The following is a 144179-nucleotide window of genomic DNA, read 5'->3' on the forward strand; positions in this document are numbered from 1 at the left end:
TCTCTCTCTCTCTCTCTTTTTCCCTTCCTCTCTCTCCTCTTCAAAGACCCAATATGAAGAAAAACCCACTGACTGACTTAATTTTGTTTTCAGCCTAACCACAATTTCCAGAGAAACTTGGGAAGAGCAAAGTCAACTTTTGCAAGCAGTTTTAAACAAATGCTAACATACCATAGATTCTAAGGTATTACCAAGGCAGCAACTGCATAAAGCAATTAGCACCCCAGGACCTGGAAACAAAGAAACAAGATGGGAATTATAAAAATTTACAAAATTAGAAGAGGGCTGCAGGGAGTTGAAGCTCTGACCTCTGAGGAAGGGATATTGCTATTTAGTGGGGAGTTTTGGTTTCTGAGAAGAGACCCTATGGGGCTACAATGAAGTCTCTGAAAGGAGACAGCAACACCAACTGCCAGATGCTGATGTCTCTTAGAGTGTGCAATAAGGCTGGTTCTACAAATACTAGAACAAGCACAAATTGGATTCAGCTGCCATCACAGGAAGGAATTGCTGCTGCCTGAGTGAAGAAATGTTGCTATGGTGACAATGACAGGAAAAACAAGGAGGCAGAAAAGAAAGAGTCCCTCCTCCCCCCTCCAGCCTTCCAATCTCCCTAAAGTGCAAGGCCCAACTGGAAACTTCTGACAATGCACCTGTGCTTTGTAGAATTCCAGCCCAAACATCACAAAAAAAGAATAGGAAGAGTGGATTTGAAGCTAAGCAATGATGAATAATTGGCATGACCTCCTAAACACATAGGGAAGTGTTTATACAATTAACAAATATCAGCTATCTTAAGCTAGTTAACTAATCCATAATATGTAGACTTGAACTCAAAGGTCTCACTCCATACATTGTGTTCTTAATGGTTCTGTTACATTGCCAGTAAATATTAGTCATTTTTCTCCCTTATTTACCAACTGATTATGTGATAACCTTTATCTGCAGTGGAGACATTTCTGGAAAAAATTTCCAATGTGTTCTTCTTAGAAGCAAATGCACACAAAATGAATGCAAATAAGAATTTGATTTAAAGAAAGCAGATGAGCTTCTTCTAAAAGAGCATCTTTATTATAAGTCTTCAATATAGTCACATATTCATAAAACTGACTAAGGGCTCAATAGAAAAAAGTCTCATGGGATTAAAGCATTTCAAAATTTTGAACAATTTTTCAGATATCTAGAAAAGAAGTCTTGTATTAGGATTGGTAAATGGAGCTGAAACATGGAGAATTTCAGAGCTCCCACTTCCATTACACAAATCACTGATCAAATGGATATGGAGGATATAGAAATTGCTCAGTTCAGGGCTATATACATGAATACATATGCATACACATTCCCATTTGAAATATAGAAATACTGTATAGAAAAAAAGATACAGAATTTGACAGAATTTATATGCCTTTTATTTTAAGATATCCCATTAATTTATTTACCACTAGAAAAAAAACTAGAATTAAATTATGACATATTCATAATTGTAAAAGACATCACAACTTCTGAGATGCTAAAACTCAAAGAACACTTGTCTTTGAATCTAAGACTTGGTATCAAGATGAGAAAAATAAATTAGGTATGTGAGTTAGTAATGACATATTAAGTTACAGGGATTCTATGCTTGTCAGAAGAAAAGAGTGATATTAGATTTCTTAGTCTGAGTTCTAAGACATAGGAATTTTTTGGTTTTTCTCACCTTTACCAAACAATAAACTGGAGTGTGACTTTGTGTCTTTACTACGTAGAATTGTAATTGAAGTTAAGGAAGGATTTTCTAACAATAAGTTCCATTGGTTTGTGTCCTTTATGAGGGAGACATCAAAATTGGATTAGCCATGGTAGAAGTGTATTTGAAGACAGAACGGGAAAAAAAGGAGAGCCTGCAGACTGGGATACAGGTATGGAACTTGTGGAAGAAGAGAGGAAAGGAAGAGGGTTAGGATAGAAAGTGTCCAGCTATGGCACAGTTCCAAGAAATATTGGACAAGGCTAATGGGAAGCCTCAAGTACAAATCACATGTTTGAGGAGTAAAATATTTTGTGGTAATGGGTTTACTTTTGGCCCCTTCATTGCTCACATACTGGCTGTGAGCAGGTGCAGGAAAAAACAGAGTGGAAGTGTGGTAGATCTAAAGGGATAGTAACTGGCTCTATCTATTATACTCCATGCCACAGGAGAGCTGAGCAGACAATTTTCATAGCCACTATGTAAAGCCCAATAAACACTGGAAGGAAAAATGAGGATTCTTCTCAATAATGTGTGAAAATAAAATGTAGTCTAATCTTTTGGAATGAGATTCATTCTAAAGGCAGGAGACAAAGTGTAGGAACTATTTTAGTCATTCTTAGCACTGCATTTCATTACTATACAAATCTATATTGTAATCTACAACTGATGAAACTTTAGGAGTGAAAACCACAGCTGGAAATGAAAAGCATTTATATTAGAAAAATGTTATTGAGGATGTACCAGCTGGTGATGTAAAAGCAATATTTGGAACTCTACAGATGATGCTGAATTGAGTGAAATGGTAATAATGAGCACAGTGTATTCATACACAGAATGACTTCAGCCATTTAATTACTGTGCCAGGCTAACATGATAAATGCACCTGGACACAAATCAATGGTAAATGGTTCCCAGAACAAAACATTTAAGAAAGTCATGTATACTAAACAGAATAGTGTTTGCAATATGCAGCCAGAAATAATTCTAACATTAGGGCACAGGGTTGAGGTAGCAGAATTCTAATTGCATGCTGAAAGTGGCTCTGGTAGATGAGTGAACTACTTTCTGGTTATAAATGTGATATTTTGGCAGGTGTGGGTGGACTTGGAAATTTATTGTCCTGGAGAAGAAGAATAAATTCCTGCCCTCCCCCTTTATTAAATCTGTACTAACACTGAACAACCATTTTCATTGCAGTTAGAAATTCTAACAGGTTAGCCCATGGGTCTGTTTTTCTGAAACTCTTTCACAAAGAGAAATCTATATGATACCAAGGGGATAAGGTCATTCATAAATTGAGCAAACTGCATGATGTCCATGCCATTTTCCATGAACTTTACCTGTGATAATTTCTCTTTTCTCACTATTCCTAAGATAAAAATGTTGAGTAGGGCTCATGGCCACTTTTATTTTTGAAACCAGTTAACAAATAATGCTTAAAACAGAAGGCTCATAAACCTGTTTGATATTTAATCCATTATAAATACATTATTAACATGTTACTTCATTAAAATATCACTTTTTTCAGATAATGATCTGTATCTTTTGCTCACAGTCATGATCATTTATTATATTTAGGATCTTAAACAAGACTGAATGCCTCTCTGACATATGATTACACAGACTTTTCACTTAAATTTGTGACTCCAGAGGCAATATGTTATTGATTCATGGATTTATCCACTACTTCTCTCAATATGGATAGAGAGAACTTGTGAGAATGGAGACTCAATACAAGCTGATAGAGTGAATGTTTGCTTTTCTAATCATGTAGTTCAAACTATTCCCAGGTCTGTCAGGCCTCCCTGACCCCTGCCTCACTCTTATGATGTGCATTTCCTGGGAAGCTGACTGTAACCCCAACCCCTGGAGTGGATCATGTGAGCAGTGCTATGAACCAATAGCTCATTCTGTCACTAACACTGGATGGCTTGGTGATGGGTACTCATTCTGTACCAAGCCAATCAAAGTTCCAAAACCTCAATGAAAGTACTTTTGTTTGAGACCCTGGGGAATAGATTTATTTTCTCCTGCTCAATGTGAACCTTAGTGAATATATGAGCTAGATCTGATTCCATTATTTTGTTACCAGGTGGAACCTAAAACTGAAGCCAGTATAACAGAAACCAGAGCCAAATACAGGGAATAAATTGAGCCTTGAGAACTTAATCTGATTCCACAATACAGTAATACTGAAACCATTATCTCCTTAGATATTTCAGGTATGAGGTAATAAATTTCTTCTTTATTGAATAAGTTTGTTTCAAATTTTTGTATGTGAAACCAGAAGAGTCCTGACTTTCAGGTTTTCCAATAGTGGGATATGGGAGACATAGGAGTGGTGGGGTAGAGTACCCTGAAATGATGAAGTAATTAGAAGTGAACCTGAAATTTATTGTCTTTAACATGTAATAATAATCCTTTCTTAAACAGCATAATACTTTACAAATTAACTAAAGGCTCAGATGATAACAGAATAGGAATAAGATGGTTGAACATATTGTATTAGATTGTATTGAGAACACTATACTGGAGTGTTATGTGTCATGTGAAACCTGGAAAACCTTTTCCAGTTCAAAATTTTTTCTAGACTTTTCAGGAAGGAGGGAAATATGGCAAGAAAAACATGGAAGAGTAATCTATGAGAGAAATGTCAAGCTAATTATCCCAAAAACAGTTGTATAAATCAGGGTAAGAAATGCAAGAGGGAACCTGCCTAAGATCTAGGCACTGGCTTTAGAGTCCATGAACTGAACTGATAAGGTAATATTCGCTCAAGATAAATACCCATTCCTCATCCTCAACCTCTTGCTTCCTCTTTACATTGAACAAACATTTACTGAGTGCTTGCTCTAGGCAGGAACTATGTGGATGACACTAAAAAAGATAGGCCGTTCTTAGAGAGTTTACATTCTAGCAGAGGATGAGGATGCAGACAGAAAACAAACAAAGATAATTGTTTTTAAATGTTTCCAAGAGTTCTATGGAAGATTATGATATGACATGATATTATACATAGGTTTGGCAAATACAGAATTGCAAGTGTTAACCAGGTGAAGAAGGAATGAGGACGTCCAGAGGGAGTACTAAGACTGAGTTACTGGAAGGAGGAAGTTGAGCATATTTAAAGATCTACAGAAAGGCCAGTGTAACTGAATCCTGAGAGCTCTTGAAGAAGCAGCGTAAAGGAGGTGGAAGAAGACAGGGATCAAACAAGAGGAGCCTGTTCAGAGTTAAGCTTCTAATTTTAAAGTGATGGGAATACATTGAGGAGTATAAGATTGTTAAATCAGTATTTTTGACAAATCATTCTGTTTATTTTGTGCAAATTGCTAATAAAAAGTCAGATGAGCTGTTGGGAATCCTATTAAGAAGATTTCATTGCATCCAAATGACAATAGCTTGGAGGTTTTTCAGATGTCAAAACTGTAAGGAAAGCTAGATGATTGGATTCAAGAGGTGCTTAGATAACAAGTCAGAATTTGGTCACTGATTGGATAAAGGAGAGAAGCAGGTGAGGACTGAGAGATGCTACAAGTTGTCCCTAGTTTTTTAGTTTGCACAAAAAGTGGAGAGTTTGTTTCCAAAGATATGGAGACTGGAGAATAGTCTTGAGGGATGTGAGTTTACTATGTCAGATAGTTTTTGAGGGATCTGGAGGTAAGTAGTGGAGAAATGATGCAGACAATTAGATATATCTTGACCTCAGGACTGATAAACTATGCACCATATGTATTTATAAATGTCAAAATAAAGGGGTACTGAGAACAATTGAAGAGGCCAGTAATGAATAATAAATAATGAAATAGCTAAGGAATAAGAAGCAAAGAGAATCCTTCTGAGATTCTATGCTATTTCATTCTCCTTTATCATAACTTTAAGTACTAACAGAACTTCAAGGCTCCATCCTAGATGATAAGAATGGAAACAAGATGGACAGCAAGAAAGGAGTATATGTTAAAGTGGAAGTATGAATGCTATGAGATGTCAGTAAGATTTAAACCAATGTCCATTTGATTTAGCTTCATGGAAGTTACGAGTATTAAGGACTGTGTCAATGAGTATAACAAATCTAAAACTTGAAGGACTATCATAAAATCAAACCAGAATTTCAGGGGTTAATGTGGCACATTCTGCTTTTTTTTTTTAAACTAAATGATGAATGTAGCAGAAATGATTCATCATGAGGCCTGGTGAAATGTGTTCCTTGAGGTATAACCAGAATGTAGATAATACATTTTTTTTTAATTTTGGGGTGATTCTGGTCTGGAAATGGGATCTGAATAGAGGCTGTTTCCAAAGAGTCAACAATAATATTGTCATTGCTTCTAACATTCACCTAACATAAATTTTATTCCAATTAAATAGTTATAGCTTTTGCAGATAAAATGGAAGGTGCTTGCAGCTAAATTAAGAAGTTCTATATCCCCATTTGGAGGCAAAGAGTTAGTCTGCATTTGCTGACTCAAAGCAAAACCCAGCCAAAACCTGTTTAAGTAGAACCTGATAAATGAGCAGGAGCTGAAGGATGGGGTTGAGTTTCCTATTTAAGTTTCCTCCTGAGATTATTTGAAATTGAAGGTTCATAGTCCAAGAAAGAAAGATGGACTCCATGACCCTTATTCTCAGCTACTTTTTTGTCAGTATTTCCCTGAAAGCAATCTATTAGAGAAAATGGGTTATTTGCAAAGTAGAGACAATATCATTATTTGGTGAGACAGGACTTATTTAAATATCATTCATTGTGAAAGTGAGAGATGAAACAGGACAAACCTTTAATTTCATGGTCAAGTATGACTGCACCCATGCAAGCTATTTATGCAGCTATCTAAGAGAACAGAACCAAGTCCATTTTTCCAAATCAACTATCTGTCTTAAATTTAAGGGACAGATATTTCTATTTGGGAAATAACAAGACAAGTATAAATTTCCAAACATGTGCCACAAACACCTTTCAGAAACAACAGTTCCAGTAGTGGGAGACACTGATCATTTTTTCCATTTTTCCCTACTGATTCCTGTAGAAATGGCTCTTTCAATCAAAAAAGCACACATCAAATACCTATTATTTGTTAAAACAGTGGGACATCCCCTCCCACAGGAAATGTGCATTGTCTCTGGCCTTGCATAAAAATTAATTATACACATCATAAATTGAAAAATGATAATGGGATTTCAGAAATATTAGAAAATGAATACAAGAATACTCACTCAGAGTAGAGCAAAGAGCAAGAAGAGATACAGTTTGTGAGATTTGCACATCTGGATCTGGACTTAAAGAGCAAGTACATTATTAGTAGAAAGGACCAACAAATGGCTTATGATGGTGATAACTGCACGAGCAAAGAACCATATATCAGAAAGGGTATGACTCATTCAAAAAGCAGTTGCCTTGGCAAGCATGGTGGTGGTGCATGCTTGAAATCCCAGAACTTGGGAGGTAAAGACAGGAGGATGTCAAGTTCCAGTCTAGACTGGACTACATAGTGAGACACTATCTAAACAATAATAGTTTTCTGAGGGCCTCGTAAAGGAACACAGAATATAATGGTTATTTCTATTCTCTCTGAAGGTTAATATATGCAAAGGATTTAAGGAATTGTATTTCATTCTTTGCTGTTAATAAAATGCATCAAATAAAGAACAAAGGAAGGGAAATTCCCTTACTAAAGCTGGAGAGGAACATAAAGAGGAAGTGTGTTCTATTTTCATCTGGGTTCAGATTGAGCAAACTGAGTGATCTTTGGCAGAATACTCAATCTTGAAATTTAGTTTGCTCATCTCTAAAGAGGGCATAAAACATTGCTTCCTTAGTACAAGAAGTTAGTTTATTAAATGAACTTATGTAAGACCTATGTCTAGCATGTAGTAATTCTACAGTCCTTATTTTTATCCAGAAAGCCTCTCAATTATTTGAAAGATTGAAGCTCCATCTACTGGTAGACAGGTTTTGGTGTTATTGTCAATTTCTTATGTTTTATGTATGGACAGTATTTTGTGGTTTTTTTCCTGATATTTTTCCTCATTATTCCCCTATTTAAGCAGGTGCATAACCTATACTTTTATATTTTTTATCAAAAAGTAACAGGAGGCAAATATTAAATTAAAGTCACCTATTTTGGCTGTTGAAAAGCCAAAAAGCTTTAGAGAAAACAAAGGATTCCCACTTGGGGACAAACAACCCTGAAATAAAGGGATTATCTCCCCAAGACTGGAAGAGACAGCTGGGCCTGACTCTTCCAGGTGGGGAAGATGCTATTCTGTTCTTCCTGGCAACTCTGCTGAAAAAGCAGAAATGCCCCCAGGTGGCCTGAAATTAAGGAAGGCAATCTGAAGCCTACCATTCACCAAGCCTGACACAGGATAAACCCAGGGGCCAAAGCAGCTTGACATGGGGCTGACTTTGAGGCAACCTGTGTGTCTCTAACACAACTACTAACAATCCCTCCTTGATTTGGATTGGATCCGAGAGGAATGAGAATGAAGACTATCCACTAATTCAGTCTTCTCCAAACTCTAAAGTTTCTCAGTCTTTCTCTATTTCACATATTCTAGAAATTCCTGGAAAGTTTGAGTTCCTTTTGCCCCTGCCAGTCTTTGGAATAATTATGCAGAATTCTTTATATAAAGTAAACTTATATAAAATAAGACGTGATTTGTTCCCAGCTATATACTGGTTAAAACTGAACATAAAGAATTTTAGACAAATCTACATAATTGTTATTCTTCCTCTCATTTGCTTTATCTCTTTATAAGGTAAAAAAATAAGGTTGAATTTAAGAAAATTTCAAACTAGGTTTTATCTCAATTAAAAAAACTAGAAAGTTCTAATATTTACCAATTAGCAAACTAATGGTAACAATTATTGTGCAGATAATAGGAGCTTTTTCCAAAAATGAAAAATTTATTTATTTAAAAAATTTTATGTCTTTGTTTTTCACAAAATTGTTAAACATACCACCATGCTTTTGACTACCAGATTGATTGAGTCCATATACAATAATGCACCTTAGAGTTTTTAGGCATTTAATAAAATGTATCTACATTTTTAAAACAATTCTTGGTGGCTATAAATTTCAAATTCTTTAGGATCATTAGGGTTTATTTTTAATAGTTTATTTTGAGATGCTTAATTTCAATCTTTAAAAAACAAGTAAAGGAGGATCCAAGGTGGTGACTAGAGGGAGGAAGCAGACAGGGTTAGCTCTATAAATCAATAATCTTGCTGAGATGCTGGAGCCACATTTGGCAGAAAAAAAACCCACCAAGAATAAGCAAAACTCTTACACCCCACACCCCCAGCCCGCACAAAGCTTCTCCACACCATGTTACACTGAGAAACCAGGAGGGCTCCTGCACCACCAGATGCCGGCTCCAAACCTGCTTGGGCGATGCAGACCAACAGGTGAACAAAGAAGCAGCACGTGGTACTCCCACAGCCACTCCTGGGATAAACCTGGATAGCCTCCTGGACAGACTGACCCCTGCCCTGCAAAAAACACCAAAAACTGAATAACAAACAAGGAACTGAAAAGGACATGCAGCAGAGAGGGGCAGGATGCTTTGAGCAGACCAGAAAAGGGAGGAAGAGCACGGAGCCACTCTCCATGTGAACTTTCAGTAAACAAAGCCTGCAAAAGTAGATGGCTGGCAAGCCTCTCCACCAGAGAAGAGGGGTGATCAAGGAGCTGCTGTCCTTGTTAAATTTCAGTAAACAGAGACTGTACAAGTAGCCAGCTGGCAAGCCTCTCCACTGGAGAAGGGGGGAAAGGCAGCTCACCTCAAAAACAATCAGTAAACAAAGCCTGCAAAGTAGCCAGCTGAGAGTAGACGGAAGATGTGTTGCTGCTTGAAATAGGGCAGATAGTGGTTCACAAAACTTTTTCCTGACCCAACCACTTGGCAAGACTATGACAGAGCTACTGCTTAAACTAACACCATGACTGGATGCTGAAGGAGTAACACTAGAACTACTAAGACTGAAACTTCATTGTTCCTGAACCTGAATTTTTTTTCTTTTTTCTTTTCTCCCTTTCTCTCTAAGAGCTTATCTTGTTCACTGTTGGTTAGTACACCATCTCTCCCTGTCAATTTCTTTGGTTGTCTATTTTTTCTTTCTTTTTGTTCTTTCACTTTCTTTCTTGGTTTCATTACTTTTACTATTGTAAGTTAGCTAATACTAAATTACACACAGAACAGGGACAGAAACAGCACCAAGTAGAATGATGGGAAGATGGAAAAGGGATGGAAACCATTCTCCTGCCAAAAATAAATTAGTACAGGATCCAGAGGGAAATGAATAAAACAGATACCCAGTTCCAGACCCCAATAAAACAAAGACAGACTATCCCAAAGGAACCCAACAAAGCCCACAAGAACACCCTTAAAGAAATCCTGCAAGAAATCACTGAGAATTTCATGGAGATGTTACTTGACAAAGTCAACCAAAATGTAAAGGAGGCACTCAAGAAATTCCAATATAACAAAAATAAAGAATATGAGAAGACACAAAAACAATTAACTGAACTCATAGGAGCACTAAATAAATGCCAAAGTGAAACAGAGAACACCAAAGAGAGATAAGTGAATTAAGGATGAAAATTGACGATATTAAAGAGGAAGTAACCCATGTTATGGAAAACCTCAGGAAAAAAAACAAAAAACAGAAACACAAAACACAATGGAAAGATACTCCAGCAGACTTGAACAAGCAGAAGACAAAATCTCAGAATTTGAAGATGAAATGGAAATTGAAGGAAAAGCTGAAAACTATTACTCAAACAACTCAAAACCTGTGAAAGGAATATCCAAGAACTCACTGACTCCATCAAAAGACCAAACCTGAGAATCATGGGCATTGAAGAAAGAGAAGAGGTGCAAGCAAAAGAAATTCATAATATATTCAACAAAATAATAACAGAAAATTTCCCAAGTCTAGAGAAAACTATGCCCATTCAGGTACAGGAAGTCTCCAGGACACCAAACAGACTTGACCCATACAACTACCCCAAAACATATCATTCAAACAACAAGCACAGACAATAGAGAAAGAATATTGAAGGCTATAAGAGAGAAAAAACAAATAAGTACAAAGATAAACCCATCAAAATCACAACGTATTTCTCAAAGGAAATTTTAAAAGCAAGAAGAGCATGGAGTATTTTGGGCACTGAATGAAAATAACTTCAACCCTAGGATACTCTACCCAGCAAAACTATCATTCAAAAGAGATGGAGCAATAAAAGTCTTCCATGATAAGCAGAAACTAAAACAATATATAACCAACAAGCCAGCACTACAAAAGATTATTTAAAGAATCCTACACACAGAAAATGAAAGCATATAAAACCATGAAAGGACAGGAGGTACCAAACCACAGTAGAAGGAAAGGCAAGAAAATAGAGAGTAACATTGATTTAGCTGCATACAATCAAACTCTTAAACAACAAAGACAACTAAATGACAGGAATCACCACATACCTATCAATACTAACACTGAATGTTAATGGACTTAATTCCCCCATCAAAAGACACTCTTCAGCAAACTTGATTAAAAAGGAAGATCCAACAATCTTTTGCATACAGGAGACCCATCTCATCAACAGAAACAAGCATTAGCTTAGGGTGAAAGACTGGAAGAAGATTTACGAAGCCAATGGCCCCCAAAAACAGACAGGAGTAGCAATACTTATCTCAGACAAGTAGACATCAAATCTGCATTGATTAAACAAGATAAGAAGGGCATTCCATACTAATAAAAGGGGAAAAACACCAAAAGGAAATAACAATTGCCAACCTATATGCATCCAAAGTCAATGCACCCAATTTCATCAGACATACTCTGAAGGACCTAAAAATGTTTATAAACTCCAACACAGTGGTAGTGGGAGACTTTATTGTCCCCTATCACCAATAGATAGGTCATCCAAACAAAAAATCAATAAAGAAATCCTAAATCTAAATTACAACATAGATCAAATGGACCTAGCCAATGTCTACAGAATATTTCATCCAACTTCTGCACAATATACATTCTTCTCAGCAGCCCATGGAACCTTCTCCAAAATTGATCACATCTTAGGACACAAAGCAAACCTCAGCAAATATAAGAAAATAGAAATAATACCATGCATTCTATTTGATCACAATGCATTAAAACTAGAACTCAACAACAAAAACACAGTAAAAAACATGCAAACAATTGGAAGCTGACAACACATTGCACAATGATCAATCGGTCATTGATGAAATAAAAGATGAAATTAAAAGGTTCCTGGAAGTTAATGAAAATGAAAGCATGCCCTACTGGAACCTATGGGACATAGCAAAGGCAGTCCTGAGAGGAAAGTTTATAGCCATGAGTGCATATATTAAAAGGACAGAAAGATCTCAAATCAGTGATCTAATGCTACATCTCAAACTCCTAGAAAAACAATAACAACCAAATCCCAAAACAAGGAGGAGAGAAATAATAAAAATAAGGGCTGAAATCAATGAAATAGAAACAAACAAACAAACAAAAATATATAAAGAATCAATGAAACAAAAAGTTGGTTCTTTGAAAAAATAAACAAGATTGACAGACCCCTAGCAAACCTGACTAAAATGAGGTGAGAAAAAACCCTAGTCAGTAAAATCAGAAATGCAAAAGGGGAGCTAATAGCAAACACCATGGAAATCCAGGAAATCATCAGAAACTACTTTGAGAACTTATAGTCTAATAAATTTGAAAATCTTGAAGAAATAGACAGATTTCTAGATACTTATGACCATCCAAAATTGAACCAAGAGGACATTAATCACCTGAATAGATCTATAACACAAAATGAAATTGAAGCAGGAATAAAGAATCTCCCAAACAAGAAAAGCCCAGGACCTGATGGATTTTCAGCTGGATTCTACCAGACCTTTAAACAAGAACTAATACCAACCCTCCTTAAACTGTTCCATGAAATAGAAAGTGAAGAAAAACTGCCTAACTCATTTTATGAAGCCAGTATTACACTCATCCCAAAACCAGACAAAGACACCACCAAAAAGGTGATCTTAAGCCAATCTCCTTAATGAATATTGATGAAAAATCCTCAATAAAATAATGGCAAACCAAATCCAACAACACATCAGAAAAATCATTCACCACAACAAAGTCGGCTTTATCCCAAGGATGCAAGGATGGTTCAACATACGTAAACCTGTAAATGTAATACAGCACATTAATAGAAGCAAAGACAAAAGTCACTTGATCATCTCAAGCACAAAAAGCCTTCGACCAGATCCAACACCACTTCATGATAAAAGCTCTAAGAAAACTAAGTAGAAGGAATGTACCTCAACACTGTAAAGGCTATATATGACAAACCTACAGCCAACATCATACTTAATGGTGAAAAACTGAAACCATTTCCTCTAAAATCAGGAACAAGATAGGGTGCCCACTATCCCCACTCCTATGCAACATAGTACTGGAATTCCTAGCCACAGCAATTAGGCAAGAAGAAATAAAAGGAATACAAGTAGGTAAAGAAACTGTCAAAATATCCCTATTTGCAGATGATATGATGCTATACCTTAAAGATCCAAAAAACTCTACCCAAAAACTCCTAGACACAATAAACAGCTACAGCAAGGTGACAAGATAGAAAATCAACTTACAGAAATCATTAGCTTTTCTATACACCAATAACAAAGAAACTGAGAAAGAATATATGGAAACAATTCCATTTACAATAGCCTTAAAAAATCAAATACCTAGGAGAAAACTTAACAAAGGATGTGAATGACCTCTACAAGGAGAACTACAAACCCCTGAAGAAAGAGATCAAGGAACACTATGGAAGGTGGAGATATCTCCCATGCTCATGGATTGGTAGAAACAGCATAATAAAAATGGTTACACTACAAAAAGCAATCTGAATGTTTAATGCAATTCCCATGAAAATCCCAATGACATTCATCATGGAGATTGAAAAATCTACCCTAAAATTCATTTGGAAACGCAAGAGACCACAAATAGCCAAGGCAATACTCAGTAAAAAGAGCAACGCTGGAGGTATCAAAATACCCAACTTCAAACTATATTACAAAGCAATAGCAATACAAACAGCATTGTACTGGCACAAAGACAGACATGAACAGAATAGATATGAATCCACACAACTATGCCCACCTTATTTTTAACAAAGGGGCTAAAAATATGTGATGGAGAAAAGACAGCCTCTTCAACAAATGTTGTTGGGAAAAGTGGTTATCCATCTGCAAAAAGCTGAAACTAGATCCATGTTTATCACCCTATACTAGTATCAACTCAAAATGGATCAAGGACCTTATCATACCTAAAACTCTGAAGTTAGTACAGGAAAGAGCAGGTAACACTCCGGAAGTAACAGGTATAGGCAAGGACTTCCTCAGTAGAACCTCAGCAGCTCTGCAACTAAGAGAAAGAATGGACAAATGAAACTTCATAAAATTAAAAAGCTTCTACACAACAAAAGAAATAGTCTGTAAACTGAAGAGACCACCCACAGAGTGGGAGAAAACATTTGCCAGCTATACATCAGATAAAGGACTGATAACCAGAATATACAGGGAACTTAAAAAACTAAACTCTCCCAAAATCAATGAACCAATAAAGAAATGGACAACTGAACTAAACAGAACTTTTTCAAAAGAAGAAATTCAAATGGTAAAAAAAAAGCACATGAAAAAATGCTCACCATCTCTAGCCATAAAGGAAATGCAAATCAAAACCACAGTAAGATTCCACCTCACCCCTGTTAGAATAGCTATCATCAAAAACACCACTAACAACAGGTGTTGGCAAGGATGTGGGGAAAAAGGAGCCCTTGTACACTGTTGCTGGGACTGCACACTTGTGCAACCACTCTGGAAAATAATTTGGAGGCTTCTTAAAAATCTAAACATAGATCTGCCATATGATCCAGCAATCCCACTCCTGGGGATATAACCAAGGAATGCAACACAGGTTACTCCAGAGGCACTTGCACACCCATGTTTATTGCAGTGCTATTCACAATACCCAAGTTATGGAAACCTCCAAGATGCCTCACTACTGGCGAATGGATTAAGAAAATGTGGTATTTTAGTAGCCATGAAGAATGGAATCTTATCATTTGCAAGTAAGTGGATGGAACTGAAGAACATCATTCTGAGTAAGGTTAGCCAGGCTCAGAAAACCAAAAATCGTATGTTCTCCCTCAAATGTGGATTTTAGATCTAGGGCAAATGCAGCAATATGGTCGAATTGGGTCACATGATAAGGGGAGAGCACACACGGGAGGGATGTGGATAGGTAAGAAACCCCAAATGTGATAGTATTTGTTGTTCCCACTGCAGAGGAACTAATACAGAAATTTACTCCATACTAGCCCCTCTCTCCACACTTCCCTTACCCTATGTATGCGATCATCAACGTTCTAAAAACTCTGTAAGTGCAAGCTCAGGACAGGATGCCCTCAATATCCCTGAACACTCCAGTGTCTATTTACCCAAATGTCTTCCACCATATAAACCTCCACATCAGGAAATCAACAGATACAACACCACTGGCCAGCAATGTCTCTTTTTCTTTGTGGTCCAGATTCTTATCAAAGAATATCCATTAATTCAGTCTTATCTAAACTACAAGTTTCCCTTTCAAAAATATATTAAATAGTTTTAAAGTCAATTCGTCTTATATTTTACAGGATGACCCTTAACTGGATCTGTGCAGTGTTACCTCAAGATGAGATCTGTGCCATGCTTTCCTGGCAGGATTCAAGAAACATGAGTTGGTGCTTTTTTCAGGACTATAAAAAATCCAAACATATTATCACCAATGATCTTAATCCCAAATATCTGGACCCTGTTAGTGTTGACCTCACTGTAATTTCACCATTTTTCTCTCTGTCACTGAGCATTTTCCTGGAGAATGCCAGTGTCCTAGTGTTATGGGAAACTTGAACAGAGACACGGGACTCCGAGGCAAGGAAGCAACGCTTCATTGTGCCAGCACAGACTCAGCAGATTCATGTCCAAAGGTTGATGCCTGAGAACAATGGGGTCTCACTTTTTGTACCCTTGCAAGCAGGATATAAAGGCAATAAAATGTAAAAAACAAGGTTTAAAGCATACATGGTTACATGCAGTTCTATAGGCTACATCACCCTAGTGCATGCCTTTCTACTCTCCTGCTAAGTGACCTTCTCCACCCTCTTATGTTTGGATTCATTAGGTTTTCCCTCTCTGCTGTGCCCTCCCTTCCCCTCTGCTACTTTATCAGAACACAGGCCCGTCTATTTCTCTTCTGGTCCACCTCTCTCCTACACTAGACCTTATGAAAACCCTGCCCATCATCCTTATCCTCTATCATCAAATCCTAACTGAATTAATTGGTAATAAAATTATTGTTAAAATACAACTTTCTTTTTTCATCCTTTATTTTTCAACATTTATTATGTTCATTCAACTGCAAGAAAGGGATTTTCATTCTCCTTCACTTTATTAATTAATTGATTAATTAATTAGTTTTATTTATTATTATTATTTATTCATCAATCTATTTATATATGCTTTTTCCTTGACCAGCCTCTGACTCAGCCTCTGACTCAGCCTCCTGAGTAGCTGGGTTTAAAGCATGCAACACCACACCTGGTCATCCTTGACATTTTTTAAATCATGTGTCATAACCAGATGTTCTAGACTCATGGAAATTGGCATTAAAAAATATTTCTCTAAAGAATGCTGATAACCAGGCACCTGTAGCTCACACCTGTAATCCTAGCTACTAAGGAGGCAGAAATCAGGAGGGTCACAGTTCAAAGCCAGACCAGGGAAATAGTTCTCAAGACTATATTTCCAAAATGCCCAACACAAAAAAAATTGCTGTGGAGTGGCTCAAGTGATAAAGTTTTTGCCTAGTAAGCATGAGGCCCTGAGTTAAAACCCCAGTTTTTTTTTTTCAATTTTAAAAAAGAATTCTGATGGCATTTAGAAAGCAAAATCTAGGTGGTAGATGTGTTCTTTTCTAGTAGGGTGTCATTACTTCCATTACCACAAGGTCTTTTAGAAAACAAAGTATGTACAAGGCTGGGTATGTGCCTCACCTCTGTAATCCCAACTACAAGGAAGCAAAGATTCAGAGGATGGTAGTTCAGGACCTGCCCTGGGGCAAAAAGTTAACAAAACTCCATCTCAATCAATAGGCCAGGCACCAAGGTGTCACGGGGGAGGTCATAGGTAGGAGAATTAAGGTCCGGTCTCACCTCTGGCAAAAATGCAATACTCTACCTGAGAAATTACTAAAGCAAAAAAGGGCTGTGGCTCAAGTGACTGAGTGCCTGAATAATGCTGCCAAAAAACAAATACCCAAAAAACAAAGAAAATAGAGGCATGTAATATGTGTATTCATATGTATGCATACATATAAATATATATTTACGTTTCAAACTATGCATGTGCATTATATATAATATGTTATTTATGTGCATATATAAAAATCTGTATCAAATTTATATAAAATTGAGTCATAACCGTAGCTCTAATCCTAACACATTAGGAGTCATACTTCTTTTCACTCTTTCAGTATTTTGTAGTACTTTTCTCCAGTGAGAAATCTGGCTTTCCTGATTTTCAGTGTGGTTTTTATTATTTGCTGGATATAATCAATCTCAAACTGAACCACCCATTTCTCCATCTCCTCACCTGCCTCTCCCCCCATTCCTTTCAACACACTGTATCCTAGGCAGTGCACATGTGACTTTCTTGGTCTTGAGTGCAGTGCCTTGGAGCTATGAGCACAGAGACAGCGTTCTTCTGTGTCAATTCTCTCTCCTTCCCTTCTCAACACCTCCATGCTTGCACTCACGGTTGCTATGAATCACAATGTCTTTTCTTTTACCTGTCACCACCATCCTTCAACCCTTCATGAGACTCTCAGCCACTCTTCACTGGGAAGATAAGGAAAAGAGCAATGGAAGAACAGGAGTAATGGGAATGGAGAATCATGCTTGGCTTACTTGGCTTTCCTTCATATCAGGCTGTCAGCCATCACTTTCTTTGCTATCAATACCGTGTCACTCCCCTACCTCTATGCTTTTGATATTTATATTATCTGTCCAGTAAATCTGCCTAACCTCTCTATTCTTTAACTTCCTTATCTGTATCATGAAGTGACAAAAATGTAGAGTTCATGAGGTAGTTGTGAGCAGTAAATGTACTTGGAATATTGCCTGTCAAAAAGTGAGTTCTGAATAGACCCTAACAGCTATTGCATTCCTGTGTGAACCATGTGGTGGCATCAGACACCCTATTTTCAATAGTGAGCTCTAGTTTTCAACCTGGCAAAGTGCACGTCTCCTGGCAGAGTATTGGCTGTTAAAAGATCTGACCAGAGGGTACATTAGTGTTTTTAAAAAGCTGCATTCACACAGAAACAGACTACAAATGAAGAACAGTTTCATTGTGGCAAAACTAGATCGGTACAGGAGGTCATGGAAATCCCAAACACAATCCTGTACACAAATCAAGTATGAATATTTCCTCATGGTTAAAATGGCTGGAAAAAAAAGACTGTGAGAACATAATACTTTAAGCTCATGCATTTTTTGCCCCATTTCTTTCTGCAGCTTAACAAAAGTTAGTAGTGTTACTCGATGCTCCCTCTGTGTCATTCATCTTGAAACATGTTTCATGTTTAGGTCAGATTGAGTAGATTCTCTTCATGCTGGGATTTTTTTTGTCTTTCTATCTCCTACGAATGAATTGGAAAACTACACAGATTTAGGACTACACTGATTTCCAATCCTTCTGCCCTAAGTCTGGCTCGATTTGCAGCAAATATCCGACTGCTGTTTCAATTGTGTCAAACTATCAGTGGAAATGGCAAACAATCAGATTCAGGTGTGAAGATGTATATTGGCCAATGATACTAAATTGTGACAGTGGTGACCCATCTCAGGAGCAGATGGGATTCTCATTTGCCACCATATCTAGAACTTGCTCTTTGATTTACCATTGTTCTTGTAACTATTGTTCACATTACAGATAACCAGAGAAAAGATTTCCTATAAAACCTACAATACCATTTTTTTTATTGGTTTGTCCCTTGTTGTCATCCTATTGTAACAGTCATTCTTTCTTTTGAGATAGATGACAAATCACAGACATCCTCAAATAACATTGACTCATTCCCTCAGAGACCTTGACCAGGCCATTCATCTCTTGAAATACATTTTTAACAATTTCAAAACAAAGAAATCCAACATATGGCAGTTAATTTGGATCTTAACGATTCTGTACTTTGAGAAGACAAATGATCAGCCAGCTGTTTCAGACCTTAACCTACAACTTGAGAGGATTAATTTATTACGCAAATGAAAGCCCCTTAATTAATCAAAACTTAACATTAAAATCAGAATTAAGTCATGTTACTAAGGCCATCTGTTGCCAGATACACACAATTCTCCCCTTATACTGACATAGTACTTTGTCCTATGAGTGTAGATGCAATCTTTTGTGTTATTTTTTTAAAGTTAATTAATCTCAGAGAGTGTGTTGCTTATTAAACATACCTCAATAACTTTTCATCAAGAGGTGCTGGAACTAAAAGCTATTACAAAGTTCTGGGAAAGAGAAAGGCAGTGGAAAATAAAGAAGTAGTTATCAATTTGTCAGGCAGAGAATGACAGAAAAGCAAAAGTTTGCATTATTGGCAATGATGACAAAATCCACCTAATCTATTACTTGATTTCTACACTTTTTAAGAAATGGGAAGTTAGTAAACTTGAAATTTTTTAACACAGAGAATGCAAATAACTCTGAATCATTTACAAGTGAGCAAAATGTAGGAGTCTCAAAGCATGTGTCATTAAGCACATCCCTTACTCACGGCTCAAAATGTATTAATGATACTTCAAAGTGCACCTTATAATAAGAAAGAATGCAGAATGTTAAATAAATAGTCAGAGGCATTTTAAAAATGTGTACATGGCTATTTACTCTAAGATGTGTCTAATACATTTCAGGAGCTTCTAAAATCATTATTATCTTAACAACTGAAGGCAATGAACAATGACTTGGGAATGATGTTAAATTATTTCCATTACCTATAATTTAAGAAAATAAATAAGTATGCATTTTACCTAGTTTCACATCAATTTCAATTAAAATAATTTTGCTGCATCTATAAAACTAGTGTAATAAAACACTTTGTTTTCCTAGGATAATAGCTTTAAAACGTTCTCCTTTACTTTTCTGGTCCAAAGTTAATTTGGCCTAAGAACTTTAAAGAACAATCAGAGTAAAATATGTGCTTGAGTTAATAGATTAGATTTCTAATAAACCCCAGGTTAATCAAATGGTTGATAACTTTAGGGGAAAGGAGGAACTGAGTTTTTAGAAGTTAATTTGAGGAAACATGTAAATGAGCATAATAATTACTAACATCCATTAATGTACCGAATGGATATTAATTTTTCATATTTGAAATTTATTTTAAAATGCCAAATATAATTTACTATTATTAATATTATGTTTTATACATATCAGCCAAAATTCCATAGGTTATTTAGGGGCATTCCTGCAAGGTTGAACATTTTTCAACCTGTAGGCTGACCTCTGTGGAGCACATAGGTCACCAACCTTAGTTTCACCTGAAGTGATCTTCACTCATTTTTGAGAGGTTCCTAGAACATCACCTCCCTTTGTTCAATAAGAAATACCTGGCACTTCTTGCATGTTTCTTCTGTATGTTGCCATGAACCTGCTTTAGTGATCAATGACTCTACCACAGTTGGACAGGTGAGCACAACTATAATCTCTAATATCAGCTCCTTTCAAAAAAACCAGGTATGTTACTAATACAGTTTTTCTCTGTCTATATCCTATTTTATGCAGGGTCCTGGCTTGACTTGATATAACCAGGGCAGCTCAACTTTTCTTTGCTCTACCAAGCTCCCTAACTGTGTGTGTCCCTGAAGTAACCTAGACTGTCTCCACAATTAGTTCAGCACCTATGTCAATCAAACTTCAGTTGGAAAGAAAATATTTTTCTTCAGTATCAGCTCTCCAGATCCTCTCTCTTTGATCCAATATTAACTTCTCAAGGTGACTGACACTGCATAATCCATTCTTTTCTGAAGAAAATTTCCCCCTCACTTTCAGTTCTGTGTTCTGTCTCTGTGTTACAAAACACACACAAACACACACAAAATCCCATATCTTCTAAGAAGGGTTCAGTACTGGGTTCATTCATATTGCTGCTAATTGTAGATAGTAGGAACTAGCTTTTAGGCTTCCTGCGACATTCACACTGATGAGATAATTGGATTATATATTAGAAGCAGGGTCTTCTAGGAGTATAAATGGCTTGAGAATGTCTAGCTGAGAAGAACAGCTCTCGGGGGTCATAGGTGTCACACAGGCAGCTAAGTTCAGGGGAATATGTAAGCTAAATTGTGAGGAGCAAAGAGGATTGGAAAAGTGGTGAAGTCTCCTCCCTGCCAAGGTCTTACATAACTCAGTCCTGGTAGAAAAATGTAGAATGCTTGTCCAAACTCATCCAAATCAGAGCAGGGGTTTGGGGGGTGGGGAATGAGCAATTAAACAAGTAATATTAATAAATTAAATAGGGCATCATACCACCCAAAGTCGAAGTGTTTCACAAAGATAAGTATGAGCTTTGGGGGGGGATTTTTTTCTGAAAGAGAGAGAATGTTTAAAAATAAATCAAAATTTAAAAACCCATACAGATTTTTCCATTTGTCTATTTTAATGTCCTCATATAATACATGAAGAAACTCAGAGTTAGGCAGAGTGGCTCAAGTGGCAGAACACTTGCCTAGCAAGCACAAGACCATGAGTTTAAACCTCAGTGTCACCAAGAAGGAGGAGGAGGAGAAGGAAGAGGAAGAGGATGAAGAGAAGAAAAGGAGAGAGAGAGAGAAAGAGAGAGAGAGAGAGAGAGAGAGTAGGGAGAAACTATGGCTTGTATGGATAAGAACCACAGTGTATTTGTGATGCATCCCTGTGTTTATTTTGTTTTGCTTTCCCTGGCATCTACACAAGATATGTGACTGCATATCCTTTGTAATTTATGAGCATAGCTGAGGAAGGAACATGAGTGAGACACAGAGAAATACTGATAGGAGTGGGACCTTCTCTTTAATTAAAACTCTGATTTTAAGCTGTGTGGTTGGGGTTTATTTTAAATCACCATGATTTCCCTTCTCTTCTTCCTCCCCTCACATGCTCCCTTTTTCTTTCCTTCTTTCTTTTCAATTTTCTTTTCTTCTTCTCTGTTCTTCCTCAAATTCTGTCTCCCCTCCCTTTATTTCTGTCTCTGTTTCTCTGTTACTCCTTTTTCTCGCTCTATCACCATACTCTCTCTGCTGATTATTTTTGTTTAATTTTCCTGTTACCTTCTTTTCCATTGAAATATTATTGTTGCTTTTCACATAATTTATGGATAGTGATTACCTGGCTCATTTTCTGTTTATTGAGCTCTTCCTTTTTTTCTGTAGCATCTGAATGAGAGGAAAATGTTAGCTATTACAATGCAAAGAAAAGATTATATTACTGTATAATTATGAAATTGTGGATTAATATAAAAGAGTTTATCTTATTCATTAATGGAATAGTTTAATCGCTGAATAAGAATCTATAAAAATAAGCTATTGTGGCTTATATCAATAAAACAAATGAACTTCTCTATTCATGCTTTTTAAGCTATATGTTCATGTTTCATTATCAATGTTTGAAAAAGTTCTCATTAAATAGCTCTGTTTTCTTTTATTTGGTGGGCCCAATATTCAGTCACTATGTAGTCTCTTGATATTTCTTAATAGAGATATTTCATAGCTTCTTTTAGCAATCTGGAAAGAAAGAAATGGATGTTAGTTAAAGGGATTTTCTGGAGTTTCAATTTAGATGTATTAGGATTCATTAAAGTAAATATTTTGCGTTTTTTGTTAAATTGGTTTAATAATTGTCAGTCATGTTTTAGTTTCATACTAAATCTACTCTTTTTGCCAAAAAAAATTGTTTCTGGTGGGCATAGGTAAATTGTAGATATAGACTCCTTTCCTTGCCAAACCTTCATTCCCTCAGTTCTGGAAGTTACACTTAATTTTTTAAAATGTTACTCTTTTTCTCTAGCATATATAGAGTTAAATACATTTTTGTCAGAAGATTCATTCACCCTTTGTCTTATTATTTACTACTGCATGATATAAGACAGATTCTCCACACTTCAGAACCCTCATGTGTACTTAGGTACAATAGAAACATTTGTCTCATGTTCCAAATAAGGGTTATTTATAGGAAAAATGTGAAGTGTTTTACCTAGTGCTGTGTCAGTTAAAAGCATGTTACATGTGCTGATTGTGATATAATCCCCACTCCCCCACAGAGTACCACCTAGACACATTGCTGTAGTTTGGGTCTGGAATGGCCCCCAAAGATCCATGTATTGAAGGCTTGGTCCTCAGCTTGGTGCTATTGGGAGGTGGTGGAACCTTTAAAAGGTGAGTTCTAGAGAAGGGAAATTAGGTCATTGAGAGTGCATCCTTGAAGTAGATGTTGGGATCCTATCCCCTTCCTTTCTTCCTCTTTGCTTCCTGACTATTATGAGGTAATGGTTCTCACCCTCTCCCTGCCAGGATGTACTGGTTCACCACAGGCCAAAAGCCAATAAGGCTAAGTGATCATGGACTGAAACTTTTGAAACTGTGAGCCAAAATAAACTTTTCCTCCTTAAAAGTTGACTTATCTCAGGTATTTGCTATAGTAACAGAAAGCTTACTAAACTACATTTATTATATCATTGTCATAGTGCTGAGTATGGAAGTGTGTTTATTAGTATTACAGCATTCTTTCTGTTGCTTCAAAACTACAATGCTTTTAAACTCAGAGTTGGAAAGAAACCCAGACATTTTCTGGGAATGCCTATACCCAGAGATTGGTCAAAATGGAGTCTCTTAATCTTTTTGCTCAGACTAGACTGGAATTGTGATCCTTCCAATCTCATCTCCTTAGCAGCTAGAATTATAAATATGAACTCTGGCAGCTTACTTGAGTTTTGAAAATTATATTTTAACTTTTGTATACAGATTCCTCAAGGCATATGGCAGACCAATTGATCTCTAAACAATGTAAGCCTATCAGACATATGTGGACTATAGAAAACTAAAGGTTTTTATCTCTTTAGAAGCATGCATATTGCAGGGAAAAGTCATATTTGAGCCCCACTCCATTCCAAGTCACAGCAGGGAATTAACTGAACCATGTCCTTCAGTCTCCACATCTTCACCTGCCTGCAATTGTGAAATTCCCTTGGACATTTCCCTGTGAGAATGTAATTGTTCTTGGCTTCTGATAGCATATATTTTAGTTCTTTTTCTGCTCTGATAGATTTTCATCATATCTCAAAACGATTAACTGGATCATTTTTAACTCATCCATATTAATAGACCTTTTATCATAGGTGAAGTCATTATAACTTGACACAGGCCACATGCTTTTATAAAATTTTAATTTTCTATTATTCTTTCTGCAGGTACAAAGTATGGGACCCCTTTGAAGAATGTGTATTTTGGAAAAATGCAAGAAGACTTTGTTTTACGTTATAAATGTACTGGTCTTCATGACCTGAAATGGCCGCTAACGTGCAGGTATGTAGGTATGAGCCTTATACACCTTGTGTAATTCTCTATTTCAGCATGTATTACCCCTATTATTTGCCTATGTCTCCTCTTTAGCTATCAGCATATATTAAAGTCATGATTCCCGAGGTGGGATACAAGTAAGGGTCATGTTAACTTTAATAAATAGTATTTTTCTGAATCACATCTCAACTGCTAATGCAGCTCTTCTTTCCTTTCAAATCCTTCCAAGCATCCCAGAGATCTCCAGAGTGGCTTTGCCACTGTCTTGCTTTGCCATTATCTTTCTTTCCTGTTCTGAGTTTGTGAAAATCATACACATACATAATAAAAGTACCCAAATACATGCCATAAAGACTTGTGTATTCATGTCTTAGCAGAGTACCTTTACCTGAGAAGCTGTGAGGAGTTTCCAAACAAGGATGCCTGTGTCATCCCTGGGCACTGCTGCTGAGTAGTAGGTCTCTGTTATTTCAGCCTCTGATGCTGCTAATGTGTCAGAGCCTTTAGTATTCACTAAAGAACTCTGAAGTGCTTAAGACACACTGTGTTCATGCAAGAGTGGCAAAAACAGGCTTTTCTTCCTGTTGTCCCAGGTATCTGCATTTTTGACTTGTTTCCCAATGTCACACAAAACATCTACAAGCACATTAATTTTTATCTATAGTACTCAACCACTAGACCTGGTATAATATGTAAAAGTTGACCATGGTACTGTACAAAAAACTGACTGCATTATTCCTGAGCCACTGTTTTCTCTGACGCGCTCTTCCTTCAGAATACGTATCAGCTTTTTATTCAAATTCTCTTTGTTCATTGTTTACTTATTCAAATAATTTCTTCTGGTCTTTTTTACTAGTATGACAGATACTTTGAGAAATGTCTAAATCTCAACTACTGACATAATTTAGAGTCAAGCTGGCATGCCCAAATATGTACAGATGTTCACATATCTGTATCTTTCTCAAGACATGCAGCATGTTCATATTAGTCTCTATATTGTCCTTGGTGTGTCTGGCACATAGAAGTTACCTAATTCCTATTTGAGTATTTCAGTAAATTCTGTTCTCACTAGTTTGTAAGAATGATATTTAACTCTTTATTTAATCAAGTAGAAAAATTCTCCTTTCAGACTTTCTAACTGATTTGTCACATAGAAAAATAGGAAGGTACTATTTTCATGAGAATAGAGAATGATTTTATTATTTCTTCTACCTTTTACTGCATGTTTTCATTTCTTGGATTGATTATTTTTGTTATTAATAAAAGAAGAAGTTGGATAAATAATCCACGAAGTCTCTTCCAGCTCTACTAGCCTATGGTTGGTTTCTATATGACGTTGTTTCTGGAGATTTCCCAGAACTTCTTTCATCTGTATTAAAGCTGCTTCTTTGCCCTGAGCTAAAATTTACTTTTCTCAAATATCCACTCCTATAAAATCTACAATAGAACTATGTGCAATTCATATTGTTTTGTTCTCATATCTGTGTCTGATTCAACAAATTTATGGAAATGAAAGAATTCCCTTTCTTTTCATTTTAGCAAACAGCTAGGTCTATGGTTGGGTGACTGGTTAATACCAACATTTTATCCCCACGTCATCAGAAGTTCCTCAATTCCTCACTCTTTCTGCAAACTATCAGCCTACCTTAGTGGCTTTTCTTGTTATCCTTTCTATTCTGCCCTCATGTGTACCCCCCACTCACTCCACACACCTCATTATGCATTTGTTTTTACAACTCCAGTTCTGGCAGAAGGTACTTGTCTTTTTCTTTTTTCCTTATCTATTCTTGGTTGATTATGCATTTTTACATAAAAGTTTAGATATTTGAGTGCAGTGGCTCATGCCTGTAATCCTAGCTACTTGGGAGTTGAGTCTAGGAGATCTGGAAGACAGTGGTTAAAGGCAAAAAGTTTGGGAGAATCAAACTCAACCATTAAAAGTTGGACATGGTGGCACACATCTGTGATCCCAGCTATGTGGGAAGCATAAATAGGAAGTTCATGTTCCCCAAATCCCCAGGAAAAATAATTAAAGGAAAAAGGGCTGGGGGCATGGCTCAAGTGATAGAATGTCCTCCAAACAAGTGCAAAGCCCTGGGTTCATACCCCATTACTGTCCAAAAAACAAAAGTTTAAATATATTTATAACAGACTTCACTAATATGTGTGTTCAGTGCATTTGCTGGCAAGCATAATACAACATGAATTCATCATCTAATTGTTTCTAGACTAATATGAGTATTAATTTCTATACAATGGGATGTCTACTAATATTTACTTACTGAGTTTCTGCTATCTTTATTGTTTTCATTCTCTAATACTTCTGTTGTATGCATTTCTGATGTATCATATTGAATTATAAATTTACTATCTTTTCTGCTTTGAATCATTTTGCAAAAATAACATTAATTTTCCTTTTGATGCTGCTTTACCAAAATCCTATGTGGTGCTTTCACTTTTATTATTTTCTTAAAACAGATTGCGATTTTCTTACTTCTTACTCCCTTCACAGAATGTGCACTCTAAGAAATGTTTATGCTTAATATTAAAAAGACTGGGGTTCTATTATTATCATTCAAACATTGTAATTTTGTAGTTTATATGAATCTTGCTGTGACAATGTGTGACTGCTTTTCATTTCACATAGAATGGAAACAGTGCCAGTTGTGTGTTTCTGAGTGCATGTATGGGAGCCTCTGTGGGTGTCTGTGCATGCATGTGTACACGGGTATGGATGGGGCAGTGAGTTTGTGTGCTTAAGGACAAGGGTCGGTATATGTGACTGTGTGTGATGCCAATATTTGTGAGTTTACAGATAAGAGTGAATGTGTATTTGTGTATATGTGTTACAGGATATGCAGGCAGGGAAACAGGACACCAAGGCTTTTCACGAAGCAATTTTTATTAGCATGCCATCAGTGGCTCAGTGGATTCCCATTCAAAGGTTGAGCCCTGAGAACAAAAGGGCTTTGCCTTTTATGCCTTGGCAATCGGTTACAGAAGCAAGAAGCAGAGTTTGACCTATACATGGTTGCATGCATCTCTATTGGCTACTTCATCCTCAGTACTATGTGACCTTCCTTATGTTCAAAGTCTTTAAGCTTTATCTCCCTGCCATGCTGTCCCCTCTTCCCTGCTACATATGTACCAAAGTGATATGTACATAAGAGTGTGTGTGAAGGTGTATGAAGTTTTTCCATTTGTACAGGGGTAATCCATAGTATTACAATGCAAGGTCTTATGTGTGTGATTATAGAAATTAATAAAGTATCCTCTAAATATGGGAAAAGACATCTAATTTTTAAATTCAAAAGTTTATTCCTTAGAAAGTCTATTATATTATACTAACATTTATAAAGTAAGTCAAGAAAAGATGCACCTTACTTGAAAAATGCAAGTAAATTTAAAAAATTTTATACAATCATAAACTGTAATTCTCATTGAAATGAAGGATTTTGAACAAAATATTAGCTACAGAAAAAAATTTAATTGAAAATGTTAAAAGCACACTCTGGAAAAAAATTTGGAGGCTTCTTAAAAATCTAAACATAGATCTGCCATATGATCCAGCAATCCCACTCTTGGAGATATACCCAAAAGACTGTGACACAAGTTACTCCAGAGGCACCTGCACACCCATGTTTATTGCAATGCTATTTAAAATAGCCAAGTTATGGAAACAGCCAAGATGCTATACACTATAGATGAATGGATTAAAAGAATGTGGTATTTATACACAATGGAATGCTACTCAGCCATGAAGAAGAATGAAATCTTATCATTTGCAGGTAAATGGATGGAACTGGAGATCATCATCCTGAGCAAGATTAGCCAGGCCCAGAAGACCAAAAATCATATGTTCTCCCTCATATGTGGACTTTATATCAAGGGCAAACACAACAAGGGGAATGGATTTTGATCACATGATGAAATGAGAGCACACAAAGGAGGTATGAGGATAGGCAAGAAAACCCCTTCTCAAAAAAAGATAGCATTTGATGTTCTCAATGCAAAGGAACTAATGCAGAAACTTAAAAGCAACAGAGGCCAATAGGAGAAGGGGACCAGGACTAGAGAAAAAGTTAGTTGGAGAAGAATTAATTTAGAATGTAACACATATGTACAAGAAAGCAATGTGAGTAAACTCTCTGTATTGCTATCCTTATCTCAACTAGCAAAAACCCTTGGTCCTTCCTATTATTGCTTATACTCTCTCTTCAACAAAATTAGAGATAAAGGCAAAATAGTTTCTGCCTGGTAGTGAGGGGGTAGGGAGGGAGAGGGAGAGGGTAGAGGGGTAAGGGAGGGGTGGGGGGAAGGGGGGAAAAATGACCCAAACATTGTATGCACATATGAATAAAAGAAATTTTAAAAAAATGTTAAAAGCAAAGAATCAATATAAACCACAGTTGGTTGTGCACACCTGTTCTCCCAGGACTCATGAGACTGAGGCAGCAGGAGCATGAGTTTGAGGCCAGCATGGGCACATAGAGATATCCTGCCTCAAAATACATAAAAATGAAAAGCAAATCATGGGCCTGATGTGGTGGTGAGCTGTGTAATCCTAGGTAATTGGGAAGCAGAGATTAGAAGGATTGTGGTTCGAGGCCAGCTCTGGTAAAAAGTTAGAGACTACATCTTGATAAACAAACTGGACATGGTGGTGTATAACTGTAATGCCCAGATGTGTGGGAGGCATAGCTATGAGGGCCACATCCAAACCTAGCATTAGGCAAAAAGCACAGACAGTATCTGAAAAACATGAAAAGGAAAAAATGGAAGAAGGTTTGGCTCCAATGGTAGAATGTCTACCTACCAAGCATGAGTTCTTGAGTTCAAACATCAGAATCACCTAAAACAAACAAACAAATGAAAAAGAATCAGGTCAATATGAAGGAATCTTTGAAATCCACTAAAATGAAAGTCAGTAGTATCACTAGTTAATTTAATGCTGTACAGTTTCATTGTGCTCTCAGACAAATCTTGCCCTCTACTTTACCCATAATTAATTTTAGAAAAAATATGATATCATTGTAGTTTTAATCACAAAGATATCTATATGATTTTCACTTGAAATTATATAGCCAACACAAATAATGTATTTCCTACATTTTGTAAGGTATATATGTTTATGTGTTTGAAATTAGTGTGAAATTTAACAGTTATAAACACATTACATCAATAGTGATAGAGTTGACAAATTAGTGATAAAGGTTAAAATTTAGTCACCCATTTCAGTTGATTGATGTGTAATTTCATGCTCTGCATCTAGATAGCCAATCTATTTGGTTATCTTTCTAATTTTATTTAAATAGTTTTTCACACTAATGCATCATTAAAATGAATTTTTTTCCTCAGTCAGAAACAACAGAGTGTGGGGGACATTCAAGAATCATGAAAGAAATAGCTATTATTGGGACTGAAAATGTCCAAGACTTTTTTTAATCACCAATATTCTTTTTTGTATTTGAAGATTTAGGAAGGATTTTATTATTAAAGGATCAAAGCAGGGAGAAATTTAAAAAGAGAGAAGATAAAGCACCTCCTGCTAGAAGTGCAGGGGTGAGAGGCAAGCCTACTCAATACTCTTGATGTTATTTCTTCATTGTTAAATTGGGAATTTAACCTTGAAATTGCTACATTTTGCCCTATATTCATTTGTTAGGAAACCATTCCCAGTCATTAGTTGGACACATGGCTTCATGGAATGAAAAATGCATTTTTCAGCTTCCCTTTAGCAAGATGTAAAAGCCATGTTCCTTCCAAATAGATAGAAATAGAGATGCTCTGTGCAACTTCAAGAAAAAGTTTCAAGGAGTGAGAATGAATTTCTTCTCTTTCATTTGCTGCAGTAAGTCATGGGATAGAAACCACAAATGATGAATGGCAAATAAAACGATATAAGGTATCTAGATCCCTAATTATCACGGTAGTATCAAACTGTCCTTGGATTGCTTCTGTAATATTTCATTTACCTGTGAGTTTAATTTCTATTATGCCTACTTAAGTTATTTTGGGGAGATGGAAGTTCCATCACTTGCAAAACAATACTGATCTTAACTCATGCAGATTGTGAACATACAAAAATGCGTATTCTCTAGAGATAAGCTTTGCACACTGTAGGTATGAAATAGAAGGTATTACGTTCTTGATAATAATTACACATCTTTGGTCCCTCTGGTGGTACAGACAGGATGTAAGATCTCTTCAGATTTAAAATGAATTTTGAATAACTGTCCAGCTATTTCCTTCCTCATGAGACTCTCCTCCCCCTCTCCTCCCTATTTTTACCATACACTCTGATTAAAGAAAGATGTCATCCCATCTGGGCAGTAGTTGGAACAATTACCAACTTGGGATTTTGAAAGACAAAAACACTTTTAATAGTTCCAAAATATTATTTACATTATACTTATAATACCATGCATTGTAAATTATCACTGTTTTAGTAGGATCTAATTTAGACAATCAGAGAGGCAATAAGCTAATTTACTATGGCCATTTGAAGAGACTGCTAGAAAAATACTTTGAGGACATTCATATCTCAAGCATCATAAGAAAACTAAAATTTCTTAATGGTTTTTAATTTGTTCCTGCTCTAAAATTGAAAGGTGCCTTTCTTACGAGTCTTTTGAATGTTGCAAGCTGCTTTATATGTAGAAAATAGAAGATATCAAACTCGGGCATTGTATTGACCTTCCCATTATTTTAACTGTCTCCATTTGAAAGGATATCCTTGATATTATTCTAGCCAAGAGGAATGTAAACTTCTTGCAGGACATTAAAGATAGCAAATCACTGAAGCTATGGTTCATCACCCTATTCATGCAGCTTGTAAAATGCTAGTTTATGACTTCAAGTTAATGCTTGTTAACATCTTGTAATATGGATTCGTGGTCATTCAATTTTAACCTAAACTTAAATCTAATTGACCCTCAGTGGAGCTTTATTCAAAACAATGTGCTGGTTTTAATAGGAAGTTTTCAGACTCAGCAAGGAAAATGTGCTTCAAAACATTCTTCTGAAAAAAAATCAATTGTACAATGTGCATGATGTTAGGTTTCAATTGGACAAATCCATAACTTCTGGATATACATGGTTTTATGACTCTTGTTTATCTTCTGGAAAACATGATGCAAACTGATTTTTACATCTATATAAGGTGTGAAAATATTAACATTATTTAAAATTCCATTATTTAAGTTACTTCTGTAATCTCTTTAAAATTGTGAATGCAGCCTCATGATAAATTCTCTTATCTTGAGGTCAGAAAATCCTGTTTTGAAGCACATTACCTCCACCAGTTTTGCCACTAGTATCATTTTAAGTTAGAGACGTCACACACAACTGCAATATTATGGGCCTCTTATTTCATTTTCTTAATTAAGTTATTATTAATTAATTGTTAAATGAATAATGCATACAGATTGTAAAATCAAGAGACAAAGACATTTACAAGGAAACTCAGCCTACTTTCAATCTTGATAAGCTATTTCTCTTCTTCAGAGACAACTCAGATTAGGAGTTTCTCATGTGCTCCTGGAGAGACATTTTGAATGCATAAAGCATATATGTGAAACTAAATACCATCTACTGAAATATATAGCGAAGATTGTGTACTAAACATTGTCTCATGTCTTGATTTTTTACATAAAACATCTTTGGGATTCTTTTTCAGCATTCCTATTAATCATAACTCTAATCCTGCAGTGACCCAATTTCACTGCATGGAGTTACCATAATTCATTTGATCATTGCTTTATTAATGGACATTGAAGTTATTTCTAATCTTTTTCCATAACAACCAGTGTTGCAGTAAATTGTTCTATGTCTAATTTTAGGGTTTACTGATATATTTTGAGCATGAATTTCTAAAACATGAATCTTAAATGCAAGCGCATTCATTACTCTAATGTCTGTGGTTAATTTTCTTTCACAGAGGTAGCACCAACTTCCAATCTCACCAACAGTATTTGAGAATGTCAGATCTCCTCACCCTACCAAAACACTATGCTACCAAATTATTTTATTGAATATATAAAAATGGTGAACTGGAAATAGTTCAGAATGTACATGTAAGCAACTTTAAAACCACAAGATATAGCCTTTACTAGTCAGAGTTCTTATTTGTAAACAATAGGAAAGAGTGCAGTTAGTTTAAGTAGAAAAAATAGAGATACTACAGAGACTGTGAATGATATTTTCTTTCTTCTTCCTTGGATATGTGGAAAGTTATCAAAATGCTAGGTTGGTGTCCAAAAACAATACACATATACATACAGTATCCATGTGTTAGCTTGATTCTCACTATAATCTTTTGAACTAGAGAAGTATTACAATATTGTCTCCATCTTATAGATGAAGGAGTAAGAACACAGAGAGAAAGTGAGATTGACATTGATGTTGTTCACTGTACTGGATGTTCCATATTTTCTTATTTGCTCCTCATTCCTCAGTGTATAAGTTAATTATTCTCATGTTATAGTTAATTTAATTGTGTCTTAAAATGGTTATGTGAATCTCTCATGGTCACAATGCTTGTAAATTGCACAGTGAAGATTAAAAGCTTCGTCACTTGGCTACAGCCAGTATTCTTTCGAATACCCTAGGCTGTCTTTTTTTTTTTCTTTTATTATTCATATGTGCATACAAGGATTGGTTCATTTCTCCCCCCTGCCCCCACCCCCTCCCTTACCATGCACTCCGCCCCCTCCCTCTCCCCCCAACCCCCTCAATACCCAGCAGAAACTATTTTGCCCTTATTTCTAATTTTGTTGTAGAGAGAGTATAAGCAATAATAGGAAGGGACAAGGGTTTTTGCTGGTTGAGATAAGGATAGCTATACAGGGCATTGACTCACATTAATTTCATGTGTGTGTGTGTGTTACCTTCTAGGTTAATTCTTTTTGATCTAACCTTTTCTCTAGTACCTGTTCCCCTTTTCCTATTGGCCTCAGTTGCTTTAAGGTATCTGCTTTAGTTTCTCTGCGTTAAGGGCAACAAATGCTAGCTAGTTTTTTAGGTGTCTTACGTATCCTCACCCCTCCCTTGTGTGCTCTCGCTTTTATCATGTGCTCAAAGTCCATTCCCATTGTTGTGTTTGCCCTTGATCTAATGTCCACATATGAGGGAGAACATACGATTTTTGGTCTTTTGGGCCAGGCTAACCTCACTCAGAATGATGTTCTCCAATTCCATCCATTTACCAGCGAATGATAACATTTTGTTCTTCTTCATGGCTGCATAAAATTCCACTGAGTATAGATACCACATTTTCTTAATCCATTTGTCAGTGCTGGGGCATCTTGGCTGTTTCCATAACTTGGCTATTGTGAATAGTGCCGCAATAAACATGGATGTGCAGGTGCCCTAGGCTGTCTTAATAAAAGTTTAGGATCATAAACCAGAGAGTTAACTTATTCCAATGTCAGCTCATTTCTGAAAATCTCTGTTCAGATTTTTCACCAATTATCCATTTACATGTCAAAATATCTGTGCAAAAGAATGTATATGTTGTGTAATCAATGGGAAAGAAAATCCATGTGCATTTAATATTAGTGTTATACATAAAAGATTAAAGTATTACAATATTAAAATAATACTACGATGAGTTTTCATTCTAGTTTTATGGGCTGAATATGTGCCCTTCAAAATTGCCAATGTGATGCTGTTAGGAAGTGAATCCTTTAAGACGTCATTAAGCAGAAAGGCCCCTTCCCTCAGACATGGGATTAGATGTTTGTTGAAGGGACTTGATAGAAAGAGTTCATCTGTCTTGGCATTTTCTCATTCTGCCCTGTGAAGACACAGTACTTCCTTTTCTGAGTATTCAGCTTTTGAGATACCACTTTGGAAGCAAAGACCAGAGCCTCTGCAGACAACAAAATTATCAGTGCCTTGATCTTAGATATTCCAGCATTCAGAACTGTGAGAAAATAAATTTTTGTTCTTTATAAATTACCCAGTCTCAAGTATTGTGTTATTACAATAGAAAATAGCCTATGACAAGTATAGAGACCCCTCTTTTCAACAACATGAGAATTCCTGTATTTAATCAGACATTGAACTTCAAGTTACAGTTGCTCCTCCATATCCACAGTATTACATGTACAGATTCAATAAACCACAGATAAAATCTATGAAAAATATATTTATATTGAATATGTACATTTTTTCTTATCATTAATCCCTAAAATATATAATGCAACCATGTACATGGCATTTACATTGCATTAGGTATTTTAAATAATCTAAATATAACTTAAAGTATATGGGATTATGCCTGTAGGTTACATTCAAATACTACTTCATTTTATACAAAGGGTTTAAGCATCACAGGTTGTGGTGTCTGTGGAAGTTCTGTGAAACAATCCTCCTTGGACACCAAGGGCTACTGTATTTTATATGTGAAGAAAAAATATCTGAATATTAACTATACTGTAAATTACATAATTTCAAGTCTTTTAAGATATAACACACCTACAATGTAAGTTATAATACTTCAGTGTGTAGAGAAGTTTAAGGTGAGTTTCATAGAAGTGTTTTTAAACTCTCTGCCAGAGCATTGTGGTGTGCCTCCTAGATTTTGGTTCACTTTGTATAGTTTTCTAAAGTGCTTCCTTGGCTTATCCTAGACAAATTCATTTTGTAAGAAATGCCTATTCAATGTCTGTCCACAGAAAAATATCTTCCCACCTTCAGAAGCCTGTTGTAACTTCTTCCTGTCTACTCTGCATCAACAAACATTCAATTTCAAAGTGAATTCTTATGATGAGACTGTAGATAGAATTACCTTTGAATCTATAAATCTCAGAAAACTCTTTTAGAATTATATAAATGTTATAATCATTGTAGTTTCCAATGCTTATTTTCTCTCTTTCCCTAACTAGTGTAGCAGAATCCTACATTCTCAAGTGCAACCTTGATCACCCATTTTATTTATGGGCCTATCCAAGACAGTGATTCTTAAAGGCATTCCTCATATAGTCTAGTAACAACTGTGCCTGTGCCTCTATCATTTCTCTCCTCTTGGCTTTGTTTCTCTAAGATTAAAAAGGGTGTTTGTGCAAAAAAGTGCCATGACTTTGTGTTCTGCAACACTTTGCTTTTGCTAAGATGTTGAGATCATTCTACTGTCATAACCGGGCGGCCTGCTGCTTCTCCTGGAAGTTTCTTTCATATCTGCTGCATCTAATACCACTCATACATTACACAGATGCCTCAGTTGGGACTGGAGCACATGAAATTACAAATCTATTCAGTGTGTGAAGAGTGTTGTCACACTCTGTGAAAGACCACCATAATATTATCACCTGGATGTTAATCTTTTAGATTAATATATCCTAATACCAGAGACTTTGTGTTTTCTAAAGCATAGATCTTTGGCCTCATCCTGCCCAGTCTACCTAATGAATCAGACTCTGCATCCTCAGGTGATCCACAATGCATATTAAAATTTAAGAATCTCAGCTTTAGTGGATGAATTGTGATTTTATGACTTTTCTCCCTCACAAACCATAATGGTTAGGTTGATAACATATTCCTAGGGTCAGACCTATGATGTGTGCAGAAGGACAAAATTTCCTTCAGAAAAGTAAACTTTGTTATAGTCAAGTTTAATATTCTTTTCCCTCTTTCCCTAGGAAGTTCCTCAGATCCTGATACAAACAGAATTCTGCTAAAAATCTCTTCCAGAGTGCCAAGTACAACTAAATGTGACTGTGCTTAGCAGTGGACTCTGACCCAAACTGAACAATCCACTCTATTTATACCACACTGCATGTCTGCTTAAGGGTGTTTCAACAGAGGACTCAACTTTAATAACGAACACATTGAATTTATTTTTATGGGAAGCTTTTTCTGTTGCCTCTCAGCCAGCACTGAGTCTTGTAAACTGGATTTTATCAGTCACACAAAAACATTTGCAGAAACTGATAAGGCAGAAGTTAAAATTTAGAAAGGACCATTTCCAAAATCTACAATAGGACATTCTTGTGTGCCTACTACATTAAAAATCACTTAAATTTTCTAAAAGACTTGTTTGAGTTACTCTGTGCAAATTCAGTTCTTATGTTTAAAATGTACTAAAAAACATAAAGCTTCATTAATGTCAACTAAGTGTCTGACAGACTGATTTGTTAATATCCCCTATTAAAGTACACTAACTACACATCAATTGGATTATATTTGACATTAGGAATATTTTCTCTGGATCCCCCTGTAAGTCTGCTGTTTATTTTGAGTACTTTTTATATATTTACAAATAGTAATAAGGCTTTTGGGTTAGTATATTTAAAATTAGTGACAAATATTTATTCATTCATTAAATCATTATGTGACAAGAAGTAATATTTGGTCTACCAACACTGAATTTCTTTAAACTCAAAGGAAATTTTTAATCAATGAAGCAAAAAGCTTGTTCTTTGAAAAAATAAACAAGATTGACAAATCTGTGAGAAGCAACTCAGGTTGAGTCTTTTCTGTCAAAAGATTTAATCAGTAACCACTGCTGTCATAAACGTTAGTCTCACTAACTTGTTTCCCGTATGCTCACTCCATAAACTCAGCTGAATATGATAAAAGTTTCTATTAAAAACAAAGGGTTGTTATCCTCAGCTGAGCTTGGGCAAGAATTCCAACTGATGCCCTGTTCCAGAGCTGATAATCAAAACCAGTTATTGCTTCCCTGAACTTTTAAACTTCTTTGTTGTCAAAGCCCTCTCCTAACCTGGCCCCTTTCTAGTTAGCCAACCTCGTAAACTGTGAGCCCAAAATCTGCCCAATCCAGGAGCAGGAGAGGGACAGCATGGGATCAGATAAAACCCCTGAGGACTTCCCACTCAGGGTGCATATATCTCAGACTTCTTGGTGTGCACCCTTCTGGAGAAATAAATTTTAACTTGCCTATTGACTTCTAAGTAGTGTTAGCTCTCTCATGACACCCCAATATCTTAAAGATATTTCTAACAAACCCCTACCAAATCTGACTAAAATGAGGAGGGAAAAGACCCAAATTAATAAAATTAGGAATGACAAAGGGGACATCACAACAAACACCAATTGAAATCAAGGGAATCATTAGTGACTACTTTAAAAACCTATATGCAAATGAATTGGAGAAATCTAAAAGAAATGAACAAATTTCTAGACATATATGACAATCCAAAATTGAACCAAGAGGATGCAAATCACCTAAACAGATCTATAACAAGCAATGAAATTGAAGAAGCAATAAAGAGTATTCCAAAAAAGAAAAGTTCAGAATGTGATGGATTTACTGCTGAATTCTACCAGTCCTTTAAAGAAGAATTAATACCAATACTTCTCAAACTTTTTCATGAAATAGACAGGGAAGGGATACTGCCAAACTCATTCTATAAAGTCAGTATTACACTTATCCCCAAAACAGACAAGGACAAAACAAAAAAAAAAGAGAGAATTAAAGGCAAGTCTCTTTAATGAGTTTAGATGAAAAAATCCTCAATAAAATATTAGCAAACTGAGTTCAGCAGCATATCAAAAAGATCATACACCATAATCAAGTCAGTTTTATCCCAGGGATGCAGCAAATCATTAAATGTAATACAGCACATCAGTAACAGCAAAAACAAAAACCACATGATCATCTCAACAGATGCAGAAAAAGCCTTTGACAAAATTCAGCATCTCTTTGCAATAAAAGCTCTGATGAAGCAAGGATTAGAAGGAATGCACCTCAATATAATAAAGCCTATATATGACAAGACTATTGCCAACATCAAACAAAATGGGGAAAAACTGAAACCACTCTCCTTAAAGCCAGGAATGAGACAAGGGTGTCCACTCTCTCCAATATCATTCAACATCGTCTTGGAATTCCTAGCAAGAGCAATTAGACAGGAAGAAGAAATACAAGCAGGAAAGGAAGAAATCAAACTATCCCTAAATGCAGATGACATGATCTTATACCTAAAAGTCCCAAAAAAAACTCCTAGACATCATAAACTGCTTCACAAAAGTAGTAAGATAGAAAATAAATATACACCAACAACGAATAGACTGAGAAGGAATATAAGAAAATAATTATATTTACAATAGCCTCAAAATAACAAAATATCTAGGAATAAAATTAACAAGGGATGTGAAAGACCTTTACAAGGAAAATTATAAAACATTGAAGAAAGAAATCAAAGAACACTGCAGAAGATGCAAAGATTTCCCATGCTTATGGATTACTAGAATCAATATTGTGAAAATGGATATATTGTCAAAAGAATCTACATATTCAACGCAATCCCCATGAAAATTCCAAAGGCATTCATCACAGAGACTTAAAAATCAAACCTAAAATTTATTTGGAAGCACAAAAGACCACAAATAGCCAAAGCAAACTTAGAAAAAAAAAGAGCAATGCTGGAGGTATCACAATACTTGACTTCAAAGTATACTGCAGAGCCATAGCAATAAAAACAACATGGTACTGGCACAAAAACAGATACGAAGAACAGTGAAATAGAATAGAAGATGCAGATATGAATCCACCCAGCTATATCCACCTGATTTTTTACAAAGGCTTCAAAAACATATGATAGAGAAAATATAGCCTCTTCAACAAACATTGCTGGGAAAATGCGATATCTGCATGTAGCAAACTGAAACTAGATCCATGTCTTCCACCCCATACAAATATCAACTCAAAGTGGACCAAAGGACTGCAACTTTGAAGCTAGTGCAGGAAAAAGCAGGTATACACCATAATTAATAGGCACAGGCAATGACTTTCTAAATAGAACTCAAATGGCTCAGCAACTAAGAGAAATGAAAAATGGGACTATATGAAATTGAAAAGCCTTTTCACAACAAAAAAATGGCCACCAAATTGAAGAGACTGCCCACAGAATGGGAAAGAAATATTTGCCAGCTATACATAAGACAAGGAACTGATAACCAGAATATACAGGGAGCTCAAAAAACTAAACCCCCTCCCAAAAAATTGATAACACAATGAGGAAATGAGCAAATGAACTGAACAGAGCTATTTCAAAGAAAGAAAGCCTAATGACCAAAAAACACATGAAGAAGTGCTCAGCATCCCTGGTCATAAAGGAAAACTGTTATAAGGCTCCACCTCACTCCTGTTAGAATGAGTGAGAATGGCTAACATAAAGAACACAAACAACAACAAATGTTGGCAAGGATGTGGGGAAAAAGGAACCCTCATACACTGCTGGTAGGTATGTAAATTAGTACAACCACTATGGAAAACAGAATGGGAGCTCCTCAAAACACAAAAAATAGAACTGTCACATGATCCAGCAATTCCACTTCTAGAGATATACCCAAAGGAATGTAAGTCAGTTTACAACAAAAGCAGCATTATTCCTAGCAGTAAAGCCATGGAAACAGCCAAGATGTCCCACTGCTAATGAATATATTAAAAGAATGTGTAATATTTATACAAAGAAATTTTACTCAGTTACAAAGAAGATGAAATTTTATCATTTACAGGTAAATGAATGGAACTGGAGAACATAATCTTAAGTGAAGTTATCCAGGTTCAGAGGCCAAAAGCCACATGTTTTTTCTCATATATGAATTATAGACCTAATACAAATGCAGCAATATTTAAAGAAAAAAAAAAAACAGGTCACACTAATAGGAGGTCATATATGAGATGAGGAGGGTAAAAGAAAGAAGTTCAGAATGTGAATATGGTTTATGTATTCCCTACACAAGAATGGACATAGAATTTTTAAAACTGTTGAAATCACCATAAAAAGGGGACTGAGAAAGTAGAAAAATAGAGGAGATGAATTAATTCAGATTAGAATACATATATACATGGAAATGTCACAAGGAAACTTCTTAAATAGCTATTGTAAATGAACAAAAATGTCATTTTTTGTGGGAGACCCTCAGGATCCCTAAAGCCTCTTGGAAAGGAGCAAAGTAACTGTAGCTTTTGTGCAATATCCCTAAGAGAGATTGCAACAGTTGAAAAGGATAGTTGCTGAACTCCTCTGTTCTCTCTCTGAGTGAGACTGGGAAAACCTGGTCCCAAGAACATGATGTTCTGCACATGGGCTTGTAGCCATAGTAACGTGACAGACAATCCCAGTGCAGAGGTCAAGGGAAACCTGTGGACTGCCAAGTACTCCTTCCTGCTTGTCTGCATTGCTTAAATACTCTCTTCAGAAAATAAACTGTGCCATTGCTGCCCAGCACCATCCTGAGTTTGTGTTGTTATTCGCGGCTTGAGCACCCAAGGCCAGAGTCAGAGAGCCTGCTGCAGCTGGACTGTGGTAATTTTTTTCTTTCACAAAATCAGAGAACAGGAGGGCAGAACAGGTCTTATCTATGAGGGGAGGGTGTTGGTGGTGGGAAAATGATGTAGGAGGGTGAGTATGGTGCAAATACTGTGTATACATGTATGTAAATGGAAAAATGATACCTATTGAAAGAATTCCATGAATGGAGGGGGGATAAAGGAGAATGATAGAGGGCATGAATTCAAATATGATATGTTTGAAATATTGTAAGAATTTTTGTAAATGCCACAATGTACCTCCAAGCACAACAATAAAAAGTAGTAAAATATTAAAAAGGCAATTTTGAGCTATTGTATATTTATATAAAAATGAGCAGAAAGTATAGCATTTTTATTTTTTCAGTATAGTCAGTACAGTAGTTTTTATTACTTTCTAATTTTATTTTTAATTGAGCATTGCATAATTCTGTATGCTACAACTTATATAGAACATAAGTATACAGCAGCAAACCACAAAGGAGTCTATCTTCATCCCATCTCAAGGTTATCTTCTTCCCCACCATGGTGAGCCTCATCTTTGTCACCATTATTATCATCATCATCAGATTGTCTTCATCCTTTACTATTTATTCAAAACTAATGGAAATTCTGACCTTGGTATTTCCAATTTTTACTCTACAAAAGAAATAAGCTCATCAGGTACTTTATTTGTATATTGTAATCTTGCAAAGAACATAGTAACTATCTTGATGACTCAAAGAAGTAATATTACAGAATGAAAAATATCCTTAATTTAAAAAATCTAATTTTAGTAAATAAATATTTCTCTTATTTTAATATCAACTCAGGCTTCTAAAGACACAATAGGGAACTAATCAAACAGAAAGCTGCATCTGTTTTGAGTATTGTACAGAACTCTTCATCAGCACAACAAATTTTTCCTTTCTAAATCTGCGTATAATCAACTAGTCAGACACATTCAACAAACAGAAACCAAAGGGCTGGTTGTCCAGCAGCCTCTAAGAAAGAAACTCATGACCTTTTATGCATGTCAAAAGTTGAAAACAAAGAATACAAGAATTATTCTATGAAAGAAGAATACTAGTTTACTTACAAAATCTATCACTTTGTAATAGCTTCATTATTAGAAATTGTTTTGTATTTCTGTGTTATGATGTTGGACTTATACCTGGTTTCAAATTACCTCACTGAACAGATAGGCCACTAATTAGAATAGGTCAATTCTGCACCCTTTGTCCTAAAAACAGGGAAAAAGGAGGACTTAGGATATCAGCAAGTGATGAAGGACACAAAATTACCCTTACCCCAAAAGTTCAGCTGCAGTGAGGGCTGAGCCATGGAACTATAATGGAGGAATGCACCATATTCTTTCTTTTCTTTTTTTATTGTTATGCTGGGTGGGGGTAAATTGTGGCATTTACAAAAGTTCTTACAATGTATCAAATATATCATACTTGAATTCACTCCCTCAACTATTCTCCTTTATGTCCTCTCTCCCATTTCTGGAATAGTTTCAACAGTTATAATTTTTTCTTTTACATACATATGTACATAGTATTTGCACTATATTCACCCTCTACACCTTTTTCTCACCTTCTTTCCCATCCCACTGGTACTACCAACATGCAACATATTCTTTTTTCTTTCTTTCTTAAATGTCACACAGGGTTTGTTATTCAGGAAGAAGTTCCATGGAGAGGGACTCCAGCAACAGAGCTGGAGCCCACAGCCACTTACAGTCTGGGGGTAGATATGAGTGGAGAAGTTCCAGGAAGGTCGCTGGGTGGGAAAATCCTCAATGACTCTCTAACCCTCCCAAAATAATGGCTTAAAGGCAGGTCATTTCTTCTAGGCCAGGTGGGGAGTTTCTTGTTAATGGCTAAAGGTAGATGTTTATTTTTCTTTAGGGCTGGGTAGAGAGTTTCCAATAAGTCAAAGGAGAGGTAGTCCAGTTCTAGCATGGCTTCCTTCCTTTTTTTTTCCACCTGAACATTCCTGCCTTTTGATATATATATGGTACTGATGTTCCTCTATCTGCTTCCTGCTGAATGGGGATGACGAAGTCTCCTAAGGAGAAGTGGTATCAACAGAGTCTTCTTGCTTTAGGTGAATACAGCTACAGTGGGCCTGTTAGAGGAACAGAACTGAGTTGATCTGCTTATAGGTAGTGTCCTGGAGCCTCTGGGAAACAAAGTGAGAAAGGGTTTGTTTGAAGAAGGAAAGGTCACTATGAGGAAAGAAATAAGGAGTCCCAACAGAGGGAGGACCCATGGTGTCCACTTAGCCCAGGAAGACAACTCTTGTCAGAGATTAGGAGTGCTTTGCAAAGTCTTTTAATGACATCACAAATGATCCCCAACTAGTTGATATAAAAACAGCATTCTTTTGACAAGGTTTTGAGTGGTGACCAATGTAAAGGAATGTAGGCTTTGGGAGATAAAATGAGACATGCTGTTAAATACACATAGGCCAATGGTAATCAACATGAAAAGGAAAACCAAGGGATGTTTGGATGCATACATTGGAAATAGGTTTAAGTAGACAGAAGAACTAGGAGTGTGAACAAATGTAAGTATAGTAAACAGTCTCAATCACAGGTGTGGCCTGGCAACATATTCCAAATGGATACACTGATCAATAACTGGAAGCAGAGCTCTATAAAACATGAAGAGGGATGACCGATGGGAGAAGAACTTCTAGAAGTTTCCAAAACTTGGTGCTATGATAAAGTCATCCAGACAAACCTTAGGCACTGAAAGGAGGAACTTTGTCATTAGCATGTTATAAGTGTTCTCAAAAACAGATTAATCAATCAACATGTATTTTTCATATGCTTATGTAAAAAGTACCCCATTTTAAGTAACTTTGGAGAAACTTTTAAAAATATATTGGGCACAGATGTTAACTTTAAAGTACTCCCAATTCAGCTAGGGAAAAAAATACTAATTTAAATGAGAACAAAGTAAAATCTCAGAGTTACAAAGAATGCTAAGTGCAATATTTTAAGTACTTTGTCATCTGTTCTGCAACGTTAATATTTTCTCAATATTTCCAAAACACTATCCTACAGTTTCTCCTTAATCGTCACTGGCGACAGGGAATTCACTAATTTGCAATGTTTTTAGAACAACACATTCCATTTCGGCAATTCTAATGCTTCGAATGGTCTGTCCTTGGTTGAGTTGATCTATTTTTTTCATGTCTATTTATTGATTTTTTGCTATGATTCTCATTAGTTTCAGATAATCTATTTATTCCTCTTCTCCAAGGCAATATTAATGATGCCTATTAAGTGTCTCCTAAGTCTTTTCTTGCTTTGCTCCAAATTCTCCTTTCAGTCATGGTGCACAATTGTGAAAACAACTACAGTGGGAGACTGGGGTAGGAAAATCAAGGTCCAAGGCCAGCCCAGGGAAAACCTACAAGACCCTACCTGAAAAACAATATAAAGCAAAAGAGACTGGAGGTGTGACCTAAGTGGTAGAGCCCTTGTCTAGCAAGCACAAAGCATGAGTGCAAACTCTAACACTTCAAGGAACAAGTTACTAAATAGCAGAATAACAAACAACAAAGACAATTATGCACAGAAAAAATAATGGCATTTTGAGGGCTATTCAGAGTGCTCTGTGAATTAAAACCAAATTGGAGAGAACACTGTAAAAATGCTTGTAAAAACACTTGGCTTTATCCGTGAGTCATTCACTGTTGAATATTCAGAATACTGAATCCAGCTAGCACATGAAATAGATTTTTCTTCTATTGTCATACCCAATGTGGATTTCATGCTTTGTTGAATTTGGGATCAGATCATGCAGAAGTAGAGGGAAAAATAATTCAAAAATTTTCAAATTTTGCTGCCTGACCTTTACTGATAAAATTCATTCCCCAGTCAGGAGTTTTTAGAAAGCATAGACATTTACAAGGCATCCAGTGTGATTTGCTGTGGGTTATTTGATAGTCATCTTTGTAGATTACCTTTGAATTGCTGTATGTCAGGTGGATCTCTCTGCTAATGACTACCTAATCCATCCTTACATAGAATATTTATTATATATACTTCCTTCCAAATGCAGTAGCATGTACAATAGATAGTACATGTTGCAAACTATATTCAGTCTTTTATGTGAAACAAGAATTTCATATTTATTCTTGTCTACATCTGCTAAACTGTGGTGTTTGATAATGCAGGGACAATGACCTCCTATGGATTTTTAACATTGAACTACGATGTTGTGTTTACTTATCACAGCATGTGATGGGAAATTGTATGTTTTGTTATTTTTTTGTTGATTTTTTTACACATTTAAGTGAGCACAAGCAAAGGCCTTCTAGTGATCAGATGTCTTTTGTTGTGTCTAGATTATGCTTCAAGAATATTGAGAATCCTAAGGAGATAAACACATTTTACCAACATCACGAGAAGATAATAACAAAGGTAGGGAATCCAGAAATTGAACCCATGGAACAAAAGAAAAAGATGTTAAGAATTGATACACAATACCACACAACATATATATTCTCTGTGCCTTTATTCATAATCCTCTAATTTTCCCTGGAGTCTTTGCCCTCTAAAAATGTCCCACAAGTTTATAATTTTACCAAAGACTTATGATACTTTGTATAAGTGCATAAATTTTGTATTGTTGGAAAATTCATTGTAATTTAACCTTAAGATGTGCTGAGAGATGCTCAACTAGGAGTAAAATTTGGGCATGTTATTTTAGATGACTGAGGATGAAGACAGATAGTAAAAAGAAGAGCCTAAGACAACCCACTTCTCTATCACATTTTTTCCTAATAGACAGCTGTGACATCCTTAATTACAACTAGAGCATAAACCATTTTATTGCCATTGGTACAAAATTTAAATCTGCCTTCTAGATACTATTTCTTTACTTAAAATAGGTTTTGAACATCTTCCATAGGATATCTGCACGTTATCTACCCATGTTCAGAAAGGTTTCTTATTCATAGATCACCATGCTTTGCATCATCTGACTCTACCTCACAACCAGAACTTACAGGAACAGCACCCACATCCTGGCCAGGGACTGGGTAGAGCTTTAAAATGAGAACTCTCAGCTGGGCATGGTGGTGAATGCCTTTAATCCTAGTACCTGGGTGACTGAAGCAGGAGAATTGAGAGTTTGAAGACAGCCTGTGCTACATAGTGATACCCCATCACAAAAAACTAAAAGACAAATTTTTAAAAATGAGTACTCAATGGTAGACTTGTGTTATATGTCTGGTGATGGTATCCACAAAAGTCTGATCTTCTTCTGGGAATTGTCAAAATAAAAAACTATAAAGAGATCAGAGGGCTTAGAAATCAGAAATCATCTTCTTCTGGAGATGTGTCAGAGTTGCTGTTACAACTTGATTATTTGTCACTAAGAAAGCCACTCGTGTACTCTGAATTATTGCCTACTTTTCTATAAAATCTATTTGTTTTAAACCTGAGCTCTTTTTTACTTTTGGTCTCTATATGCCCATATGTTTAGCCCTATATCTTATTTTCTGAAGCACCTGGAGTGTGCTCCTGTCTTTCTTTTCCTTGCATTACTGGGGCTTGAACTCAGAGCCTCATGCTTGCTAGGCAGGCACTCTACTACTTAAGCCACTCCTCCAGCCTCAGTGTGCTTTTATCTATTACCAGATAAATGAGCCTAACTAATGTAGTCTTCAGAGGCAGAGATCAGAAGGCAACAGAGTAATATTGGTTCATTGACAGTAGAGATACTCTTTGACTTGTAATGAGGTTACATCCTGATAAACTCAGCATAAGTAGAAAATATCCTGTTGAAAATATGATATATTGTAAAAACTTTTGTAAATGTCACAATTTATCCCCAGTATAATAATATGATAAAAAAAATACACCTAACTTTCTGCACATCAAAGCTTTGCAACACAGTCCCCTGTGAAATATGGGTTGTTCACCCTCATGACTCTTAGGCTGATGAGGAGCTATGGCTCACCATTCAGCCCAGCACTATAAGAGTGTATGCCTATAGATCAGTATCCTTTGAAATGACCAGAAGTCAGAGTATAAGTTTGACTAAATGTATTCCATTTGCAACATTGGAATGTTTAAAAATCCTAATGGAACCATTGTAAGTGGAGGGCTCCTTGAACATGTAGAATGTGATGAGTGCTATTGTTGACACTCAGCCTATAAGCTCTCTTCTTTCACAATTGCCTTTAGTTGTTTACTATGGATTTTGTTCCCAGTAAGGCCAAAGTAGAAACAGAAGATGAAAATGTTTGAAGATGAAATTCTCTGTTTGGGAACTAAGTGAGGTTTTGCTATGACATTTAAGCCAAAATGGGAGAATTTGATATAAAAGGCCTACCAACAACTCACATAGATCATAAATGACAGGAGACAGAACTATTAAAAGATTCATCCAAGTTGTTTTAAACCTTTGTAAACAGATATTAGTTCTGTATACTTTATCATTTCAAAGACATGATTTTATTTTTATCTTGTCTACAATGGGCTTGAATTCTCTTTTCGGCAATATTAAGTTTGAACTCAAGGCCTCTTGCTTGCTAGGTAGCCACTCTACCACTTGAGCCAGACTCCCAGCCCTTGAATTCTTATATAATAAGGAAATATACTATAAGATTATTATACTTTGTAACAAATAAAATGCTAAAGGAATAATGAGTTTTGACTTTGATGCCATGATCAGATCAGTGTTTATAAAATCAAACAAATGGCCAATTCAAATGACTTAATGCAGGAAGGAAAGAGAGAAGGAAATAAAAATAAATAGACAGAAGAAAGGCAAAAGCCTAAATTCTTAACTAAGTTCTTAAGTTGGTGGACTTCCAATGATGAGTTTAAAATGGTCAAAATTGCCAGGAGCTGGTGGCTCACGCCTGTAATCCTAGCTACTCAGGAGGCAGAGATAAGAAGGATTGTGGTTTGAAGCCAGCCTGGGCAAATAGCTCACAAGATCCTATCTCAAAAAAAACTCATCACAAGAAAGGGGTTGGTGGAATGGCTCAAGGTGTAGATCCTGAGTTCAAGCCACAGAGCTAAAAAAAAAAAAAAGGTCAAAAATTGATAAATGGTATCTGAGAATCGACAATGTCTTCAGTGAGACTATAAAATATGAGCCAGAGGGAAATACACAGAAGATAAAATCAATTGGGCAAGGTTCTGAGTCTTTTCTGCTGCTCATCTTTGGGGTATTCTTAGAATGAACTTCTCAATTTAAATAGATTAGGTAGATAGAAGATTGATTGATAGAGTGATAGATCAATAAATCAAGGTTTGTAAATTGTACTCTATGAACATACAAAAATTTGTAAAAATATGAGTTGTCTGATTTTAAAATTCCTTAAAAAGAGAAAATGTGATGCATAAATGCTTTTTATACAGAATTTCAGAGAATAAAATTAATTTCATTTTACAACTGTTCTACTGAATAGGAGAATAAATAGATCTGAGGTGCCAAGGTTTACAATAATGGAGCATAAATGCCTGGAATAAGAAGTTTCAAACCCAAACTGAACTCCCAATCAATTCATGAATCCAAAATGTAAACTAAAAGCTGTATTCCCTGGGGTTGGTGATAAGGCAGACTGACATATAAGACAAGAGGGAAGGAAAACAAATAGATCAAAGTTGGAGAGAGAACAAGCCATAAAATTCATGTTGTGGGGTGAGACTGCTGACTTTTCACCAGAAATAAGGATGAACAGGCACAGAGCCAACAGTTGATACCAGAACTAGGACAGAGATCCCTGACTTTAACCAGAGTTAAACTATATAATGCTCAATAAATATTTATTGACTACCTGTGTCTGAAAAAGTGAATGTAGATAAAGAATCATGCAACTGAGCCAACCAATGCAATTAAGGGCTTCTGTATTGAAAGTGAGGTTGAAATGATATTTTAAATTATGTAACTCATAAAAGAGGAAAGTCAATTCAATAATAGCCCATGATAACACTATCATTAAAAATAATAGTGGTGATTATACACAGCTACTTTCTATTATGTACTTACTGTGTAACAGATACTCCATACATTATAACATATCTTTATCAAAATACTCTGACTTAATTACTATTACTACTGGTTCATTTCTTCAGTGCTAAAGAGATTCAGAGCACTTCCCAAAGTCACCAGGATAAGTGGTAGAGCCAGAAATGGATGTAGACATGGCTGCTTTCAAAATTTAAGCTCTTAAATCTGTTAAGCCACAGATAAGGTTTTCATTAGCACATATTTATTAAAGAGCTATTATGATTTCCTTGATAATTAATGCTTCCTAAGTATAAATGATAGGATATATCTTATTCAAAAGAATTATGTAAGTATGTTATAGCCCTTAGGGGAATCCAAAGGATTACATTGTATGTGTTAAAGGCTAATCCTCAATGGTTTGGTTTTCCACAATGGGGTACCTAATGTACTTATACATAATTTCATATCCTGCTTTTCACCTGAGGAAATTTTATAGGCATTTTAAAACTGAGATGTAATTCACATACCATAAAATGCACCTTGTAAAGTCCCCAATTTAGTGGTTTACAGTATTACAAGGTTGTAAAACTATCATTGCTCCCAGAACATTTCATCACTTTGCCAACTCTTCAATATTAGTTTGATTTTAAATTTCAATATTTCCCAATTTTTAAGGCAGTAGAACTTCACAGAGTTAAAAAAAAATAATCCTACTAGTTAAGAAAACTATTTCTTTCAGGAATCACATACCTGTATTCCTAGCACTTGGAAGGTAGGTACAGGAGGATCACAAGTTTGAGGCCATAATGGGCTACACAGCGAAACCCTGTCTCAGAAAACCAAGGGCTGGGACCACACCTTAGTGTTACAATGCTTGCCTAGCATCCACCAACCCTGGGTTTGATTCCCAGAACCTCACAAAAATTTTTACATAGAAATTCAGAATTAAAATTTGTTAAGGCAAAATTGGTTTAGTTGCATGAGTTGGAGTAAAGCTCTAAACATTCTGCTTCTACTGAGGCCAATAGGAAAGGGGGATCAGGAACTACAGAAAAGGTTAGATTAAAAAGAATTAACCTAGAAGGTAACACACACACACAGGAAATTAATGTGAGTCAGCTCCCTGTTTGGTTATCCTTATCTCAACCAGCAAAAACACATGTTCCTTCCTATTATTGCTTATATTCTGTCTTCAGCAAAATTAGAGATAAGGGCAAAATAGTTTCTGATTGGTATTGAGGGGGTAGGGGGGAGAGGGAAGGGGTGGAGTGGGTGGTAAGGGAGGGGGCCAGGGCACATATTATTCATATGTGCATATTGTATGCACATATGAATAATAAAACAATAAAAAAAAGAAAAAGAAAAAGAAACACTCTGCTTCTATTTCCTTTTTGCTCTATAGGATTCTGTTTGAAAAGCCTGGTTTTGCTGAATTCTTAAGGGTTGTTGCAAACACTAGTAGAAAGTACCATAAACTCTGGGATTGGAGGGTGGGCTGAGACAAAAAGAGAATGAGAAACCCTTGAATAGGAAAGAACTCAAAATACTGAACTGTACATAGAAAGAGTATGGGAATGTTCTTATTGCTTCCACAGTCTGGATTATAAAATCACAAACTCATATTCCAAGGCCCTAACACACTTATATCAAAATATTAACTCATTTGAAAATAAAATTATTGGTGTCATTAGTTAAATTAAGATGAAGGCGTTAAAATGAGCCCTAATTAAATATCACTAGTTTCCTTAGAAATGGAAAACTTTGAACACAGAGATATGCACACTATGAGAAAGCCACATAAAGATGAAGGTGGAAATGTAAGTCATATTCTAACTTAATCAAAGTTGCCATGAAAATTAGTGTTTCAAAGAGTTCTCGTTCCTTGGGAGGAAAGATTCATCAAGGCCAAGTTTAATTGTCCATATGTCTAATTCTTATGGCAATATCCTCCATTCATTCTTTTTTACTCTTTAGTCTGTATCTACCACTAACAAGTAAGTATTGCTAGTAATTAAAAAGTATCAGAAAGGGATTCAGATGGTGAAGCAAATTTTGTAGGGAACATATATGAATACTTGGGTAAATTTTACATGTTCTTGCTGAGCTAGTCACTTGTCTTTGTTGCTATCTTACTCACAGTGCAAAATACCATATGCAAAATGGCACATGTCTGCAAGAAAATTCCATGAATAGAGTATAGTATATTACCTGGCTCTTCATTTTTGTGAATATTATCTCAATTGTACAAATTTATGGGGTACAGTATAATAAACTGATACATGTATACAGTGTGTAATGATCAGTTTAGGGTAGATAAGAGTTCTATTTCCTTAAACATTTAAAAAGTTTTGGTTAACATAATTTTGTCTCTTCTTTTTGGATAGAGAAAGATCTTTTTTCTTTTAATATATTCAGTGAAAATTGTAATTTCACCTGAATGTATGCTAGAGAATTTGAACTTTGCTTACAAAACTATAGTGAAAATGTGTGAGTTTTCAATTATTTAATAATTTCTTTTTGCAATGAGTGCATATTGGTGATAAACTATGGAAAATTTTGCAAATGGTTAAAGTTAATGGAGACATACTTATGAAGACTCGGTTACCTCTGAAAATTACATTGATGTAAATTGAGACAATAGATACAAAATGTCAGTAAAAATATGAAAACTCATTGTAAATATTATTCTTTAGTTTTCTATATGTATTCTAGCTATTGCTTCATAAAAAGAGATTGGCAAACTATTCTACAAATAACAAAGTTGGTAAAAAATGTCATCCAAAGTACTCAAGCTGGTTATTACATTCTCTCTCCCCTTTGCACATTTATATAAACATAAAGTAACAACTAAAAGTATATATGTATGAGTACATTACTATAACAAAACACCTGAAACAAATAACTTACAGAGAAATGGTTCATTTAGCTCACAGTTTCAGAGGTTCCAGTCCATGATTGACTGGTACTGCTGTTTTGAGCCTGTGGCAAGCAAAAAAATCATTTCGGGAATGGGTAGCAAAACAAAAATGTTCACCTCATCAGCCTAAGAGCAAAAGAGATTATGAGGAAAAGACCAGCGTCCCATAATCCACTTTGAGAGCACAGCCTCACTGACATTTGCACCTCCCACTAGGCCCTACCTCTAAAGGTCTTATATCCTTTTACTAGAACGCTCTGAGAGCCAAGCCTTTAACAAATGCAACTTGAGAGACATTTAAGATTTAAACTATAGTAGTATGTAGGTAAACACATACTAATTCATTCTGAAGGATCTATGCCCAACAGATTCCAACAACAGTGACTTTCTCCAGGGTGACAAATGGACTGGAAGGGAGGTTCATATCCAAGCAAAGCTTCCACTTTACATGGTACTTCAGATTTGTGTGAATGTTCATAATGAGACTATTTCCATGGACTATTTGTGCAATTATTATTATAGGGGAAATTACACAAGGAAATTTATTATATATATTTTAGGGTAGATAAGTTTTTCATGAAGTGTGAAATGAAACACAGAAAAAAGAAAAAACAGTTATGTTTATGGCTTAGAAATGTAAGTTTTCAGCATAACAACATCTTAAATAATGTTAAATACACTAAGGAAATGATTGCAGCATATTTTCTTGGCCAAATGGCTGATTGTATAACAGTAATCAGAAGAACAACATTTGAAAATGAGCAGACGAGAAAGATCTCAAAAATGAAATTCATAGAAGTTGAATACAAAAAAAATAAGCTTATAAAACAATGTTAGACCACATTTGTAATCAAGAAACACACTTAAGAGCCATATTTACTATGAATTTCCAATGAGATTGATAAAGGTTAACAGTAATAAGAAAGCTCAGTGTTGTCAGGTAGAAGAGAGATTGTTATGAGCTCAAACTGCTATAGGCATGAAAGGTTGGTAAAGAAGTAAAAATAAAACATTTCTGGAGGGCAATTTGGCAAAGTGCATTAAAATTCTTAAACCTATGTTTCCATTTTTGGCATTTGACTTGCAGGAGTCAGTTTTAAGAATATAATGGCATGTGTAAACAGATTCTCATACATGACTATCCATCTTATTGTGATTACAAAGGAAAGTATTATCACTCTAAGTAGCCAAAACTCTAGAATTTAAATAAATAAAATGGGGTGTTGTTAAAATGTTAATGTAGTATTTCATTTATTGTTCACAGAAACAACTAGCCTTCCATTTAAAGACAAGTTTTCAAGAACAGAATACAGCTGGTGTTGTGGTGCACTCTTGTAATCCCAGTACTTGGGAAGCAGAGGTAGGAGAGTTGGAGGGCAGCATCGGGCTCCATAGCAAGACCTTGATTCAATAAATAAATAAAAGGGAATACATGTCCATACTATATCTTTGTTTAAAATAGTCTTAAAATAAGGATAAACAGCAGTATTTTAGAAAGTTACCTTATATGATTTGGCTATTATACAATATTTTAGACAGTAATCTCTGGATGGCTTGTCTATTATTTTTTCTATTTGCTAATTTTTTGTAATAAACATTGATTATATGTACAACAAAATGTATTTGTTGAAAATAATTTCTTATTGAATGTACTCATACAATGCACACAGATTATAGCTAGATGTGGGATCTTTTATATTCAGCAAGAATACAAATAAGAATCATCTTCTAATGTTCCAATTGTAGTACTTTTTGAGTTCATTTGAAGTTTAAAAGTCATTTAATCTCCAATCTTGACAAGATTCAGTGTGTGGCCAATTTAACATGGATTGACATCAAAATGTCAGCATTAGAGATTTAATCCAAAAGGGTTTTTTTTTCCAGGGAGGATGAAATGAAATAACCTGAGGGGGTGAGAATGGAAACAACAGAGCATTTAATTGAAAAAAAAAAAACTATGCTAGTTTTAGGGTTTCTTGCACTTTATTGGACTTTTCGGGGAAGAAAGATACCTTATGAAATTGGTAGCTAGCTATGTCTCCAATATCCCCTCTGGCCTTCTAAATAGTAGGCATTTTTCTAGCAGCTTTATGAAATCAATTTTCTTAAGGGAATTGTACCTGTTCAATTTTATAGCTTTAATTTTGTCAAAGTCTTTATATATTTTCTAGGAGTTTAAATAGTAAGGACACTTTAAAAAAATCAGCATAGCTTGTATTAGTATGAAATACAGCAATACAAGCCACTAATAATAGTTGACATCCATGGTAATTTACATGGTGCAACTCATTTTCATTTACACCATTTAATTTGTTCCACATCGTAAGACCATAAAGGTAGATACTTTTAATCTCATAACATAGAGGAAAAATTTGTCCTAATCAGGTAGTCATACATGATATCCTAGCAATCTTAATAACAGTACCAGAACAAAAAAAAATTTTAAAGGGAGTAGTACATGTTCCAGACACTTCACTAGTACCTTACAGAATTTATCTGCAATTGTTATAAGAGACTTCAAAGATAAGCAGCATTTTCATTCCCATGTTAGAGTTTTTGAAATTATGGACCAGAAATGTAAATTTGCCTGAAATATCTTGACTAATAAGATTGCATTTATGATGAACATTTGCTCAAGTTCTTATTTACATATACATTTTACATCCAATATATGGGAGGAAAACAGATTAGATAAAAATTCGGGCTATTTGGGAATTTGTGAACCAACCATATAGTCTTACCAGTTGCATAGGAGGTGAACTGTCACCTGAGTGATACAACTTGGAAGAGGCCAGAGCAGAACATTTAGACCTCTTTCTAGCATCCTTGACTTACAGTTTTCAGCTTTCAGGCTCCAAGGAACATGAACAATCAGCAAACTTAGAGGAAATAGGAAACACAAAACAGAAAATAGGCAGAGAGAAGAGTCAGAAAATGTAATTAGATATAAAAATATTAGTAATAAAAGTGTGGTGAGACGGTATATAAGTCACTTCCAAGATTTTACAGTTTTTCGTCTTCTCTGGAATAATGTTTTAAAAGTTATGAATCACAATTCTCTGGGAAATGTCTATAAATTAGGAAAAATATAAAGGCAGAGAAGGAAATATCAGAAGCAAATATTAATGATCTGCTTATGATGTAAATTTCATCATATTGATACTTATCAGGAACATATTTAACCATGAGTTACAGTTATTATTCTTCTAATTAGCTTAATTAAAAATGTGTGCTTCCTTAGTGAAAGATACTTGATCTAATTGAGGAAATTTAAAAGAACAAGGTTTCTGTTTCATTTATGACATTCCTTTCCTTTTAAAGGAACTGATTATGTTTCTTATTTGTAATAAACTAAACATTTGATTTAGTTAGGAAATTTAATTGGCATGATATTTAAAATAGTGATCAATTGAACAAAGCATACATAGTCAATTTAGAACAGTATGGAGACTCAACTAGATTAGACTAGAATAATTTATGCACAGGCTCTTAAGCTTATGATTAGCATAAAATATTATGATTGGGAGTTAAGCTTTCCCATTTTGAAGATATTTTAAAGATATCTTATTTATTCATTTATTCACATTGCAAACTCTTTCAGATAGACTCAGTAACAGCAAAGCTGAGCTGCTTTCATCTTAAGACTTGATTAAATTATATTAAATAATTAGAGCAGAGTTTCCAGCCTTGCCTACATGTTGGAATTCTCTGAGAGTTTTACATACATAATACTCATGCCTAAAACTCTTTCCCCAGAGCTCTAATTTAATTGCTTTGGGGTGTAGCCTAAGCATCAGAAGATTTAAAAGCTCCCCATTTCTAGTGTATGTGAGCATTAGCTTCAGAAATTCCATTATTCCTATACTGCTTGGCATAAATTAAGTCAAGAACGATCCAAGGCAAGGATGGGGAAATAAGACAGAAGCACAAATTGTTAATTTCACATGTTTCCTGAATATATGATTGTGTTGCTCATTAGCACTGAATCTGTATAGCAAAGCAAAACAATAAATCACCTCTTAATTGTAGTAAGTATTTTCCAAAGTGTCGAAAGTTTGATTAAGTAAAGAACTCCATAAAAGTGAGGTGTTTCTGCATGAATTTTTCTATTGTAATCCTTAGGATTCTTTCTGATACACATTGCCTACTCTGGTTATTGTTTCATTCAATAACTATCTATGAGTACAGTTATATATTAAGATAACAGTGGGAAGAGAAACTGTCTGGGACTTGCTTCAGAAGAGCTTACACATATGAGAAGATAAAACATACAAAGAGCTACAAACACATACATACACACAGACACATACACAACTACTCAAATAGGTGATGGTACTATCACAGAAGTATCAGTCAACCGACTATTTCATGGGGTCAGAGGAAGGACAGCCATTCCACCAGAATTGTGCACCGCTAATAACATAGTAAATTATTATGGGAAAACATTTGTCAAAATATATTTCTGAATCAAGTATTCTGTTCATAAATAAAATGCTTTTGGGCGAGAGCACACAAGGGAGGGGTGAGGATAGGTAAGACACCTAAAAAACTAGCTAGCATTTGTTGCCCTTAATGCAGAGAAACTAAAGCAGATACCTTAAAGCAACTGAGGCCAATAGGAAAAGGGGACCAGGAACTAGAGAAAAGGTTAGATTAAAAAGAATTAACCTAGAAGGTAACACCCATGCACAGGAAATCAATGTGAGTCAATGCCCTGTATAGCTAATCCTTATCTCAACCAGCAAAACCCCTTGTTCCTTCCTATTATTGCTTATACTCTCTCTACAACAAAATTAGAGATAAGGGCAAAATAGTTTCTGCTGGGTATTGAGGGGGGGAGCGGGAGGGGGTGGAGTGGGTGGTAAGGGAGGGGGTGGGGGCAGGGGGGAGAAATAAACCAAGCCTTGTATGCACATATGAATAATAAAAGAAAAATGAAAAAAAATAAAATAAAATCTTGGTTCAAAAAAAAAATAAAATGCTTTTGGTAATAGAATCATGTTATATTTATTAATACATGTTCTTCATCCAGCAGAATTTAAGGCATAGAGTAGGACTTGACACATGTTGTTGAAATAACCTAAATTTGAAAAGAAAACAGTTGGGAAAGCTTGATGAATCAAAGACAGTTTAAAACTTAACTCCTTTTTGAGTCTGGAAAGAGAGAGCAGCTTACTCTATTGGGTTGTTCAACCATGACATATTATCTTGCCATAGGACCAAAGTAATAGAGTCAATAAACTCTGGGCTGAAACCTCAAAAAATGTGACCTTACCACTTTTAAGTACATTGGCCCAAATATTTTGGTATAGTACCAGAAAACTAATTAACCCATGATGTTTTAAGAAGCTAGAAAAGGTATCTGTGGATCTGAGTTTTGAGAGAGTCTACTTTACTAACTTATACAAAAATGATTTCTGAATTTACATAGATAATTTTCAGAAGCATTGGAGAAGAATATAGCATTCCTTCCTGTCTGAGCTTCCAGAGTAATTTTCATTTTACATTGCAGTACTAGCTCAGCAAGGAAACTTCAACCTCCACCATCTTTAGAAGTCACAGTGCTGGCAACAGAGGCAAGCTGGCTCTGTGATGGATTCACACCAGCAACACTGATGTTTCATTTATACCTTTCCTCTTTCCTCCATATAATTCACATTGATTCATCAGACTGGAAGAACCTAAATCACTTATTTGTGCCCAAAACCAATAATAGTAACTGTTGTTCACAGGCACCATAGCAATTACAGTATTGTAAACAAATGAATTACTTTTGTTGATCTGAAGCAAGTAAAAAGAACTATGGGGTCTGGGGGCATGACTCAAATGGTAGAGCATTTGTGTAACCCTGAGTTCAATCCCTAGTATAGCCAGTACAAACGAAAAATAAAACACAACAAAAACCTATTTTGGGACACTGAGGACTTGCTCAAGCCAGACTGTGGATCAGAATCACTCAAGAGGAACCACACATGACTTCTCCAGCATGCATAGTAGGGATTTGTTAGTAATAAGAACCTCCTTGACTAAATTTTCTAGGCTAATAGGTCTTTTATTGATTCACAAAGATGCTCTCTTAAGGGATAAGAATTCTAGGAAACAATTAGGTTGCCCTAGAAATCTCTAAAAGCTTCTTTCATAACCCATGCCACAAGGGAGCTATAGTATTTTTCTAGCTCACATGGGAATATAGTTTTTCTGCCAGCATTGCAGCACCTGGACCAAGGCTTAAATCAACTGTAAGAAATGAAACTTTTAAGACTTTCTTGTCCATGGAAACGGTGTGCATGTGCAGACTGCAGCCTGAGGGCTGGCATTTCTCACTCTCTTTTGCAGACTCCTCCCTTAGGCTCCATTCCTTCTTTCTTACTTCTCCTGGGTTACCTGTCCTGTATTCTTTGTGCATGCTGCATCTTTCCTGATGCTATTAAGAGACCGAATATAAGGAAAGTAATATGATTGTAGAATAATCTCCCTGCTCAATCCCTCTGATCATTATTTAGGGAAGTGCTGAAAGGCATAAATGACTGTTTCCTATCAGTCCTATAAGACATGATCAAAAAGAAGTATTTCCTCCCTCTTTAGATGGTAAGGAAGAAAAAATGACAAAAAGATAGGATTTTTTTTCTTGGAAAAAGCAAGATAGAAGCAGAAGACATGCTGGTCAAATACAATATGAATGAGAATCCAGGTGTGATGGTACACACCTATAATCCCAGCACTTGGAAGTCTGAATCAAGAAGATGGAAAGTTCAATGCCAGGCTGGCTACAGAGCAACTTTCAGGACAACCTCAAATATACAGTGACACCTGTAAATTCCCAATTGAATTGGTCTAACCTATTCCATTTTGTACTTGATTCTATTTGTCTAGCAGGAAGGCTGTTTTGTTTGTTGTGCAGAAACTGTTTTTCTGAACTCAAATTAAACCCCATTTGCATCTTGTTGACAACATATTCTGACCACATGATATCATAGAAAAGATTGTACAAACTAACAAACAATGACCTTGACAAAACATTGAGAAACTGACCACTCTAGCTGCTTCCTGGAACATCTAGCTGAACCCAAAAAACAAAATATCAGCAGTACATTCCTTCTACATCTTTATGTATATACTTGAAAAGCTTCATGAATTTGCATGTCATCCTCACAGAAGGGCCATACTAATCTTCTCTGTGTTCTTCTCATTTTAGTGTATGTGCTGCTGAAGAGAGTACCCTTCTATATCTTATATGCTTATGAACCCCAGCCCTTTTCCTTCCTTGGAAAGTGAATAAGACTTTGCTTCTGCTTCAATTCCTGTTTTGTTTTTGTTTGGACAGGAAATCATTCACAACTCACAAACTGACCTCATGAACCTAGATCTGACAACACCTTATTCTCAAAACAAACAACCACCACAACATACAACAAAAAGCAAACACAAAGACTAAACCATGATATCTTTTTTTTTTTAATTTCATTATTCATATATGCATACAAGGCTTGGGTCATTTCTCCCCCCTTACCCACTCCCTTACCACCCACTCTGCCCCCTCCCTCTCCCCCCAACCCCCTCAATACCCAGCAGAAACTATTTTGCCCTTATCTCTAATTTTGTTGTAGAGAGAGTATAAGCAATAATAGGAAGGAACAAGGGGTTTTGCTGGTTGAGCTAAGGATAGCTATACAGGGCATTGACTCACATTGATTTCCAGTGCGTGTGTGTTACCTTCTAGGTTAATTCTTTTTGATCTAACCTTTTCTCTAGTTCCTGGTCCCCTTTTCCTATTGGCCTCAGTTGCTTTAAGGTATCTGCTTTAGTTTCTCTGCGTTGAGGGCAACAAATGCTAGCTAGTTTTTTAGGTGTCTTACGTAGCCTCACCCCTCCCTTGTGTGCTCTCGCTTTTATCATGTGCTCAAAGTCCATTCCCATTGTTGTGTTTGCCCTTGATCTAATGTCCACATATGAGGGAGAACATACGATTTTTGGTCTATCTTAATGGGAGAATAAACTATAAGCAATAACCAGAGAGGACATCACTTCTGACCATTAGATATAAGTACTGATTTTGCAAATTGTGAAACAAAATTGTCAGGTGTTTTGGAAAGGAACACAAGGAATTTATAAATTATAAGGTCAGGGTACAAATCTAATTGGACTCACCATCCTCCTACCTACCCTCCCAAGTTCTGAAATTCCAGATGTGTGCTATATTTCCAGCCAAGTTTTAGGCTCTTTTTAATTTCTCTCTTAATGAAGTCTATCTTCAAACATTTACATTATTGTGGGAATGACTAGGTAAACAAAGTCACCGAGACCATTTTTTCAGGGAGTTTATTACCCTAGCAGATTTAGGGGTGATAATTCCTCAAAGTCCTGAGCCCCATCAGTGTCAGGAGCTAGGTTAATATTTAACAGTGTTTGCTACCCCACGGCCATAGAATGTGGTCACAGTTACAAGAAACATTGCAGGGCTAGCTGGAGGCTTGAAATTTTGCAGAGTAAACAGAAAGCTGCCTGAAGACTCACAGTGGAGAAAGCATGGTAAATTTCAGACACACAGTAAATCCCAGGAAAATGGCCAAGCTGGCTCCAATAATACAGTTTTTCTTTTTTGACCTTATAGATTTACTGTTCTGTCTCCTATTTCTGTTGGAAGGATTCGCGTTCTCTCTCACTTTTCTCTCTTATTTTAGTGTGTGTGTGTGTGTGTGTGTGTGTGGTGTCAAATTCATTGTTGGAAGTTTTTACATATTTTAGTAACAAATGTCTGGATTTCCAGATTTTTCTAAATTTTCCTTTCCATTTATTAACTTGTACAATGTTATAACTTTTAATATATCTCCAAATTTCCTCAAATTTAACTGTATGTGTTCTTGGTACAATTCAAATTTAAACATTGAAAAGATAAATTTAAAAATTATGATAATCTCTGCTTAGTTGTGATTTTGCTTTCCAAGATTGTAGCTCCCTTCAAAACCATGATCTGAAAATATTAAGTGTAAAATCACAAAAATAAATAATTTAGAAGCATTAAATTGCTTACCGTTGAGTAGTATGATGAATTGTGTCCTTTTATGTTTCAACAAAGAAATTAATGATCCATTTGTCTGCAGTAGATATTTAGACCCTGCTTTTGCTAGAAAGAAACAAACAAACAAAAAACTACTGACTTCATTTGAACCTGCAAATGTCTGAAGAGTAGCTAAAAGCAGGATAAAAATCTCATCATCTCCATCTCTATTTTATGTCTGTCTTTGCTCTGAATCATTCTCTCCTTCAGTCACCTTGCAACCATCTTGTTATCCAAGGACAGGATTTATCAATAACATTTTTCCTTTATTGTCATGCTGGGTGGGGGTACATTGTGGCATTTACAAAGTTCTTACAATATATCACCCCCTCCACCACTCTGCTTTATCTCCCTCTTCCCCCAATTCCTGGAATAGTTTCAACAGGTATCATTTTTGCATTTACATACATGTGTGCTCATGTTTTGCACTGTACTCACCCTCCTACCCCCTTTCCAGGCCACTTTCTAAACCCCCACTGGTACCAACCCCTTCTCTGGGCAGTACCTGTTCTGCCCTCCTGTTCTCTAATTTTGTAGAAGTAAGAAGAGAAACAATAAAAAGAAAAATAAGACATTTTTGATTGTTTGAGATAAAGGGAAGATACACAGGAAGTTTCCTTGCGATATTTCCACATATATATGCATTATGTACCCAACTGGTTTATCTCCAGGGATCATGAGCAATTTTTCATGGGCTTTTTGGCAGTTTGAACTTCTTCCTTTGAAAATGCTGTGTTCAGTTAATTTGCCCATTTCTTCATTTGGTCTTTGACTTTTGGGCGAGTTTGGTTTCTTTGAGCTCCCTATATATTCTGATTATCAGAGTTCCTTGTCTGATAAAGATTTTCTCCCATTCTGTGGGTACCCTCTTCAATTTAGAAACCATTTCTTTTGTTGTACAGAAGCTTTTTAATCTCATGTTGTCCCATTTGTGGATACTTTCTCTTAGATGCTAAGCCAATTAAATTCTACTGAGGAATTCCTTGCCTGTGCCTATTGTTCCACTGTATTCCCTCTTTTTGCTGCAGTAGCTTCAAGGTTTCAAGTCCTATATTCAGGTCCTTAATCCACCTTTTGTTGATACTTGTATAGGGTGACAAACATGGATCTAGTTTCAGTTTTCTGCATGCTGACATCCAGTTTTCCCAGCAACATTTGTAAAAGAGGTTGTCTTTTCTCTACCATAAGTTTTTAGCACTTTTGTCAAAAATTAGGTGGTTGTAGCAGCATGGATTCATATCTGGTTCTTCTATTCTGGTCCACCAGTCTTCATATCTGTTTTTGTACCAGTACCATGCTACTTTTATTGTTATGACTGTAGTATAGTTTGAAGTCAGGTATTGTGATACCTCTTGTGTTGCTCTTTTTGCTTAGTATTGCCTTGGTTATTCATGGTCATTTGGACCAAATGAACTTCATGGTCCAAATGAACTTTAGTGCTGATACTTCATTGGTCTCTGTGATCAATGTCATTGGAATTTGATGGGAATTGTGTTGAACATGTATATTTTGGTAGTATAGCTATTTACTATGTTGATTCTTCCAATCCACAAGCATGCATGCAAGATTTTTCCCTATTCTGAATTCTTCAACTTCTTTCTTCAGTGGTTTGTAGTTCTCCTTGTAGAGGTCATTCACATCCTTTGTTAAGTGTATTAGTAGGTATTTGATTTTGTTTTTTTTGAGGTTGTTGTAAATGAAATTGTTTTCCTATATTCTTTCTCAGTCTGTTCATTGTTGATGTGTGGAATGACTACTCATTTTTAAACAGCTGAAACTGTTTACAGTATCTAGGAGTTTTTGATGGAGTTTTGGGGTCTTTTAGGTATAAGATCATGTCATCTGTAAATATGGATAGTTTGATTTCTTCCTTACCTTTTTGTATTCATCTTATTTCTTCTTCCTGTCTTTTTCTCTGTCTTGGAATTCCAAGACTGTTGAATAGGTGTGGAGAGAGTAGGCACATTTGCCTCATTCTTGACTTTAGGGAAGATGGTTTCAGTTTTTTCCTTTACTGTAGTTTTGTTATATATAGCCTTTATGATGTTGAAGTACATTCCTTCTCTTCCTAGTTTCATCAGAACTTTCATCATGAAAGGATATTGAATTTATCAAATGCTTTTTCTGCATCTATTGAGATGCAAAGATGCCTTTGCTTCCGTTAATATGCTGTATTACATTTGATGATTTGCATATATTGAATGATCCCTGCATCTTTGGGATGAAACCCCCTTGATCATGGTGTATGATCTTTTTGATAATGCTACTGGGTTCTGATTGCCATTACTTCATTGAGTATTTTTGCATATATGTTCATTAAAGACATTGGCCTGTTATTCTCCTTTTTTGTTGTTGTTGTGTCCTTGTCTGGTTTGGGGATGAGCATAATACTGGATTTTATAGGGTGAGTTAGGCAGTGTTCCTTGCCTTTCTATTTTGTGGAAAAGTTTAAGGAGTGTTGGTATTACTTCTTTAAATGTCTGGTAGAATTCAGCAAAGAATCTGTCAGGTCTAGGGTTTTTCTTTTTTGGAAGACTAAAATTGTTGCTTCAATTTCATTGTGTGTTATAGATCTGTTTAGGTGTTTAGTATCCTCTTGGTTTAATTTTGAATGGTCATAATTATATACAAATTTGTCCATTTCTTCCAGATTTTCCAATTTATTTGAATATAGTTTTTAAAGTAGGTTCTGATGAGTCCCTAGATTTTCTTGACATTTGTTGTTATCTCCCCCTTTTCATTTCTGATTATATTAATTTGGGCCTTTTCCCTCATCATTTTGTCAGATTTGTGAGGGATTTTTCAATCTTGTTTATCATTTCAAAGGACCAGCTTTTTGTTTCCTTGATTCATTGATTTTTTGTTGTTGTTTTTGCTCTCTGTTTCATTGATTTTGGCCTTTATTTTTATTATTTTTCTCTTCTGCTTGCTTTGGGTTTAGCTTGTTCTTTTTCTAGGATTTTGAGATGCAGCATTAGGTCATTTATTTGAGATCCTTCTCTTTTTGATATATGGACTCATGGCTATAACCTTCTTCTTAGGAATGCCTTTGCTGTGTCCCATTGGTTCTGATAGGTTGTGTTTTAACTTGCACTAAATTCCAAGAAATATTTTATTCCTTCCTTCTTTCTTTTATTACCCACTGATCATTGAGCAACATGTTTAAGTATTTTCTCCTGCTTCTTTTGTTGTTGAGTTCTAGTTTTATTGCTTTGTGGTCAGACAGTATGCAGGGGATTATTTCAATTTTCTTATAATTGTTTAGACTTGCTTTGTGCCCTATGGTATGGTCTATTTTAGAGAAAGTTCAATGGGGTGCTGAGAAAAATGTTGTCACAGGATGGAATACTCTGTAGACATCTGTCAGGTCTATTAGCTCTATGGTGTATATAATTCTAGAATATCTTTATTTTTTGGCTGGATGACCTATCTATTGTTGATAGAGGAATATGAAAGTCTCCCACAACCACTATGTTGGGGTCTATCTGTGATTTTACATCCATTAGTGTATGTTTAATGAAGTTGGGTGCATTGGCATTGGGAGCATATCAGTTGATACTTGTTATTTCCTCTTGATGAATTGCTCCTTCATTAGTGTGAAGTGACCTTCTTTGTCTCTTCTGACTAATTTAGGTTTGAAGTCCACTTTGTCTGGTATAAGTGTTGATACTCTTATCTGCTTTTGGGAGCCAGTAGCCTAGTAAATCTTCTACACTTTCACCCTAAGACAATGGGTTTCCTATAAACAACAAATTGTCATTTACAAGACAATCCAGTTTTCCAAATGGTGTCTTTTGAAGTGGGAGTTGAGTCCACTAACATTCAGTGTTAATATCAAGAGGTATGTGGTGATTCCTGCCTTTTAATTGTTTTTGTTGTTTAAAGATTTGTGTGCATTCAGTCAATTCCATGCTGCTCTTTGAGGAGCATACTCTTTGAGTACTTGTCTGTTCTTCTCTTGAGGTTTAATATTTCCATTTCTTCCATAGGTATGTTTCTTTTCATCTTCTGTGTGTAGGATTCCTTTCAGAATCTTCTGTGGCAGTGATTTGGAAGTCATATATTTTTTAGTTTCTTTTTATCATGGGAGACTTTTATTCCCTCATCCATTTTGAATGATAGCTTTGATGGGTAGAGTATCCTAGGACTGAAATTGTTTTCTTTCAGTGCTCAAAATACCTCACTCCATGCCCTTCTTTCTTTCATGGTTTCTGTTGAAAAATCTGTTATTTGGATGGGTTTACTTTTATATGTTATTTGTTTTTTCTCTCTTACAGCCCTCAATATTCTTTCCTTGTTTTCCACACCATCTGTTTTAACAATAACAGCTGTGGAGAGGTTATATTTTGGTTTATGTCTGTTTGGTGTCTTGTAAGCTTCCTGTAACTGAATGGGCGTCGCTTTCTCGAGATTTGGGAAATTTTCTGCTATTGTTTTGCTGAATATATTGTGTATACCTTTGGCTTGCACATTTTCTCCTTCTTCAATGCCCATGATTTGCAGATTTGTTCTTTTAATGGAATCATTGAGTTCTTACATATTTTTTTGTGGCTCTTGATTTTTATGTTTTTGAATTCTTCTGTTTCTTCTTTAATATCTGTTTTGTCTTCAAGCCCTGAAATTCTGTCTTCCACTTGTTCTAGTCTGATGATGTGGCTTTCAACTTTTTTATTTGATTTAAGGAGACTTTTTAATTCCAGTATTTCTGTCTAACTCTTTTTTCTTAAGTTTTCCACATCTTCATTAAACTTGCCTTTCATATCTTGTCTGTCTACTTTATTCCATGTATCTCTTTTATTTTTATAGTCGCCTGTTTCTTTGGAGTTTGTCAAAGTCCTCTCTGAGCTCATTTAGGTGTTTCTGCATCTTTTCAAGTTTTTTATTTGTTGTCTTGATATTCTTTTAGTTGTTTTTGTGTGTTCTCTTCTAGCTTCTCTTGAACTCCTCCATGATTTCCCTTATGAGCTCCTTGAGCATCTCTTGGTGGAGCATCTCTTGGTGGACCAAATTCAGCTCATTGGACATGCTTATCATCATTCTACTGGGGATCGTTCATTTCCTTCATTTTCCCCTAAATCCTCTATTGAATTGTTAGTTTTTTGAGGTGGTATATTTTCTTGCCTTTTTCTCCCTGGGATTTTATTTTGTGCCATGCTCCTGTGTTATTTGATTGGCTAATTGTCAGTTTTAATCACCTGTTGTCTTATCCTTGACTTAATTACTGTGCTGTGACTTACTCATTAGCTAGGTTAACATGCTATTTCTATTTCCAGACCTAGAGGTATAAAGTAGCAAGTACAAATTTACAAATTCAGTGCCAGACCAGTTATTTACATTATATAGAGAGAACCTCTTGGTTATATTGTCTATAAGCAGTGGAAATTGGGGCAATAAAAGTTATTAGAGATAGATACTTGGGTAGTTAAAAAAATGGTGCTATGGGGGTGGTGGGGTGAGGGGGGAAGGGGTGTGAAGTGTGGGGGATATAAGGTAGTAGGACCCTGTGTTTGTTAAGGTATAATTCAGTTGTTGTGGAGGAGTTTGCTTGTTTCAAAGATTGCAAAGGGATAGGACAGACGGAGGTATATGTAGGGTTGGTGCAGTAGATTATTCAGAGAGTGGTGAGTGTGGAGAAGGTAAAAGCAGTGGGGAGAAAGGTAGGGGGAGGTATGGTGGGGAAGGTGAAGACAGGAGGATGGAATGAAAGTAATGGGCAGAAAAATAGTTGGGAAAGAGAAGGGAAAGTGAGGCAAGAGAAGGCTAAGCAGGTTCATATTTGGACAGACAAGAAGAGGGAAATGGGTAACAATGGGTTGTAGCACAAAAAAAGGAGAAAAAATGAACAGAGTAAGAATAAATATAAGAAAATAATAGTAATAGAATTAAAAATACTAAATTAGAAAAAGGGAGAAAGAAAATCAGTTTACTGAAATCTTTTGACTTATTCTTTTGGCATCAAATCCAGGTATTGACACTTTTGACTGGGGGTTTCTCAGTGTTCTTGTTCCTTCTCAAGGTTGGTTTGCTGGGTTGTGTGTCAGACAGTTTATGTGGGAGTAGGCTTGGGGTTTTTCAGCCCTGTTTTTTCTTGGTGTGGTGGGGTATCTGGTGCAGGTGGGATCTCTGAAGTGGTCTTGCCAGGAGACTGGTTTCTGAACAATTGCTGGTCCCTTCTGCTCACAGTGAAAGTTGTAATTGAGCTCTAGGATCATTCACTGTGAGATTCTCCAAGATGGTCAGATTATGTTTTTGTTTTTGCAAGGCAGCAGCTGAGTCATAGCCATTTTGGCTCTGGTAGATCAGCTTCACCCCCAAGGTAGGGCAACTCAGTCATGCTTCACCCATAGTCCCAGGAGGAAAGGTCAGTAATTTGCCCCGCCCCTGCTCTGGGGTTGGCTCCTCACCCTGCCCAGCATGGAGGTAGGTGTCATGTTCCTCCCTGCTCCTTTTGGGCAGAGGTGAATTATGTTCCCAGTCTATGGTATTCAGTTTTGTTCAGGGAAGATGCAAACTTCCCATGAACTACACTGGACTACGTGGTTCACTGAAGGGCAGGTGATGTGTGGTACTCACCCATTGCAGTTGCAGATTCACTCTGGCAGAGTTGGGTCCAGGCTGGCAGGATGTATGTAGGATGTTTCCACAACTGGTCTAGTACATTGCAATATCTAGCTCACTTTGATCTGTAGTCTTCTGCTTTTTCCAAAGGAAAAAAAAAAGGGAAAAATAGCCAACAGCTTTTCCTGAGGCAGATCAATGTCTATGCTGGTCCCAGCATCCACCAGGACTTCACTGGCTGTTATGTGCAATCAAAAACTGTTTTAAGTGTCAGTAATTGAATTTTATGTGCACCCTATGTTTTGGCTGAAAAGAATCAGAATTATCCAAATGTAGCTCAGGATTTCTGCTTCTGTCTGCTATCCACCATCTTGGATTACCCCATCAATAACATCTTGTGACAGGAGAGGAAACTATGCTCCTTGTAACAATGACTTTCTTATTGTGACCAGCCCCCACCTGACCAATCCCCAGATGATGATCAACCATATTATACCTCTGACCACCAGATCACACTTTGATTGGTAATTAAATATACATTTTACCCCTACACAAATTTTTCCTCTATTTAAACATGAAGCTCACGTCTGTATCCTAAAAAGGAGCTGAAATACTTATTTTGTCTCTTCCCTCAGCATGCTGGTGCTGCGTAATAAAACTTCCTTTGCCCTCACCACTACTCATCTCTTTATTTGGTGTATTGGGGTGAGTATTGTACCTGACATGCTGAAACCACTGGAGTTGGGCGTCTGACCTAAAATTCCTATTACATGTCCAGCATATCTATTCTGTGTATGCGCCCAGTCCATTAGTCACTTAGTGATCTAATTTATCAGATGAGTCTCATAGTATAGCAGTGCTTGTATTCAAGGAACCCTTATTTTACTTAGTAATGGCTCCAAAGCACAACAATAGCAAGACTAGTGATAGCAGCAATTCAGATATGTCAAAGAGAAGCCATAAAATGCTTCCTTTCAGCAAAAAAGTAAAAGTACAATAAGATATTTTGAGAGCTTGTTTGGAGGTTCTAGCAGGGGAGCTCAGCTACTCATATACCCTTGACCGAAGAACAGTCCTCCTCTATCGGGGATGGTCGTCCTCTTAGACCGAGCGCGCAGCTTCGGGAGGGACGCACATGGAGCGGTGAGGGAGGAAGGGGACACCCGCCTAGCCAGCCAGATCAGCCGAATCAACCCTGGCGATCAATGGGGTGACAGATGTCGCAGCCAGATCGCCCTCACATCCCAATAAGATATTTTGAGAGAATGACCATGTTTGTGTAATTTTTATTATAGTATGTTGTCAATTATTTTATTAGTTGTTGTTAATCTTTTACTATTCCTAATTGAGAAATGTATGTATATGAAAAAACACATTATAAAGGTGTTATCTGCAGTTTTATGCATCTACTGGAACATATTCTTAATGCATAAGGGGGGGAGTATTGTACTTTCAAATCACAAAACTTTTAGGAATTTTGTGCTGTCAGTTATCTCAAGTGACATTAAACACAATCCCTTCATTGCAAATAAAGTGACTGAGTAAGCGATATGCAAATTGACCTGTTTTGAGGAAATCAGTGATTTTTGTTTAGTAGGAAATACAACCACTACACAGGGGTCCATGGATATGATTTTTGATAATAAATAAATAAAGCCAACTTTGCAGACACAGTAGAACTGCAAGAGATGCCTGGATCTGTGAAATTGAAGTACCAGGTCCTTATCCTAAATAGATTTGCCCTAACTGTAGCAAAAAATTAACTGTTTCCCTCACCACAGATTAAATGGATAAACTTGTCAATTTGTCATCACACATTTAAGGTTAGTTCAAGAAGAATTAATTTAGAAGGTAACACACATGCACAGGAAAGCAATGCAAATCAAATCCCTGTATAGCTATCCTTATCTCAACTAGCAAAATCCCTTGGTCCTTCCTATTATTGCTTACACTCTCTTTTCAACAAAATTAGAGATAAGGGCAAAATAGTTTCTGCTTGGTAGTGAGGAGGTGGGCAGAGAGAGGAAAAGGGTGGGAGGGTAAGGGAGGGGAGGAGGGAAGGCAGGAGAAATGACCCAAACATTGTATGCACATATAAATAAAAAAAAAAAGAAATGCTAAAAAATAAATAAATAAAAAGTAAAACTAATTGTTTTCACAATAAGAACCAAGCCAACAAATGAGATGTCCAGAGGAGTAGGGAGATTAAAATACTTCTGACAATCACAGCATGCAGCTTTGGAAAGATCCCATGACTCCATGGCTAGAAACAGGAAGCATTGGTAAGAAATTAGGTCTTTGACTAAAACAGGTACTTAAGTAGAAACTGCTTTTGCTAAAATCACTAGCTCTTTACTTGGGCCTGCAAATGTCCAAAGAGTAACTAAAAAGTGGGATAAAAACTGTCATCTCTGCTTCCGTTTTGCATCTGTCTCCTTTGTTCTGAGCCATTCTCTCCTGCAGTCACCTTGGATTCCAGGAAAGATAGGAATGATGGATAAACACCTTGTGAAAAAATAGAATCTAGCTCTTCCCCCTTTCCCCAGTACCAGGGACTTTCTTATTGTGATAAGGCACTGCCTGACCAATACTGAAATAATTACTAACCAGACCATACCTTTAACAGGGACCACTTAATTACGCATACCTTTTTTCCCTTTCCTAAATTCTTCCTCTATTTAAACCTAAAGCTCTGTCTATAGCCAGAAGATGGCCTAAAATGCTTTCGCTTCCACTTCCAGCATATGGCTAGGATGTTAATAAATATCCTTTCTTTGACTTTCACCACTACTGTCTCTTGAATTGGAGCAAGTGGTCACACCAGACATGTTCAGATCCCCAGAGTTATGCTTTGGGGCTAGGACTCCAGTTACATGGCTATATTACTGAAGTCAAAGATCAACCATCCCTGTAACTCCCCCCAACTGTGGGATTTCCAATTGTATGAGTCATGGTGACTCTTTTGGTAATAGTGATATTGAAATAGTGCCTAAAAGAAATGTTATAAGTGTTTACATATATTAACTCATTTAATTTTCATTGGAATAAAAAGACACAGAATGTATACATTGAATTTTGCCTACAGAGTCCATTGTCTTGACCACTAACTTTCACAGCCTTTCAAAGTATGAACTGAAAATAGTTGATGCTTACTGGGCTGGTTAGGATATACATTGTCTTGTATACTTTCAATATTAATATCAAGTAGATGCCCCAATATATTGTGTTAATTGGCCTTTAAACATTAGATGTGAAATCCATTAAAAAAAAAGGTTACATTTTCAGGGACTTCTTCCAGGAGTCAAAATCTGAAGGATCACAGTTCAATCATATTTTTCTTAAGCCCCATCTCCTCACAGGAGCTAAAAACACCAACCATGCTCCCTTACTAGTTTGTTTAGGGAATCACATGGATTGGTGTTTGCAGGAGCCCTTTGCTTTTTACAAAGTGCCCTATAAAGCTTGCCTGTCCTGTCTCTTTTGGCATTCTGCCTTCTTTCCCAAGATTCTTTCTATCACTGCTTAGGAGAGGACTTTGCTCAGAACATTTTCTGGCTTTGAGATTTCTATTAACTGAACCTCTTATCCTTGGAACCTCTCCACTGGGCAATTTAATTGCTCTTAACAAGATATCCATTAATGCTTCATGTTAAAAGGTGTTGGTGGCATTGTCTCCAGAGAAAGGACCAGAGATTGTCTTTAGATTTTTCTTCATTTTTCCATATTTCACAAGCACATATTAATTCTTACAACTAGGTTTAAAATATATTTAATGCAGAGACATTGTGAAGATTCAACCTAGGTCATGATTGCCACTTTTTACTGCTCCAATTAATCAGCTAGTAGACCTTGGAAGCTATTTTGCATAAATGTGATCTTTACCCTTAGTAATTTCAGCTCCAGTCATGGTATGGGTACTTCATACTAGTGTAGCCAATTATTTCTGTAGGAATTTTGAAATTGTGACTAACAGGGACTGAGAGTCTCATTTCCTTTGAGTGGCTAGAGGTAAAATATGTGCATTTGGAAGCTGTGGGGAGAGCACTTTTAACCCATAAGGAACATAAATCAGCAAAGGAAGACTGAGAAATAAGTATGTTGGGTGAGGGAGGCCAAAAAGAATGAAGCTCCTATCAGAGAAGAGACTTTTGAGAGACTGCTAAAGAAAATGGAGAGCTTCTCATTTTATTCCAGTTCCTTCTAATCCTTTATAATCCTTTGACATGCAACATGAAACATTGTTCTTTTCTTCTTCAACAGCCAAAGTCAATTTTTAATGCTTTCAAACAAAAAAAATCCCAATTATCAAACATGATTTTATTTTAAAGTTATGTTAATTGTTGATGACGCAGACATTTTTGCACATTAAATCTCTAAAAAGTAGTCTTTTTGTCAGAATATCAACCCAAAGGAAAGAATTGCTATTATAGCTTATTGTGGGTGGCATGTCAGGAGCATGGAGAAGATGTTTTATAGACTACATGGCCTTCAGTACCCTCTCAGATTTCATAATTTGCCACCCAGTTGCTCCAACATAAATTAAACTGGGAACCAGTGGCTCAAATCTGTAATCCTAGCTACTTCAGTAACTAAAATCAGGAGGATTACTGTTAGAACTCAGCCCAGCAAATAGTTTGCTAGACCCCAGCTCCAAAAGTAACCAGAGTAAAATGTGCTTAAGTGGTAGAGCGCCTGCTTTGCAAGTGCAAAGCCCTAAATTCAAAGCCCAGTCCTGCCAAAAATAAAAATAAAACATAAAACATAATTCTTTTGGTTCCTTGGTGTTTTTTTGAGACAAGGTCTTCCTATGTAGCCCAGTCTGGTCTCAAACAAACAATTTTCCACAGCTTCTTGAGTGTTGGGATTAAGATGTGTACCACTACACCAGGCCACAAGTTAATATTGGAGTATCATTGCCTGCCATGTCACAAACCCAGTCACTGTGTCTCTGGTTACCCTGTTGAACGTACAGGTATAAGCTTGTTCTCACTTGTTTCATCTTTTTTTTCAGTATTGGAATTTGAATTCAGGATCTACGCCTTGAGCCATTCCTTCAACCCTTTTTTGTGTTGAATATTTTCAAGATAGGATGTTGTGAACTATTTGCCTGGGCTGGCTTTGAACTTCCATCCTCCTGATCTCTGCCTTATAAGTACCTAGAATTACAGGCATGAGCCACCAGTACAAGGTTTGTTTTGTCTTTTGGCTGTTAGCACCTAGGACATTGGCAGGCATTGCTAGGATTGGGTCTGAACTGATTAAACTTCTTCAACATGGAGCATTAAAGACAAATATTTTAGTGAATGGTAACCAAAGATTAATTGACATTGTCAAAATTGTGATATGAGAGCAAATTATAATTTATGTTTGCAGCAAAAGTGAATCAATTGGATTTTGTCCTACATGAGTGATAGGATTAACAGATTTTCATACTTTACCTTCAGCCAAAATAATAATGGGTGATTTTAGCACACATTTTACTTATAAAAAGATAGAATTCTTTTATTTTTTTGCAAGGACTTTGCCTTACTACATTTCTTTACAGAGGTAGATAGACCAATAATGCAATAAGTACATATTTGTTCCATGCTTATTGTGTAATAGTTTAGTGTTTTAGATATTGGGAAAACTATGGTAGATAACACAAATTTTATTCTATGCCTTCTTGAAATTGCATTTTTTTTTTTGTTGTGGTGGTACTGGGTCTTGAACTCAGGGCTTTCACCTTGAGCCACTCTACCAGCCCTTTTTCAAGGTAGGGTCTCAGACTATTTACCCAGGCTGGCTTTGAACCATGATCTTCCTGATATCTGCCTATTGAGTAGCTAGGATTACAGGTGTTAGCCACAGGCACCCAGCTTGAAATTACATTTTAGTGAAAGAAAGTGGAAAAAAAAAAAGAAAATAAATAAACAAAAAAAGGAGGTCAAACAACAACAAGGTATATTAATCACTTTCATTTATCTGTAACCAAAATACCCGACAGAACAAGTTAAAAAGAGGATTTATTTACTTTGGCTCACAGTTGCAGAGAGTTCAATCCATACTTACGGGGCTCCATGTTTTTTGGTAGGGGATTATGTTGAGGAGGAAGCTGTTCACTTCATGGTGCATAGGAAGCAGAGAAAGAGAAAGTGACTAGCGACCAAATACACCTTCAACACTACTCCCCTAATGATCATTTTACTCCAGCTAGGCCACACCTCCTACAGTTTCTACAACCTCCCAAAATATTGCTGCCTGTGAGGAATAGTTCATATTCAAACTGTAACATAACAAATATGGAAAAAATTAAGACCAGGGAAAGTGGTATGATTATCTCAGTGGAGAGAGCTTTGGTTTTAATTAAGTGGTTTCCAGAGGCATTGTTGAGCAAAGGTACAAGTAGGTGAGGGAACAATCTGTACACTATCTAGAGAAAATGTGCTCCAGGAAGAGCAAATAGCAAACTCATTATTGTTGGAGGCTGGTAAATTTGAGGAACTTCACAGCAGTAATCGTATCAAGAGTAGACTGGGAGTAAAGAGAGGGATTAGCAGATTAGGACAGAATGAAAAAGAGGTTGACATGCACACCATGTCAAAGACGAACCTGTACATGACTGTAATCATTTTTATTTAACTCTGAATTAGATGAGAATTTATCAGAACAATTTAAGCAAAAATGTAGCATGACAGAAATTATTATAATAACATTATGGAAGTGTTATAAAAATACCATAAAATTCACTTATTTAAAATGCACAATTCAATTTTAAATATATTTACAGTACAGTAAAACCATCACTAAACTATTATTTTGGAGTATTATCATTTTCTCCTAAAGTAAATTTGTCACCACTAGCAGGTGTTCCTCATTTCTCCCCCTCTCCTTCATTCCCTCCCAGAACAAAACAACCACTAATTTGGCTCTGTTTCTATGAATTTTCCTACACATGAAGTAACTCATGCATTTATAAGTGGTTTCTTCCACTTGGGATAATGTTCTCAAGGTTTACCAGATTGCAACACATATTAGTGTTATTTCCTTTTAGTTTTCAAATAATATTCCATTGTATGGATATGACAAATAATTTTAAACCATCAATCAGTTGATGGACAACAGGGTTATCTTCACATATTTGGCATAATAAAATATGTACATATTTTTATATGGACTTCTTTTCATTTCTGTTAGGTATATAGACCTTCTGTTAGGTATATAGGTCTATAGACCTAGGAGTTGAATTTCTGTGTGGGTATATGGTAACTTTATGTTTAAAATTTGGAGGAATTATCAAAATGTTTTGGAAGGTGGCTGCAAAATCTGACATTCCTATCAGCAGTACATAATAGTTCCAATTTCTCAAAATGCTTTCACTTACTATTATTATGATTATTATTATTATTATTGGTAGTGGTCGTAGTGGAGATTGATCCCAGGATTTTGTGCATGGTAGACAAGCGCTCTACCACTGAGCTACAACTTAAACCCCTTGTCTTTTTTTAATTGCAGCATTCCCAATGAGTATGGATTAATATTTAATTAAATTTTAGATTTCATTTTATTATGACTAATGATGTTGGACACTTTCCATGAGTTTTTATATTTTCTTTGCTGAATGTATATTAAAATGATTTATACATTTTTTAATTGAGTTGCCTTTGTCTTTATGAATTATACACATTGTTTATGTATTTTGCTTTTGTGTTTGTTTTTTATTTTGTTTTTTGAAACAGGATCTCCCTATGTAGACCAGGCAGGCCTTTCTCAAGTGTTCAGATTACAGCCCACTATACCTGCTCAGCATAAAAGTTTTTAACATTGATGCAATCCATTTTACCAAATTTTCTATTGTTACTTGTATTTTTGGTTTTGTGGGGAAGAAATAATAATTAAAAGAATGTAGTAAAAATTCATAAAAAAAACTTTAGAAGAAAATATTATTGTGAATTTGAGTTTGAATAAATCTTTACCTTTGTGAGGTAGAGATTAGACTTTATTCTTTCTTTCATTAAATTTCATTTTTTTGTATGTAGACATCCATTTGTCCCAGCATCACTATTGAAAAAATTATTCTTTCCCCCTGAGTTATTTTGTACTCTTGTTAAAATTGATTAACCATATGTATTAATTTATGAACTGTTTGATCAATTTTGAGATCATATGTCTATGCTTATGCCAGCACCACACTATGTTGATTATTGTAGCTTTGTAGGAAGTTCTGAAAGCAGAGCATGTGTCTTCCCAGTCATGGTTAGTAATCCTTTTTGGATGTTGCTAGAAGAGTTTCCTAGAACTTTACTGAGAAGTTTTTTCATGTCTATTCAGAGGTTCTCTGGGTTTCTTTTCTTATGGTGTCCTTGTCTGATTTTGACATTGTGGTAGTTCTGGTTGCATGGAATAAGTTAAGAAGTGTTCCCTTTCTTCATATGAAGGACATAAATAAAGAGTTCATGAAGGGTGGTTGGTAACTTAAAAGCTTGAATTCATCTATAGAGATCTACATCTATAAGTAGATAAATATAGATATACATATAGGGATTTTGTTGTTGTTGTTTCTTTTTGTTTTTTGTCTTTTGCTTGTTGTTTTTGCTTTACTGGGGATTGAACCCAGGGCCTCACACTTGCTAGGCAAGCACTCAACCACTTGAGGCACATCCTGGAAATTTTATATTTCTTTCTTTATTTCTTTCTTTTTTGAGACAGGGTTTTACTACTTTTTGCTGCTAGCCTCAAACTCATGATCCTCCTGTTTGTGCCTCCTGAGTAGCTGGGATTATAGATATACACCATCATGTAATTTTTATTGTGGAAATTTCTAAGCATTACAAAATTAGAGTAAAATAAACTCTGTGATCATCCACTTTCAGACAACAGTAACATATTGCCATATTGTTTAACTTATATCACTGAAAATAATATATTATTTTTAAAATCAAGCTGACAGAGCAAGGATCAAATGTGAAAGGTAAGGGAGAGATAGGAACCAAGGATAAATATGTATATGGAATGTCAATTAACTGAGTTGATAAGATTGCAGAAGAAGTAGGTTTGGAGGTAGGAATAATCAGGAATTCTATTTCAAATACCTTAATATTTTTAGATGCCTTTTGAACATGAAAGTTTATATATTGAGTCAATAGTTAAACACCTAAGGCTGGAATACAAGAATCACGGTCTTAAGTAATCAGGTGTAGGTAGCATGAAAACTCTGATTTTAGATAAGATCTGCAGAGATGAGGACACATGTGAGGACTGTGCTCTGAGGCACAGCACATTCAGTAATCTGGAAATGGTGGGGGAACTGGAAAAGGAGCCCATAAAGTGATAGTTGGTGAGGAAAGAAAATCATAACAAGATCACTTTCTGGAAGCCAAGCACAGAAGGCAGTGTAAGGATGAAATGTTAGTTATCTGTGTTAAATGCTGATTAAGTGTCAAGCAAGAAGAAGGCTAAGAATGGACCTTTAGGTTTTGCAAGTCAGAATTTATTAATGATCCTGAGTAGAACTCAGTAAGTAGAGGGCATTAGGGGAGATAAGCATATTAGAGTAGATACAGAAGAGTTGGGCAAGAAAGGAATCCACATAAGCAAACTTTGAACACTATTTTGAGTTTTGATTTAAAGGGGAAAGGTAATTGCTAGAGAGAGGTATCATGAGGGCAAGGGGAAGATACCTTACAATAATACAAAATATGCAGCATGGGTACAATTGTCATAATGCAGTAAAATGGAATAATGAAAGATGCAGGAGCAAACTCAGTCATTGAACTGCATTCAACTGATTGAGAGAATATAGAAACTAATAATAGTTTGCTGACGCTGCCATAACAAAATTCTACAAACTTGGAGGTTCCAAATACAAAAATCCATTCTCACATAGTTGTGGAGGCTAGAAGTTGGATACAAGACATTGGCAGTTCTGTGCTTCCTCCAAAACCTCTTGGGGAGATCCTTCCTGAAGCTTCCAGCTGCTAGTAGCTGGAGGCTTTCCTTGTTACCAGCTGCAGCTAGCTCTATCACCACCGGGCCTTCTACCTATGTGTCTCTCTCATCGTCTGGTAGTTTTTTTCCTTGTATAAGGTCACCAGTCATATTACACTAGGGCCACCTTACTGACTTCATCTTGACTTAGTTACCTTTGCAAAAACTTTATTTCCAAATAAGGTACCAGGGTAACCCTCCTGGACTTCAATATAACCTGCTTGGGATATACAATATAATGTATAGCAATGAACAAATCAAATTATGGTTTAGGTTAATATGGAATATGGATAGTTACAAATAAAAGAAGTAGATGCTTCAGGTGTGAAGTCAACCTCAGCAGGGTCAGACAAACATGCTATGTAGGTGGGAAAATAAACAGCAAATGTAGTTAAGATAGAGAATAGATTTCTTTTAATACTATGAAAAAGAAATCCTAGCAGTAGATGACAATAGCTCATTTGATTACCAAAAGGTAGTTAAATCCAGACTGCCAGGTATAGTCTGCTGAATAACTTGAAATGAGATAGAGAAATATGAGTGTGTGTCTTAGGAATGCAAATCTGACTGCCATCTTCAGGTAGATCAAAAGAGGATGAGAAATTTGGGAGGCAATTAGCATGAAAAAAAAAAGGTTGTGGAAGATGAGATAAACATATGAAGGTAAAATAAGATTCATTTGGTAGAAGAAAAAACATATCATCCTCTTTGTTTTCTTGATGCAGCATGCTAGATCAGAACAAAATGAAAATCATAGCAGCATTCTAAATTCTAATTATGTTATACTAGTACATCCTTAAGTTTACTTCTAAAGGGCTAGCTAGGTAAAAGACTTTTTTATGTTTATTTTTCTAAATAAGTAGAAGTCTTAATTGACTGTTGCTTCTAAACAAATTTCTTACTAATATGCCCAGAAAATCCTTAGAGAAACAAAATACTCATAACATATTTCTCATTATAGAAAACTAATTATACTTCTAATTAGTATATAAATAGTTTTCAAAGTAATCCTCTCTATAATACAAAATAATTTACTTTTTCAATTAAATTTTGTATTTGGCAAAATATTGGATTGATTAGGCCTCTGAAAATCTTGGATATTATAGTTCAGTCCTCATTTTCATTTTACCCATGGGATACAAAGGAAAACAAGAAAGGAAGGGTGTATTATAGTTTGCTTTCATTTGTATACTATTATTTCCTTCCCTTCCTAATTCTTTGCTTTTATTTCCTTTCCCTCTTTCAACTGAGCAGTTGATTGATATGTTCACTTAGAATAAAATGTTTCCCTAACACAAGGAGTGTAAGGAAAGGAGTGACTATTCAGTACTAGTAGAAGAGCCTATAAAGTAATCTCAACAAAATTTTAGTTAAGATATAATATGATTTTTAAAGATTAAAGCATTATTCTAAAATATTGAATATGGTGGGAGATGACTTTACCAAGGTGTATAAAAGCTAGACCATGCAGACCTTTGTCAATCATCTGAAAGTGTTTTTTTTATTTTAATAAAAATGAAAAATCATTAAATAGTTTTAAGTCAGGAGGTAACAATCACAATTATAGCTAAAAAGAATATTTTATCTATACTATAAAAAACAGATCAAATACAGTCAGAGTAGATGGGACTATAAGCACTCATTCCTCCTTTTCTTATAATGACTGTTCTTTTTGATCAAATGGTTAGTGCACATACCATGCCCAGTTACTAGTTAGTATAAAAATTGAAGCTACTATCCTTTTTATGTAGTTGTAATCAAACAGAAAGACATCATTTTAGCAGCTTTAGGTTTCCAAACTGAGATTGTAACTATGTGTATTGTTCTAGCTTGCCTAGCTTAATTTGTAGAAAATGTGACTATCATCTAACTCTAATTTATGAAGTTTTTCTCTTTGATTTAGTAGTGATTTATATATGGCACCTACTACGTTCCAAACACTTCTAGGCCGAGAGAAAAATCTATCAGTGAGCCAAAGAATGACCTGCCATCCTGAACCTTTTATGTCTCTACATTCAGTTGCTATTCTCAGATAAACACAGCTTCCTATCCTAAATAACTTCCTGGCTCATCCATTTCAAAAGGAAACATTCACTCTTCTTTTTACCCACATTTCCATTGGCATTGACTAATGGTGAGCAACCTTGGTTCATTGTAAAATTCTCCATAGACTTCACTTATCTGGGCACTAAATCTACTGTAATTATAATTAGAAAATAATGTTTACTTATTTTAGTGTCCAGTTTTGAGAGCTTAACAGTTATAATATCAGTTATGGAAACACATTCCAATGAAGTCACAGAATAGTGGCAGTGCCCAAAAAGTTGCCCCAAGTCACTTTTAAAGTCAATCTGCCCACCCCCACCACTTCACACCCATTCTTCCCACCTACTCAGCCCTTGGAAATCACTTCTTAAGTTTTAGCTTTACTAAGATGTATATAAATGGAATCATATAGTACATATCCATTTGAATCTGGCTTCTTTCTTATAACAAATGCATTTGAAATTCATCTGTGTTTCAGTAGCTTATTTCATTTTATTGCTGAGTGGTATTTCATCTAATGATAACACTATTATAGTCTTAGTTTATTAGTTGCACAGCTGAGATAAATTTGAGCTGTTTCTAGTTTTTAGCAAGTATGAATAAATCCTCTATTACCATTTTCATAGAGATTTTGTGTGAAGGTAAGCTTTGGGTCACATTCATAAATATGAGTTAAGTTGTTAGACCATGTCATAAGGTCTATCAATAACTTTACAAGTAACTCCTAACCTGTTTTCAAAAATGGCTATGCCATTTTTCTTTCCCATTGCAATGTATGAAAATTGTATTGGTCTTCATTCTTGCCAGCATTTTATTTTACTCATTTTTCAATTCACTTCAATAGCTATGATTGAGATTATTAGAGATTTGCATAGCTCTAATGACTGAGAATGAGCATATTTTATGTTGCTTATTCATAGAGATTCACAAATGATTTCTCACGTTTCTTTTAATAGTGTTTTGGGGTTTTCAGGAGTTTATGCTTGTTATGTTAGGTCCTTCTTTTTTTTTTTTTAATGTGTGGTGCTTGGAATTGAACACAGCACCTTAAGTATGATAAACAAGCCACATCCCTGGTCCTAAATTCATATCCGAACTTTTCATTTTTGTGAAGATATTGTGTTTTATTTTGAAGTCTAGCAATTAGAACTGCTAACATATAGGGTTATAATTGTTATATGTGCATTGACCTTGTATTCTGTGACCTAGATAACTCACTTATTAGTTCTAAATCATTTTGTTTTATGTACTCCTTTGCATGTTCTATGTAGGAAACTCATATAATCTACAAATTGGGACAGCTTAATTCTTTACAATCTGCATATCGTTTTTGGTTTTTAGTAACTAATGTACTCACTGGGGATTTCAGTACAAGGTACATGAAAGAGGAAACATCCTCGTCTGGCTCCTTATTTTAGGGGAAGCATTAATGCTTTCATCATTAAGTATTAGTGTTGGAGTCATTTGGCCATTTTTCTGGGATTCACTGTATGTCTGGAATTTACCTTGGTTTCCCCACGCTGAATCTGCAAGTGGCTTTCTGCTAGTTCTGCAATATTGCAGCCCTCAGCTAGCCCTGCAAGACTTCCTGTAACTGTACCCACATTCTATAAGGGGGTGGGGGGGTTGCGAATACTGTAACCAACTTGTTTTCCTGTAACTGGCAAAACCCCCACATACCACAGAAAAACCCTGGTTGCATACATAACCCTCCCGGGGGTACATAATCGGTCTCCTGACACTGATTGGGGTCAGGGCTTTGAGAACTTATCTCCCCTGAGTCTGCTAGCATAAAAAAATTCCTGCTTCTTGCAAAGTGGTCTCGGTGACTTTGTTTCCCTCTCCATTTCCTGCAACATCATTAATATTCATGGAGTCTGTAGTGTGTTACTTGCTCTATCATTCCTGTTTTGAGTATGCATGCTTTCTCTCTTCTTTCTATTTTTTTCTGTTTTGATAAATGAGCCATGGTAATGTTAAAAGGTTAGCATTAGGGAAAAATGAGTGAGGCATATGAAGGAAATCTTTTTTGCAACTTTACTATAAATCCAACATTATTCTAAAATAAAAGTTTATTAAAAATTTACTATGAGTTTTAGCCTGTGAGTTCAGTGTCATAGACTAGAAAAAAAAGATAAAAGATTACTGATTGTTAATATTAATGAGTATTACTGTAGTGAAAACCTGCTCTTTCCCTCATAGTCTCAAAACCATTCTCCATAATATTTAAATAAACTCTCCAGCACAATATATGCATGGATTTTCAAGCTAATATTTACTTAAATTTAAATCATACATTTGTTACTTACAGATCAGATAATGTTAGGTAAATAACTTAGCCTCAGTACATTTGTTTATTTATACAAAGTTAATTGTCATTGCTATGTAAGACTGAAAATTAAATGAGATATCACAGTTTATGGGTCAAGAAAGTCTCAGAAATGTTACAGATGCTCAGCAAGTGTAAGATGCACTAGTTTTTGTCCATTTGCCCTAATAATTTCATACTTTTGCTTAGATGTCAATGTTCTTTATATTTTTTCTTTAGGTTCCTTTTTGTGTTTATGAAATTATTTATTAATGTTTTCCTTGAACTTTGAAAATTAGAAATTAAGTCACTAGATTTTATCTAGAAAACAGAATATTATAGCTTCAACATTTAATGACTAAAGTCCTTTAAAACATTGGGACGTCAAAGCCTTATTCTGAGATCATCGCCAGTACTACAGGCATCATTAGAAGCATACCTAATATTCTTCTCAGAAAACAGCACTCAAAGACAGATACAAAGAAACATTGTCTTATTATTTATATTTATTTGCCTTAAATGGAAAATGCTGGCAGGCCATTGACAAAAAATAGAATCTAATTCTTCACTTAAATAGTTTTCTTCTCGGATTTTAGTGTCAAACTTGTAAAAACCTAATAGAATGAGTTAAACATTGTACTCTTTTTGCTTCCCTGGAATAATTTTACTGTGTTTTGCATCTGAATATCATCCTTTCTTCTTTTGTTTTTAAGGCAAAGAGATTTTAAATTACCAATTCAATTTTCTTTAAATTTTTTACAAATAGTTATTTTGGGCAAGTTATTTTTCCTTGTAATTTTTCTATTTTTTCTGCTTTCAAATTATAAAAATAAAATTATTCTTATTTGTTTAATTTCTACTATATGTTTACTTATGTCCTATTTGTCATTCCCAGCTTTCTCTATCCTTTTGTTTTCTTGGTCAATCATGTTAGAATTGTAATCTATTTTAGAAGTTAATTTTTTAATTTGTTCATTTTCTGTTTTATTCATTGTTTTATTTTTTGAAAATTTCTGTTACTTACAAAAAATCTTTTCTTTTGCCTTTTGGAGAGATTTGCTCTGCTCTTATTTTTAAAATCTTGAGTACTTTATTCATTTTAACCTTTGCTTTTTTTCTATAAACTATAATTACTTTTAAATTTTTATTGTGATATTTCTTGAACCATAAATTCTATTATATTCAAATATATGGACATTTAACAGATTTCCATATATGAAACACAGAAATAAATAATTATAAGTACTTTATAATCATATAATAAACTATTATATGTTCTTATGTCTTTGCATAAAAAAGTTATCCTTTTAAGCTTCCTTTCAAATTGTCTGATACGCAGAACAAAAGAGATAGTGAGGCTGACCATCCATCCTCCTGTACCTCTAGTGCAGTTCAGTTCCTAGATTTTAATCATGATTAGTTATTATCACAAACTTTTCTCTCTCAAGAAAATCATTTGTTTTTTTCAGTTCTCCATTTCCTTTCTTAGATATGTCTGAAGGAAGACCACTAGCTAAGACAAGGACAAAATTCCAGATGCTAACATTTAAATTTTTATGTTATTTATTGCTAGTAGTATATTTCTCTGGATCAAAATCTTACTAATGATGAGTACAATTAAAATTCATCATGATTCTCCATTTATGATATCTGCAATAAAACAAATAAAAATTCAAGGAAAATATATGTTTAAGAAATGTGTTATTTTTCCAGAAATTATTAGCTAATAGTATCCCAAATGCTTTTTGCCTAATTAAATATCATTGTAGTGATTAATTAAATCTATTTTCCAAAGTTAGGCTATTTCTGCATATAGAATCCAGCTATTTCATACCATAAGAACTAAATTATATTTAAAATAACTTTATCAGATGATTAAATATTTTACTACTCATCCAGTGCTTTTGTAAGAACAACTTCAAGTGATCATTTTGATCTATCTACCTCTAAAATCACTTGAATTTTAATTAATTTTAATACTGAGTTAAATATTAAGTGTTTAAGATTTTGATAGTATTTTCAAACTATCCAGGAGTCATGAGGTATTCAAGAAATGTAAAATATTAGCTAACACTTTCTGACTACCTTTTGCCTATAGACTGATTTCTGTGATGTGGTATCTTTTTGGTTTGATTGCTTTTGCTACTTGTAATTTTACTATCTCTCCTATTATATTTCTGTCTCTAAATATTGACAATTTTCTAATTTCTCTTCCTAAAATGCCCAACTATGCATTTGCTCTTTTCTACTTATACACAGCAAATGTAGCATACATGGAATAAATCCTATTGTAAACACAAAAAAGCAGACACAAATCCAAGTTATAAAGTAATAGCTCAGACGGTGAAGAATATGTTTGCATTTTATGAGCATATATTATCAAAATAGACAGAACCATAAAATATTACCCTACAAAATTCATACAGCCCTGAGAATATATGTGCAACCATCAAAAGGAAATTGTTGCCCTATGCTAATGGAGCTTCCCATACAAATTTTTTGTGGGCATTCTTTTCTTAATCATTCATATATAATTTTAAGTAGTCTCTTTGTATCTGTTGCCCAAGTGAAAGAGTCCTTTAACATCTGATATTTTCTTTTTTGAAGGCTGTTTTTATAGCTAAGAGTAGGTTTTATGTATATCATACCTTCATTTAAAAGAAATAATCTGTGAGGAAATGGATAGTTAAGTGAATATGGGAGAAGTAATCTCAGGGTTTCTGAAAAAGGAGGTTCTAAAATGGAGAATCAAGATTCAAGAACAATGCAGGAACCTCCACAAAGAGACTCAGCTTGTTTCGCCATACCTTACAGGACCTGTTTGGGATCCTTCATGGACCAGTTCTGGTAACACATTCTACTAGATGTATTGCAATGCAGGTCAGCAAAGCAGGTATCCATTGATTCTGCACAGGGAGAACCAGCAAGGAGCCACAATAGCTGGGCAACTCTTGCCAACACCTAGACCCAGTTCACAATGACATCCTTCAATATAAAGAGACTTCAGTCAGCGTGGTTCTCAACTAATGATATCTCCTGAGGAGCTTTTGAAAATTCCACTGCCTCAACATCTAGTCAGCATTGAGATCAATTAATTCAGCATAACCAAATGTGAGAACCAGACACCAGTGTGTTTACCTCTCTTTGATGAGGACTCCAATATTCAAAGTGGGCAAAAAGTACTTTACAGAAAACAGTAAAAACAATTTATTTGTGCTATTCCAGTAATTTCCTTTGACAGATATTAAGTGTGTATATATGATTATTTCACTGAAAGAGAATTTCTATATATTTTATTTAATAAGGAGCCAGGGAGTCATTTGTATAGAGCCATAATCACATAAATCAAGGTAAAAAGTATTTATATTTTAAAGATTTAAGAACCTCATATGAAATAAATCTGAGATCCACGTTGCATTAGATTTCTTTTGTATGAACAGTAAAGTCAAGAAACATATAAAAAAAGACATCTTTTAAAACAATTTCTATTTTAAAATTGCCTGGCATTTGATTAATCATGAAAAAGAAATCAGTCTTAAACTTGGATAATGTGTACATCTATGTAACATTAGAAGATATTATAATCCTAAAACATACTCCCCATTCCAAGTATCCATAATTGGATTAGGATATACTCTTAGTTTTCTTGACACAAAATCCAGACAGTAATTTATGTTGTTGTGGCAATATAGTCAGGGGAGAAAACAAGCGACTCTCAGCGGAGTGGAGAACTCAAATTTTAATTTTTATGCTAGCGGGCCCAGACGTGTATCTGTGTCTGAGCCCTGAACAAAGGATTCACTGGATATTTAAAAGGCAGTGCAGGGCATCAGGTTACAAGGAATGTGCTCTCCCATAAAGTATGGCCAGTAGTGAGTTAGAGACCTAAGGTTTAGATAAGAACAACAGGGGAGTCCTGCTTTGGAAAGTTTATTTACAAGTGGAGACAAAGGAAGGCAGGAATGGGTGCTTATCTCTGCATGGTGCCTTTCATCTCAGTCCCAAACTTTTGCATGGATCTAATGGGCAATTCCTCACAGCTCTATCCAAGGTTACAGCTTTTAATTGACAGTTTACCATGTTTTACAACCCTGTTTCAAGGCTACCTTCCTCTTCATTCCCCCCTTTTGATTCTTTTTCTACTTGTGGACAAGCATCAACACTAGACTTTAGAAATCTTATAAGGTTTTTCTTGTCCCAAAGACCTATATTGTGTTACCAGGAGCTGTAACTTTATCACCTCCAATTGCGAGCTAATGAAGTTAGTTATGGCGTTAAGAAGGCACATACCAAACACAAGTGCCAATGGAAGCATAAGGAGAGGGCCAGATAATGGAGTAAGCCGTATCTCTGACTATTTCTATCTGCTTTACATAAAACAACACTCTGTGTTTAAGAAAAGTCAAAGCCCTCCTTTCTGGCAGTGAGTAAATTCAACCCTGTCTGGTTCTGGAGGACCACTGATGCTAGAGAGTTCAGCTGGTCCTGCATGGTCACTACAGACCAAGCTACTTGTTCTATGTCATTTGTTAGGTCCACAGACAATTGATTATAGTAGGCAACTGATAAGGCAGTTCTTCCTATGCCTGTTCCTTTCCCAGTCATTATCCCCAGCCTGATTAATAAAGGTATGAATTGGATAGCTCTCTTCAACCGCATATGAGCCATTAAAGGTGGGGGGGGTCTCATTGTTAGGCACTATGTTTTATCTAGGGTGAGGAATGTTAATGTGCAAATGCCCTTCCAGTCAGCTGGCAAGTACTGATAAGCAAGGGTCCCTCAGACAAGGAAGAATCCCAGGCTGGTGCACCATAGCCTGTCAACTGTACATCTAATGGCAGTAGCTGTACAGTTGATATTCCAAGTTAAGGTTTCCTGTTCTAGAAGGAAGCCTTAACGGGGGTCATGGTGGCGGCAGATCAATGTCTTTTACTGGCCCAGGTCCACCTAGGTAATCACCTCTGGGTAGCCTCTCTAGATCTGTGGCTCTCCCTTTAGTAAACTGATATGGGAGTGGGGTGGAAGGGTAGGGTGACACAAGGAGGTTTATTTCCTCCACTGTTTTATGACTTTAAGGGGTCCCTGTCTTTCTACCATCAAACCATCTGCCCTATAGTGCCTTTGTTTTTGTAATCCAGTTAGGCCTATCAGCTTTCTTTATAGTAAATTGTCCCTCTCCTGGTGCCTTCAGAGATTGATATGCTGCACACGAGTGACAGATACTGATAAAAGGTGAAGGCATACTTCAGTTTTCCCTGGAAGGAAAGCGGCCTTATGCAGGCCGAGCAGTCATCCCAGCCTCCCAATTGGACAACCTCAAAATGTAGCAGAGTCAGAAGGCAAAAACACATCAGAGACCTCATGCCTGAGACTGGAGTCTGGGCTACAGATGACACCAAACAGCAGTAAGGCTTCCTACTATGAGGAGATTACAGGAGGCCAGCAGTAATATCTGGCTTATATTCCAATCTTGGGGAGCAGTGATAGCCAGTCCTAGTGCAAACAGATTGCACAATGCTAATCAGCAGGATAAGGTATGGGTGACAGAGAAGAGGATACATCTGTGTCCTGGTGAATGAATCCTCAGGCTTCTGCTGTGCGTTGACCAACCAGCTTCCGGGATGTGGCTGGAACAGGGCTGGAGATCTCTCCAGTGATGGCATGCTATTGTGAAGTTCTCTGAAACCTTAATCTGAGGGGTGTTAGTTGAATCACGGAGAGCTTGTCAGATGTTGGGCTCTGCAGGAGTGGCTGTCCTTTTATCCAGGAGTGATGAGTCCCGGGAGTGACATCTGTAACTTCAACAGCCCTAAGAGCTGCCAACATTACTAGATGGGGACCTGTACAACTGGGTTGGAGTAGTTTCTTTTTAATTTTTTATGTATCATATCTCTCCTTTTTTTTAACTGAGTAGAATTACCTTGGCAACAATATACTGTCAGTATATATATATCCAAGAAAACCTTTTTTTTTTTAAAGTTAAAAACACCATCTTTAAGTATTAAAGGACATGTTTAGATCCAGTAAAAATAGTTATTTTGTCTCTATTTAAGTAGAAGACCCTGTCTAAAAATATGAGTTTGTGTCTGGAAAAGCTTTAATGTCAGATAGCCACACATGCATAAGAACCATTTCTTTAATCCTCTTGGCCTTGGTTATCTTTGAGAGGTCTGGCACCAATGACTCCATTGGAACTTTGATGGCATTCCCCCCTTTGTGTCCAAATTGTTAGTCTCTTCTGAAGATCTGTCTTCCATCCAAGTACTAACCAGGCCTGACCCTGTTTAGCTTCCAAGATCAGACTAGATAGGGTACATTCAGGGTGGTATGGCTGCAGACTGAAGATCTTTCTTGATTGGCTGCTTTTTCCTGGATTCTGTTTGTTTGGTTTCAGTCCTACATTGGGAGGGAATAACGAGCAGATCAGGTGGGAGTCAGTGCCAACTAGACCCTTTTGGCCAAATTTAAGCAACAAAGAGGCTTAAAAGGAATGGCTCTTAGGCCGTGGTCTTTTAGACAAGGACAACACAAAGCAAAATCTAACAAAAGCAGATGTCGAAGTAGTTAGCTTGGTTGAAACATAAGCACTTATTAGAGTCATTTTTATGGACTTGATTATAAATGTCCCAGGAGGATCAGAACTGAAATGACAAAAACTTAAAAGAGCCATGGTTAAAATTTTGATGTACAATTTAGCAACTAACAGAGCAGTACATCAGTACCACTAACTTTATGTTACCATGTTTATCTAAATTTTGTATTGTAGGAGGCTTGATGTACTTAAAAAAATACACATATTTAATACACAGGAACCAGCAATAGCATCACAACTCTACAGAAATTAGTACATATATTAATTTAGTTATTGCTCTTGAAGTAAAACTTTAGATTTTTATCAGTTGTAGGGGAAAGAACAGTTTTAGCAAACCCAAACAGCCCAGTCACAAACTAGCATAGGGTACAAACTGTATTAGACTCATCCAAGACAACAGTTGTTTAACCATGAGGTCATCTATAAAGTTTTACATAACTGTTAGAAAATAAGAGGCATGGAACAGGCACAGAAACAGCTGAAACACTGGTACAGGGTTTATTATTTAGGCAGGAGCCCTGTGGAGGGGGACTCCAGCAAGACAGCAAGAGCCCATTGCCATATACAGGCTTGGGCTAGACATAGGGGGCTAGTGGAAAAGTACCAGGAAAGTCATTGTCTGCCCAGCTGTCCCTGGCATATATCCAGGATGACAAAGATGAGCCAGCTGCAAGGGGGAGGGTCTAGTCCTAACATGGCTGTCCTCATTGTTAACCCCAACATAAACCAACTCTTAAATGAACATGACTCAGTTACCTTAGTAGTCAAAACCCTGACAAAAATCACCAGAGAACACAGGTAAATATTTATGGGGACTAAGTGTGAAGTTAGGAAACATAGTGGCCAAGAACCATGGCTCAGATGTTGATAAGCGATCACATCCCAGATTGTTGACATTAACAGATGGCTCTTGACATACAGCAGAATCCAATCAACCTGCAGTCAATGGAACCCCCCCTAAAATAACAGCCCCAATCTGGTCATCTCAGGGAAAAATTCCCTCTACCTGCCATGTGGAAGGATTAGGATTAATACCTCTACTCTTTTATACCTAATAAAAACTGGAGATCTTGACTTCCACTGTAATGCTCCTTTTGGAGTTTTTATTTATTTATTAACTTACTTTTCTCTATCTGGAGAGTGCACTTTGGCTTTACATAAGTAAATCTGTCTTAACCCTCATATCAGTGCAGCAGTACTCCCTGTGTTCAGCTGCCTCTTGTCTCTCTTTGTTTAAATAAACTCTTGTTATCTTGACAAATTTATGGATTAACCTGTAGTATCAAAAATTTCTGAGTTATCTTGACAAAACAAAACCATTATAAGACAATTTTTTTGTAAATGTTATCTAAACCAATATAATATTTTTAAGGTAGCCTTGTTGTTACAAGCTTAGAGACTTAAGTTTTAGTTTAACATCAGTACATTAAATTTTGAAGTTATAAAACCTTTAATGTAACTGGATTTTAGTTAACTTTAACCAGTTATATACCATCTATAAGCTGTATCATTTTTTGACAATTTATTCTGTATCTTTGCGACAGTTTATTTTGTATCCTCTGGGGAGCTGGTCTTTATCCTCCTTTTTATCTAAAAGTATTCTTTTAACCCTTTATTTATTTAAAAAAAACCATATCCTTAATACCTTTTATATATTTTGTTACTTGCTGAAAATAACTCATAAAATCTTTTAACTTAGAGCCTTACATTTTCATGAAAAAAAGAAAGAAAGCAACCCTGAAATTATTTTTTTGTATAAAAACAATTTATAGAAAGCTCATTTGTTAATAGACCCATATATTATAAGAGAGAATTAAATCCCAGATTTTATTTATGACAGAATGAAACAGGCTAAGGTCATTTTAACTACCTAAATTCCAAGATTTTGTTGCAGACTGTAGCCTCCTTTTTTTCCTTCCTGGCTAAGCCAGAGTGTTAACCCCTGAATATCTGCATCCTAGTGAGGCCTGACTGAAATAAGTTTGAAAACCTGTTTTTGTTGTTGTTGTTGTTTAAGGTAGCAGTAGAACAGAGTAATAACTTTTACATTTACTCTATAATAAGAATCATCCTTAAGATGTTTACATATTTAAATGTAAAAGCCTGAGCAGTTTATAACAAAGATCTTTAAAACAAATATCCTGGTTTTGTTACCTTGAGTGTCATATTAACCTTATAGTAGCAATTTAAGAACCATTTTAAAGATATTTACATACACATGCAAAAAAGTTTTATAAATTAAGCATGCCAGAAAAAATGTCAACTCAAGTGCACATAAAATGAGCTGGAATTCCAGGAGCAGATTAAATTTTGCCCATGCTTTAAACAAATTCACACACACACACACACACACATTCACACCGAAGTTATAACACTTTTCTTTCCCCCTCTGGGAGAAGTGCCTGACCTGTGGAACTCCTCTTGGAGGTTCCCGGGAGTGGATCAAGCTCCCCTTCCATCCAGTGGGAGGGGACCTGATTTAGGACTTATTTCCTGGGGGTGGTACTTACCAAGTCTGGATGGGACTGCCAGATGAGTTGGTCCACTTCTTCTTGGAGTCCAAGCTGGGTCAAGACTGCTCAGAGAGTTGGGGCACCTGGGCAAAGGAGGACCCAGAATACCATCAGGTGGCACGCCACCTCGTTCAGTCCCGTGTCCTTCCCTACTCTGATGCAGCCCAGACACCAGCTGGTGGCACAAGGGGCCAGTTGGTTGGAATCTCACTGGGGCCTCCATTTGTTGTGGCAATGTAGTCAGGGGAGAAAACAAGCAACTGTCAGAGGAGTGGAGAACTCAAATTTTAATTTTTATGCTAGCGGGCCTAGACGTGTATCTGTGTCTGAGCCCTGAACAAAGGATTCACAGGATATTTAAAAGGCAGTGCAGGGTATCAGGTTACAAGGAATGTGCTCTCCCATAAAGTAGGGCCAGTAGTGGGTTAGAGACCTAAGGTTTAGATAAGAACAACAGGGGAGTCCTGCTTAGGAAAGTTTATTTACAAGTGGAGACAAAGGAAGGCAGGAATGGGTGCTTATCTCTGCATGGTGCCTTTCATCTCAGTTCCAAACTTTTGCATGGCTCTAATGGGCAATTCCTCACAGCTCTGTCCAAGGTTACAGCTTTTAATTGACAGTTTACCATGTTTTACAACCCTGTTTCAAGGCTATCTTCCTCTTCAATGTCACTGCCTGTCATTCTCCTTAGAATGGAAGAGAGAGAGCATAGTCACAATTAAGTGGTTGCAATAGGTATTTAGTAAGTGTATGTGAAGTAAATGTAAGATAATTCTTTCTAAAATTTTAAGAGTAAAATTGAGGAAGAAATAGACTTTTCACAAAATTGTGTTGGGATAAATTGTACAGATTATGGGAGTCATGATAACTAGAAAATTTCCTTATCTTTTGTTGATTTTCAGGAAAATCTTAATCTTTTAAGAATGTGCATAATATCAAAGTCTGAGAAAGGCCAACAAACCTACAGAGAGCAAAAACATTTTTTCTTTTTAGGTGAAACAGCAAGTAAAGTGAGAGCTATCTGCAAAATATAGAGATTAATGTTCCTGGCCCAGAAATCTCTTTCTAGCAATAGACACTTTATACTTATATAAACATTTAATAGCTATAAAGTATCTTAATGTTAACATATCACAAGCAGAGTGCTGAATTTCCTTCTAATCTTGGCTTACTTTTCTCTTCATGTAATAAATGATATCAACATCCAGGTGCTGAGAAAAAGTTCTTAATTTTGGTTGAAGTGGTCATTTTCTTTGACTAGTGTACTGCAGTATGTCCTTTCCCTTGACCATACCTGGTACAAAAATGCTGTGGAAAAACTGTTTACCTCACTATTATGAATTTTAATGGAAATAAATACAACTCTACTGATATTGTTATGGCTTAGAATAACAGAATAATATGATGTTTTGTTTGTTTTATTTATTTTTTTATTGTTATGATGGTGGAGTACATTGTGGTATTTACAAAAGTTCTTACCATATATCAGATATATCATAGTTGAATTCACCCCCTCCACCATTCTCCTTTATTCCCTCTCCTCCCATTCCTGGATTAGTTTCAACAGGTATTATTTACCTTTACATACATGTATACAAAGTATTTCCACTATGTGATCTTAAAGAAACATGACAAAAATTATTTGCAGCTGAATAAGTTGAAATTCTTGGATAAACTAGTAAGTGGGAAGGCTAAATCTAGCATTCAGAATAATTAAGTATAACTCCAGTATTATATGTCTTTTGTTTGGAACTGGTTTTTTTTTTTATTACTGGTCAGTATGAAGGCAGGCAGAAAAACAAATTTAATTAGCTATGAATTACTTAGATAATCATGTATTTGCTTGGGTACAAGACATGTATGGGAAATATAAGAACTTTAAGCTACATGCACTGCTTTCCAGTGTATACTCATGTCTAATGGAATGATGGAATTTTGTTTTTCTTTTGTCCTTCATTTGAGACAATCTGAAAAAAAAATGTAAAGTGTCTAAGCATGATCACAAAAGAAAGGTACAGACTCTGCCAATAGAAAGAACTGAAATTGGTAGATTCATGACTGGGTTGGAAGAGACAGAGTTGGGAAGGAGACCTGAGAATGTGTGGGGGTTGTTATCTATCCAGAGTGGAAAATGGTAAAAGCAAAAGGAGAAAAGAGAAAAGAAAAGAAAGCCCTGAAGGGCAGAACATGGCAAAGGATATTCTATAGTGCTAATATAGTAGATTTGTTTTTAGGTGGAATTGAGAAACAGAATGAAAGATAATCCTAACCTGTCTGTTTTTATTAGAAAACTCAAGATAGCAAATCACAGACGTCTGGAATAAAATGAATTTGGGGAGGAAGGCTAAGCAGAAACATAGCATACCTGGAAAATTAGAGTTTTAAGGGACATTCCACATGAATTGGATTTGGAATACATGAGTACTGCAAGGGAAGGGATTGATATGAGAATAGAATCATAAACCAGGAAGAAGCAAAAGAATAAGGAAAATCATGTGTATGCTTTAGTTTTACATAAAAATAAGGAGGAAACATAAGAAGAAACTGCCAGGAAGGCAAAGAGAGGAAGGGTGATAATGAGAGACAATGAGGGAGATAATGAGAGATAATTAGTGAAACAGTGAAACAACAACAACAAAATCCTGATTTGAGGAATGTCAAGTAGCACCTGGGGCAAGACCAGAGAAGGGTCACCTCACCCCAGAGGTTAAAATTGCCAGTGAAATATGTGACCATGTATGGTACAAGCTGTACCCCCATTTCTGTAACCTGTCCTAAATGGTATATAAGGATAACCCCCTTTGTTCTCAGGGCTTAGCCTTTGGACTCGAGTCCACGGAGTCACTGCTGACCTGTTAATAAACTTGCTTCCCAAGACCTTTGGTGCCAGTCTCTGAGCCATCCTACAATAGTTTTGGGGTGCGCATCTGGGATTTGGAGGGAGGTGTTTTCACCACTTTGTCACTGGTTCAGCACCCCTGACCCACCAGAAGAGCTGCCCCTTCCAGGAGCCACTAGACTTGTTGATCCCAAGGGAGGGAGCCTCTCTCCTGGAAAACTAAGGAGGTGAATTTTGGTAATACAAAGGAACCCAGAAAGGCTTGGGAGCCAACTTGGGAGACCCACTCATCAGACTGGTAAGAACCCGGATTGTAATTCAGGCCTACCTCAGGATCAACTTCCAGCAAGACACCCTAATAACCACCTTTTGGGGTGAAGCCATGTTTCTCAGGTTCAGGAAGCAGGGTGGAAGTACTGTGCTGTGTGAGAGTATGTGAAAGTGTGAGCCTAAGACACAGCCCTGTTGTGAAGCAAACATGGAGTCTGGGTCTGCAGCAAACTCATATGGTTTAAGGTGAGCCCTAATAGGTCTCTAGTCTGGGGCTTATAATGACTCACTCTGGCCAAGAGATGCCTAAATCCCCATGAGGGGAGTGGCCAGAGATGGATGAAGTGAGTATGTTATTTGTTTTCCCCTGTGTGACAGAAATAAGAACCCCTTACCTCCTCTCCACAGCCCACATCCTTTCCATCTCTGTCTTTGTCTTGATGTCTGGTAACAGGAGGAATAGAAGGAGGTCATAAGAACACCCCCCTGTAGTGCATGCTTAAGAACTTTAAAAAGGGATTTAATGGAAATTATAGAGTTAAGTTGACTCCTGACAGGCTCAGGACCTTCTGTGAAATAGACAGGCCTGTTTTTGGTGTAGGGTGACCCTCACAGGGGTCATTAGATAAGATCAGATCAAAAGAGTTTTTGAAATGGTTTTAGGGAAGCCTGGACACCCAAATCAATTTTCTTAAATTGACTACTGGCAGGATGCAGTCCTCAGGCAGCCCATAAAACTAAAGCCCCACCTAGAGAAAGCATGAAGGGTCATGGTAGCCAGGGTAGCAGAAGATTCCAAGTGCAAGGAAATATGTAAAAAGCCAGAGAGAATCATATTAGCTGGGGACCTTGAGGAGACCCCATCCCATTATGTGCCACTGTACCCCTCCTTCACAAAAAAACTTCATTCCATCATCCAAACTCATAAGCCCACTTTGACAGACTGCCAACAGCTTCTTCTGAGTCTAAATACAATCTTAGAAAGCATGAAGTAAGGCATGAATTCCTCTACCTTCTTAATTGCCCTGAGGCCTTGATGGGCAGAGATTGTGCAAACTAAAGGCAGAGATAACTTTTGGCTTTGACAGCATGGCAGCCTTAAAGCTGACAGGGCCTGAAGCCAAGATTTTAACTCTCACGTTTGCATAGGAGGAGGAATGGCAATTCTGTGCCTCTTAGAAAGAGATTCTTGAGATGCCTGAGCTTCCCTTTAAGATTCCAGGAGTATGGGTTGAGGACAGTTCCCCTAGACTGGCTCAGAACATACTTCTGGTGATGGTAGAATTAAAGCCAGAGCTATTCCTGTTAGCCAGAGGTAATACTGCATTCCTCCAAGACCCAAACTGAGATCCAAAAGCATCTTGACAGACGACCTCCATGCAGGCAACGCAACTACTGGTACTTTACACCCTGTAGTCCCAAACCTATATACACCTTTGGGCCTTATCCCAGCTGAGGCAAAGTTCTTTACCTGTCTGGACCTGAAGGACACATTTTTTGCATTCACCTGGCCCCACAGAGCCTACCCATCTTTGCCTTCCATTGGGAAAGTCCTAGTATTGGAGAAAAGGGACAATTGACTTGGACTCGGTTACCATAAGGCTTCAAAACTCTCTCACTATCTTTGAGACTGCCCTAGCATCTGACCTAAAGGCTTTCTCAGCTGACCAGCATGGCTGCTCACTCCTCCAGTATGCAGATGACCTTCTGTTGGCTTTACCAACTAAGGAGGATTGTACAAAAGGAAGCTGCCTCCTTCTCTCCCTTTTGTGGAAGGCAGGCTATAAAGTATCCCAAAAGAAAGCCCAGATTTGCCAGGATATTGTCAGATACATCGGGTTTCACCTGTCACAAGGACAACATAGATTGAGTCTTGAGAGGAAACATTCCATCTGTTGCATTCCGGCCCCCAAGACCTGTTGACAGATTAGAGAATTTCTAGGGGCTTCCTGTTTCTGCCAGATCTGTATCCCTAATTACTCTCTCTTGGCAAAACCCTTTTACGAAGCCACAAAAGGGGAAGAATGGGAACCCATGAGATGGGAAAAAGAGCAAGAAAAGGCCTTTAAAGACATGAAGAGGGCACTCATAAATGTCCCTGTTGTTTGCCTGCCAGGTGTGTTGAAGCAATTCTTCTATATGTACATGAGTGTATATAGCTTTGGGTCTTGACCCAGCAGATAGGTTCCTGGCACTGCCTGGTAGCCTATTTATCAAAGCAACTTGATGCAGTTTCCCTAGGCTGGCTGCCCTGGTAGCCACTGCCATCTTGATGTCTAAGGCAGACAAACTTACTTTGGGACAAGAACTCACAGTTCATGTTCCCCACTCTGTTTTGAAGCATAGTGAAGAAATTCTGAAATTGCTAGAAGCTGTATGGGTCCCTAAGTGAGTAGCAGTCATGAAATGCTGAGGACACCAGAAGGGGGAGACAACAGCTGTCTGGGGAAATGAAAAAGCTGATAAGGAAGCCAAGTGAGCATCCCTCAGAGGAGGAAAAACCTCAGCCTCAATCACAGCTGCCTTGTTCTCATTTCCTTTACCAAATGGGACCCATGGTACACACCACAAGAACAGGCTTGGTTTAAGAGTGAAGAGGGAAATTTTCTACCAGACAAATGGTGGAAGTTTGCCAGCTATATTGTAATTCCAGAATCTCTAGCTCCCACATTTGTCAAGCAGTTCCATGAAGGACCATCTTGACCCAACATTTTTATGCCACCAAACTCTCCCACATAAGTAAGATAGTATGTGGAAGGTGCAGTCTGTGTGCCAAAAACTATCCCCAACAAGGGCCAAGAGCACCACCCCAGGTATAAAGTGTTGGAAGAACTCCTTTTGAAAACCTGATGTGGACTTTACTGAGATGCCACAGGTCAGATGATGTAAATATTTGCTGGTGTTTGCCTGCAACTTCTCAGAATGGGTGGAAACCTTCCCTACTTGTACTGAGAAAGCCTGGGAAGTGTCCAGATGCCTGTTAAAGGAAATCATTCCTCTATTTGGAATACCTATGTCTATTGTGTTGGACAATGAGCTGGCCTTTGTGGCTGAGGTGGTACAGTTGGTGGCTAAGGGGTTAGGAACAACTTGTAAGCTGAATACGGCCTACCACCCCCAAAGGAAAGTAGAATGGATGAACAGGATTCTAAAATTGCAATTGGGAAAACTATGCCAAGAGACTCACCTACGTTGGGATCAGTTACTGCCCATAGCCTTGTTCAAGATTAGGTCTAGCCCCACCAAATGGATGGGTCTCTTCCCTTTTGAAGTTCTTTTGGGGCACCCCCTCTCTTTAGTTAAGGGAATGTGAGAGGACCTTAAGGAAATTGGTGACCTCACCCTGAGACAGCAGATGAAAGCGCTCGGGTTGACCCTTTCAAAAAATCAAAGACTGGGAAAGAGAGAGACTCCTGTTAGCCTGACAAGTCCCACACACCCTTATAAACCAGAAGATGCTGTTTGAGTAAAGGAATGGAATGTTCAACTGCTAATGCCCCACTGAAGGGGCCCTTTTGTTGTTCTATCCATCCCCGCTGCAGTTAAAGTAGCAGAGATTGTTCTCTGGATCCACCACAGCTGAGTAGCTCATTGCTCTTACATGGGCACTCCAGACTCCAGGTCACTGCAGGAGGGCAGGACCATGCTCCCAAGAGACAAGAGACCATGAATGACAAAATGTCAGCCCTGCTCTAGTCACCTCCGAAGTTGACTAGTCTACGCATGGTAGAAACTTGAGGAGTCACCTATCTCACCTTTGAAGATGAGTCCTTTCTGTGTATTTTTCTTATTAATCTTGGTCACCTCTTTACCTGGGAACTCCCAGGCCTTCAACTGTGACTCATGTATGTGACTACCTGAGGGGGAAATGTTGTTATTAAAACTCTGGTTTTCCATACTTATTATTCTTGTGCATGAACAGTTGTTGGGTCATGCACTGACAACCATACCACCTACTCAGTGTGCTCTCATGATACTCAGTATATCTATTTTAACCCCATAGATTGCCCTCGGGAGCAATGGCTGAAGACCAAAGCTTCACCAGCACTGGGGAGCTTATTATCCAGACACAGGTTACAACCCCAAAAGGCAAATATCTATGGACTTTGATGTGTGTGCTATAATAACTAAAAACTCCATCTAGGACCTCAGGGTACTGGAAACACCTGCGGAGGCCTAGCTTGGAAGAAAACTTACATGTCAAATGAAAAGTGTATGTGCAGGAAGATAGCTGCTCATGTACTGAAGCTATGGAAATATATACCCCCAGCTCAAGTTGATGCTCTTTGACCCAGAAGGTCAAAGGGGTGAATGTGGCAGGAAGGCAGGGAAGGGGAAGGGAGATAATGAGAGTCAATGAGGGAAATAATGAGAGATAATGAGTGTAACAGTAAAAAAAAAACAAAAAACAAACAAACAAGCAAAAATAAAACGGGTTTGAAGAATATCAAGTAGCACCTGGGTCAAGACCAGAGAAGGGTCATCTCGTCCCAGAGGTTAAAATAGCCAATGAAATAATATGTGAACATGTACAGTATAAGCTGTACCCCCCATATCTGTAACCTGCTCTAAATGATAAATAAGGAAAGTCTCCTTTGTTCTCAATACTCAGCCTTTGGACTCAAGTCCACCTAGTTGCTGCTGGCCTGCTGACTAAACTTGCTTCCCTGAAAGGTTTGATGCCCAGTCTCTGTCTGAGACATCTTGCAGCAAAACCTGTCCTGTAAGGTGAACCATGTTTTCCCACTGAAACATGCACTAGTGGTTGGTGAGATCCTTGGAGCCACAGGAAGCTTCTCAGTGTACTATGTGCTAGATCCCTCCTTGTCTCAACCCAAGGCCAGTATTTGCAGTTGTAAATTTCTTTCCAATTGTAAAATCTTAGTTGTTGTAAAGTCCTCTTCAGTTGTAGATTCTTTGCAGTTGTAAATTTCACTGAAGACTGGAAGCCGTAGGGGAAATTCTGCCCTTGATTACCTTTCAGGTAAAAGCTCTCCAGTTAAAACATGAGTATTGGTCACACTTCATACATGCAATTAAAATACCTGAGGGTTAGTGTAAGTGCATGAGCAGAGTGTCCCATGTTGTATGACAAGAACTTATCAAACAAAGCTGTCAATCATCTTAGCCGATCCTGCAAAGACTGCCCAGATTTTTCCCTAATGTTTACCCTTTCAATCTAAAAATGCCCTTTAAAAGGGAGATTGCATGCCATCTAACCAGAGCCTACTGCTTTCTCTTATGGAGTCTTCTCCTCACCTTCAATAAACTTTACTATCATTTTCTTTACATTTTCACATCCTGTTGGAGACAAGTGCCTAAAAGTCTTCAGATCACCCTTCAGACACCATTCACAGGTAACAAACCTTCAACTACAGAGAGAAAGGGAAGAAGAGCAGCCAGCCGAGGGAGCTGGCACAGAACGTCACAGGATGAATAAGAAGAGACAGGGGAGAAACAGAAGAAGAAAAAAGAAAAGAAAAGGAATAGGATAAAGCAATTAAGAAAAGAGAAAGTATAAGAAGGTGATATTTTGAAACAACACAGGAGTCATGAGTGTAATTTCCATTATTTGGTATAAAACATTAGCCTATGTGTGCTGAATCCTTGGAGGAACATGGTATCTTCATTTACCATTTAGACAATTCTACATAAGGCTGCGTTATTTTCCACATGTAGTTAGGTAGTACAAAAGTCTTTAAAGCCTAAAATAAAAGTCTCTGTGCTTCCTGGGGAATCACTTGGATTGGCAAATCACTTGTAAGCGCCTCATTAACATTTAATGAATCGGGCAGTTCCAATGGTACCTGGAAGATAATAAAAAGGTGTCAGTATTATTCATATCTTTTAATTGCTCCTATTAGCATTTCTTTTGTTATCCTGTGGGCAAAATTGTAACACTTGGCTAGGCATACAGTGGATAAAGGAGACATAACAGTCCAGACTGAAATACTCTCCTAAGTACCCATTACATTGGATAGCTATAAGCAACAATATAACTTTGCAATAAAACCTATTTACTGGTAAAATTTAAAATTGCTTTTAACAGCTTAATAGCATGCAAACAATTAAAATAAGTATATCAAATTTCAGCTGCTGTTCTGGTAAATCTAGTTACAAAATAAAGTAAAAGAGAAAGAAAAACAAAAGAGAGTACAAATCCCAAGAGCAAAAGCTAGGACCTTGTAAAGCAGAGAGGCTACAGACCAGATTACTGTCTTTCCTCCAGAGTCACCCACTATTCCTGTAGTTGTGGAAATGAGCTTCTGCATGCCTAAGGATTAGTAAGAGAATGCATCACCCATACTATTTGTAAGACTTCAGGGAACATTTTTGTGTGGTGTGGGAAATACCTATTTATGGAATCCCTAATCAGTCTCTTTGCATTTACTTAACATGTTTTGCCAACAAGGTAGACATTCCTTTGCTATGAGCAGTCATTTGAAAGGAATCCAAAAAACTGGATCTATCACCTTCTCCATAGTTGTGATTTGACCATATACTTTTTGTTGCTGTTGTTGTTTGAGGCAGGATGCAGCTATATAGACCAGGATGACATCAAACTTGCTCTGTAGTCCATACTGAACTTCAACTCACATCCTCATACCTCAACCTCCTGCTAGGATTACAGACATGCACCACCACACCTGGCTTGGTCGTATACTTTTGTTTTAATTTTAGATAAACAATTGTGTATTCTAAGAATTCAGTAAGAAATTTTGATTGTGTGACATTTCATGGGACCAAAGAAGGCAAGGTAGACATGGACACACCAGGCAAGTAAAAGCAAGTGAGTTCCAAGTCACCCCACCTTCCTCTTTCTATACGTTTTTATTAATAGACATGGCTGAGTAACCTGAGATTTGAAGACTAACACAAAACCAAATGTGGTTCCCAAATTAGGACTATTTAGCCCTATAATTCATGACCATTTATAAATTCATCACACACATTCCAAATATCTGTTATTGGCTGACGTTCTAATGCTCATGAACAAGGCACAATCCTTGATCTTGAGAAATCCACAGAGTGGGAAAGACTGAAACATAAAGAAGTTATTCTCCTAAGTGATGGGCATGGTTGTTTTGGTTGTACCTGTTCACTAAGGGTGTAGCCTTATGTGGGCAAACCTGCGTTTTTCTCCTGTCCCATATGTTCTATGAGGCAACGAAAAATGAAAGGTCAGGCTTACAGGATTCAACAAGTACTCATTCTTCTTACTTTTCTAGGACCTCTATTCCCTAATTTTTGGTTTCTAGAATTATTTTCTTTCTTTTTAATCTAGTATGCATTGAAATATTTTAACATATTGACTTAAAAATATTTTTATATTCTCCCACATAACTGAAACATTAATCAGCATACTAACTCTGCTATTTCATCTGAAGTGGAAGCTATCATCTAATCCTCGCTCTCACTATAATGTACCTAATTTGATCTATTCCTTGTTTTCACTGCATGGAATTATCTTTTACTATACTTATGAATTAGCATATGAATGACTCTATTTTCACTTTTTACTGCTATAATTCTAGTGCCTAGAACAGTACTTGGCATATAGGAACCCAGTGAAATAATAGTGAACTTTATGTATATAAAGTGATCAGAACAGTGGGCAGCCCAGAAACCTTTCTCTTTTTCTTTGAATATTTATATTGTCTCTCTTTCATGTGAAAACTGGTTCCATGGACCCTGACCTGATAAGACACTAGTTTTTCATTTCACTGAAGCTACAGATTCCAAAATTTAGATTTAAGATTGAGAAAATCTAAGGAACCTGGGAATTTAGTCTTGGTAAAAGCAGTGTTCAGTGCTCCTGTGGTCTAACATGACTTATTAGCTTTCTCAATGGCAAACCCTAAAAAATGGACCAGCTCTTTTGCAAATAGGGCCAAGGCAATGACTGGGTATTTATAATCTCTTGACTGAAACCAGCTAATGGCATTCCATATTCACTATATCCATTCGTGTTGTCCATTGGTATTTTATCATCTCCCCTAAACAGTGACATCATTTCTCCTCAGATTATTCTCTTGCTCGTCAATTTTGTTTACTGTTGTTGTTACTGTTTGTTTGTTTTCTAGGTATTTTTTCCAAATCCATACTTCCAAGTGCTTGGACTATAAACTTATGTTTAGATCCCTGGCTACCTAGGTTTGTCTCATTTTATGAGAATATAGGTTATATTACAAAATCTCATTATTTAGTATTTCTTTTAAGAAGAAAAGGAGTGTTAATTACTTTCCCCAGGATTGTGTGTGTGTGTGTGTGTGTGTGTGTGTGTGTACACAGAGAGTGTGTGTTTGTATTCATTCAATGAAAGGGCTGAACATTTTAAAACAATAGATAGATACATGAGTCACTCCTCTGTCAATCCTAATTTATTCATTTATTTATTCAGCTAATCAATATTTATATTTTTTCTGGATCTAGCTAGACTCAATTAAAATGTACTTCATGATCTTATAGGTTTAAATATGTGTATAGGTCTACTTGATTTAAAGAAAACCATTTCCTTGTAAAGTTTGACTTTAAAAAACTGTCCCAATCTGAATATTTTAATATCTCCTTTGAAATAAATGCAAGCTTCAAATTAAAATTGTAATTTCCTATCTTTAATTTATCACATGTGACCTTCCTACTCTGTGCCATTCATTGTCATTTGCAAAATGCAGTTCAGCTGGTTTTCATATTGTAATCTTTACACTGTATTGAACCTACATCCATTAAAAGATTGTTCTAAGATGAAGCTGAATCCCATGTTTTATTGATGAGTCCCAAAAGAAAGGTTCTTTCAAAACCCATCCAGATTGGAGAAAGCAATTGGCTATATACCTGTGGCATTATCTGAAAGATCATCGCTAATCATTACAGAGCAAAAAAAGCCCACTTCTTCATTGTTAAGCTTAGACCTGAGTTTCAGAACCATCAAATCTAAAGGCAATGCCTGAGACATTTACACTGCTGGTCATTAATGTAAAAGTGAAGAGGGCATTACTAGCTGTTATTATCACATACAGAATTTACTTTTATTTCTGAAGAGGAAAAAAAGAGCATATTAATGTTCCTGCTACCTCATAGCTTTATTTTCTCCTGCTGATAATTAGAGTGCTTAGAAAATAAAATTGCCATAGATTTTTATCAAGCAATGGATGGTTTTAAAATGATTGCATGTATCTTTCTTTCATTTGCAAGAAGCAGGAAAGTTATTATTCAATTATTATGCTTTTACTTCTGGCAATAAGAAAAAGACATCAAGTTACTTATCAAACATTTTCAAAATCTCACTTTTCAAGGAGAATATTTGTAAAATAAACCTTTTGGAATTATAAGAATGTTATTTTTACCAGAAAACATAAACTTTACTGTTAGAACTACTAACAACAGTGGATAATTTATGAGTTAAAGAATCAATGTGTTCTTTTATTTATTTTCCAAAATAGAAAAGACATGTATAGTCCTCAATGTGTTGCTGTAGACACAATCTAAGAGAAATAATTTTATGATTACAACTGAAGAGATAATGGAATATGAATTGCAACTTATTGCTTTTATAATTTTTGAAATAGGAGAGCATCAGCTATTTAAACAATTGTATTTGTCATCATAAAGTGCTTTACATGAATTTCTAACACAGTTGCTGGACGTTAGTTAATGTTGCTCTCTTATTCAAGGCCAACTGGAAGCATTGGAGAATGCCACCCAAGAGCTTATCAATATAAAACTTTCATTGGAATTCCCTGACTCCCAAATCTATGTTGCAAGATCCAAACATCTATTTTCTAGTTTCCCTGCCTTTTCCAAATATCAAATCTGCATTTCCAAAATGATGCCCAGGGCTCCTCAAATATAATCATAACAAAATTAGTAAACACATTATTTGCTCCTCTCGTTTCCCACACGGAACACACATTCTCTTATTCTTACTTTTAATTGCCAACTGCCATTGAGCAGAAATCACAAATTAGTAATATTCAACCCCTCTGTCTCTTTGCACATCCACTTGATTATGAGATCTCACAAACTCTCTCTGAAAAATACCTCTTGATGTATGATGATTCATTTTGAAATGTAGCTAGACTTTCTTTTGGGAATATCTTAGTTCAGTTTGATCTTTCTTTATCTGAAGTATTGCATAAATTTTTAATCCTTCTGTCTAACAACAAATACCTCTTCATTCAAATTTATTGTCCATCTTGTAAAAACCACTTTGTTTTTCCAGTTCTGGTATTGTGGCAATATAGTTAGAGGAGAAACCAAGCGACACTCTGAGGAGTGGAGAACTCAGATTTTAATTTTACGCCAGTGGGGCCAGACGTGTACCTGTGTCTGAGCCCTGAACAAAGGATTCACAAGATATTTAAAAGGTAGTGTAGGGCATCAGGTTACAAAGATGTGCTCAGGCCATGGTGTCCTAACCAGTGAGTTAGATTGTTTAGGTTAATTGGGCTGGTAGTGAGCTAGGGACCTAGTGTTGTTTAGATAAGAATAGCAGGGGAGACCTGCTTTGGAAAGTTTATTTACAAGTGGAGACAAAGAAAGGCAGGAATGGGTGCTTATCTCTGCATGGTGCCTTTCATCTGGGTCCTGAACTTTTGCATGGCTCTAATGGGCAATTCTTCACAGCTCTGTCCGAGGTTACAGCTTTTAATTGACAGTTTACCATGTTTTACAACACTGTTTCAAGGCTATCTTCCTCTTCACTGAGACTTGAATTCAGGGCCTTCACCTTGAGCCACTCCACCAGCCCTTTTATTTTGTGATGGGTATTTTCGAGATAAGTTCTCAGGAACAATTGTCTGGACTGGCTTCAAATCATGATTCTCCTGATCTCTACCTCCTGAGTAGTAAAGAGAACTATTAACTTAAATAAAGGTCAAATCATCTTATTTCTGTGCTCTAAAAATGTATCTTTGGTGCCTGAAGAACAAAGATCATCTCCTAAACATGAAATGAATATCTTCTAAATCTCATCCCAGCTGACTCCCACATCTTTAATGCAGATAAATTTCTTGCCACATCAGGTTTCACTATCTCCTGAGTCTGCCAGATGTTTAATAGGTCTGCAGATATTATTGCTTCTGCAAAACTTCCCTTTCACCGATGTCCGTTTACCAAGCATTAACTCAACATTAGAAACCTTTATATCTCTCTTCCCTGTGAAGTCCATTCTACCCACTCTGGTAAGAACTAGTGTTCACTGAAATTCCACAACCGTTTCATCAAACCTTTATTAAAGTAATTATTTTGTATATTTTTCTTCTTTTTCCAACTATGTTGTGAGCTTTTTGTTAAATAGAATTGTGACCTATTACCAGTGCTTAGCCACCCAAGTTGAGGCCATTATCTGCATGTAGTAAGTGCCCAACTTGTATTTAATTTAAAAATTATATCTTGCCTCTTCTTTAAAAATTTCCCTATTTTTCATGCTCTTGATGATCACCACATCCATAACAGTTTGTTTATAATTTTATGAGATAATTTAAAAATAATTCCTTGTGAGTAAATCTTGTCTCACATTCCAAATTTTTGAAATATTGATGAACAATTAAAAGACACAGTTAGAGAAGCCTAATAAGCAAATGCATGGGAAGATGAGAAGGAAAGGAGAGAGAGAGAAAGGGACGGAACAATGAAGAAAAGACCAGGGCCGAGAGTTTGAATGTACAAATGGTGATGTCTCAACCACATTTGACAAAAGAATTTTGAATAACAATTTCTGTAGCAATCACCTCAACAAGCCACATCCAATCTTAACAGTAATTGGCTCCAACAGTTAAAACCTGGCCAATGACTTTCAGCTTTCTTATTATTTCATTTTCTTACTCAACTCAGGGCCATCCACAGAAAGAAGAATGACACTCCTTAAACCCATCACATAAGATGTGCAGAGACTAGTTAGCTCATGTCCAGGTTCCCTTTGCCAATGGTCTCCTTTCAGGGCACACATGAAGCCTTTTTTTTTTTTTTTTGCTACAAAAAGTTTCCAACTCGCCTTCTGCCTTTAAGAGATTCTCCTAAATGCTAATGATGGTGACTGACTGCTATAGCAAGCTCTAAATAAACAACCTGTTTGGTCTTCTTTGTGGTCTGTTTGTTTCCATGTGTCTGTGTGGCCCTGGATATGTCAGAAACAACTTGAAGAAACATCAACCTAGCAGAAAAATTAAAGTAAAATCAGTTCTATTTTTTGTAACCCAGGCACTGCAAAACACAAAAGAGTACTACCTTTTCTGTGTAAACCTTTCTGAATCCCCACTGTTAATCACTGTTATTCTCACTGTTCTTCACCAGATGGCACAGGTGTTCCTAGAACTCTTTCCTGAACTTTCTGCTCCCAAATAAAAGATGGTTTCAAATTAGGAGACTCTTTCCTTCCAACCCAACCCGTAAATTTGCTCATTTACTTGCTTCTCCTTTCATTATTTTCAGTCAGGTGAAATTCGAGAAAATGCCTTTCTGATACTACTCTTCCATGACAGCTTCTGCTATTGTTTTTTTTTTTTTTCATTCCGTGGCCAGACTTTATATCAAAAGTCTGGCAAGTGAAAATGGTGATATCTGTTTAAGACTGAGAATTGTACTGACATTAATATTATAGTTGTGATACTATATTGTATTTCTGTAAAATGTTGCTATTGAGTGAAAATGGAAAAATTGTACAGGAGATTTCTCTATTATTTTTCAAAATGCACATGAATTTATTATTACCTCAATAGATTGTAGAACTGAGGTGGACAACAAAATGCTTCTTAGAGGGTAAGATGGGGGCTAACATGAAAAGCAAAGACAAACTTCTGTTTGGCACTTAGGAAAAAGCAGGTATTAATGAAAAATCTTGTTATTAATTTTTTCAATTATATATATGGTAATTAAAATATAAATTAGCAGTGATGAATTATCACTAGGGATAAATTTGTTAGAGAAGAAGTAACTAGAGAGTAATCCTTGAAATAAAATAGGATGTCAGGTTTGGAAATGTGAACTTGTGGAGTAATTTAGCCACCAAGTCTTATTAAAATTCCTTTTTTAATATTCCTTTCATGTGAACATTTAATCTAAGACTGAACACATACTTTGCCAAGGAGTATTCTTACTCAAGAGATAGTCCAGTCCTTTTTAAAAAATCCTCTTTTAAATTGAGCTTGTCTATTAACCCACTGGTAAAATTGCACTCACTTGGAGACATCCCCAAACAAATACCTTTTCTGCGTGATTTCCTTTATATGTTAGATTTTACTGATCATTCATCTAATGAATCATTTCTCATGTCGGTTCAATATCCTAAGTTTTTTCAAAATATCTATATATGACAAATTGTTTCATATTGCCGGTTTACTGCTTTGTTTATACGTAAGGTGAAAATTATCAATCTTTAAGTATCTACAAATAAAATAATATTTCATATATAGTCTATCTGATGAAAGACAAATACCATGAACTCCATTGTTATTTCAAAGCAACATACTAATTCATGCAATGAACTTATTAGCTACATAACACTATACATTTATATTAAACAGTTCTGTGCAAATTTCCTAATTGTTTTCCTTAGCCATGTCTTTAAGTCACATATTTTTCATTCTGACATGGACATAAGACCATGTTGTGTATCAGACGCTGTATGTTGCAACCAAGACATTTGATTTTTCAATTATGAATCATCTGAAAATTTTATATTTGAAATTTTAGTGCTATCCAAATCTCATCCATAATCAACCAAGCCTTCAAGTATTACGACAAAATTGTTTTAACTCTGCTGCATGTCTTATGCCAAGACCAAGTTCTCTGATCAAATTTCTGTGAAAGCCAAGCTCAACTTTCCATTAAATCAATTCAGCTATGGACTATGTCATCATTCTGCATGTGTCTTTTCTATTTTCCATTGAAAAGTGCTCACAGTTGTTCCTTAATCTGCACTTTCTTATTCCACAGATTTTCAAATTTATTTAAAGGTCTTTCTGTAAGAATCAGATTTACTATGTTTTAGAATAATGAACAATGCAAAATAGATGCTAGATATAGATAGATAGATAGATAGATAAACACCATTTTTTGCATGGTACTGTTCTTAAAGACATAATTTAACCGTTTCCAAAATATTGTCTCAATTTCTCTAAGCATTTTTATTGGGTGGTCTCTAGATAACTTTCTACCTCTTACATTTAAATTATGTAGAGAAAGTTGTTTTTCTATTATGTTTCCTTATGTACATTTGAGTCCTATGTACTTGGTACAACAGGTACTTTTGTAAACAGACTCTTAAATAACTCTTTTGTTATCTATAAATGTATGACATCACTCTGTACATTACAAATGCTGACTAAGAATAAGTCAGACTAGATCTTTAAAGCAACAAGATAGTTACAAGAAAAAGAAGTTTCAGACTGGAGGGAAGAAACATGGCAAAGTCATAGAAAAAATAAAGTCAAGGGCTCCTTTAGTTAAACAAAAAACATAATTCTAACAAAGACAAAAGGGAATATTTGTGGAGGGACATAAAGATCAGACTATAAAGAACTCATATCAATAATTCTGTAGTTTAGCAGACAGCTCTTATAGCAATATGACAAATAAGTAAGCAGGTAGAGTTAACAAAAATTGGGTGCTGGGTATGGCTATAAAATTCATGTAGAATGCAGAAGATAATATGAGAGGAAACTGGTGCAGACAAGTGGATGTATAAAAACAATGATGGTGTATGAGGCATTATGACTAAATTTAGTCAAATAGTCACTAAAATCTAACTAATAACCCCAGTGTTGTAGGAAATTGTTGCACCTAGCTGCTTTTGTCTAAATATATTTCCCAGATTTTTTGCTGTGTATCAACAGGAGAAATAATTATGATACAGAATCAGTGACCTTCATTGGCTTCATTAATCACAATGATCATCTTTTGTGTTCTATGCCTTACTGGCAACATCAATGTTTTTCTCTTATGGTCCAAAGGTCAAATAGGTAAATTCAGGCAACACATCAATTATGCAACTCAACTCTCCTTTTATAAAAATTGTCCTTATGCATTCAACTAATTTTTCCAACAGAATTTTTTCTAATTATTTAATTTTCAATTTAAACAAATGTAGATTAGATTTACTGTTGATAAGTTACATCACAGCTTTACCTGAATTCACATATATGAGGAGCTTGGAAAAACTAGTTTTTCTTTTTTAAGCTAGTCATTCATCTTGGCTTCAGTTCCTCCTTTAAAATTTCTTCCCTACATTCAGTTCAAAATAACTTTCTTTGAGAAAAACTCCAAAAGAAAATAAAGATTAATCAAGTCCTCTCAGAAATAAAATTATAGTTTCTTTATGGAGTATACTATAATCACAATAATGATTTATAATTTGGAATGATCCTGTAAAGTTTTAGTCTCAAAAAAAAATAACATTTAAATTTTCTTTCTATTCTAGTGTGTTCTTGAGAAGCCACTTACCTACTATGGTAATATTTTTCTCATTGGAATAAATGAAGGTTATAGTGATTGAGTGTCTACCATCAAGTGATGTATGTCTTAACCTCCAGAATCTGTAAATGTGATATTGTTTAGAAAAAGAAGTCTTTGCAGAGTAATCAAAACATTTCAAGTGAATTACAATTGAGTGGATTACAAGTCATTACAGGAGAAGAGAGAAATATACATAAAGAGACAAAAAAGGAAAAGCAATGTCAAGACAGAAGAGAGATTGGAGTGATGAATACTTAAGCCAAAGTGCACTTGAAGTCTTCAGAGGATTGAAGAGGCAAAGAAATATTCTCCCTTAGATCCTCCAGAGAGAGCCTGGGTCTGACTCCTTGATTTCAGACTTGACCTCCAAAAAAATGTGAAAGAATAAATTTCTGTTTAATGCCCCAAGTTTGTGGTAATTTGTTCCAGCAGTTCTAGAAATCTTGTGGTGATTTCTAATAGCAAACCTAAGAAACTAAGGTACAGATAGGCCCTGTGGTGAGAAACACATGAAAAAATAAGTTAACCGGTATAACTGTTAGCAGAGAACCCGATGTTTTTGAAAATCAATTTACTTCGTCCTTCTTAGATTTCCTTTTGCAATATAATGGGGTTGAATTAAGGATAAATATTTCCTATTTTTGAATTTCCATATATAGAGTCAATTTTTCTAAAACTTTGCTACCAGGGTAAATGAAATAACATTTCTTCAATTTTCTTATTATGGATACATTACCACACAGATCATTGTACTTAGAATAAGATACAATTACTGTAAAAGTTTCCCTTGTGGTTACTTCTAGCCACAGGAGTTTGGCTGTCATTGAAAAGACCCCTGACTAACAAAAGCTGTCATTCTCTGCCTTTTTGACCTGCTGGCGTCTCTATTCTGTCACTTACTTAGCAAAATGTTTCATGTCACAAAATTTTGGACTCAGGTCATTATATCAGCAAATTGTCTACCAGATAGGTAGTTCCTGGTTCTCATAGATTTATAGGCAAGGGGAAAAGAAAACCAATATTATAGAATAATAAAATAAGGGTTTACCTTTCTGAAAGAAATACAACTTTATTCTCTCGAAGATGAGAAGTTGACCAAAGAAATCTTCTATAATCTATTTTTAGCTTCTTAAATCAGAGAGAAAACTCAAAAAATTTTCTCATTTAGGAACAACTGATTGTACTGTTATAACTTTTAGGATGTAGACTCATTTAAATTTGAGATTTCCCACCTTAAAATGTACATTTCACTGTTGTACAACTAAGATGGCTTTACCTTGATAAAATAACAATTCCAATAGTGTAGTAATTATTTCTTAACTGAACTAACATGAAAGTATCTGAATCAAGTGAAATAAGCATTGAGTTATAAAAGCAATAACCCCTTCTCATTATTCTCTTTATTGCAGTGTAAAAATTATTATCATTATACTTACAAACCTGAACAAATATTCATCGAATGATTACACTCTATTTTTATTACAATTTTCACAATAATAATGGCATTTAAATTTCCCTTTTATATTATGTTCATATTAAATATCTCAGATGAAAGTGAGATAAACAGTATGACCAAAGTAGTGAGGATAAAGCTATGTAAGAGGAAATAAGTCTTAATCACCTGAATAGATCTATAACACAAAATGAAATTGAAGCAGCAATCAAGAGTCTCCCCAAAAAGAAAAGTCCAGGAACTGATGGATTCTCTGCTGAATTCTATCAGACCTTTAAAGAACTTAAACTGTTCCATGAAATAGAAAGGGAAGGAAAACTGCCAAACACATTTTATGAAGCCAGTATTACACTTATCCCAAAACCAGGCAAAGACACCTCCAAGAAGGAGAACTATAGGCCAATCTGCTTAATGAACATTGATGCAAAAATCCTCAACAAAATAATGGCAAACCAAATTCAACAACACATCAAAAAGATTATTCACCATGACCAAGTAGGCTTCATCTCAGTGATGCAGGGGTGGTTCAACATACGAAAATCAATAAACATAATAAACCACATTAACAGAAGCAAAGACAAAAACCACTTGATCATCTCAATAGATTCAGAAAAAGCCTTTGATAAGATCCAACACCATTTCATGATAAAAGCTCTAAGAAAACTAGGAATAGAAGGAAAGTACCTCAACATTATAAAAGCTATATATGACAAACCTACAGCCAGCATTATACTTAATGGAGAAAAACTGAAACCCTTCCCTCTAAAATCAGGAACCAGACAAGGATGCCCACTATCTCCACTCCTATTCAACATAGTACTGGAATTCCTAGCCAGAGCAATTAGGCAAGAAGAAGGAATAAAAGGAATACAAATAGGTAAAGAAACTGTCAAAATATCCCTATTTGCAGACATGATCCTATACCTTAAAGACCCAAAAAACTCTACTCAGAAGCTTCTAGACATCATCAATATCTACAGCAAGGTAGCAGGATATAAAATCAACATAGAAAAATCATTAACATTTCTACATACTAATAATGAACAAACTGAAAAAGAATATATGAAAACAATTCCATTTACAATAGCCTCAAAAAAAAATCTAATACCTAGGTGTAAACTTAACAAAGGATGTGAAAGACCTCTACAAGGAAAACAATACACTTCTGAAGAAAGAGATTGAGGAAGACTATAGAAAGTGGAGAGATCTCCCATGCTCATGGATTGGTAGAATCAACATAGTAAAAATGCCTATACTCCCAAAAGTAATCTACATGTTTAATGCAATTCCTATCAAAATTCCAATAACATTCATTAAAGACATTGAAAAATTTACCATGAAATTTATATGGAAACACAAGAGGCCACGAATAGCCAAGGCAATACTCAGTCAAAAGAACAATGCAGGAGCTATGAGGATACCTAACTTCAAACTATATTATAAAGCAATAATGGTAAAAACAGCATGGTACTGGCACAAAAACAGACATGAAGACCAGTGGAACATAATAGAGGACCCAGACAACTATAACCAACTTGTCTTTGACAAAGGCACTAAAAATATAGGATGGAGAAATAGCAGCCTCTTCAACAAAAACTGCTGGGAAAACTGGTTAGCAATCTGCAAAAAACTGAAACTAGATCCATGTATATCACCCTGTACCAATATTAATTCAAAATGGATCAAGGATCTTAATATCAGACCACAAACTCTAAAGTTGATACAGAAAAGACTAGGAAATACTCTGGAGTTAGTAGGTATAGGCAAGAATTTTCTCAATGAAACCCCAGCAGTATAGCAACTAAGAGATAGCATAGATAAATGGCACCTTATAAAACTAAAAAGCTTCTGTTCATCAAAAGAAGTGGTCTCTAAACTGAAGAGAACACCCACAGAGTGGGAGAAAATATTTGCCAGCTACACATCAGACAAAGGACTGATAACCAGAATATGTAGGGAACTTAAAAAACTAAATTCTCCCAAAACTAATGAACCAATAAAGAAATGGGCAAGTGAACTAAACAGAACTTTCTCAAAAGAAGAAATTCAAATGGCAAAAAAACACATGAAAAAATGCTCACCATCTCTAGCAATAAAGGAAATGCAAATTAAAACCACACTAAGATTCCACCTCACCCCTGTTAGAATAGCCGTCATTAGCAACTCCACGAACAAAAGATGTTGGTGACGATGCGGGAAAAGGAACCCTCATACACTGTTGGTGGGAATGTAAACTAGTACAACCACTCTGGAAAAAAATTTGGAGGCTACTTAAAAAGCTAAACATTGATCTACCATTTGATCCAGCAGTACCACTCTTGGGGATATATCCAAAAGACTGTGACACAGGTTACTCCAGAGGCACCTGCACACCCATGTTTATTGCAGCACTATTCACAATAGCCAAGTTATGGAAACAGCCAAGATGCCCCACCACTGACGAATGGATTAAGAAAATGTGGTATCTATACACAATGGAATTTTATGCAGCCATGAAGAAGAATGAAATGTTATCATTCGCTGGTAAATGGATGGAATTGGAGAACATCATTCTGAGTGAGGTAGCCTGGCCCAAAAGACCAAACATTATATGTTCTCTCTCATATGTGGACATTAGATCAAGGGCAAACACAACAAGGGGACTGGACTTTGAGCACATGATAAAAGCAAGAGCACACAAGGGAGGGGTGAGGACAGGTAAGACACCTAAAAAACTAGCTAGCATTTGTTGCCCTTAAGGCAGAAAAACTAAAGCAGATACCTTAAAAGCAACTGGGGCCAATAGGAAAAGGGGACCAGGAACTAGAGAAAAGGTGAGATCAAAAAGAATTAACATAAAATGTAACACACATGCACAGGAAATTAATGTGAGTCAACTCCCTGTATATCTATTCTTATCTCAACCAGGAACACTTGTTCCTTCCTATTATTGCCTATATTCTCTCTTCAACAAAATTAGAGATAAGGGCAAAATAATTTCTGCTGGGTATGGAGGTGTTGGGGGGGGAGAGGGAGGGGGTGGAGTGGGTGGTAAGGGAGGGGGTGGGGGCAGGGGGGAGAAATGACCCAAGTCTTGTATGCACATATGAATAATAAAACAATAATAAATAAACAAATAAATAAAAGAGGAAATAAGTCACCAGAAAAGGATTTACCTCTTTTCTGAGTTTTCCTACTTTCTTTTGATTTCTCTCTCTTTCTCATTTCTATCTCTATTTCTTGTTACCTGCCTCTCCATCCTCCTGGCTTCTTCCTTCCTTTCTTCCTTTGTTTTTGCTTTCTTTTTAAACCTATATTCTTAGTTCTGATTACTTCTCTTTCTGCCGCACTCTGGTTATTCTCATTGAATGAGCTCTCTTTACTTAAAATGTATCATTATAAATACTTAATGAAAGTATGAAAACCTCTGCAATGAAGTGTACAGAATATTTTTGGGAGGAAATTAAGCAAATGTAGTTATGTTTCATATTCAGTATTGGAATACTTAATATTATAAAGATGTCAGTTTTACCATAACTAATCTATAGATTTGACCAAATGTAAGCATTTTTTGAAATTTAGTTAGCTAATTCTAATATTTTGAAAATGCAGGAGGTCAATAATATCCAATCAATTTTGAAGGAAAAATCTCAGGAACATTCAGTACTTAATGTAAGATCTATTGTAAAGACACATTAAATAAAACTGTTTAGCAAAGAGATATCAAGTGACCAATAAAACTGGATTGCTCAGATACAGACAGGTGATATGGTTGCTTTATTTATAACAATGGTGCTACTGAAAGGCAATGGGAAAAGCATGACCTCTTCAATAAACAGTACTGGAAAACAATCACCAGTATCTCATGTCTGTAATCCTAGCTACTTGTGAAGCTGAGATTGGGAGGATCAAGGCTCTAGACCAATAGAACCTTGGACAAATAGTTCATGAGACTCCATCTCCTAAATAACCAAAGTAAAATGGACTAGAGATGTACCTCAAGCAGTAAAGCTCTAGCTTTGTGAGCATGAAGCCATGAGTTCAAACCCTAGTCCCACCAAAAAATATAAATGAGTTAAAATAAAAGTAAATATATAAAAAAAAAATTGGCTACATTTTCTTCAGATATCTCTGTATCAGTGTGAATAATTTGAAATCCTCTTATAGTTACTCTGAAGAAAGACATGAAGAAGTTAAGTCTGAAAGTGTAAACTATACTTTAAGTGTAAGTAGCTAAAAATGGTGAAAATAATATAAGTTTGAAGTAAGAGTTCACTGGTTTGATTTTGGATATTAAAATCAATTCAGTGATGTTAGCTGGTCATAATTGCAATGGCTATATTAACAAGCAAAGCAAAGTGAAATACTGGTGGATGGATACTTAATTCTCATTTCATAATTTATTGGGGTTGAGTTGTGAAGTTCCCTCCTTCCTTTCCCCCCAAAAAAGGCTCATGTGTTGAAGCCTTGGCTCCCAAGTGAGTAGCACTATTAAGAGGTGATTGGACCATGAGGGTGCTAACCTCATCAATAGATTTATACATTGGTAAGCTCAGAGAGGAACAGGCCAGCAGGAGGTGGGGTACAATTGAAGAAAATAGGTCACCGAGAATGTGTCTTTGAAGTGTACATCTTCTTTTGAGTCTCTTTCCCTCTCCCCTTCTGCCTCCTATCCATCATGAGGTCAACCACACCTCTCCACCACAAGCTCTCCATCATAATGCAAAGCTTCACTATGAATGGGCCCAGAAAAAACAGAGATAAGTGACAAAAGACAGCAACTTCTGAATGTGTAAGGCACAGAAATCATTCCTTCCTTCTATTTTCTTGGATATTTCATTGCATTGACTAAAAGTTACTAATTGCATGAAAGACTCAGATTATTGGAAGTTACCCCACTGCATAATTTTGTGTAGAGTGATGAAGAAGATGGACTGTTAAAGGTAAAGTACTTTATTGTTTTTTGTAGTAGTTTGTTTTCCATTGCTATAATAAAACACCAGACGCTGGATACTTTATAAGGAAAGAGGTTTGTTTAGCTCACAGTTTTGGAAGTTTGATAGCAAGTGATAGGCTTCTGCTCAGCTATAGGCTATAGTGAAATCTCATGGCAGATGGCATCACAGTGGTGAGAGTGCAGGCTAGAGGGAAGACAGGAAGCCAGCCAGGAAGTGTGACAGGGTCAGGCTTATTGTGTCACAATTCAACCTCACAGGAACTCACTGTTCCACCAGAGCTATTTTAATCTATTCCAAAGGGTTCTCCATAGTGAACTAGCCACCTTCCCCTAGGTTCCACCTCTTGAAGGTTCTACCAACCTTGGAACATCAACAAATTGAGGACCTAGCTTCTGAAATATGAACCTTTTGAGTACAAACCACATCAAACTATGGCACTTTTCAAAACTTCTTTTGTTTGGTCTTCTCTTTCCTATGCTTGATTCTCCAAGATACCTTCTCACTTAGTTTTTTGCTTACCCTAGAGAAGCACATGCCGTTCTGTACACTAGGAACCTTTACAAATCAGTAAGAACAAAAAATTAAAAAACATGAGATATTGAAGAAGAGAAAAAAACTTAACCCTAGAGCAAGCCACTTGTATCCATTTTCTGCCTAAGGACAAACACGAGAAGGACAATTCTTAGTTTTGTGCATCTTTACCCAGTTGCTCAGATAACAAAGAATACATTTTATCCCTTTGATAATACTTCAAAGTCTGTGAAGTAACAAAAGAGTCATATTTTCTGGCAAACAGTAAAGTTCTGTGAGAGGAAGATGACAACCTGGAAATCACATCTTTTGGCACTTTGTTCCAGACTTGTGTCAACTTTTCCTAAACATGCTACATGATTTCTTTTCCTGGTGGTGTCAAGTGGCCCAGGCATTTTAGTAGTCATGGTTATATTATAATGAATTAGATGTTAGAGTTAATTTCTTTTATACTCACCAAAACATGGTTGAGCAAACCTATGATAATCTAATTGTTTTATTCACATTCACCATAAAGGTGAAGTATTTGTATTTAAAATTCTTGAGAAAGTTCCAAGTTCAGGAGGCAGGTTCTGTCTGAAAAAGAAGTATTGAATTCCCTGCTCTTTTTAATGTTATCCTCACACACGCAAACACGCATACACACACACACACACACACACACACACACCCCAAATAATGCTTACACAGAAGAAAAAGATACCTTCTCCATTAACTTGACAATTGATAAAATTATGCAATGTCAGACATGGAAAGGTTATTAGATGTAATTATTTAAAAGCTTTATTGTTTGATATTTGGAATGCAGCCTAGTGTAGGAGTGAAAGGTTTGTAGGTAAGTGTTCTGGATGTAATTATCACTTGATTGACCTTTCCCTGGAGATGAAAAAGAACTAAGTTCATTTGCATGATCTCTGTGCTATAATTGTGTCAGCTTAGTGTCCAGATGTATAAAAAACTGTTCATAAATTAAAAGAAAAATCAAATGCTGTAATAGAAAAAAAAAAAAAGAAAAAAGAAATGAACACCAATTCAGAGAAGAGAAAATCTGAGTGACTGACAAACATTGGAAAACAAGTTTATCATTACTAGTAACAAGGAAATATGAATAATATGACAATGAGATGTTTCATACAATCAAATTAGCAAAAACAGAAAATAGAACCAATCAGTTGTAGACAATGATCAAGACATTGAAAGATGGAGTTCTTCCACTTTGTAAGCTCTTTCAAATACTTCAGGGGATGATGTGGCAATATCTAGTGAAGATGAACGTGAAAATGCTCTCAGTAATTCAACACTTGCACTTTTAAGTTCACAAGGTTCATACCCTAAGGGAAATCTTGCCAAGACACAGAGGTAGTTATACATTGGTGAGGCAAACTAAAATAGGGAGATACAAGGAGTCGTATGACTTAACATTTTATTTTAGATTGAACATTTCTCTCTCTCTCTCTCTCTGAGCCTTCTTTCTTTCTTTTTTTTCTTTTTAACATTACTTAAATTTATTTCTCAAAGTTCTGAAAGCTGGACGTTTATAATCAAGGCACTAGCAGTTTTGGTGTCTGGTGAAGACTTGATCCTTGTAGATGGTATCCTCACATGGCAGAAGGGACAGAAAAGGCAAACAGAAATAAACACTGTCCTCAATGTTGTAAGAGAGAATGAACCCACTCCCCCAAGTCATGTTATTAGGGATTGATCTCAACCTGAGGGGTGGAGGCCTTGTGACCTAATCACCTCCTAATGTGAGCCTTCTTTTCAATTGCAAATATCACAGATTGTTCATGCCTTAGCCCAAACCACCATCCTAGCCCAAGAACATCACAACTCCCCCTCCCCCGCTCATTGATTATTGGTGACCAAGAACTGTTCAGGTTTTTCCCCTCGCATAGGTTAGCACGGGTTTAAAAGCACCTGGATCCAGGAAGAACTCTCTCTGCTTAAGCCGTAGACCTGGATCATCCTGGCTGTTTGTAACTTTTCCCCTCACCTTCTATAAACTTATATTATCATCCTCACTACATCTACATAACTTACCTGGTTTCATTCATGTAGAATTTTCTGTTTATCGATGACTATAACATTGGGATATTCATTGTAGCTGTGTAGGTAATAGGAAAAACAAAATAAAAAATGTCTACTGACAAACATCAGAAAAAGTGAAAGAACTAAATCTATTTGTGTCAGCATAGATAAATCTAAAAGTAAATTATTCCTTGGAAAAGTGAGTGGTATCATGCAAAATATGGTATCTAATACCAATGATAGATATATATTAAATATATATGTGAACATACTACATATTCATGGATATGTAATAAAACTGGGGGAAAAAAAGCTGTTTGAGCTGAAATCAAACCAAAATCCTATTTATGTTATGGAGAAAAGAGAGATTTCTGAGTAAAATGCCAAGGCTCTAATTGTATTTGCAATATGACATTTTACCCTAAATTGTAGAATTCAATTTAATGAAAGGGATAATTATTGAAAAGTTATATGACATATTTATTATGATCATCAAAACATGAAGCTGTTTACATAAGAATTCCTTCATGATTTCATTATGAAAAGTTCCACCAGAACTGGGTGTAAAGGTGCACACCTGAAATCCTAGCACTTGGGAATCTGAGCCAGAAAGATAGTGAGTTTGAGGCTAGCCTGGGCTGCCTAAAGAGAGAACCTGTCTCAAACAAACAAATAAAAAATTTCAAACATGGGGTAAAAATACATAGAATAGTCAGGTCTCCATCACACCAAATTCTATAATCATCATATGCTGACCAACATGTTACACCTGTACTCTCACCTTCTCTCTTTCTCTCTTTCTCTGTATCTCTCTCTCTATTTCTTTCTCTCTCTTCTGTGTTATATTTGTATTACTTGAAGCAAATCTCAGGTATTATTTTAAGTTATATGTTATTTCATGTAAAATATGAAACATTTTATAAGGTATGAATATTTGGAGTGGTGAATATAAAGGCATTTATTGTGTTGTATTAGTTTCTAGACATTTCTGTTATTAATTTTTACTTAAAAACAAGAAATGGTAAATGGCAGGAGGAGTAGGAGAAGCATATAAAAGAGGAGCAAAAGAAGTAATAGCCTTGGAGATTAGAAAATTCTCCTTCTTATACAAAACAAAAGAAAATTTCAAAAGATTGTCATGAGAGGAAATAGAAATGATGTTTAAAACAGACTTATATACACACTTTTACAGAGGAAAGAAATACAGACTGCTGATTCCCCATATCCTCGCCAACATTTGTTGTTGTTGGTGTTCTTGATGGTAGCAATAATAACAGGAGTGATGTGGAATATTAGTGTGGTTTTGATTTGCATTTCCTTTATGGCCAGGGTTGGTGAGCATTTTTTCATGTGACTTTTTAGTCATTTGGACTTCTTCCATTGAAAAAGTTCTATTTAGTTCAGTTGCCCACTTTCTTATTGGTTCATTAACTTTTGGGGAGTTTAGTTTTTTGAGATCTTTGTATATTCTGGTTATCAGTCTTTTGTCTGATGTATGGTTAGTAAATATTTTCTCCCACTCTGTGGGTGGTCTTTAATGTAGAGACCATTTCTTTTGTTGTGCAGAAGCTTTTTAAATTTCGTGTAGTCCCATTTGTCCATCCTTTCTCTTAGTTTCTGAGTTCTACTGAGGAAGTCCAGCCCTGTACCCATTGCTTCCAGTGGATTCTCTGCTCTTTCCTGTAACTAACCTCAAAGTTTCAGGTCTGATAGATACTAATGTCCTTAAATCCACTTTGAGTTGATACTAGTACAGAGTGACAGGGATGGATCTATTTTCAGTTTTCTGCAGGAAGATAACTATTTTCCCAGCAATATTTGTTGAAGAGGCTTTCTTTACTCAATTGTTTGTTTTTGGCAACTTTGTTAAAAACAAGGTGGGCACAGCTGCATGGATTCATGTCTGGATCCTTTATTCTGTTCTACTGGTCTTCATATCTGTTTTTGTGCCAGTACCATGCTGTTTTTATTGCTGTGGCTCTGTAGTATAGTTTGAAGTTGGGTATTGTGATATCTCCAGCATTGCTCTTTTTGCTGAGCATTCATTGCCTTGGCTATTCATGGTCTTTTGTGTTTCCAAATGAACTTTAGGGTAGATTTTTCAATCTCTGTTATGACTATCATTGGGATTTTTATGGGAATTGTGTTGAACATGTAGATTGCTTTTTTGTAGTATAGCCATTTTTATTATGTTGATTCTACCAATCCATGAGCATTGGATTTTCATGCTCTTTCTACCTTCTGTAGTCTTCTTTGATCTCTTTCTTTAGGACTTTGTAGTTCTCCTTGTAAAGGTCATTTACACCCTTTGTTATGTTTATTCCTAGATATTTGATTTTTTTGAGGCTCTGGTAAAATGAATTGTTTTCCTATATTCTTTCTCAATTTGTTCATCGTTGGTGTATAGAAAGGCTACTGATTTTTGTAAGTTGATTTTGTATCCTGCTACTTTGCTGAAGCTATTTATGGTGTCTAGAAGTTTTTGGGTGGAGTTTTTTGGTTTTTAAGGTATAAAATCTTGTTATCTACAAATAGGGACAGTTTGACTATTTCTTTACCTACTTGTATTCCTTTTATTTCTTCTTCTTGCCTTATTGTTCTGACTAGGAATTCCAGGGCTATGTTGAATAGGAGTGGGGAGAGTGAGCATTCTTGTCTCATTCCTGACTTTAGGGAAAATGGTTTCAGATTTTTCCCAGTAAGTATGTTGGCTATATGTTTGTCATACTAGCCTTTATTATGTTGAGGTACATTCCTTCTAGTCCTACTTTTCTTAGAACTTTTATCATAAAATGGTGTTTAATCTCATCAAAAGCTTTTTCTGTGTCTATTGAGATGATCAAATGTGTTTGTCTTTGGTTCTATTAATGTGCTGTACTACATTCATTGATTTGCTTATGTTGAATCATCCCTGCACCCCTGGGATGAAGTCAACTAGTCATTTTTCTGATATGTTGCTGAATTTCGTTTGTCATTATTTTATTGAGGATTTTTGCATCAATGTTCATTAAGGAGATTGGCCTGTAGTTTCATTTTTGAATGTGTCCTTGTCCAGTTTGGGGATGAGTATAATACTGGTTTCATAGAATGAGTTAGGCAGTGTTCTTTTCCTTTCTATTTCATGGAAAAGTTGAAGGAGTTGGTTTTAGTTCTTCTTTAAAGGTCTGGTAGAATTCAGCAGAGAATCAGTCAGGTCCTGGACTTTTCTTTTTTGGGAGACCCTTTTTTGTTGCTTCAAGTTCATTACATGTTATAGATCTCTTTAAGTGGCTAATATCCCCTTGGTTCAGTTTTGTATGGTCATAAGTATCTAGAAATTTGTTCATTTCTTCAAGATTTTCCAATTTTTTGGAATATAGTTTCTCAAAGTAGTTTCTGATGATTCTCTGGATTTCCTTGGTGTTTGCTGTTATCTCCCCCTTTTCATTTCTGATTTTGCTAATTTGTGTCTTTTTCCTCCTTAATCTACTCTGATTTGTCAGGGGCTTGTCAATCTTACTTATTTTTCAAAGAACCAGCTTTTTGTTTCTTTGATTCTTTGTTTTTCTTTTCTTTTTTTTGTCTCTATTTCATTAACTTTAGCCCTTGTTTTTATTATTTCTCTCCTGCTTGTTTTGGGTTCTATTTATTCTTGTTTATCTAAGAGTTTGAGATGTAGCATTAGACATTTATTTGAGGTCTTTCAGTCCTTTTAATATATGCACTCATGTCTTTAAACTTTCCTCTTAGGTCTGCCTTTGCTGTATCCCATAGGTTCTGATAGGTTGTGTTTTCATTTTCATTAAATTCCAGGAAACTTTTGATTCTCTCTTATTTCTTCTATGATCCACTGATCTTTGAGCAATGTGTGATTCAACTTCCAATTGTTTACATGTTTTGTACTGCTGCTTTTGTTGCTGAGTTCTAGTTTTATTGTAGTGCGATCAAATAGAATGCATGGGATTATTTCTGTTTCTCATATTTGCTGAGGCTTGCTTTGTGCCATAAGATATGATCTATTTTGGAGAAAGTTCCATGGGCTGCTGAGAAGAATGTATATTGTGCTGTTGCTGGATGAAATATTCTGTTGATGTCAGTTAACTATATTTAATCTATGGTGTCATTTAGGTCTAGGATTTCTTTGTTTATTTTTTGTCTGGATGACCTATCTGTTGCTGATAGAGGGGTATTAAATTCTCCCACTACCACTGTGTTGATGTCTGTATGCACTTTTAAATCTTTTGGTGTATGTTTGATGAAATTGGGTATAATGACATTGGGTACACATAGGTTGATAATTGTTACTTTCTTTTTATATATTGCCCCTTTTATTAGTATGAAGTGTTCTTTTTTGTCTCATTTGATCAATGTAAGTTTGAAGTGTACTTTATCTGATACAAATATTGCTACTCCTGCCTGTTTTGGGGGGGTCATAGCTTGGTGAATTGTCTTCCGGCCTTTATCCCTAAGCCAGTGTTTATTTCTGTCAACAAGGTGGATCTCTTGTGAACAACAGGTTGTCGCCTCTTCCTTTTTAATACAGCTTGCCAGACAGTGTCTTTTGATGGGGTAGTTGAGTCCATTGACATTCAGCATTAATCTTGATAGGCATGTGGTGATTCCCGCCACTTAGTTTTTTTTTTTTTTAAGATTTTAATTGTGTGCAGCCAAATCAATGCTACTCCCTGATTACTTGTCTTTTCTTCCTTTGCACCTTAATAGTTCCCATCCTCTTGTGGTTTTATTTACTTTCATTTCATCTTCTGTGTGCAGAATTCTTTGTAGAATCTTCTGTAATGGTGGCTTGGTGGTCAAATATTTTAGTTTCTGCTTTTCGTGGAATACTTTAATTGCTCCATAAATTTTGAATAATAGTCTTACTGGGTAGAGTAACCTAGGGCTAAAATTATTTTCATTCAGTGACTGATAAACCTCACTCTGTGCCATTCTTGCTTTTAAGGTTTCTGTTGAGAAATTTGCTGTTATTTTGATGGCTTTGCCATTATATGTTATTTGTTTTTTCTCTCTTACAGCCTTCACTATTCTTTTTCTGTTCTCTATGCTTGTTGTTTTAATGATAATAGTCCATGGAAAGGTTCTGTTTTGGTCAAGTCTGGTGTCCTACAGGATTCCTATACCTGAATGGGCCAAACTTTCTTGAGATTTGGGAAAATTTCTGTTATTATTTTATTGAATATATTACTTATTCCTTTGGCTTGTTCCTCTTCCACTTCTTCAAGACCCATGATTCTTAGGTTTGCTCTTTTGATGGAGTTACTGAGTAATTCCATGTTCCTTTCAGAGCTCTTGAGTTGTTTGACTAAGATTTTTTCTGTTTTTTCTTCAATTTCTTTTTAATCTTCAAGCTCTGAGATTCTGTTTTCCACTTGCTCTAGGCTATTGGAGTGTTTTTTGTTTGACTAAAGGAACTTTTTATTTCTAGGATTTCTGTTTGATGCTTTTTTTCCCATGTCTTTGTTCAACTCTTCTTTATATTTTGTGTTGTCATCTTTCATTCATATAACTCTATTTTTATAGTGTCCTTTGTTTCACTTAGGTGTTTATTGAAGTCCTCTCTGAGTTCATTTATTTGTTTGTGCATCTTATGCTATGTATATTTGGTGTCTTGAATTTTCTTGAGGACATCATGTACTTTCTGGTAAACTGTGTCTTGTGTATTCTCCATGAGTTTCTCAGTGATTTCTTCCATGATTTCCTCTTTGAGGGATTTTTTTTTTGTGGGCATTACAGAGCTCATTATTGACGTTTATCATTGTTTTGTTTGGGTTAGAAACTGGGTATCTATTTTCTTCATTTCCCAATAAATCCTCTGTTGAATTATTTTTTGAGGAGTGTAGTTTCCATTCCTTCTTCCTCTTCCCATAGCTCCACTTGGTGCTGTACAACTATGTTCTTGACAGGCTACTTGGTGCTATTAGTTGCCTGTTTTTTTTAATTCCTTGATTTTTGTGTTGTAACTGACTTGGTTCTCAGCTAGGTTCATGTGCTCTTTCTGTCCCTTGCCTGGAGGTGTAAATTAGCAATAACAAATTCACAGGTTCAATGCCAGACCAGTGTTTATATATTATACAGAAAACCCTTTGGTGATAATATCTACAAACCATGGGAATTGGGGGCGGGTAATGGTTATTAGACTAAAGATAGAATGGTAAAGGTGGCACTAAAAGGGGTGGCAGAAAAGGGGAGGAAGAGGTATGGGTACTGCTGGGTTCTGTGGCCCTTATGTGTGTTAAGGTGTATTTCTACTGTTGTTGTAGAAAGTGCTTGTGTCAGAGATTGCAAAGGGCTGGGTTTTGTACAGTTGGTAAGTTGACTAGTTAGTGGCAGATGAGTGTGTAAGAGGGAAGTGTAGTGTGGTGAAAGGTTGGGGAAGAATAGGAGGGGGAGGTGAAGACAGGGGGAAAGAGTGGATGAGAATGGCCAAAAGAGTAGTTGGGAGGGAGAACAATGGATTGTAGCCCAAGAAAAGGGGGAAACTGAAGAGGGTAAGAATAAGGATAAGAAAATAGTGAAGATAAAGTTAATAATAGGAAAAAAAAAAACCAAAAACCAAAAAACACCAGGTACAGCAGCAACAAAAAAGTTCAGTCTTCCTTGGTAAAAGTTCTGGAACTTGTACTTTGGTGTCCAATCCTGGTATTTGTGCTTTATATTCTCAGCTTTGTGGGGAAGGGTGCTGCCCCTCTTGTCAGACAGCTTGGGGTGGAGATGGCTGTAGGATGTTTTTCTTTTTCCACTTTCCTTGGTCTTATGGGCTGCCCATTATAAGTGGGAGCTCTGATGTGGTCTCACCAAGTGACTAGGTTATGAGTAGTCCTTGGTTCCTTCTGTCCATGGAGCAGGTTGCTATTGGGGCCTGTGGTAACTCACTGCCAGTTTGTGCAAAGTGTTCAGAGCTGTTGTTTTTACCAGGTGGCAGCTGCATTGCCTACAGCTGCAACTCTGTTGGCTCCTCCCCCAGCAGGGTGGGACAATTCTATTTTGTATCCCACCCTTAGTCTCAGGAGACCAGCTCAGTGATCCACCACTGGCCCTGCTTTGGGAGGCTGGCTTTTTACCCCATCCCCTGCTGTCAGCCTTTGTGTCCTGCCTTACCTCTGCTTGCTGCTAGTTTGGCTCCTCTGGGACGTTGGCTTTTTGCCCACCCCTGCTCTCAGCCTTTGTTACTTTTCCCACCTTTGTTCAGTGAGAGTTAGCGTCCTTACCCTACCTCCTCTCTCTCCAGGGAAGGTTCAGCATTCTACTCCACAACCAATGTTGGTGTTAGATTACAATTCACTGTTCATATTTTTCAGTTTTGTTGTGTGGGGGGGATTCAGTCTGTTTAGGGGCTGCACTGGATTATGTTCCTGAGGAGTGGGTAGGGGAGTCTCATATGGTGTATGTTACTCATCTGTTCATTCTGCAGGTTTATGGAAGTAGCTTTGGAACCAGCCAGTGGGGAGAAATGGTGTGCCGCTTTCCTCAGCTTGGGGAGGGAGAGGCATAAGGAGGTTTTCCATGAGGTAGGGGTCCAGGATGTCATTAAGTTTGATTCTGCCTGATGCTCTGTCTTCTGCTTATTGAGAGAGGGAAAAAAAAAAAAAAGAGAAACAGCCAGGGGGATTTTTTTTCCAGGAATACATGCCCTGCTCACTGTGCTGGGATTTTCCCGGTTGTTAGGAGCAATTAAAAGCTTCTTTCAGGGTCAGTCCTTGAATTTTATGTGCACCTAATGTGATGGTGGTTATTATTTTGGCTAGAAGTAATCAGAATCACCGAAGTGTAGCTCTCACATCTCAAGGTGGTTTCTGGAATCACAGAGCTCAGGAATTCTGATTCCCCATCCTAACTGCTATCTTGGATCTCTCTTCCCATCTATGAACTTAAAGCAAAGCACTTGTTCTGCAAAGTGAGGGTCATTATGAGGTTTCCAATGTTGTCTTTAAACATTAGCATTGTAAAAAAGACTCTCAAAGTGTTTTCATCAAGGACTCCTTAAATAGCCTCTGGCTTCAATTATCTAGAGAGAAGTGATTTTTTCACAAGTATTTTGGCTTAAATAAAAGAAACACATTTGAAAAACTCTCAAGGCATGTGTCAATGCCTTTTCACAGGAAAAAAATCTCCCAAGATTAATGCAAATTAGAAATTTAAACTCACCCATATACCAGGGGGATTGATCAATGACGAAAGACATAAATTAGAAAAAGATGAAAGGAGCTTTATTATCTTCCATTCTTTTGCACAATACACATATCTTCTGAATGTAGGTGTCCAAGACAATTAATTTCATTCAGGTGAGAGAGAAGATAATTAGGTATCAGGAGGAAGTATGACTGTATAGCACCACTTCCTCTTAAAACATGAAAATTTAATCTACATGTCAAAAATTGGAGATCTATTCTTAGAACATATCAATTAAATTTAAGGTGAGGAAATGTGCCAAAAAGTACTCCTTTGGATTCATAAGTGCCACAACTTACTTAACATTTTTTTAGCTAAACGTAATCTTTCCAAAATAAAACAAATCATTTAAAAAGCCAGACCACACACGTCTCATAAATAACCCAGGAATAACTATCACAATAAATGTTTAACAATTTCAATAAGTAAAAGGAAGATTCTTATTTTTATTGACTTTAAATTGATTATATATCTGTAATTTACTATTGCTACTATTGTCATTGTCAATTTTCTTTCAGAAACTCTGGGATACTCAGAAAACCAGACATGTCAATGTGTACACTTGAGAAACAGAAAGATAAATATGACCACAGGAGTGTATTTTACTGATCACTTCCAATTTAAAACATATATTTGTTTTTACCTTCTACTGGATTTCAAATATATCCCTCTCTATTCCCTTATCTCTAAAGTCAGGTGACTACCTCAGTTAATTGAGGAGCTTAGTAGTTAAAAGCATAAAATGGGTATGCTGGAACAAACCTGTAATGTCAGCTAGTCAAGAGGCAGACATAGAAATATCACAATGTTCTTTTGTTAGGACCCTGAATCCTATTCCCCCGAGAGACAGAGAGCTAGGCATGAATGCAATCAACAAAGCAGAGTTTATTGGGCTGGCTAGCCAGGGTCGAGCTCTTACACGGACACGCAGGACCGGTTAGGAAAACACGACCCTGAGCCTCTTTAGGGGAAATCTTATATAGACTGCGGTGGCGTGCATATTTTCGTTATCAACATTGGGCAAGCAGGCAGAGCACATCTTGCGCATACCTCACATCTTGCACGTACCTCACATCTTGCACGTACCTCCTGCTCACATTCCTCACATTCTATATGCCCTAACCGCGCCCTGCCGCATTGCTTATCTTATCTACACGGGGTGTTTGGTACTGGTTTCTCCAACAAGGGGGTTGGGGCCCGCTGAGACCTCCTATTCCTTTCATTCCCCCCTTTTTTTATGGCCTAAATTGAGGAATCATTCTCAAGGGGATGAAGAGCCTGATATTGTTGGCGGAGGACCAGAAGTTGGATAGTCTTAATTCGACTTTTGACAAAAGTCATAAGTCGGTTTAGAATCCAGGGTCCTATGGTAACAAGTAATAGGATGATTATTATTGGCCCTGCCAGTGCAGATAAAAGGGTAGCCAACCATGGGGACTGGTTAAACCAAGACTCGAACCAGCTTTCCCCTGCCTCTTTTTCTCATTTTCTTTGTTCCAGGCTCTTTCGGAGTTTAGACATGGAGTCACGAACAACTCCGGTATGGTCAGCGTAAAAACAACATTCTTCCCCTAGAGCAACGCATAGTCCCCCTTTTTGGAGGAACAACAAGTCCAGACCTCGTCGGTTTTGAAGTACTACCTCAGACAGAGAAGTGAGGGATTTTTCTAGGTGGCTAATGGAGGTTTCTATTCTCTCTATATCTTCGTCTATGGCTGCGCGCAGCAAAGACATCCCTTTATGTTGAGTAGCCAGGGAGGCTATGCCGGTCCCTGCCCCAGCCACCCCTAGGCTAAGTAGGGTAGCAATGGTTAGTGTAGAAATAGGCTCTCTCTTCTTTCTCTCACCTGTTCCTATATTCCAGTATGAATATAGACTTTCCTCCGAATGATAGAGGATGCGGGGCAGCACAACCACTATAACACAGAATTCTTTAGAGCTGTTAAACACCTTAGTTGATAGGCATGGGGTGAGTCCGGACCGCGAGCATAGCCACCACCCATTGTCCTTTGGAATTACCCATTTAATAGCATTTTCCCAGGTAGAACTGGCGTTAATAACAGTACATAAGTCCCGTCTGTTCTTTGGCACTTTTCCTAAGCAGGTTCCTTGGCCGCTTACCTGCTGTATGGTCAGACCTCTCTTACGGTCTCCCCAGGAACATTGAGTAGGGTTTTCCTCAGATGAGGTATCGTGAGTGGTGTTTAGCCCTATTGCCTCATAGAATGGGGGCCTCACATCATAACATAACCAACATGAGTTAGTCATGTTAGGGTTGGTGTGGTTTAACATCAGGAATGCAGTGTCCACTAGGTCCCAGAGGGGGTCTTTAGATCCGGTCATGAGACTGGGTCTCACCAAGGGAGGGCTGGTTTCTGATGGTCTTGGAGTTGTCACATTAGCCCGAGCTACGGTTGAGGGAAGGTGGTGAGTCGTGGAAGGTTGGGGAGATGGCTTTACATTGGGCAGCCTAAGTACCTTATTAGGGCCTACTGCTGTGGACGGTGGCCCTATGGGCTCAATCTTTAATCTGACCACTATGGTCGAGCCAGCATGTCCACCATATTTATAAAACTCAAGTCCCATACCTTACCTTGTATCCACCCAGGGGTGTCCTTCTTGCCAGTTTCAGTGAAAGTGACCTTGATTCTATCTAGATCCGTGGGCTGGCATTTATGGGTGGGTATCGGAATTCTGTGCCCCCTTAATATCCCATTTACAAAGGCAAATTTGACTAGGTCTGATTTTGATATCCCCCATTTCCATTCACTATCATTGAATGTGACACATGCCCATGACCTACAGAAGGATTATTGTATCCCCCCACATTCCTGGTTCTTTTTGTGGCCGGGGCAGGCATAAAACCCATAACGTTGGGCTGACTCCGGGGCAGTAGACTTGTAGGCAGGATTGATGTCTCTGAAGCAGAACTGAAGCTCCGGCCACCAAGTTCCTATGGGGGCAGTGCGAGTAGTCTCGTTGAGGGTGGTATGAGTCTCCCCATCGGTGAGTATCCAGGTTTGCTTATAGGGCTGGTGAGGGTTGGTTTCTGCGAGGCTCCCGCTCTGGGCATTGAGCAAGATCAGAGCGATCAGCCACCCCATCCGTGGCTGCTCCTGAAGACTCTGCATGTTCCCGGGGCCACAAAAGCTTTAGCTTTAATGGGTTGTCCGGGTGCCACCGTACAGTCCACTCCTTGACCCCTTCTTGTTTTTGATGATTGGCTCGATGCACGTGGGAGTGGTGGATCCAAGGTCCGATGCCATCAACCTTGAGGGCGGTAGGGGTAGTAAACAGTACAACATAAGGTCCTTTCCATCTAGGCTCTAGGGTTTTGGACTGATGCCTTTTAACCCATACCATGTCACCCGGGACTATGCCATGTTCCGGAGCCGGGACCCTCTCAACAGTGTGGTATGCTTGAATTAAGGGCCAAATCCGTTGTTGCACCTTAGCTAGAGCCTGTAACATGGTCAGGTAATTTGGGGCCAGATCACCTAGTCCCGGGCTTAAGGTCCTCTGAATGATGGGGAGTGGAGCCCCATACAGGATCTCAAAGGGGGTTAGCCCATGGACATAAGGGGAGTTCCGGACTCGGAAGATGGCCAAGGGAAGGAGCGTCACCCAATCACCGCCAGTCTCCAGGGCCAATTTGGCTAAGGTCTCCTTTAGTGTCCTATTCATCCTTTCTACTTGCCCGGAGCTCTGGGGGTTATATTCACAATGTAGCTTCCAATTGGCCCCCATAGTCTGGGCTAGTCCTTGCAGGACTTTACTAACAAAAGCCGGACCGTTATCTGACCCAATTGCCTCGGGCACCCCATATCTGGGTATGATTTCCTCTAGCAAAGCCTTTGCCACTACCTGACTCGTCTCCTTCTTTGTAGGAAAAGCCTCCACCCAGCCTGAAAAGGTATCTATAAATACCAGCAAATATTTGTACCCAAACTTTCCCGGTTTTACCTCAGTAAAATCCACTTCCCAACTTCTTCCCGGAGCCCTCCCCCGTTCCCGAGTACCTGTATGGTGCCCCTCCCTTCGTCCTGGTTTCATGATTGTGCAGCTGGCACAATCTTCCACAATTTGGCGGACTGCTATGGTCTGGTTCGGAAATCGGAGCTGCGCAGATGTCAACAAGTCTAGTAATTTTTTCTGCCCCAAATGGGTGGACTTATGTAAGTTAGCCAACAGGAATCGTCCGAGTTTTTCAGGCAGAATTAACTTGCCTTCCAAGTCGCTTTTCCATCCGTCTTCCCCTTCTCTAAAGGGGGAGTGGGTTCTCATCCAAGTGAAATCCTCTGTGGAGTATTCTGGTCGGGGGGGTAGTGGAGGGAGCTCTGGGACCGGCACGTCTATCGCCGCAACCGTGGAAGGTTGCCCTGTCTCCATGGGAGGACTCACCATTGCTACTCTCTTTGCTTCTTGATCTGCTCTGTTGTTACCGACAGCTTCCGGCGTCTTGGCAGACTGGTGGCCTGGGACATACATCACTGCCACTGCCTTCGGTTTTTCCACTGCCATTAATAGACGCTGGACTTCGGCTAGGTTCTTTAGATGTTTTCCTTCTGCTGTGCGGAATCCTCTTTCGCGATAGATGGCCCCGTGGACATGGATGGTACCGAAAGCATAGCGGCTATCGGTGTAGATATTGACTCGCTTTCCTTTTGCCCTCTCCAGGGCCTCTGCCAAGGCAATTAATTCCGCTTTTTGGGCTGATGTTCCAGGTGGGAGGGCGCTGCTCCATACCATATTTCCTTCTTGGTCGACTACAGCTGCCCCTGCCCTTCGGGCTCCATCTTGAAAAAAACTGCTTCCATCCGTGTACCAGTTTAATTTGCAGCCGGACAGGGGGGTATCCTTTAGGTCAGCCCGTACCTGTGTAACTTCGGAGAGGAATTCTTTGCAGTTATGGACAGGTGTCTGCAGTTCCGGGTTAGGCAACAAGGTGGCAGGGTTCAGGATTACGGGATCTGTGAATGTGACCCGAGGGGAATCCAACAAGAGCCCCTGGTAGTGGGTGAGCCTGGCATTCGTCATCCATTTCCCAGGGGGTTGTTTAAGGATTCCCTCTACCGGGTGAGGGGCCATTACCCAGAGGGCCTGTCCAAAGGTTAGTTTATCGGCTTCTCTTACCAGCACGGCAATGGCCGCTATGATGCGGAGGCAGGGGGGCCATCCTGCCGCTACTGTGTCTAATTTCTTGGAAAAATATGCCACTGGTCTCTTCCAGGGACCTAGCTGTTGGGTCAAGACTCCTTTGGCTACCCCCTTTTTCTCATCTACAAACAGAGTGAATGGTCTTGTAGGATCTGGCAAGGCTAAGGCAGGGGCCTGCAAAAGAGCGTCTTTTAGCTGATCAAAGGCCTGTTGTTCTCTCTCTCCCCAACTCCAATCTGGAGCTTCTTTGGTGGCCTCATATAGGGGTCTGGCTATTTCCGCAAATCCTGGAATCCAGAGTCTACAGAACCCCGCGGAGCCCAGGAATTCTCTCACCCCCCTAGTGGATGTCGGGGATGGGATAGCCAGAATAGTCTGTTTCATGGCATCAGTCAGCCATCTTGCCCCATCTGCAATCCGATAACCCAAATATGTCACTGACCTTTTACAGATGTGAGTTTTCTTGGCACTTGCCCGATACCCCAGCTCACCTAATTCCGTTAGCAGGTGTTCAGTAGCCTTGATGCACTCCTCTCGGGTTTCTGCCGCTAACAGTAAGTCATCAACATACTGTAATAGAGTGACTCGTGGGTGGCTCCGGCGAAAAGGTTCCATGTCCTGGCTCAGGGCCTCATTAAACAGGGTGGGAGAGTTTTTAAATCCTTGTGGCAGTCTGGTCCAAGTGAGCTGTCCGGATTGGCCCCCATCTTCTTGCCATTCGAAAGCAAATAGCGGCTGACTAATTTCTGACAATGGAATGCTGAAGAAAGCATCTTTCAAATCAAGGGTTGTATACCATACTTGCGAGGGGGGTAGGTGGCTGAGCAAGGTATAGGGATTCGGAACGGTGGGATGAATGTCCTCCGTCCGCTCGTTTACCTTTCATAGGTCTTGCACAGGCCTATAGTCCCCGCTTCCCGGCTTTCGGACGGGGAGCAGAGGAGTATTCCAGGCAGACTGACAAGGCTGCAGTACTCCTTCCTTTATTAGCCTGTGGATATGAGGGGCTATGCCTCTTCAGGCCTCCTCAGGCATAGGATACTGTTTCACCTGAATGGGGAGAGCAGAAGCCTTCAATTGTATAACTACGGGCGGGAGGTGTTTGGCGAGACCGGTTCCCGCAGTCTCTGCCCAGGCCGTGGGAAATCTTTTTACCCAATGAGTCATGTCCCCTCCTGGTTCCTGTTGACTCTCAAACAGACGATGCTCGTCAGCCAATGATAGGGACAAGACATGAATCAGGCTCCCTTCTCGATCAGTCACAATTATTCCATCCGGTTCAAAATGGATATGGGCCCCTATTTTGGTGAGTAGGTCCCGTCCGAGCAGGGGAGCGGGGCTCTCAGGGACGACCAAGAAGGAGTGTGCAACCTGGTGTTTTCCTAAGTTCACCTTTCTTTTGGTAGTCCATGTACATAACTGCGTACCGGTGGCCCCCTGAACAACACTTGTTCATGCCTTGTTCAAAGGTCCATGTGCCTTGTTTAAAACCGAATATTGGGCGCCGGTATCCACCATGAACCCCATCGGCTTCCCCTCCACATGTATTGTTACCCAGGACTCGGGGAGGGGGTCTGAACCCCGTCTCCTTCAGTCCTCTTCTCCGGCTAGGAGGACTCTGGCCTGCTCTACTGCTCGTTCCCTTTCCCTGTTTTCCCCCGGTCTCCTTCCAAACCCTCTTCTTCCCTTTAACTTAGGACATTCTCTCTTCCAATGCCCCGTTTCCTTACAGTAAAAACAGTGTTCCTTATCCGGGGTCCTGGCGTGGCCCCCTCCCCTGGGTTGGTCCCGGACACCCGCTAGGAAAATACGAGCCATTTCTCTCTGTTGCTTTCGGTTTTCCTTAGCCTGGAACTCCCGGTCCTCCTTTCTCAATTTCTCCTGGGCCTCCCTGTCTTCCTTTCTCTGTCTTTCCTCCCTTTCTTCTGGAGTTTCCCTAGCGGTAAAGACCTTTTCCGCTACCTGTAGCATTTCCCTTATAGTCATCTCCCCTAAGTTTTCCTGTTTATTGAGTTTTCTCCTAATGTCTGGAGCTGCCTGATTAATGAATGAGAGTACCACAGCAGACCGGTGGAGGTCCGCCTCAGGGTCAATAGGGGTGTGCTGACGGTATGCCTCATAGAGGCACTCTAAGAAACCGGCTGGGCTTTCGTTTTCCCTTTGAACGACTGCTTTCACTTTTGCAAAATTGGTGGGCCTTCTAGCGGCCGCTCGGAGACCGGCCATAAGAGTCTGGCGGTAGATCCGAAGACGCTCCCTACCTTCTGTGGTCCCGAAATCCCAATCAGGGCAGCGTAGGGGAAAAGCCTCGTCTATGGCCAGTTGGAGAGTTGTGGGTCTCCCATTATCCCCCAAGACATTCTTCCTCGCTTTGTTGAGGATGCGCTCTCGTTCCTCCGTCGTAAAAAGAGTATTGAGCAGCTGATGACAGTCATCCCAAGTGGGACGGTGTGTATGCATGATGGACTCCAAGAGATCTATGAGACACTTGGGGTCTTCAGAAAAGGGCGGGTTCTGCATCCTCCAGTTATATAGATCACTGGAGGAGAAGGGCCAGTACTGAAACTGTTGCCCTCCTCCCGGTCCCCCTTGGCCCACCATCCAGACTGGAAGTGTAGGGACAGTTTCCTCCCCCTGTGTTGATGAGGGGGGCCCGTCTTCCCCCTCCCTTTCCCGGATCCCTCGGGGGCGAAGTCTTCGACCCATTCCTCCTCCTGCTGCCAGTCCTGTTGAGGAGGATGAGGAAATTTCCTCCTCCGGGGCACTGGCTTGGCCAGGGGGAGTCACATATGGCGGTGGCCGATCTTCCTCTGCCCCTGCGAGGGATGGGTAAAGGGGGGAACTCTCTGGTAAGACCGGAGATGGTGAAGGAGATGCCCTAATTTGAGGACCGGTCAAGGTGGGAAGAGGAAGTTTTTCCTCCTCCTTTATGACCAAGGCGGGCGTGACTGGGGTTTTAGCCCCGGGGGCCGAACTGGAGGGGTGGGTCAGAAAAACTGTTAACCAAGGGGGAGGGTTCCTCACCAGATCCTCCCAAACCAAAATGTAAGGAACTTGGTCTGGATGGCCTCGATTGTCTGGCTGAAAAATGACTGCTTTAACCTTAGTGACAGGTCTAGGGAGAGGGAACCTTGAATGGGCCACCCGACTCCAAAAGTGGGCCACTCTGCAGAACAAAAGGTGTCGAACTTACCTTTCTTGATGACCAGACCCGCATTTAAGGCCCTTTCTTTAACTTCTGAAAAGTGAGAAAGGATCAGAGACTTTGGGGTTGTTTGTCCCTGTCCCATTGTGGAAGGAGACTCAAACACCAAGAGAGATAGAACAAAAAGGGTAAAGGCAACAATAATTCCACACACACACAACACTCTCCAGCACTCGCTCAGACCGGTCCTTCTCTCACACTGGTGCGCACCCCATTCAACCTCCTCACCGTCCAACTGGGATATCAGGCCAAAAGGCGTCCACTTGATGGGTGGTCGGTCGACTAGCTCAATTAGTTCTTCACCTGGCACCAGGGTTCCTAAAATGCTCGAGCCCAAATGAGAGGAAAGCCTCTCCCAATAGGACCCTGTGGTCCTCCTTGCGAGATTCCCAGAATGAATCTCCCTGGGGATTGGCCGAATCCCCGCCGCGGCCCAAATGGAACACTCAAGTTCCTCCAAATGAGGGTCTGGGATCCCCTCCCAACGCCTAGGACTTGGGATCGCCCCTGCTTTCTCGCAGGCAGGTTCTGTCTCTCGAGAAAATGAAATCTCGGTGGGACCTCCAAATGTTAGGACCCGGAATCCTATTCCCCCGAGAGACAAAGAGCCAGGCGTGAATGCAATCAACAAAGCAGAGTTTATTGGGCTGGCTAGCCAGGGTCGAGCTCTTACACGGACACGCAGGACGGGTTAGGAAAACACGACCCTGAGCCTCTTTAGGGGAAATCTTATATAGACTGCGGTGGCGTGCATATTTTCGTTATCAACATTGGGCAAGCAGGCAGAGCACATCTTGCGCGTACCTCACATCTTGCACGTACCTCACATCTTGCACGTACCTCCTGCTCACATTCCTCACATTCTATATGCCCTAACCGCGCCCTGCCGCATTGCTTATCTTATCTACACGGGATGTTTGGTACTGGTTTCTCCAACAAGGGGGTTGGGGCCCGCTGAGACCTCCTATTCCTTTCACTTTGTGGCATTACTGATGTTAATACTGTTAGTTGCTTATAAACATTCCATACTTGGATGAACTCTTTTATCAACATTATTCAGATAAGGATTTTAGTACCGGCTATCTTCCTTAGCCTTTGTTAATTGTTTGAGGAGGCATATAGGTCATAAAAGGACCTGTGTGTTATGCCAAGAATAAGAATTTTAGACATTTTCTTTGACCCTTATTGGGTATGGGGAGAAAAGGCAATTGTTACTAAAGGTCTTTGAATATGGCAATAAACAATCATATTAGATGGATGAAAAGAATCAATTTATTGGAAATTGGAAGCTGAGAGTTGTTGGAATAATAAAGCCAGAAATGCTATAAGTCACAGTAAGATCATGGAGGTGAGGATGGAAAGATTGCAGTGCATATGAAGGAGATGTATGGTATCATATGAATAACATCAACAAATCTTTGTGATACATTGGCTTGCTGAGTCAGTAATGATATATCCAGGTAGATTTCAATACTTCTATTAGTAGCCAGTTACATGGTAAAGCCATTAGTTCAAACAATGCTCACAGGATGAAGCAGGTACAAAGAGGAAAAGGAAAAGGTCTGTACTTTGTTATACATTTAAGATGTTCCTGAGGTATTCCCATAACTCAGTAAGCTGGGACTTTTTTCAGTACTGGGACTTGAATTCAGGGCCTTGCCCTTTCTGAGAGGACACTCTACTGCTCACCTGTAGCCCTTTTTGCTTTACTTGTTTTTCAGATGGGGTCTCATGTGTTTTACCCAGGGCTAGTCTCAGACCATGATCCTGAACTTTCACCTCCCTCACAGCTGTTACCAGAACAGTGTGCTACTGTGTGGGACACTATTTTTAGAGTCCTTCAAGATGTTATGGATGAGCAATGCCACTCTTAGGGATATACCCAAAGGAATGTGACTCAAGTTACTTCAAAGGCACTTGCACACCAGTGTTTACTGAAGCACTATTCACAATAGCCAAGCTATGGAAACAGCCAAGATGCCCCACCACTGATGAATGGATTAAGAAAATGTTGTATTTATACACAATGGAATTTTATTCAGCCACAAAAAAATGAATTTTGTCATTCACAAATAAATGGATGGAACTGGAGAATATCATCTTAATTGAAGTTGGTCAGGTTCAGAAGGCCAAAAATCGTGTGTTCTCCCTCATATGCAGATTATAGACCTAAAACGAATGCAGTAATATTATTGGACATGGGTCACACTAAGGGGAGACCATGCACAGGAAGGATAGGACAAAGGAAGGAAACTTAAAACTTGAATGTGGTTGATGTGCTTGGTATAGGAATGAAAATAGTAATCTTAAACTGGCCAAGGCCACTATGGATAGGGGACTAGTAGTAGTGAAGAGGTCTGGTAGAGATGATCCAATATGGGTATAATTCACAAATGCATGGATATAACATGCATATACACAGATAGTTATCCTTATACAACTATCTTTATGTCAAACTAGCTAAAACACCATATTTTTCTTATTATCTTTCATGTTTTTTCTTCTACAAAACTGGCGAACAAGAGGGATGGAGGCAGGGGTCCAGGAGGAGAGGGGGGAAGAGGTGGCCCAAATAATGTATACACATGTAAGTAAATGAAAAAATGATAAAATAAAAAAAATTAAAGAAAGACTTTTTTTTAAAATAAAGGATGATATGGATGTAGGATGGCTTAAATTATCAGGAAATCACATTTTTTGTATGACTCTGGGCAGCATATACATACTCTCTGAACCCTAGTATCCTCAAGATAAAATAAGGGTTGAAATATCTAGCTTGTTGTTTATGTTTGTCTCAGTGAGAGACAGATCATAAATATGCATGTGTATATGTATGTTGTAAAATCAGTCAATAAATGATTTAGATAATGGTAGTTCTTCAACTAAGTGACAATCATCATTATAACTATTAGTAACATTGCTTGGAATTAAAATAAAATAAAGGCTATGTATACTATACATTTCCAGGCATTGCACCAGTTGTTTTATGTATGTAATACAGCCAGATACATAGCTTGCTGTTATAACACAGATAAGAGGAGGAAAACTCAGATTTGAAACTTGTCACATAAAAATCTTCAGGCTCCCCAAACTTGAATTATTTCTACCCCACTATTCCTTTATTGAAATTTTTTTTTTCTGAATGGACAATAAAGAACCCCTGGCAGATAGAAAAATAGTCAGTCAATGTCTAGGGACAGTGATTTCTGTGGTGTCATTCTCCACAAGCTTATGATTGCTTATGACTGGCCTATGACTCTTGTAGGTCTGGCAGAGTCCAGACTTTTGCAATGTCTTGTTGTCCCAGAAACTTCCATCACACAGCATGATTCCTCACACCATGAGCAACACTGAAGAGTACATTTAATGGAGACAGAAAATGGGATGAATTCATTTTTTACTGAGTACCTACTACATTTAGAGGGCTTCTCATTAGTGTTTTGTGGACTTACATGCTGCTAAAAGCAATACAGTTTTCTTTCAAAATTCCTGTGGAATATATATAATAGTATATATATATATATATATATATAGCCATTTCTAACATACCAGGAAATTTTATTTTAGCATTTGGGGGAATATATCTAATCTCTCCAGATGCATATTTACACAAGAGCACACTTATGTATATACATATGTATGTAAATACATATTATAACTGACTATGTGCATTAATCCGCGCAATCATTGTTAAGGTAAGAAGTGAATTTTAAGCACAGTTTTATAGACGAGAAAACTGAAACCCAGAGAAAGTAATACATTCTCAATGATTAGCTGAGCTAAGGGTAGGTCTATATTTTAAATATAATTTTGACTGACTCCTAAAGTCACATTTTTTCTTTTTCCTTTCTTTGTACCTGAAAAGTTATATTTCAGAGTTTCTTGAAGTTTCAGCTACTAAGATAGCATGGCATGCTAAAATTAGGATAAACTTTAATGGTACATACGGAGAAATGGTTGAAATTGTAGAAGCTGTGCTCTGGTTCAGTGGTTTACACTGAAAACCACGAGAAAAATGGTTAACCAAAAAAAGAGAAGCCAAAATTACAGACTCATAGATTAAACAAAATTCTCTGCCTTATTGATTGGGAAGTGATTATGAGATAGGAACAAAGCACGTGGTCTGGAGAGACAGAGTTCAATAGAACCAGGACAGGTCCTTGCTGGGCTATACTCTCAGAAGTGGCAATAACCTTCCCTGAACAGCATCATCTGAGCCCTAGGATTTTGATTTCAACCTATTGATTCACGGATGACACGCGCAGGAATTTCAGATGCTCAGGGTTCTTGAGCCTGCTCTGAGAATGAAAGCACAGGCAGACTCCAACAGCAGAGGTCGGAAAGATTTTATTTGCAGATAATTTAGTTGGAGAAAAGAGAAGAGAAAGACTGCATATTGGAGAATGCAGGGGGACCCGGAAACTGGTGATCCTGTGGGCCTGGGTGGGGAGTGGGGTTTTATAGCCTATTTGCATTGCCTGAGGGTGGAGATGCCTTTCAAATGCAAACAGGCATTTCTTAGGGAGGAGAAGTGTCTCCTTGAACACTTATCGCCCTTTTGGGACTTCCCGCAGTCTGTCCTTCAGTCCTTCACTATCATGGGTTCTCCTGCTGTCCAGCTTACATCCTTCATTTTGTCTTCTAAAACATGCAAGAATTAAAAACCCTAAAATGTAAGTGATACAAAAGTGTAGTTTCATTTATTGAGTATTTAGCTGCAAATAACATGAAATATTTAACCATAAAGTAATATTTTTGAAGATTAAGATGATAATTCAGGGATTTTCTACTGTCATTCACTATAGAAGCATCAATTTTGACACATACTTATAGATAAGAGTAACTTTGCATGATTCCAGGAATCCAGAAAGAAGTTCTAATACATCTTTGAAGAAGAAAATAAAAGGAATAGATTCACTGAGGAGAGTAAGAATAGTTTCGTGCTACCTGCGTTACCCTTCTCCCAAGGTGACCCAGTGCCAAGAAAGATATCTTCAGTCTATGATTTTTCCCATAGGGGAAAGTGAGAGCACAGTAAGTAGGTATGCTCAAATAATCCACTGCTTTCTTGCCCCTGCCACAACATATAGTGATTGGCATGAATAAGGGTTTGGGAGGGAGTGGAAGAAGAGAAAAAAGGCTGTGGACCCTATTAACCACTCTGTGAACTCCACCAGTATGGCTTCCTGGAATGCCTCACTGGTGAACCTCCACAAATGGCCTAAGGAATACCTCAACACTACGCATATTTTACTTCCTCCTCTTTCAGGCCAGCTCAATGAATTTGTCCCTTCAGAAAGCATGTGTCTTGTGTAACAGTCAGCTCAACTATTCAGTTTCGGGAAAAAGTTAAAAAAAAAAAAAAAGTTTTGCAAAGCACCACCTTAGGGAAAACAAACAGCCCTACCACAAACATACTCAAGGAAAGAAGGGCTGTGGAATGGATGTATACAAAGAAAAGTAATGAAAGAAAAGATTCAGAATTACTAACTGATCTGAATAGTTAACATGTTTTTCTTCCAAAGGCCATCAGTAAAGACTGATGCAGCACAGTCACACAAACCTTTAAAGTATACACAAAATCAAGAAAAATGCTTATACGAAAGAAGCATAACAATATTCCAGTGACTGAATAACTCAAAGAAGTTCTTTGCCTAACAATGAATTCAAAATATTATTTTAAGGAAGTAAAGGTACTTCAAAAGAACCACAAAATTTAGAAAAACAAAACATGAACAGCATGAGAAGTTCATTAAGATACAGAAACAGAAAAGGAACTAAACAGAAACTCTGAGGTTGAATAATATATAAACCAAATGGAAACTGCCACAGAGAGTGTCAACAGCCAGTTTAGAAAAGCAGAAGAAAGAAGTCATGAACTTAGAGACAGGTTGTTCAAATATACCCCATCAAAGGAGAGAAAACAAAAGAATGAAAAGGAATGTAGAAATTCCAAAGGATTTATAAGACATCACCAAGAGACCTAGCATATTAAGACAGACTAAGAAAAAGAAGAGGGCAAGAAAACATCATGATGCTTACTTAAAGAAATAGTGGCTAAACACTTTCCAAATCTGGGGAGAGATATGGACATCCAAGTACATGAAGCTCAAAGGTATCTAAATAGATTCAACTCCAAGACACATTATAGTTAATCTGTCAAAAATCACAGACAGAAGTTTGAAAGTAGCAAGAGAAAAGATAGTAATCATAAATGAGAGAGCTTTCATAAGACTGTAACACTTTTTTTCTCTGCCAAGACCAAGAGGCTAGGAGAAAGTTATATAAAAAATGTTGAAAAGTCCATTATATGTTCTTGTATATATGGAAATATTACAATGAAATACCATTATACAAAAAATATATGCTAGTAAAAATGTTAAAAATAAAACTTGCTGAAAGAACTTTTGCACAGTAGGGTCATTATGGATAACAATAATGTACTATACACTTCAGAAAACTAGAAGAGAAGTATCAAATATTTTCACTGCAATGAAATAATAAACATTTGAGAAGATAAATATATTTACCTGGATTTAAGGATTACACAAGACACAGGTAGCAAACATTGCATGACATCTCATAATAAGTATAATTTTTATGCTTTTATGTATCTGTTAAAATAAATTTTAATTTAAAAAATGTGCAGAAAAAATGTCAACCCAAAATATGTTTCCTAACAACAATGTCCTTCAGAAATGAACTACAAAGGCTTTTCTAGACAAGCACAAGCTGAGAAGGTTTATCACAATTACATTTGTCTTAAAAGAAATGCTAAAGAGAATTCTTTAAGCAGAAATGAAAAGATACTAATTAGTAACATGAAAACAGAGAAGTACAAAAATCACTTGAAAAGGTAAGTATATTGTCAAATTCAGGATATTCCAGCACTAGTAGTGTGTATAAAGAACATAACTCTATAAAAGACAAAAGTATCAAAGATAATTATAGCTACAATGACTTGCCAATATATAATGTTATGCATGACACCAAAAACCATAAAATGTGCAGGGAGGGAGCAAAGTTTAGAGAGATTTTATATGTGATCAAAGCTAAGTTATCCTATGTTAAGTAGACTGTTACAATCATTAAAAATTTTAGGTAACGCCAAAGCAAAATCTATAGTAACACACAAAGATAAAGAAAAATCAAAGCATGTAAAAATAACTAAATCCTAAAGAAAGACACCAAGAGAGGAAGAAAGGATCTACAAAATAGGGGAAAAAAGTATTAAGAAAATAGTGATAGTAAGTCCTTACTTATCAATAATTACTCTGATGGAAATTGACCAAATTACCCAGTCAAAACAAATAGAATAAATGAATTTTTAAAAATGTGAGACCTAATTATATGTTTCCGTCTGGAAATATACTTGCGCTTTAAAGATACATTCAGCAAAACTCAGGACAAAAGTAACAGAAACAGAGACTAGAGAACAATAGAAAAAATCAATGAAACTAAGAGGTAATTATTTAAAAGGTAAACAAAACCAACAAACCTTGAACTAAAGTAATTAAAATCAGAAATGAACACAGGAGAAATCACCACAGTGATACAAAGTATTATAAATGACTATTACAGGTTTCTTATTTGTTTGATTTGTGTTGCTTGTTTGTTATTTGTTTCTTTTCTCCACCCTGCTGCTCCCTTCTGTACTGGGGATTAAACTCAGGGACTCTTATTTGCTAGACAAGTGCTCTATCACTTGAACTACACTTTCAGTTCCTAAGTGACTATTACAAACAATTGTGTGAAAACAAATTATATTGCCTAGAAAAAATAGATGTAATAGTTCTTAGTGTAAGACCCAAAACCACAAAGTCCCAGAAGTAAATAAAGGTGAATAGTTCTGTGGCATTGGTGTGACAGCGGTTTATGGACATGATATTAAAAGCACAGATGATTAAAAAAACCTGAGATTTAGAAGGAAAGAAAAAAAATAAATGAAAGATATTCTATGAGATATGGAAGAGTTATGGAATTCCATATTCTGTGGAAGAAAGAAAATACCTGAAAAGCTGTAGCTTATAAGAAATAATATCCAAAATATACAAAGTCCTTATATAAGACAGTTGAAAAGTTTAGATGAAAAATGAACAAACACCTGAGTAGAAATTTAACCAAAGAAGTCATAGAAATGGCAAACAGGCATATCCAAACTTGCTAGATATCACTATTTAGGGAAATGTAAGTCAAAACCACAATGAGATCTCACCTCACACCTGTTAAAATGGCTATTACCAAAAAAACAGAGAAGGTAGCACATGTTGGCAAGGGTGAGGAGAATAGGGAATTTTTGATGAAGGTAGGAATGTAAATTGGCAGCCATTCTGGAAAACAGTATGGAGGAGACTGAAAAATCAAAGAGAGGACTACCATATGATCTAGACGTTTCACTTCTGGATGTATACCCAAAGGTTGAGATCAGTATTTAAAAGACATATCTGCACATCTATGTTTATTTTAGCACTATTTACAATAGCGAAGACATACAAACAATAAAGTAGTTGAATAGGATCAAAGTACATTATAAGTATACATGGAAATATCCCAATGAAAGCCCTTACAATTAGTATACATGAATAAAATGTCCATCAACAGTTGAATGAAGAAATTGTTGTACATATGAATATATATATATGCATATACACACATAATAGAATATTATTCAGTCATAAACAAAAGTCTGCCATTTGCAGCAACAATGGATAGCTATGCTTATTGAAATAAGCCTAACACAGAAAGATAATGTATGATTTCACTTCTTTGTAAGATATAAGAGTTGATTTACTAGTTGGAAGGAAGTTGTCTAGAGGTGAAGGGCCAGGAATTGAGGTTGGCTAAAGGTGTAAACTTTCAGTAAGAAGATGAATAAATTCTTGAGATCAAATGCACAGCATGATAATCATAGTTATTAATGCTCTGTATACTTGAAATTTGCTGACAGCTTGCTTCAGCAGCACTTATATTAAAATTGGAATGATACAGAGAAGATTAGCATGGCCCTTGTGCAAGGATGACATGCAAATTTGTGATGTGTTCCATATTTAAAAAAAAAAAAAAGAAAAATTTTCTGAGTGTAGATTTTAATGTCTTGACTCCCCTCCACACACACATGTAACTATGTGAATACTGGGTGTATTTATTGATTGTTGTATCATACTGCACACATTAAATATGTATAATTTTCATTTGTCAATTGCACATCACTGAAGCTTAAAGAGAAAAAGAATTATATGGAGAGCACTCCTTAGGCAATAAAAGGTTTCTAATTTGATTCATCCCTTTAAAATTTTAGTTTAAATATTCTCAAAAATTTATGGAAAAATTGGTTGTTCTGCAACAATGTATGAGTAACCACTAAAATCAGTCATAAACCTGTTCAACTTTTTAAATTCTCATGGTGTCAATAACCAACCCATGTTAGCACCCCAGCACTGATAGTCAGCCAATGACACACTGTGGACTCACTTGCATAAACATGCTTCAGAGAGCCTGCCAATCAATAACAGCCTCAGTAGAATAACCAGGCTCCTACTAGAGATA

At 37.0% G+C, this 144179-nt stretch overlaps 1 long non-coding RNA gene and 2 other non-coding genes across 4 annotated transcripts; 2 read left to right on the plus strand and 1 right to left on the minus strand.

Annotated features, from left to right (window-relative positions):
* Positions 1-40366: 40366 nt before the first annotated feature.
* Positions 40367-109564, plus strand: LOC141422480 (uncharacterized). Of its 2 annotated transcripts, XR_012447047.1 has the most exons (3): positions 40367-40667; positions 45014-45089; positions 109122-109564. It is a non-coding gene; the product is annotated as an uncharacterized lncRNA (long non-coding RNA). The 2 variants fall into 2 exon arrangements; XR_012447048.1 differs by lacking the exon at positions 45014-45089.
* On the minus strand, positions 58666-58772 carry LOC141422848 (U6 spliceosomal RNA). Its single transcript, XR_012447565.1, has one exon. It is a non-coding gene; the product is annotated as a U6 spliceosomal RNA (small nuclear RNA).
* Positions 109565-143581: 34017 nt separating the features above from the next.
* Positions 143582-143684, plus strand: LOC141422795 (U6 spliceosomal RNA). Its single transcript, XR_012447519.1, has one exon. It is a non-coding gene; the product is annotated as a U6 spliceosomal RNA (small nuclear RNA).
* The last annotated feature ends 495 nt before the right edge of the window (positions 143685-144179 follow it).

Source organism: Castor canadensis, chromosome 4 (assembly GCF_047511655.1).
Source record: "Castor canadensis chromosome 4, mCasCan1.hap1v2, whole genome shotgun sequence".
NCBI lineage: Eukaryota > Metazoa > Chordata > Mammalia > Rodentia > Castoridae > Castor > Castor canadensis.